The 144,179-nt window shown below is 37.2% G+C and overlaps 10 protein-coding genes, 1 long non-coding RNA gene and 2 pseudogenes across 16 annotated transcripts; 7 read left to right on the top strand and 6 right to left on the bottom strand.

Annotated features, from left to right (window-relative positions):
• Positions 1-9,419: 9,419 nt before the first annotated feature.
• Positions 9,420-10,652, bottom strand: LOC137717165 (F-box/kelch-repeat protein At3g23880-like). The gene has a single exon (XM_068456469.1). The coding sequence runs from the start codon at positions 10,650-10,652 to the stop codon at positions 9,420-9,422; it is 1,233 nt and encodes a 410-aa protein (XP_068312570.1).
• Positions 10,653-14,518: 3,866 nt separating this feature from the next.
• On the top strand, positions 14,519-16,587 carry LOC137718784 (uncharacterized). 2 transcript variants are annotated; one of them, XR_011065930.1, is made up of 5 exons: positions 14,519-14,752; positions 14,854-14,922; positions 15,534-15,595; positions 16,279-16,348; positions 16,492-16,587. It is a non-coding gene; the product is annotated as an uncharacterized lncRNA (long non-coding RNA). The 2 variants fall into 2 exon arrangements; XR_011065929.1 differs by lacking the exon at positions 16,492-16,587 and having other exon boundaries at positions 16,279-16,477.
• Positions 16,588-23,784: 7,197 nt separating this feature from the next.
• On the bottom strand, positions 23,785-29,111 carry LOC137718449 (GATA transcription factor 24-like). Its single transcript, XM_068458004.1, has 10 exons — positions 28,543-29,111; positions 27,706-27,792; positions 27,488-27,621; positions 25,971-26,081; positions 25,731-25,845; positions 25,476-25,535; positions 25,174-25,239; positions 24,992-25,081; positions 24,378-24,452; positions 23,785-24,195 (listed from the first exon to the last, which is right to left on the bottom strand). The coding sequence occupies exons 1-10, from the start codon at positions 28,819-28,821 to the stop codon at positions 24,130-24,132; spliced, it is 1,083 nt and encodes a 360-aa protein (XP_068314105.1). The 5' UTR covers positions 28,822-29,111; the 3' UTR covers positions 23,785-24,129.
• Positions 29,112-31,136: 2,025 nt separating this feature from the next.
• LOC137717809 (GATA transcription factor 25-like) lies at positions 31,137-34,810 on the bottom strand. The gene is made up of 7 exons (XM_068457294.1): positions 34,258-34,810; positions 33,933-34,016; positions 33,714-33,844; positions 32,612-32,719; positions 32,290-32,395; positions 31,512-31,565; positions 31,137-31,383 (listed from the first exon to the last, which is right to left on the bottom strand). The coding sequence occupies exons 1-7, from the start codon at positions 34,549-34,551 to the stop codon at positions 31,273-31,275; spliced, it is 888 nt and encodes a 295-aa protein (XP_068313395.1). The 5' UTR covers positions 34,552-34,810; the 3' UTR covers positions 31,137-31,272.
• Positions 34,811-37,429: 2,619 nt separating this feature from the next.
• Positions 37,430-39,498, top strand: LOC137718572 (UDP-glycosyltransferase 91C1-like; annotated as a pseudogene).
• Positions 39,499-42,101: 2,603 nt separating this feature from the next.
• Positions 42,102-43,889, top strand: LOC137718364 (UDP-glycosyltransferase 91C1-like; annotated as a pseudogene).
• Positions 43,890-44,024: 135 nt separating this feature from the next.
• Positions 44,025-74,618, bottom strand: LOC137718363 (BEACH domain-containing protein B-like). 3 transcript variants are annotated; one of them, XM_068457899.1, is made up of 41 exons: positions 74,382-74,618; positions 73,631-73,854; positions 71,404-71,467; positions 70,604-70,838; positions 69,549-69,725; positions 68,788-69,105; positions 67,316-67,538; positions 66,584-66,652; positions 65,699-66,160; positions 65,237-65,561; positions 63,878-64,321; positions 63,613-63,771; positions 63,378-63,527; positions 62,171-62,326; positions 61,943-61,984; positions 61,440-61,784; positions 60,924-61,097; positions 60,607-60,767; positions 60,193-60,508; positions 59,632-60,061; positions 59,152-59,488; positions 58,801-58,989; positions 57,551-57,812; positions 57,205-57,396; positions 56,904-57,122; positions 56,626-56,802; positions 55,879-55,994; positions 53,967-54,431; positions 53,612-53,825; positions 52,848-53,069; positions 52,220-52,687; positions 51,813-52,142; positions 51,273-51,725; positions 51,127-51,173; positions 50,942-51,035; positions 49,862-50,068; positions 47,469-47,594; positions 46,978-47,349; positions 46,655-46,886; positions 45,422-46,188; positions 44,025-44,507 (listed from the first exon to the last, which is right to left on the bottom strand). In XM_068457899.1, the coding sequence occupies exons 2-40, from the start codon at positions 73,750-73,752 to the stop codon at positions 45,488-45,490; spliced, it is 9,795 nt and encodes a 3,264-aa protein (XP_068314000.1). In that variant the 5' UTR covers positions 73,753-73,854; positions 74,382-74,618; the 3' UTR covers positions 44,025-44,507; positions 45,422-45,487. The 3 variants fall into 3 exon arrangements, with proteins under 3 accessions (XP_068314000.1, XP_068313999.1, XP_068314001.1); XM_068457898.1 differs by having other exon boundaries at positions 74,447-74,618; XM_068457900.1 differs by lacking the exons at positions 69,549-69,725; positions 70,604-70,838; positions 71,404-71,467; positions 73,631-73,854; positions 74,382-74,618 and having other exon boundaries at positions 68,783-68,923.
• A 16,715-nt stretch (positions 74,619-91,333) lies between these two features.
• Positions 91,334-99,257, top strand: LOC137717511 (serine/threonine-protein kinase CTR1-like). 3 transcript variants are annotated; one of them, XM_068456898.1, is made up of 15 exons: positions 91,334-92,905; positions 93,584-93,882; positions 93,966-94,110; positions 94,826-94,941; positions 95,482-95,690; positions 95,981-96,484; positions 96,592-96,632; positions 97,079-97,147; positions 97,234-97,334; positions 97,458-97,542; positions 97,630-97,728; positions 97,818-97,886; positions 98,220-98,351; positions 98,467-98,561; positions 98,822-99,257. In XM_068456898.1, the coding sequence occupies exons 1-15, from the start codon at positions 91,994-91,996 to the stop codon at positions 98,934-98,936; spliced, it is 2,991 nt and encodes a 996-aa protein (XP_068312999.1). In that variant the 5' UTR covers positions 91,334-91,993; the 3' UTR covers positions 98,937-99,257. The 3 variants fall into 3 exon arrangements, with proteins under 3 accessions (XP_068312999.1, XP_068312998.1, XP_068313000.1); XM_068456897.1 differs by having other exon boundaries at positions 95,963-96,484; XM_068456899.1 differs by having other exon boundaries at positions 91,335-92,905; positions 95,996-96,484.
• A 1,836-nt stretch (positions 99,258-101,093) lies between these two features.
• LOC137717164 (uncharacterized) lies at positions 101,094-101,819 on the top strand. The gene has a single exon (XM_068456467.1). The coding sequence runs from the start codon at positions 101,094-101,096 to the stop codon at positions 101,817-101,819; it is 726 nt and encodes a 241-aa protein (XP_068312568.1).
• A 924-nt stretch (positions 101,820-102,743) lies between these two features.
• LOC137716799 (agamous-like MADS-box protein AGL80) lies at positions 102,744-103,792 on the top strand. The gene has a single exon (XM_068456174.1). It carries the CDS (start codon positions 102,934-102,936, stop codon positions 103,699-103,701), a length of 768 nt encoding a protein of 255 aa, XP_068312275.1. The 5' UTR covers positions 102,744-102,933; the 3' UTR covers positions 103,702-103,792.
• A 17,855-nt stretch (positions 103,793-121,647) lies between these two features.
• On the bottom strand, positions 121,648-122,040 carry LOC137717163 (uncharacterized). The gene has a single exon (XM_068456466.1). The coding sequence runs from the start codon at positions 122,038-122,040 to the stop codon at positions 121,648-121,650; it is 393 nt and encodes a 130-aa protein (XP_068312567.1).
• Positions 122,041-129,759: 7,719 nt separating this feature from the next.
• LOC137718005 (geranylgeranyl transferase type-2 subunit alpha 1-like) lies at positions 129,760-134,340 on the bottom strand. Its single transcript, XM_068457530.1, has 7 exons — positions 133,917-134,340; positions 133,641-133,801; positions 133,441-133,545; positions 131,587-132,387; positions 131,320-131,500; positions 130,622-130,808; positions 129,760-130,301 (listed from the first exon to the last, which is right to left on the bottom strand). Coding segments are annotated over exons 1-5 (1,350 nt in total). The 5' UTR covers positions 134,199-134,340; the 3' UTR covers positions 129,760-130,301; positions 130,622-130,808; positions 131,320-131,499.
• A 1,346-nt stretch (positions 134,341-135,686) lies between these two features.
• On the top strand, positions 135,687-138,403 carry LOC137718275 (protein SICKLE). The gene is made up of 3 exons (XM_068457794.1): positions 135,687-135,770; positions 136,265-136,585; positions 137,045-138,403. Exons 2-3 carry the CDS (start codon positions 136,270-136,272, stop codon positions 137,803-137,805), a joined length of 1,077 nt encoding a protein of 358 aa, XP_068313895.1. The 5' UTR covers positions 135,687-135,770; positions 136,265-136,269; the 3' UTR covers positions 137,806-138,403.
• The last annotated feature ends 5,776 nt before the right edge of the window (positions 138,404-144,179 follow it).

Raw genomic sequence — 144,179 nt, 5'->3', positions numbered from 1 at the left:
AACACTGCACAATGGTGCTGAAACTGGCTCTCTTTTTCGTTTGAGCATTCTTGATGCTGATACAATATTCCTCCTTCCACACTGCACTATAGTGTGGAAGTGTGGAAGGAGGAATATTGTATCGGCATCAAAAATGCTCAAACGAAAAGGAGAGCCAGTTTCATCACCATTGTGCAGTGTTGAATTGGTAAAAAAAGAGAGCCAGTTTCATCACAAGAGCTTGATTTGATTTTTTGAAGGAAGACGAAGAAACCCAATTACACAAACTCTCCGTTTCTGTAATCCTTCTGACTTTCAATGGCAGAAGTAGGGCAAGAATTTTTTATAATTGTGCTGTTGTATGTTTCTTTTGGGTAATTTGGTTGGATAGAGAGATATAAGGAGGAGAGTTCTTTGGGAGAAGGTCGGGTTATGGGCACCCAAATTCCTTTCATAACCTAGAGTGTTTGACCAGTAATACTATCATAAAAGAACATGTATGCAGTGCATGGAATCTAGCTTGCCTTATATCAACCGTTTGTTTGGTAATAAAGAGGCTTGGGTTTTTGTATCTTGCCTTGGCAAACCAATATTTGCTTGCTCAACATTTATTTTTATTACTGTAGCCTGTAGGTAGAGATCGTTCCTCTCAGGATTCATTTAACCGAGGCAATGTACAGAATGATGTGGGGATATTTATTCCCAGAAGAAGAACAAGATTCACAAAAACGGCAGGTATGTTGGAAATGTTACTGATTTCAAATTTGTGACTGCTAGAACTTTTCGGAGGTATAAATGGTTGTCCAATTGGTCACATGCAGGAAGTTTGGAAGGTTTCAACAACTGTTGGTGCGAAACGTGTGAAGAAAGGCTCATTAGTCCCAGAGATTTCTGCATTAAGCGGTCAGACAAATAAAGAGTCTGAGACCTCATCCAAAGCAAGTGCCTCTGCCCTTGCTACCAGTCAATCCTCCGTTCATGCAGATCCTGTGCAAGTGAGATTCCTTATCTTCTTTCCTTTCATTTTTTGGGCTTGTTTTTTTATGAAACAATATGATTACTGCTTCCTTATTTTCTAGATTATCATTATAACAGATTAATGGATGCTTTTTTTCATTTTTATTGCACGGTTACTTTAAATCAACATTTGATGTAATTCTATTTGCCGCAAGGGGCTGGTTGTATAGTTTTGTAAGTTGAGTTGAAGAAAACAGAGGGTCCTAAATTTGAAGAGCTCTCGGTTAATCTCCCTCAATCTGTACATAGATTCAAATATAAATTTTGAAATAAATGAGTGTCGAATCTCACCCTCCTAAACCATTGCCTTCCCGTGACTAAGCCAACGTTATCCGTCGGCAGTCTTTCCCTTAATTCTATGTTATCTCTAAACTACATTTATATCCCTTTTGGGGGTGGTTTTTTAAAATGTGTCATGCGGTTTTAATTTTCTCAAATTGCAGTATGAAGTTTTGAAATTGTTGTAATTTATGCATTTTTATTTGAATATTCATCAAATTGATGACATGATGAGCATAAAACTCGTAGTAGGATTGATATGCAAGTTACATTGCATGCGGTCCACCACTTCCCTACTGGATAGGGTCTTGGGTTTCAACCCATTCCCTTTCAGGATCGAAACGCCCTCTCCTAAATTGTTGTAATAGTTTCAAACTCTCTTCCATTAATAATAATTGTTTAAAAAATAATAATATGTAAACTACATCTACACCACATTAATTAAAAACTCATCAATTTAACAGAGAATTACAAGTTCAAATAAACAAAATGTGTAAATTGATATAATTTTAAAAGCTCAAGGTGTAATGTGAAAAAATTTGAAACCTCGAGACTCATTTTGAAAAGCAACTCAAATACATAGGGTCTAAAGAGTAGTTTGGACCTTTTTTTTTTCCTTTTGACAAGTATGACTTCCTGCTCACATGGAAACCTTGATCTTGTACCGTTTAGAGGTGGTAAATCAACTCATTGGGTTGTTAATAGGTACTGTTAAGACCCGTTTAATTTGATATTACCATAATATAGAGGTGAGAATGGTGGTGGTGGTGGTGGTGGTGGTGGTGATAGTACAAGGTGAAATCAAACTAAATGGATCTCAATGGGTACTCATTGACAACCCAATTGGTCGATTTGCCTGGTACTGTTCATTTAAAAATAATTTTTTACAGGACTATAATTCTGAATAGGGCAATACTAAACCCTTTGTGTTGAAGATGGCCTAACGACCTACAATGGCTATATTGTTTCCGTTTGAGTAAATTATGATCAAGCTTGGTCGTACTTCTTTCTTCAAGAGTAATCTCACTGTGATACAACACACAGAAGTATATATGCATTCAAAGAAAATAGCTAGGACCTACAATACGAGCAGATATTATAGATGACAAAAGTGGACAAACCATATAGAAATTACAATGAATGAACAGAAGTGAAGGATTAATATAAACTAATAAGGTCTAAATTACTTTTACAAACGCTCTATAGAATAAAGATGTCCAAGTCCAGTTTCTTAGCTATTTTGATCCCAAGGTACTGCAGTATCTTTCATATGACTAATGAAAAATAAGTTAGACTTAAAAAACAGAAGGCTGGACGGGAACGAGTATTCCTTTTAACATTTTACACATCACACAATGTGTCCGTATAAAATCACTTCTTGGTATAGAAGCACCTCATTGTATTTATCAACCTCATGAAAACAACTACGTTCAGTTACAAAAATTCCCTAATGACTCTGTCTTAAACTATTTCTTAACTAAATCAAATATACCAATCTAATAAAAAAAATTAGAAAACTTCATTTTAATCCTTGACAAAGATAACTTTTAAATTAAAATCATGAGTAAGATCAAAATCTAATTTTAGTCCCTTGGTACATTACTAACCTCATTTATTAATTGTATTTTTATTTTTTAATTATTTCTCTTTTTCTTCCTAATTCTTAATGTATTAATTTTATAGAAAACTAGATTTTAATCCCTAAATAAGATGAAGTTTAGAAAAATGTCTTATAGAAGATTAAAAATTGATTTTAGTCCCTATACTCTATTATATGCTAGCATATGTATTCAATGTCTCTTTGTTTATTTATAATTTTATGGTGTTCATAAATTAAATTTTATGAAAATATGAAAATATTATAAGGTTTAATTCTCATTATGGTGAGTATCTATCTTATATAAGAAAATATTTTCGTAGAGATTTTTTTTTACACTTATATTTTTGCATATTTTCTTATGTGCCACTAATTCATTACAATATATTTATGTACGAACATTTTGGTACACTGGGTTAGTATAATATGTTTAGGTGCTGACATTTAGGTACACTAGTTTAGTCTAATATATTTAGGTATCGACATTTCGGTACACAAGTTTAGTATCATATAGTTAGATACGGAATTTTCAGTACACTTATATTTTTACATATTTTCTTATGTGCCACTAATTTACTACAATATATTTAGGTACATACATTTTGATACACTAAATTAGTAAAATATATTATGATACGAACGTTTAGGTACACTAATTAGAGGAAGTTAAATAAAATTAATGAATTAAAATGTGTATAATAGTAAATTTAAAATTTAATGCAATGACATTAAATAAGATATCTATTAAATATTAAAACAAAAATATAATATAAATTTGAATTGAGTACACATTAGGGATTAAAATCAATATCCAATCTAACATCAAATTTTTATTAAATTTTAATCTTCTTGTAGGATTAAAGTTCAAAAATCCCATAAATATATAAGAGAGGAACAAGAAGTTTACGAAGCTTGTGGATATAAAGAATAATAATAACCACTGGTCCACGAGAAGAAGGTTTTAAATCTTAATTTGCAGAAGCACGTAGCATGTAAAGATGGTGTAAAAAGAATGATTTATGCATGGTTGATTAGGGTTTAGGTAGCTCACGGGAAGAAAGAGGCAAGTAAAGATGGTGTAAAAAGAATGATTTATGCATGTTTGATTAGGGTTTAGGTAGCTCACGGGAAGAAAGAGACTTGTATGGAAATTAGGTAGCTCACGGGAAGAAAGAGGCTTGCATGAAAACAATGACGTTGGGTTTATAAATAGGTCGATTGACCTTTGACAACCAAACCTACGTTTACTGTTCCCAGCTTACACACCTCATCAAGTTCCTCTTCTTTTTACCTCTCTTTTTTTACCAATTCAACACTGCACAATGGTGATGAAACTGGCTCTCTTTTTCGTTTGAGCATTCTTGATGCTGATACAATATTTCTCCTTCTTTTTACCTCTCTTTTTTTACCAATTCAACAATGCACAATGGTGATGAAACTGGCTCTCTTTTTCGTTTGAGCATTCTTGATGCTGATACATTATTTCTCCTTCCACACTGCACCATAGTGTGGAAGTGTGGAAGGAGGAATATTGTATCGGCATCAAGAATGCTCATCTCTCCCAACTGTATGATCAGCATAATATGGCCACAGTTGAGTTTCAATATCTTTGCACGGAGCCATGAATAACCTGTGTGAAAATGGGTCATGCTCCATGCAATGATCAGTACCAAACCCTATAATTTTAACCATCTTAGAGTCAATTGACTTGCCAAAAACCCAAAATTGGCTTGACCGTTGCTGATCTTTAAAAAATACCAAACTTACAAAATTACTTGCAGTCAAGAACAAATTTGTCCTTCTCTCAAACATCGAGAGAGGACAAATGTTCTTGACTGCACCTAATTTTGTGAGTTTGTTCTTGTTCAAAGGTCAGCAGTGATCTGGGCAGTTTTGGGTTTTCGGCAAGTCTCGACCCTATGATGGTTAAAATCATAGGTTTGGTTGTGATTATTGCATGGAGTTTGATCCGTTTTCACACAGGTAAAACTTGTCCTTGGGTGGATCTGCAATGTTTCTCTTTCAAAACAACTTTTCTACTTTGAAAAAATAGTCCATGGATCTGCAAATAAATATCTTTCTACTTTGAAAAAAAACATAAATCAGTGCCTTGTATGAAGGAAATCCCGGATCCATGACAGATCTTTGAGTAAGGGTCTCAACTCCAGATCCATTGGATGAGAAGTTATAACAAACCTGTCCCATATCCATAGATCTGCAAGGTATAAAACTCATCCCTGCATTCACATTCACATACATTGTTAATTGAAATAATGTAGATCTTAAAATTAGTGCTCGGATTGATGTTGATCATATATGTATCTGTGATATATCTGTGTTCTGCATCCATGTAGTGTAAATCTGCTTTTCTTTTGTGTTGCTGGTGGGTATAGATGACTGGAATAATAAATGGAAAAAAACGCTAATATGCATCGATACTCGACAGAAACGTTACACCAAAATGAAATGAATGTTTTGAAATGCAAATCAGTCGAGAGATTTACTAAGTCAGTTACCTGCTTTGCGATAGCTTCCCTCTCCCTTCTTGATTGCTAGGTGCGGATCCATGCATTGTACTTTTTTTTTTATATTTAATTATCCTCTTGGAAATTTCTGTCAAGATATTCATTTTTCTGCATTTTAAAATTAAAGTGTAGTTTTTGGAGTGAACACAATGTAACAATGGAATCAATTTTCATTTTTCAACTTTGTTGATGAATTTCGTTCTCAATTTTAATCGGTTATCTACTTGAATCCATTTTTCTAAGCCTAATTAGTTCATGTAATTAGCGCTTTTTCATGTTTAAATATGCTAAATACTTTATATTTGAAATTTTGTGTGTTGGATCTCAAGATAGAGAAACATTTCTGTAAAAAACCATCTGTTCATTTATGCATTTGTTTCTAACTTTCTTCTTCTTTTTATTGTTCTGATCTTTAGCAAAAGCATCCTATAACAAATCCAATTGTCATTTGTTCACATTAACTTCAATTTTTCCAATTTCTAACGGATAAATGAAAACAGCTACATATCAGAAGAAAGGATGAACAAAGTGAAGAAACAAACCATTAGATTCTGGAAATTCAACACTACTCCTTGCTTGTTATTGTAGATAGGGTTGTAAATCGATTTCCACATGTATACAAGTAGTAATGCTAATCATATATATTTAAAACTTTCTACATGTTTTATACAGTTTCAAAACCCATAGCACCGCACGGCTATTAAAACCTAGACCCAATATGCTTGACTGCAGTAAACACCGGACAAAATTATGAACAAACTGGACTAGCATAGCGGACCCTTCTGTATAGGACCTCCGAATTGTCGAATACTAGAGTGTGTATCTAGGACTTTAAAAATGATATATATCTATTGGGTAGGAGTGACATGAGTGGATTAGTTGGGTCCAGTACAGAAGCCTCATCAAAATTGCCCTTGCGCTTTCTGAAAACCCTCCCAAAATAACTGCTGTTTGCGGCGAAGGTGATCAGAAAAACTATTTGGGAGTTGGGACATATCTCTGCAAGTTAAGCAATTCGTTTCGAGGCCCCTTAACTGCTTGTTTGCTGTGACTCTGCTTGCATGTTTGTCTAACTGCTGTGGTTGATGGTAAACTAGACTTGCTGTTGGATGCAGGATCCAGTTTTACTTTTTCTTGTCTGCGCACTTGACCACTATAGTTGGAAAATAGGCCCGTCTTGCTATTCCGGTTTGCTACCTGCAAAAATCCAATGTTCTTCAATTAACAGACAACTTTTGAAACAAATGTTTTTGATGTTGAAACACAGAATTTGAAAACAGAAAATTTAAATTAAAACTAATTAGTAAATACAACACACACATATAGGGATGATACTATAAGGATTTACAATTGCAGACAATATTTTTTTAGAGACTCGAATATTCTTTTAAAGCTACTAAATGAGTTCTCAAAGTTTGTAGTGGGAGTCCCTATTTAGAGGTGCTCTAAAGAAAAGAGAAAAATGTTAGAAAATAAGGTTGCCTCCACATAATCGATTTATTTAATATGTGGAGACAGTTGAAGTTCGGTGGTTACATCAATGATTACTTAAGAGCCATTGACTTGTCGAAGAATGACTCTAAGTATGTTCAACTTGTGGCCATTCATCTAGAATGTGTAGCATTAAGCTCACTTTTAATATTAACAACTCTAAGTGAGTGAACCTAGAAACAAGATAAGGCCTATTCAACCGAGATTTGAAAATTCATGAAAATAACTTCTAATCTCGAACTGAATAGTAAAAACTTTTGCCATGGCTGAAAACATTTTTGAGAATTTGATTGTCATGAAACGTCTTTGTTTTTGCAGAATGAAGATGGAGGATTGCGTCTGCATATTGAGGGGCCAAATACCATGTTTGTGGACTGTTTTGGTTCTTCATTAAGATGTAAATAAATTTTGATATGGATGAGAATATATTTTAATATATTTCACACATTTAACATGGTTTTAAAATCCACGACATTGGACGGGCTCAATTTCTAGTGTATTACTATATTTACATTAGTCCTTGTAATATTATTAATTGCATGTCCTCTATATGTTTCTTTGACATCTTATTTTAGTTCCTCCTGAGCCACGTGTCACATACATGAGTGAAGGCCAAGATGCCACATGTGCGTGGTAGTTATAAACATCTTATTAGTTCTTCATTAGATTCATCCCCAGAGATTCATCTCAGACCCTCCAACCTATCCCACAACCTGGTGAACAAGTGGGTAACAAGGGAAATATGCACCTAGAAATAAATAAATAAAAAATGAAAGACTTGAGCATCTCCACTACAACTGTATGGTCACTAAATTTATGGACAAATGACTTTTAATGTGCCGGATTTGAAGTCGTCAAAGTATCTTAATATATAAGAATTTGCTAAATATTTTAAAGAAATGTACAAATATGAGAACTCAACTCATACTCTATATTAATTTCAAGTTGGAATGTTGTTGCTTTTTATATTTTTTTTCTTTGTTTTTAGGACCCACCCACATGGCAAAACTTCTCATTTAGCTTTTTTTTTAATTTTTTTTTTCAACGTTGTAAACTCTTGAAAAATCAATGGTGGAGATATCTTTTTTATTTTTATCAATGGGCACGATACTCCAACGAAAGAAATAATAATATTTTGGTCTCTACATTTTGGGATGATATTATAAGGATTTACAATTGAAGACAATATTTTTTTAGGGACTCAAATATTCTTTTAAAGCTACTAAATGAGTCCTCAAAGTTTGTGGTGGGAGTCCCTATATAGAGGTGCTCTAAAGAAAAGAGAAAAATGTTAGAAAATAGGGTTGCCTCCACATAATTGATTTATTTAATCTGTGGAGACAGTTGAAGTTCGTTGGTTAGATCAATATTACTTAAGAGTCATTGACTTGTCGAAGGATGACTCTTAAGTTCGTTTTAGCTTGTGGCCATTCATCTTGAATGTGTACCATTAAGCTCACTTTTAATATTAACATTTCTAAGTGAGTGATCCTAGTAACAAGATAAGGCCTATTCAACCGAGATTTGCAATTTCATGAAAATAACTTCTAACCTCGAACTAAATAGTAAAAACTTTTGCCATCGCTTAAAACTTTTTTGAGAATTTGATTGTCATGAAACGTCTTTGTTTTTGCAGAATGAAGATGGGGGATGGCGTCTGCATATTGAGGGGCCAAATACCATGTTTGTGGAATGTTTTGGTTCTTCATTAAGATGTAAATAAATTTTGATATGGACGAGAATATATTTTAATATATTTCACACATTTAACCTAGTTTTAAAACCCATGTCATCGCGTGGGCTCAATTTCTAGTGTATTACTACATTTACATTAGTTCATGTAATATTATTAATTGCATGTCCCCTATAAGTTTCTTTGACATCTTATTTTAGTTCCTCCTGAACCATGTGTCACATACATGAGTGAAGGCCAAGATACCACGTGTGCGTGGTAGTTATAAACATCTTATTTTAGTTCTTCATTAGATTCATCCCCAGAGATTCATCTTAGACCCTCCAACCTATCCCGCAACCAGGTGAGTTGTGACTAATTGTTCCCATTCACAAACTCAACGAACACTAAACGGATAATAAGTCGTGTATAAGTTGATGGTTTACTTTTCTATATGTAAACATATTGCAAGTTTCAGTACAAATTCGTTGACCTTATCATCTTTTTTCCCTACACAACGGATCGCTTTCTCTTCCAAAACTCTCTCTCTATATATAAATATATGTACGTACGTATGATCTCATTTATAAAGAAATGCAGCCTGGAATTATATCGATGGGGCTATGTATGTCCTTTTGTTCTCATACATGATCATGAAAGAAGAAATAGATCAAGAGTAAGTAATATAAATCTAAATTTGGTCTCATGATCATGAAAAGATGAATAGATCATTAATATAATTCTCAATTGCATTAAATAATACTCACTACCTTGAATACATTGTTAAATTAATAAAAAGAGCAAAAGAGAGACGAGGCTCACAATACCATTTGGTATCTTACTAATCAAAATGTATGAGCTAGCCGCCACCTGTCGCCGGTGAAACCAAAGTGCCTACGTACATAACCATTACTGCACGCCCAGACGAAGACGAAGCTCTCAATTTTTCAACATTAGAATTGTCGAGCACATTCCTGCATGTATCTTCCTTAGGCATACATAATACCAAGTCACCTCGATCCGATTCCATCAAAAGTGCACCATCGTCGAGGAATAAAGGATTCAACGACCACACATTAGGAGGGAAAATCTCCGGGCGAATTTTTGCGAAAATAGTCCAAGATTGATCGACCCCATATTCCATCATCACCCATAGGGTAAGGCCAGTGTCCTCAAAGTCAGGAAAATTTTGGGAATCAGGGCAGAAAGTGTGAAAGAAGAGACGATTTCCAGTAGTCCCCACTCCCGCCCAACTACATTTGTTATGCCTAATAGAGGAAAACGAATGAAATTTCTCCTGTGCGAAATCAAAGGACCTGATTATTGTCCCGTTATCGTGTCTATGATTCCAATGTAGAGCTCCATTTAAGAAGCACCCTCGTCCATCAATACCAAACGAGGCCGCAGGCTTGAGGGAGTCTTCAACAATCTTCCATGAAGCCGCTTTGAGTGAGAAGATTGCAGCAAATCCATCTTTGGCACTTAGACCGCCCAAAAGGACCTTGTAGTCTTGAGTGGTGGAATCGTAGCCGAATCCGTAATAACATGGTCTGAAACAAAACCAATCAATGTCCGGTACCTTACGGGCTGTTCTGGTACTAGGGTTCCACAAGAGAAGTCTTATATTTTCATAGTATTCTTCATAGTATGCAAGTGGAGGGTTAAGTAGTAGGCAGATGAGACCATTGCAAGAACCCACAAGTGATGAATCGTTGAGGCTAGTATCATCTGGAAATTCAGCTTCAACGTCTCTATGGTTGCTTCGTATCGCTGATGAAGAGGCAGAGGCGCAGGCGGCAACATTCTTCTTCAGTGATTGGTAGTCAATCAGTAGGGGAGATACAGAGGGGGGTGGTGGCGGGGCTGGTGGCGGCCAGTACGGTTTCGTGAGAATCAGGACATTCTTGTTGCTGTCGTTGGTATGTGCTCGGTGCTTGGCCACGAACTGGGGAGTAGTGATTAAGGCGCGCCATGACTTGCATACACAACGGAATCGGAGGAGAGATACGACCGGTAGCCATGAAAGTATCTCGACGATTATATCGTCATTGTTGGAGGACAAGATCGGCAATTCCCCATCATCACCCGCCATAATAGTAGAAAGCGAATGGCTGAAGTTTCGCACGTATTGATCGTTAGGGTTACAATATAAATGTAAATATATAGATATAGATATATTTATTGTGTGTGTATATATATATTATGAGTCCTATATTTAGTAGGAGTCGGATTTGTATTTATTCTATATATATATATATATATATATATATATATATATATATATATGCTTGTTCTCACAAGGAAGGGATAAATACAAATCTGACTCCTACTAAATATAGGACTCCTAATATATATATATATATATATATATATATATATATATATATATATATATACACACACACAATAACTAATATTAGACCAAATATCAAATATAATTACTTTTTTTACCTCTTGAGAGCCTCCTGATTCCAGAACATCTCATCCTCTTCAATTTCCTGATCGAGTAACTTAGTCATCCTGATAAATGGTATTAGAAAAAAAAAAAAAAAGAAGAAAAAAAAAAGAAGGTAAATTCTCAGAAATTGAGTCCCAAGTTTCGATCCTTGTCAAATGATTCGGTCAATTTCATTACCTCTTCCCTCGTGTGGCGCGAGATGTCCGATCGAGAAACACAACGGCTGGCTCGTCCTTGGGGACCTCCATGGAAAACTAAGAGAGATTTTGAGGACCAAACTGCAAAAAATCGATTTGATTTTGGATCAGCCGGATTAACTGGTCGACGAGAATAAGGTTTTAAATCTTAAATCGAAAAAAGCACGTAGCTCTGCTATAAAACGAATGACTTGTGCAAGGTTGATTAGGGCTTTAGGTAGCCCACGGCAAGAAACAGACTCGTTGTGAAGGGTTGATTAGGTAGCTCACGCAAGAAAGAGACTTGTAGGAAAACATTAAAATAGAAAGCCCAATCCAAAACAGAAATATATGCGACTAATTTGTATCTTCTGCCTTGCTCCACGTTTTGGGATCGAGACAAAAGATACATCTGCTTGACATTCCTATTTCACTCGAATTGTAACGTGAGAATTTGTTTCAACACGTGGAGTGATGCCATGGCTTGTGTTAAATACTCAAAAACTTCCCCAAAACATGAGAACAAGAGCTCTCTGTAACCTCTCAAATTTGACGAAGCCTAAAACCATATATAGCAGTTTACTTGTTCATACTAATTGTACTTTCACACAACAGAAATCTGCTAGTGGCAGTTGGTTTTTACAGTAAAGAATGAATCTTCAAGGAAGAATGAATAAAACTGAATTACCGACCTCCATGTGTTGCAGCAGCGAGAGGTCGAAGAGCAGCTGAAGGATCCTGTTGGAATTTATTAGGTTTATTTAGGAAATTAATTAGAGATTTGATTTGATTTTATAGTAGGGTATTTTTGGCATTTATGCATTAGAGTTCTTAAGTTTATTTCACTATAAATAGAGCTTGTAATTTAGTTTGAGAACAAGTTAGTCAAAATGCAGTCTATTCGAGTTATGTAACCGTCTCAATATTTTCTTCTTAATTTTATATTGTTGGTCTTTGACTTTCAACTTTGGTATAGCATATTTAATCCTTTAGGGTTGAATCTGTTCTTAGTAGCCAGTTTGTTTGTCTTGTCACGTTCCTTTTTTTCGTATCAGTTTGTGTGTTAGTTTGCTCGGTATCAGTTTTGTTAAGGTTTTGTTTTTTTCAAAAAAAATTTTAGTCTGTTTGCCCCGGCCTGCTAGTACCATCGTATCATCCGCACCGCACCGCCGCCGTTACTCCACTGCACCTCTGCATCTCAAGATTGCCGCTGCCTGACCCGTGTGTGTCCAGATTCGACTGAGACCTTGACCAACCATCATCTCGCGCCTGTCTTGAACCTCTGCTGCTGCTTGCTGCAGCGTCTTGATGAACCTCCCGCCCAGATCGTCATCGCATAGTGCATGTTTGAAGCCTGTATTCAACACTCGTTGCTCCCTTCCGCCGCATCTTTTCCATTCAGCCCAGAACCTGCATCGACGAACACCGCGCCAAGATCATGCGTCGATGAACCAAGACCAGCTTGCTCACCGTTACTGCAACCCGAACCACCGTGTTGCACCAGGAGACAAATTGGTTGTTTGTTTGGGCCCAGGACGAAGGAAAGAATGGTTAATTTGATTGCTTTTGACTGAGGTCCACGTGGGCCTACTGTTTTCCTGTTTGCACTTGTTGATTGAAGTTGATGTCGGCCTGGTTCGTTTGGGGCCCACATAGTTGATGTAAGAATGGTTATTGTTGAGCTTATTACTCAAGATGTACTCCGTTTGAGTTATGTAGCCGTCTCAGCATTTTATAAAAAGTATTCTTCTTATTTTTATATTGTTGGTCTCTGACTTTCAACTACTTGGTACGAAGAGAGAACTGAAATTTGTGGGTAATTATACTTGCTAGTTTCTATGAATTTTATGAAGGCTTTTTAGCTAAAATAGTCATTGAGATTTGCATAACTCCTCACTTTGATCCCTAAGATTTGACTAAAAAGCCTTTTATTAAATAGCAATTTTTAAAAAATTGGAAAATAAGTAACAAAAGGCCAATTTGTCACACTTATGCTCGTGGACAAGCTAAGTTTCACTATACTATCGGTTTAATTTTGAGGATATATAGGTCACTTTATTTGTATTTTTGCTATCGTTTAACTTCTTCTAAGTCCAACTCCAATTCCTACTCAAATAATTAATTTGACACGATGTTTAACTCTATAAGAAGAATCTTGACGAGTTCTTACCAAAAAAGAAAAATGATATTACTTGGGCCCAAGTAAATGGCTATGTTGAAGGAACATGGTGGTCGGATATTTCCCGGTAGGAGCTTGTGTCCAAAACAACAAATACAACGCAGTTTATGAGAACAAGTCACGGGCGATGAATTATCGTCAAGCATTTCCCGGTGAGTCTTGAAACGACGACTCACTTTAGGTAAGTTTGTAAGGATATAGTTCATCTTATATACGCATCAAAAGAGATGCCAGGAAGAAAATGACTATGACCAAGAATCCGAGTTAGATCGATCGAGTGTCTACTGTTCTTTGTCTTTCGAGTTTTTCTCTACGTGACTGATCATTACTTTCCATTTGGCTGTACGCTTGAATTGTGTAAAAAGAAAGTTGATATAGTAGTAATGCATAAATATGACAAATTTGTTGTCTAGCAATACCATCTTGAAGCTACTTAAAGAAGCAAAAGCCTTCTAAACAAAGTAAACATCTTTCATTTCTCTCGTTATCCATCCAGTTTCAAATGTTCAGATAAATTTATTTAGTAAACTAGATCGACAATCTCTTTTTCTTCCGTGATAATCAATAAGCCCGATGAGTCTCGGTAGCTAATGCAATGACATAGAAAGCCTGCAAAGCCTCTATTTTCAGGTATCACATGCTCTTCCTGCTACTTAGCCAAAAACTCTTGTTTAACACACAGGTGCACCAATTGTAAGGGACGGACACTAAACAAACAATAAGTCGAGTGTAAATTAATGGTTTACTTTCCTATATGTAAACAATCTAATGAATGGAAACATGCTACAAGTTTCAGTACAAATTCATTGATGTTGTCATCTTTATTTCCCCCACACTAACCAATTCCCTGCTCTTCGAGAACTGTATGTATGTATGTATGTATGTTTGGTCTCATTTACAAAGAAATGTAGCTTGGATTTATATCGATCGGGCTAAGTATACAATTGCTGTAAGAACCCGTCCCGGGATTTACGTAAGAAAATAGGTATTTTTGTATTTTCACTAAGTTTGGGGGATACCTTTCTTTTTAAAATTGTTTTTGAACTTTAATTGGTGAGCCCAAGGGGCCCACCCCCTGTTTTGTCCCCCGGTTCCCTCTCCCTTTTCTTTTCTTTTTCTGAAAAGTCTCTCTCTTCTCCCTCACTCTCTCTTCCCGTGCTCTCTCTCCTTTCCCCTCCTCTCGGTGCTCCTTCCTCCGACAAGAACACACACACACACACCCATGCCCACACCTATAACTCTTTTCTAACCCCGTGGCTGTGTTTTAGACGTCAAACCACGAAGAAATCACCTCGAAGACATTTCCCAGTTTTCCGGCGAGAACCGTCCCTTTCGAGGAGATTTTCGGCCAAACCACGGCGAGTTGGCCGGCGTGCAAGGTATCAATCTCTTTGTCTCGCTGAGTACTACAACTTTCCTTTTTGTTTCACCCAATTTCATTGAGTATTGAAGAAGTTATGCTCATTTGAATCTTACCCAGTTCCGGCGGACACCCGTGGCTTCCAGGCTGTTTTCCGGCCAACTCCGACCACGATGACGGGAACCAAGGGTATATTTCGATTCCTTACCTTCGGGGCTTCAATTTGGTATATTGATTGACATGTTTTGGTTGAGTTTTGAGCTCCAAAGGAGCTTGGGAATTTTCCGGCCGAGCTCCGGTGTTCTTCTCCGGGCACCCAGGCCTTCGGGCCGTTCTCCACACACACACACGGGCCTTAGGCCCGTTTGGTCTTTGGCCCAATACCCTCACCCTTTCCTTTTTTATTTTTAGTTATTTCATTTTAAAAACCCAAAAGGCCTTAGGGCCTTGGTTGCAGCCCAAACCCATTTCCCCTTTTTAATTAGGCCTTGGGCCATAAGGTTTCAAACCCAAACCCACTTTCCTTCTAACCCAAACCCAACCCACCTAAAACCTAAACCCAATTACCCTAACCCAAAACCCTAAAGCCCAAACCCGTTGACCCGTTGACCCGTGACCCGTGACCCGTGACCCGTTGACCCGGTCAAGGTCAACGTTGACTTTGACCGTTGACTTTTTGGGTTTTTGTGCGGGACCCCTCCTAGGCTAATTTCGACGTCCTGAACCCGTTTCCGATGTCCGTTTTCCCAAATTCAATCGTTTGAATAGAGTTTGACTAAATGTACCGTTTATGTGCTTAGGGGCGTTTAATTGTGGCGTTTCCATCTTCGCTAGTTGCGTGGCTCTTCGGCAGCTAAGTACTGTGAGTGGACCCCTTCTAAAAATGCATGTTTTAATGGTAGAATTGCATACACAGAAAAGCATGACTTTATGATTATGTTTTATGAACGTTTTGAAATAACATGCTTACTGAGGCTAGTTTGAATTATTACTATTTTTCCTATAACCCATGTTCTTATAGCATATCTGATGGATGACGATATGATATTTAGAACATGTTTAGAACACCTCTTTATAGTATAGATGATGGATGACTTTATACTATGAAGTTGATTTTCAATATATGTATGTTCACTGATTTTGTACTTACCTAGTGGTCCTTTCCGCTACGGGACGTAGGGATAGATCCGGTCCGTCCCGGGCGACGGTTTGGTGTTGGCATAGGGCCTGGAGTGTGTTTTCCTCTGACTGTCTGCTCAGAGACGGGGAGCCGGCAAGGGGCCTGAAGTGCATTTTCCTCTGACTGTGTGCTCAGAGACGGGGAGCCGGCATGGGGCCTGAAGTGTTATATCGGACATTCACTAGTGTTTATTATTTATGCGAGTTATGATTTGAGACATTGCACGACATGCTAGGTTTCGGAAAACCTATGTTTATCATTATATTTGTGTTTTCATAAAACCTGGGGGTTAGTATGTTGATAACTGTTTTATTATATATATATATCAACTTGGTCCACTCATGTTTGTTTTGCGCCCCCTTCAGGACTTAGAATCGAGGCATACAATCCCGACGTCCAGGCACTTCCGCATCGGCATCTTCGAGTCCTCTCGGTGTAGGACCCACTCCTTTGTTTCATTCAATTTTATATTATTTTCTTTTAGTGTTCTAGATTAGAGGTGTGCTCTGAACATGGTCCTTATTTGCATATTCATTATTCTTTTATATTTATAAACCTTATTTATCCCTTGTTTTCAGCATTTGCACTCAATAAATGGCTTTCGTCACCTTCGGGTGTCGGCCAGCACGTGCCTATCCTGGTATTTGGGGAATATCGGGGTCGGGGCGTGTCAATTGCATACCAACGTACATGATCATGAAAGGAGAAATAGATCAAGAATAAGTAATATAAATCTAATTAACATTGGATAATACCCACTATCTTAATTTGTACGACAATTACATTACATTGTTACATTAATAAAACGAGCAAAGGAAAGGCAAGGCTCACAATACTAGTTGGTATGTTTCACATCAAATGTATGAGCTAGCCGCCGCCAATCGCCGTTGAAACCAAAGTGTCCACGTGCATAACTGTTTCAAACCAGCCGACAGTTTTCCACCACAAAAAATGTCGAGCACAATCTTGCATAATAGGATGTTGATTTTACACATATTCAAACTCTAACTGATTTGCATTATTAATATATTACTTATCTTTAAAATCAGCCAAGAGGTTTAGCAGCAATGTGTGAAAACAAACATATGATCAGTTTGTTCATTTATCAACCAAAACTATAAGTATTTATATGGTCCGCGTTTTGGTCGGATTAATTTTCATTTATTCTTTCCCAAAGAAAGAATAAATACAAATTCGACTCCTAACAAATATAGGACTCCTAATATATCTATATATATATACATACACACACACAAAAACTTAGATTAGACCATATATCAAATATAATTACTTTTTTACCTCTTAAGAGCCTCCTGATTCTAGGCCATCTCATCCTCTTCAATTTCCGAATCGAGTAACTTAGTCATCCTAATAAATCATATATATATATATATATATATAAAGGGTAAATTCTCAGAAATTGAGCCCCATGTTTCGATCCTTGTCGAATGATTTGGTCAATTTCGTTACCTCTTCCCTCGGGTGGCGCGAGATGTCTGATCTAGAAACATAGCGGCCGGTTCATCCTTGCGGACCTCCATGGAAAACTGTGAGAGATTTTGAGGACCAAACTGCAAAAAATCGATTCGATTTTGGATCAGTCAGAGGGACTGGTCGAGAAGAAAAAGGTTTTAAATCTTATCGAAAAAGCACGTAGATCTGCTATAAAAAGAATGACTTGTGCAGGGTTGATTAAGGTTTTAGGTAGCCCACGGCAAGAAAGAGACTTGTTGTGAACGGTTGATTAGGGTTTTATATGTAGCTCACGCAAGAAAGAGACTGGTAGGAAAACAATAAAAATGGGGTATTGTTGGTAAGGTGTTTGGACGATTGGGCTCAGGGCCTACGTCATTAGTACTCAAACTCAAGCACATATATAACATTAAAACAGAAATCCCAATCCAAAACAGAAATATCTGCGTATTTGTATCTTCTGCCTTACTCCACGTTAATCGGGGTAAAAGATACATCCACTTGACATTCCTATTTCACTCGAATTGTAACACGAGAATTTGTTTCAACGCGTGAAGTGATGTCGGCCTGTGTTAAAAACTCAAAAACTTCCCCAAAACATGAGCACCAGAGCTCTCTGTAACCTCTCAAATTTGACGAAGCCTAAAACCATATATAGCAGTTTACTTGTTCATACTAATTGTACTTTCACACAACAGAAATTTGCTAGAGGCAGTTGGTTTTTACAGTAAAGAATGAGAAAGTGTAGGCACATACATAGGACGAATCATACCGACTTGTAATTTTTCTTAAACTATATGACAATCTATCTTAATATACGTTAGTGGAAAATGGGATTTGTTGCGATATACAAGGCTGCCTAATTATCACAAAACAATGAAGTCTTCTGGGGAACTAGTAAATCTTGCAATATATAACGCAACCAAGTTATCTGATGAGTCAATATTTTACTATATATTTTAACTTAGTCTTAGTAATAATTTATTGATTATTTTGGTGAGATTTTGATACTTTGAGTTATATTTCTTAATGTAGGACATTCGACTTCCTCTTGAGCATAAAGGAATTAAATGGACGAATTTTCGAGCGATTCCAATTGGAGTAGGTTCGTGAGTCTTTCAAGATGATTGTATCAAAGTTTCAGATTTTTCTACTTAGCCGTTTGACCGTGGCAATGAAATAAAGGCCTAGCGCAGCATTTCTAGATTAACGTTTTTGGATATTTTGGGTATTTTGAAGTTCAAGATGGCATATTTTAAGGAAGATTCCTTTTGAGGATTTGTAGGGGACGTCTTCAACTTTCAAAAGAGATATTTTAGGACCAAATCAGAGTTGATTTAGTCAGTCAAAAGTCTGATTTTCTGAGAAGTCCGAATTTTAGTTCAAATAGGAAGCCTTTTATTTCTTGTTTTATTATTTTATTATGTTTCCTAGTTTTATTCTAAGACTTTATAGGGTTTTATTTTGTAGTAGTATATATAAAGATATTTAGCATTAGGTTAAAAAAGACGAAAAGGGGGGGGGGGCAGGAGGAGGGGGAGAGAGAGGAGGAGACGCACTACTTTAGAGAGCAATTCAAGTTTGTTTTCAAGGTGTTTTTGTTTTCCATATTTTTAATGTGACAGCCTGTCCCGAATTATTTGTACCGTATGTATGAATTGACGATTTTGCCCTTGGTGGGTATTTGTCATTTTGGGTGGTTGTTTTGTTGTTTGGCTGACTGCATCTAGACCACACACACACTCTCATCCTCATCTCCTTCCCCCGTGTACCTTCTCTGTCTCGAACACACTTTCTCTCTCTCTTTTCTTCTCCATTTGTATGGACGAGACCCAAAACCCTTGTAAACGTTGCAGATTGAGGTGGAAAAGTATACCTTTGTGTTTGTGAGGACCATACGAGTTCAACCATACCAATTTCAGGTAAGGAATCCTTCGATTTCACGTCGAACCAAGAATCTCCGTTTTGGTCATTGTTCATGCACACGTGAAATGTTGTTTTTTAGGGAATTTGAAGTTTATAAGAAGCTTAGTGAGGTCCTTAGGAAACTCGGAGTGGTTAGTTGGAAGGATTTGGACGTCGGGATCGTGAGTTGCAAGTTTGGCCGATTTTCCTCGAATTTTTCCAGCGAGATCCTGTGATCTTTGAGGTTTCAAACAGGTATAACGTTGTTCTATTCATCTCCAGCTTTCCATTGGTGCAAATTTCATAGAAATTGGTGAAGAAACGAGTAAGAAACGAAGATTTGAAAATTTTCCAGTTTTCCGTCGATCGGCGATTCGCCAAAGAAGAAGACGGAATATTCTGACGCTGTCAGTCAGTTTTAAAGGAATCTGTTAGGGTTTAACGGAATATTCCTGACGGCGTTAACTAACGACGTCAGTGTGCCTGGCACGTGGCCGCGCGTGGAATGCGCCTAGGGCCGTGCCCTTGCCGGCGCGTGGAGCCTCGAAAAATTATTTTAAAAATATGGGGATGTTCGTGAGGTTGAGTAGATCACGTTGGTGTATTCACACACCCCATTTGAGCATTGTATGAGAAGTTATTACCTAATTTTGGTTATGTGTTTTAAATTGACGTTTTTATAGTTGTTTCGCATATAGGTGAGACCTATCCTGAGGACGAGCGCAGTCAATCGAGGCAAGGGGGTTACGACCCTTCCACATATTAGTGAGTGGGCTTTTGGTTTTCCGTATATACCTATATACTTGTGGTTTTTCCCAGAAAATGAAATGGAATGTTTATATGTTTTAAAATGCCATGCTTAGTGTGTGCCTATTTATTTATGCATTAGTAGTTGTATATATGTATGTTTGGTGCTACGGACGCACAGGTAAGTGTCAGGTAAGGTTATGGTTATGATTGTGAATTAGTGGTTATGTGAGATGCATAGAAAGCTCATAACCTGCATCCCCATTGTTAGTGCTCCCGCCCAGAGTAGGGCACAGTCCTTCACGTGATGTTCACCTCCCGCACCACACGCTCATCTTGGATCCAAGTTAGGTGCACAGTCCTGTCGTACAGACCACTATAGGTGGTTCCGACTCGTAGGTGACCCGCGATTATTCGCCCAGTCTTCACGTGATCGTAGTACTTAAGCGTATTTATTTACACCCAGTCCTGTCGTACAGACCACTTTAGGTGGTTCCGACTCGTGTGCAGGTATAGTTAGTGAGTTGGGGATTTGAACTCTAGATTCAGCCGTACAGGTCACGTTAGGTGACTCCAGCTGACATGTTACTTACATTGATTGACATTACCTGGGTTACTTACATTTTATGTGGAAGCATTCGACATGGCATATTTCTGAGTATGTTTTCGATATACGTGTATATTCTATTTTCTGGGAAACTATACAGGTTTTACGGCAAGGGGTTAGAACTTTTGTTAATGAAATGATTTTGAAAAGCTTTGTTTTTGCCCACTCACACTTTCTGTTTTGCGCCCCTCCAGGTTCTAGTTTGAATTGCTCTTTTGGTGGCTTACGAGGAATTCACGACATATCTGACAGATTATCACCAGTGTAGGACCACCTATGGGTGTGTTTAGTTAGTTTTCTTCTTCTAGACTGCACTTAGACTTTCTGTGCTCTGAATATTGTTTTTCACACTTAGTCTTACTTTAGTGTGTTACCTTAACTAGTTTCTTTTTAGTAGTTTGGTTTTTATTTATTCGTACTTTTATTATTATATTTTGTTTCCACATTGTACACCTGGCTACGTCACCATCACATGACGGTCAGCACGCCTTGATTTCAGTCGGGGTGTGTCATTTAATATTCTATTTTATGATTGTTCGTAACTAGTTTCTTTTGCTAGGGCAAAGCCACGAGCCTTAGTAAGAATATGTAGTTTCTTTTCAATTTACTTATGATATTATGCATGCATGTTTTGAATTATTAATCACAGTTTTAAACTATCTAATTGTCTTGGTGATTCGCGGCCATTAGGATATTTAAAAAAGTAATTTAATGCAATTTTGGTCGGAAGGTTTCTTGAAATTGGCATTGGCTTCTTGTGGTTAATAATTGTAATTTTACTTAGGATGAACACACGTCTTAAGGACTGCATGGTTTTTCATAAAACATAATGAGTCGCCCATGTTCATATTTGATCCGAACGTCCGGACAGGTTACATGTTAGATATACGTTCTATGTTGGGAGGTTCCAAGTAGAATATATATTAGGAAAACTTAACCTTCAAAATATGCATGTGTAATTCATAAGTAATTGGAAGAACTACGTAGGATTGTTAAGGTGACAGCAGAACCCTAGTGCTCAAATTTATTTTCAAAACTTTTTTCTTTAGTTCTCTTTACTTTGCCAATTTATTTAAGAGAAATTTAACGAAAAGCTCCCGGTATTGTTCACTTTAATGAAAAACCACATTTTTACACTAAAAAGTCAATCTTTGTCCCTATTTTCTGGTTTCAATGTTGTTTCATTTTTTTTTCTTTTTGAGTTTTATTCTAATAGCTAATTCCTATTCATTTAACATAATTTTTTTTATTAATTATAATTCACGTCATTATCGATCTCACTTAAATGTTTAAAAATCTCAACATTACTCTTAATCAAGATTATTGAATATTATAACATTTAATGGTTAAAAAAAGTGTACAAACAACATTTAACATAATTAAGAGACAAATACTTGGACACATATTTGTACAAATAACATTTAACATAATTAAGAGACAAATACTTGATTGTGGGCTTTATTAGAGCTCGTTTGAATGTGTTTTTAAAATGATTGAAAGCGTTTTTTGTGAAAACCTTTTTGGGAACAATCCTTAGTAAAAATGTTAATAAATCATGGAGTGCTTTTGTAACCCAATAACATTTTCTCTAAAAGCGCTTTCAGTCATTTTAAAAGCACACCCAAACAAGCCCTTAATTGATGAAAAAAACTAGGACTTGATTTGTGGATCGGTTCGTGATTTGACTTCATCAATTAACATTTGATTTAATTAAATTAAAATTAAATAAATTATTTCCGCCAACTGTTGACACGTATGCTTCTTGATGACTCGTCCGATTTTGATGAGTCACATCCATATGTACGATTTGTGTGACACACGGCATATGCCACGTAAACCTTGGCATGTCAAAACTTTAATATATTGATGAACATTTATTTTACTAAAATTTCGATGTCTACAATTGAATTGGGAGAAAATCAGGTTCTGGGCACCCATATTCCTGTCATAACCTAGAATATTTGACCAGTAATACTATCATAAAAGAACATGTATGCAGTGCATGGAATCTAGCTTGCCTTAAAACAACCGTCCGTTTGGTAATAAAGAGGTTTTGAGTTTGTTTATCTTGCCTCGAGGATCCTGATTCTTTTTTTAACACGGTTGGTAGAGATCTATCTTCTCAAGATCCATTAACCGAGGCAACGTGCGGAATAATGTGGGGATATTTATTTTCAGAAGAACATGATTCACAAGGACGGCAAAAGTTGGGACTGCTTCTAGAATTTATTAAGAGGTTTATTCACAAGAACGGCAAGATTCACACGATGAGCATAAAACTCGTAATAAGATTGATATACAAGCGGCATTATATTCGGTTCACTATCTTATTGGATAAGGTGTTGAGTTTCAACTCATTTGTTTCATGATCAAAACTCCTTCTCCTAAATTATTGTAATAGTTCCAAACTCTCTTTCATTAATAATTATTATTTAAGAAAAAAAATGCAAGCTATATTTACACCACATTAACTAAAAACTCATCAGTTTAATAGAAAATTAAAAGTTCAAATAAACAAAATGTGTAAATTGATATAATTTTAAAACCTCAAAGTGGAATGTAAAAAAAATTAAAACCTCACGACTCAATTTAAAAACCAACTCAAAATATAGGATGTAAAATGTAGTTTGGACTTTCTCTCTCTCTCTCCCTCTCTCTCTTCTTCCGTTTTTTTTTTTTTTTTCGGACTAGAATGACTTCCTGCCCACATGGGAAACCTTGATCTTATACCGTCTAGAGGTGGTAAATCTCTTTGGATTGTTAATAGATACCCGTTAAGACATGTTTAATTTGATATTCACCATAATATAAAGAAGAGATTGATGGCAGTAGTAATAATGTAAGGTGAAATCAAACTAATGAATCGTAGTGAATACTCATTAACAACTCAATGAATCAATTTACCACCTCTAATACCGTTCCCTGACATGGTGATTTCATATGTAAAAATGTATACATACACAATTTGTCCCCTCACAAATCTATGCTTATCTTGTCCATTGATTCTATTTGATTTATTCAATTTGATGATCATAAATAAAGAAGCGTGTCCGACGACCTTTTACATATTTAAGATACAAAAATAAACTGAGCCTACCATTCATCAGTTGGGTGTAAGTTTATGTGATGATCTCAACATTTCAGTAAACTAGAAGAGACCTAAATAAATTACAAATAATATTAGAATATGCTTAACACACTCAACCCACATCTCTACTTCCAACTCTTGTACGCAAGAAAAAATATAAACATCAAATTTTCAACCACCACCGGTTTATCTATCGTCATCTGAAAGTAGCAATGTGCCTCCATTCACAAGATCATTGCAATCAGAAGATCCCGGGGTTCTTTGCAGATTAACTCGTAAACTCCCTAAAATGACTCTACTTACGAAGTTCAAAAACTTTCATCTATATGTTGCAGAAGGTCACGAGAGGAACTGATGCGGCATCCTGGCATCAATTGGCTAACAAATCATCACCTTCTAATCAAAATTAGTAGTGATGTCTAAATCTGTATCCGCAGGATTTGCGAGCTCAGCCAGAGGCTCCTGCAGACACCAAAACTTCAACATAAGATATTGTACATTAAAGAGGCCTCATTTTGTTCTGCAATAGTGGAATGACAGATAGACCAGGACCAAAATACATTTAGGGTATAATGTTCAATTTCTTGGTTGTTTAGCGGAACAAGAATATTAGCACAGATTAAAACATATCCATATTATCATACCTGCTCATCATTCGCTGAGGAAACAATCCCCATCGGATAACTGTTCGTAAGATCTTCAGCGGTTTCATGCAAATCCTACAGCATGGAATTACATCACAACACAAAATAAACACATGTTTGCAGGTTGTTCTGATTAAACACAATAACTGAGGATCCATGGAGTTATCTGGTTAGTTATTTCAATAAGCTACGTGTATATTGTTGACCAACACCAAAAGTTTTCTGGCCAGAAAATATCAATGCTCCTCCTATACGGTAATAGCAAGCAGAGCAAATAAACATAAAATATTTAGGTATCAATTCATGGAAGATGGATGGCAACTTAGAATTCAATATACAGAGACATCTATGAAAATTTCCACATGCTCATTGATATCTTCAAGTCTAACTGAAATGTGCATTATGCAAATTCGAATGCTAAGAAAATGGTTTGAATATTTGTGGTCCAAGGTTATCCATGTCCGTCAACAAAAGACCAAGTGCTCCGTAGTCTTCTATTAATCATGGACTGTGCTATAAAACTGTGCTAAGTATGCATAACATAAGCATTTGGTAGTTAACTTTCACAATACATAACAAAAAAAATACAGAAATAAATATAGAAAAGCTAGAACCTTAAATGCAATGCATTCCTCGTCATCCGGGTTAACAGAAGCATCATTGGATCCTTCAGTAACGTTTTTTGAAAGACCATCAAGAATGCCCTGCGTACACCATGATTATTAGGCATAATAGAATGAGCTTGCAGCTCATACTTCATGCAGAAGATAATGGTAATAGGAGAGAAAAATCATACACGCTCATCCTGGTTTCTGGAGAATTCTCCTTCAACAACTGAAGGCTTGACTTCAGTCGGTGTTCCCTGCAAAGGTCATTTTTGTTATTGCAAAGGATTGGTCATGTTAATCGTAGCAACACAAACACAAGAATGAAAAAATACTAGGGAGTAAACAGTGTATAGAGGCTGGATTTCTTTACATGAACTATCAGCCAACTTACAACATAGAGGAGAAGAAATAAAACATTTAGCAGCCACTTGAAAATCAACTCTACTTCTAAAATAGAAGAAAAACCCATATTCTTAAATGTTGCACATACAGGTTCTATATTGTCCATGGTAAGGTTCCTTCCACCCTTGCTGAGATCTCTCAATGTTCCCTGTACAATCAATAAAGTGGTGAAGAAAATGAAAGTTGCTTAAAAGACAGTAACAGATATTTGTGATCATAGCAATAATGACAATAAAGATCAATCTGAGATACATTGAGAGTGAGAGAAAGAGGGTCTGTGGTCTCGACTTTGTATGTCAAAAATGTAATATTTGTACAGTACAAAAAAGTAGAATAAACCAACCTTATTCGCCCACATAAGACCACATGCATTACATAAAGTTCTTGGCCCAGCAGGTCCACGGCGCATTGCAGGAGTATTATTTTCACTAACTCCACAATGTTGACATCTCCGTATGCTGAAAAAACACAGCAGAAACAGGACAAAGCGTTGAACACAACATTATCAAATGGAAAACTTAGACCATAATTACACATCATTCAACAGAGGAAATCAAAAGAACAGAATTAGCTTGGAACTCACACAGTTTCTGGTTGAGGAGTGCCATCTTGAAGACAACTCTGAGTCGAATCCCAACTAGAAGCACCTGAAGTTTGTTTTAACGATGCAAACTGTCCATTCTTCCGAAGCATCCTAGCAAAACAATAAGAATAACAGAAAGAATGACACATCTTAACACCATAGGACCATGGAAGATGTAAACAAAAATATTATTAATTTGTGAAATGCATGAATAATGAATATCCTATCTTCCCAGTTGTCATGTTAATGCAAACAAATTTTGAATACATAACTAACATCAAAATCAGCATAATCAGATCTACACTCCACAAGCAAAAGCACAAATTTCCCTAGAATTAAGATGAATTGCAACTAGATGCTTAAACAAAGACATAAAGACGAAGCAAAAAATGTGTGTGTGTGTTTATCTATCCAAAAGCAATCCAATCCACCTTATCCGCAAAAAAACTATTTTTTCTTCTTACATACAATCCAATACAGCACCACCAAAGAATGATCACCGTTTTATTGACTCCATATCGTTATCTTTGTGGTGTTGACTTTGTACTTGCTCCTCAATCTCAGGGGGTGTGTGGGTAGGGGTTAATTTTAACACAAGTTCGTCTCCAAAAATTGCATCGGGGGATTATGCATGATTATGGTAAATTTAATAGGAAAACAAAAGAGATTAGATTGCCGGATGCTTAGTTTACTTGGTTTAATCTTATGAATGGATTTGTGGACTATAAAGCAAGTTTATTTCTCGTCACACCATTGGGAGGGAAGTCATCCAAGTGTTAGGCAGGAAGCCTTGGTTACAGTTGTCTCAGACCCTTGGTCTACTATTTAAATATACAGCTTCATTTATGCGCGCCAGGGGGTGTGGTTTTGTGGCAGCACTACCATTTAGGTTTGAGAGGTGATTGCACCATACATCTTTTACGATACTTTGACGCTTTGGTGCGAGGAGAGCCGAGTTCTGGGTTAGGAAGGGTATATGTTCATTGCAAAACTGGATCAGAGAAACTTAACAGTTATGCTAAAAACAGTGAAATAATTTCCAAATTACTACATGCTTAAACAAAAAGGCAAACATCTACTCAATGTTCAACCAAACTGATTTGAAAAAAATCAGTTAAAGAATTCAGATTGACTCAAACCCAAAAAGTAATAGTTACCTAGGCTATTATTCAGTGCATAAAATATCGATTATGTTCAAGAACCATCTCTAAGGAGACAGAACATCAAGAGAATGCTTTAATGGAAAGATACACATATCAATGGTTTCAAGTAACTAAAGTAAAGATCAAAATGCATTCAGAATGTAAGAACTGTTGATGCAACTGAAAATATATGCATAAAATATTATAATTTACTAGGCATTGCCACATGAAATTTTAATCTATGATTCAACAATAAATGATTCTCTTTTCAAACAAATCCCCCATACCGTACGAAATTAGTTGAACCCAAAAGCACTAGTTAGTAGTTACAAGAAAAAGGAACAGAAAGAAAGAAGCGTCCTCAATTCGTCTTACCTCTGTGCAACCTCTTTACGCACAGTGTACCTAATTTTCTTGTCAAAACATCTCTCCTTCCGCTTTTCACGAAACCTTACCAGGGAAGCTATTCTTCGCGAAAGATTTGAACGCTTTGGGGTGTCACCCACACCCTAGAGATTGTGGAAGGCAACATGTGAACATAAGCACAGAAGATGCATTGAAATTGGTCTCATTAATGTCAACATATGAATTACCCTTGGATTCTGATTGTAAGACACTTCCACTGTGGGCACACCAGTTGGTACATCACGTCCTCCCAACAGCAAGAGCACTGCTTGCACCTGTTATATGGAATCCTAAATCTGAGCCTTCTTTCAAAATGGGCATAATCCAAACCAGCAAACGCATTTTATTGTAAATTTAGTAAACAGATGGCTGTAAATTTAACAGGCCAACTTAGAGAGAACAGAAACAGACAAAGACTTACTTGGCTTCAACTAGTTGAAGGGATTACCATATCTATTTGCTAGTTATAATGATCCAAGTGATGGAATAGAAGTTCATATTTCATACAACCACACTATATTTTCCTGCCAATAACTTGTTGCTTCATATTGGTTTAGAGAGATTCATGAAAGCATACTTTCATTCTTCTTCCAGAACATTTGTTTAAAAACCTCGTCACAGGGGAATCCATGCGTACGATAATTTCCATATTCATTTCATACCCATAATACCAATTTGATAAAACTAAACAGCACGCCTATTCTAAGGGTCTTAATCTTAAGGAAAAACAATAAGTGTAGAAACCGAATCGTAATCAAATTTTAAATTTTATCACAAACATCAAAACTTCAAGTCCCATAAACTCGTATCCCTCCAACCCAATCCAAGTTTCGTTCTTTCCTTTTTAATTTTCAGTTGGAACAGAAATGAATTTGTATCTTTGCAATTACGCGGAAAAATACAAAACTCAATTACTAAAAATTCAGCACAGCACAGTGGCGCAAGCACAATATGAATATTTGGGAAGAAAGAAAAATTGGTTCTTGCTACAATAAAAATACTCAAAACGAAGATGAGAGAGAGACCTTCTCGGGTGTAACAGCAGGGAAGACATAGACCTCGCCTTCAAAGGACAGAGTGAGCTCGCTAGTCCTGGACGCCATGACCACACCTCCTCCTCCTCCTCCTCCTCCTCCTCCACGCTCCGCAACGCTGACGGGGTTCACATGCACCTCTTCCATGTCCTCCATACCATCATCACCACCATCTTCGTAGTCACCGTCATCGTCTTCTACCTGTATTGGACCGCTCCCGTGCTCCTCAAATGGTCCAGCTTCCAGAGGCTGTGGATTGACGGCTGCCATCCAATATCCCCTTCACCAAACCCTAACGCTCAGCCCCTCCGCCTTCTCCGAATTCAAAACCCTAAACCGGTTCCACCGGAAAACCCATAGCCTCCGTCGCAAGGTAACAGTGTAACAATTTTCTGAAACAAACCCTAACCCCAAACCCTGATACTAGCTAATAAAGCAGGAAATTTTCTGAGCTCGATGAAGAAGAAGAAGCTTCCAAAAATCAACGAGAAGCCGAAAAAAAAAATAGCTAAGATTTGCAGGGCGTGCCTCTGTGTTTCCTTTGTGACCCGCGAATGGGTAATAAATTATTTTCCTAAAAAATAAAATATTCAAAAAGCCGAAATTCATATTTTCCTACTTTTATATTCTCTTTCACAATTTTTGTGTGGTACACTTTTTATTTCGATAACCTGAGTAGTAATTGTCTTAGTGGAATGAAGTTGCATATCATTTTAATGTCATAACTAAACTATTTTTCTTTAGGTAATATTAAAGATATTAAAATTTTAAACTAAATAATATGTCATCAATAAAAAATAAATACGTTAATTGATATTTAGTTAATAGGCTAATCGTCTACAACCACATTATTTGGTTTACAAATTCGATTTAAAAATTTTGATCTCCCTAATATTATCATTTTCTTTATCATCTAAGACTTTGCTTAAAAAATTCATTTGATTGGGACACCACTTAGTCGTCTGTGTGAATTACATAAATTAACAACTGGTTACGAAATGTTACTTGTTATGATAATTGACAATTTATTTAATACTTAGATGACTAAATCATCTCTAAAGTAAATTTGTAAAAAAAAATCTTCATACTATGATAAAGAGAACAAATGATTCTGACTATAATTTTAAAACAACATAATATTGGCACGATATAATGACTTATTTTAGATAAGAGGTATAGTACTATCTTTTCGTGGGTATGGTGGTGCTATCAACGAACTCAAATATGTCCTTCACACAACTACGCTAACTTACATCTTTCGATCTTCTTCAATAAATTTGATCATGACTAAAAAATAAGCGGAATTGCACCACTCGGTTTATATTTTGGTGTAGGGTAAGTATCTAGTGTTGCGCGAGAGTTAGTATTAAGTTTTGCTTGCTTGGATGGATATGGGGTGGGGTCCATGGCCACATGCGGGTGCTTTCTGGTGGGGGAGGGGGGTGGTGAATGAGGAAACAGCTGGCGGGACCCAGATGCAGTTGATGGGTGTCGGGAATGTAATCCAACGGCTCGTGATGGTAGGCATGGGGTTAGTGATTGGGTTTGGAAAGTGGCGTGGATTATTTAGGGAAAAATGCAGAGTTGGGGGACTGGTGTGGTGTCCTTATAAGGAATGGACTAGGTTGGCCATCATGGTCATGGCCATTTGATCCAAAAAGGATAATGTTGTACTTGCAATTATGATCCGTCCACACACTTTTAGGAATATATGGTTGTTAGAGCATAAAATTACAAAACCAACTAATAATTCATCACTTAATACTAGTACAACCTAATAGTATGTTTCTTTAGTAACAAGTGAAAAGTTTTAAGCTCAAAAACAACGAATTCACAATCAATTTATTTTTTTGCCCATTAATTTAAACGATAATAATGAAAATTTCTTAATAACAACAATGAAAATTATCAAAATTTTCCTAAGAAATAGAGAGCGCAATTGTCACAAATTGCTTCCCATTTTCTACCAAGATTTTAATTTAACCATCATAATTTATTTATCATAATTCAGCAAAATCCCCCTTCACAAAAAACTTCCAACTGAACTAGAGACCAAATATTTTTGATATAACAATATACTCACATTAAGGCGCAGGAGAATAAATGGGTGTTGAACTGGCCATCCTATGATATTCGAACCTCAAACTTCTCACTTACAATTGAAAAAAAATGTCATTAAACTATAGTACTATATGGCATAGATGAGAAATGTAGTATTGTCATAAAGCAAGCTCCAAAATCCAAAATACACCATTCAATTTACTTATTTTTTAGGCATAGGGAAAAATAGCAATACAGTACTTAGGCTCAATCTATTGCCTCACGATTGATCAACTTTCTAGCATACATTGCCTTTTGGCCCTTTGGATGGATGAGTAGACTACTATCTAACCATAACAATTTGATTCGAATTCGCTTTTGACAAAATCAAATCTAAGACCTCTTACAGGTCATATAAGCAATTACACATTAATGATGCAAAATGTACTAAAATATTAAATAGTGAAATGGTTTAGGTAGGTTTTGTATCCTCTCAGCTGGTGTCAAGGAGAGTCAGTATCAAAACTCAACAAACAAAATCAAAATGAAAAAAAATAGATTACTTCTTGTATTGATCACGGCACTATTATAGCTGTACATTAAGATCGGACAAGCCGAATGAAAATTCTGGGAAAGCCTACTTGAATGATGCCGGAGACAACGTTGGCATTTTAATGAAACCTAGTTTTCAGCAACTAAGGCCGAGTTATCACCATTAGAGAAGGGAACAAGATTGTTGTGTGCATCGATAGCAGTTACGCTGTCCAAATCTTTAGTATCAGATTCACCTCCCTGTATTTAATATACATAAAAGAAGGGCACAAAATTGAGCAGAGATAATGGAAAACTCATTCTACACATAGCAATACCAATTTGTTTGATGTAATGTACTCAAGAGACATGGAAGATGGAACACACACCTGCTCAGTTCGTTTGACATCATGGCTTCTCTTGGAAAGTTCCCTCATAGAACCCTGCAAAAATTTGATGTAAATTGTATGAAGCGTGGATCTCCGGTGCAAAAATACTAGGTTCGCTTATATGGCGGATTTACAGGTAATGCACAAAGAATGCCTGTAGTGTATATTCTCTTGAAATCTACGTCTAATGAATTCAAGGTCGAGAAAAACTATCAATCTTAAAATTGGGAGCTAAAATGTAAATTAAATATAAAATAACACCTTTGAATATTTTATGATGTAAAAAAATTTTACTTGCTCATAGCCACAAATAGAGCAAATACATCAAATGGTGTTAAAACCACACAAATCCATGTTATCACCCTCTATTCTTTATCACCTCTCCCAAGTCCCAACATATATTTATTCTTGATTTTTTTTTTTTTTTTTTTTTTTTTTAACAGGCATTACCAGTTCATGCTATCACGTTTGAAGAATGAATGAATCAAGAAAATTCCATGTAATATTCCTATTTAACAGACGACAACTCTGAACTTAGAGTCTCCTATAGGCTTAGTTGGAGACTTGGAGTTTTTCAGAGTTCAACTCTTCAGACCTCTAAACTTTTGTTAGTGATTCATGGAGCACAAACAAGTCAAGATTAAATACAATATTAATTTTTATCAAGTAAATATGTGGCTGGAAGAGGGCAAAGGATACATAAAGAAGGAAAGAGACCATAATATTGTTGCAACAAAAGAAATGAAGTGATTAATTCATCGCTAGAGAAGATACAGACCCTGTTTGCCCAAAAAAGCCCACAAGCATTGCACAGAGACCTCGGACCAGATGGGCCGCGCCGCATCATTGGTGTGGACTTTGAACTTGTTCCACAATGCTTGCAGCTGGACGGGTAAAACATGCAAATCATAAGAGGTGCAAGAATAGTTAGTCACAGGTAAGACGCATAAAGTATAAGAATGATAAAGAAAAATATAATACGCCTTTAGAAATAGGAAACAAAAATATAGTACACAAAATATAAAAAACCCATCCACCAAATTCTTATTTTCTTTTGTTCCCTTAAGATTACGAAACTCTACAATATTGCACAGACTCACAAGGTTTCTGCATGGGTATCTTCCTGCCCCGACTCCTGGCCATTAGACCAGTTACCATCTCCATCTGACTTTTTCGAGGAAGAAAATTGCCCCTTGTTTCGTTGCATCCTGATTTACATACATGAATCAAACATTTAATGTAAAACTTAAACAAAGAATGTAGCATAATGAAACAAAAGAAAGTAAATCTATAACAATAATAAGCAACAGACGAGAAATCAACAGAATGTAGGATGCTCATCATATCCTCCTTTCTTCCTTGGACCAATTGAGTACAAGCGTATTAAATGAACCTGTACAATACAGGAGATATATTTTGTGTATGGTTTTTTTTTTCATGGACTAATTGAGGCATTCTCTCCTTTTCTGGATTAAATTAGCTTATTGTCATAATAATGTGCTCCATATAATTGGTTCCACATAAGTATGAAAAATCTCACCATGTGACATTAATTGGTAGAGCCCTATTTATAAATAGAAAGCTAGCTTTGTGTAACAAGATATTTGAGATAATATTGCTCAAACATTATGCATAGATTACTCACATGAGTCATGAGTGTAGTAGAATGACGTAAAAGGTTAAAAGCCTGAACTATGCCAACAATTAAGTAAGGAATCAAGATCCCTATGTGGGATTATAAACTATGGCAGAGTCCTAATGCCAATTTTTAAATCATTATTCTGGACCTGAATTGTTAATCCATAAATCTGTAATCAACTTGGTTTTGAAAAGATATGTAATATTATTGTTGAAACTGTATACAATTAAACTTATAAAAGGAAGCCTAATTCATTACAACACAAATCTATCGGCATAGACAGCACAGGTACACGGCTATCTTAACCCGCAAAAAAGGTTGTTTGATTTACACTAAACTGCAAACACTTAACATCACAGTAGACCAATGAACAAGGTAACAGAAAAGAATCTCTACTTTTTCAATTTAACAGGCACACAAGTATATAGACTACACCACCTGATTGCAATTCAATAAGCACATCCAATCAATTCATACATTATACCAAAGGTATTTGAGCAGAAGCATATTATATAGACTACACCACCTGCTGCAACTTTTCTTTCTTAATAAAAAAAACGAACCTGAGTGCTACTTCCTGACGAACACCATATCTCACTTTTTTGTCAAAGCATCGCTCTTTTCTCTTTTGCCGAAACCTAAATAATGACGCTGCTCTGTGAGGTTGACTACATCGGGGAAAATCTTCTGTAGCCTACATAATATGGAGTACAAGAAAACACACCATTATAATATATTCACATACGAATAGGATGCAAAAAATTTCCAGTCTAATGAGATACCCTCGGATTCTGAGATGCCAACTCCGTCCCTTGAGCGCTAGGCGATAATTCATTTCCTCCCAACAGTAATAACACCGCTTGAACCTTCAAACAACATCAAAATGCACAAAAAAAATAGTAACTGAAGAAATTTAACTATAATCATACTAGCATGGTGTTGCTCAATGAATCAATTTTTTTGCCTAATTTAATAAATATTCAAACTTTTCGTATTACAGAGCTCTATTTTTCAGCAACCAACATTTTGTTGTAAATTACAGAACATCATCATTCACAAGCTCTAAAAAACCCTAAATGACCAATCAAATTCGAATAAAGTTCTTACCTTTTCGGGCGTAACCGCGTCAAAAACAAAGACCTGGCCGCGAAACGAAAGCGTGAGCTGGCTGGAGCCGTCGTAAGGCTGACCACGCAATTCGGAGCCAGCGGAGCCGCCCTGAACGTAGACGCCGTCGGAGCTAACGTCCTCAACGACGACGATGCCACCGTCCTCGAGCGTATGGGAATCGTATTGAATGTGGGCGTTGTCGATGGAATCGGCGGCGCCGGTATCGTCGTCGTCACAGGCGGGGATCGGGTTGGGCATGGTCATGTCCTGCGAGTGTCCGTACATTGACATTGAAGGATGCTCACGAATCGGATCGATGGTCGTTCAAGCATTACACAGAGGAACCGATCAATGTGTGAAAACCTAACCCTAACCCTAACCCTAGCGCAAAATCAAATCGCTGGCTTCAGTAAAGTGTTGGGGTTTTGGGGAAGAGAGAGAGCGAGAGAGAGAGAAAGTGTGGGCACAACAGGTATGGCCGGTACAATCGCTGGCTTCAGTAAAGTGTTGGGGTTTTGGGGAAGAGAGAGACCGAGAGAGAGAGAGAGAGAGGGGAAGTGTGGGCACAACAGGTATGGCCGGTACAACGAGAAGTCCCCCTGTTTGATGTCGATAATTACGACGTATGCCCTTTCACTACTGGGCTTCGTGGGCTTGGCAGGGAGAGAGCATTTGTGGGCTAACTCTACTCTTAATTTGTGTGGGCTTTGGCCCTAATTCTTAAATCCTTGGACTGGCCTTATTTTTGTCCCGCTTGGAGTGCGGGCTTGGGTTTAGAATTCATACCGCGTCTCCCAAGCCTAAAATGGCAGTTTGGGCCTTGCTTGCATAGGAAACGAATTGCATTCGAGCGAGTGGGGTGAGCTTGATGATGTTTCATCAAGAGTTGGTTGTTCTCTTCAGTGAACAATAAAGCTGAAATCAAATCCAGTTCTGAGGCCTATATTGTTTCGCAGGACAATTGAGGCATAAAAAGTTGAGTAGGTTCTCTTCAGTAGATTATGTTTAGTCAGCTCCCTCTCAAAGTTTGAGAAGTGATCGGATTCAACAAACTTTAGAATTATATCATTCATGGACTTAGAATTTTGGAGAGAAAATGCTAACAGTCGTGTCTTGCCTTGGGCCTATACTGTTTGCTTTTATTATTTTTTTGTGTGGAAAAATTTGGGAGATACGTTGGAAAGAAATGTGAAAGAGATAGGGAGTGAGAGATAAAATATGGGAGTAGAGAGGCTTATATCTTTTTTCTTTTTTTTAAAAAAGAAATTAGAGATAAGCTATGATGACATGTGGGTAAGGAAAATAAAAACAAAATTTGGTTAGTGCATATTACATTACTGCCCCTAATTTTTTGTATACCATTTTTTATATAAGTTTTAAGGAGAAGTACAAACTTAAAAGGAAGATTACCAATCTCCTCATTCTGTTCGGATGAAGCCACCAATTGTGAGCAAATACACTTATAAGCATAGCAACATTTATATTTGTGTCCCTATGCCATATTACCCACATGCCATTGGTGCCAATCACAGAAATTGTCGCCGACCACCTTCATTGTGGTCGAAAATTTTCTAATCGCTGGAAAATTAAAAGTCACTATTCAACAGTGACTCAAAAAAAAAAAAAACAATATGTGCAACATTTTCATTTTTAATAAAGTTTCGTTGTGTGAGTTTACTGTTTGTACATGCATACAGAACAAAATTAGAGAACTTATAGAAAATTAATTACTTAATATGCTTTTTTTGAAAGTCACTGTTGGACAATGACATTATGGTCGGAAATTTTGATTAACCAGTCGCAAGAGAAAATTAGCCAGTCGACTAACATGGTAGCTTTAGCAGTAAATTATAGCAGTATTTATAAAATTGTAGGTAATGGTCACTACGATCATGACGTTTATTTTATTGTCGCCATTGATGACTCATGGGCACAAATGCAAATGAGGAAGTCGCAGCAAATCCGGCTACGTCTTTTACATTGTTTGTCCACTCCCTTCTTAATTTAATGTATACTGGCATATAGAGCACGCACAAAATGTGTGAATTTTTTTTCTATTTTTGTTTTTGAAATAGAAGGAGAGAGGAAGATAGTGATAGAGAATGTGGAAGTGGGAAATTTTTTATTTTTTTTATATATATGTTAGGATTATATGTAGGTGAGGTTTTGAAAAGAAAAAAACAGCAAAATTTAGTTATGTAAAATTACATTTCTGCCTCATATTTCTTATTAATGTTCTGTTTTAATTAGAGGGTTAAACTGGTAATTTTATGGAATTTTAATTGACAATGAGTGTTTTATTAATTAATAGAGATAAGATTTATGTTCTCACAACTCCTTGATGTTGTGAGTTTAAACAACTATTATATCTAATATCTTGTTTAGATTTTGTTCTTAGATGCTTTTCTGGATTTAACGTGAATTAAATTGTTTATTTGACAATATTTGTTGCATGCATGACACTGTGGCATACGTGACGTTGGTGTACAAGAGAGATTGTTTAGGACGATCAGAATATGAAGTAGTACATCATGTATTATTTTATAAATAGTATGATATATGTATTAAAAAGTTGTTAACTTAAAAAATAAAAGTTCTCACCGCTTATATAAAAACGCATTGTGTACCACGTACTCGTATTCCGATCACAATAAAAAATTTCTCAAGAGCCAGAGTGTCACTTAGAAAATATTTGTATTTAAGTTTATTCTAATATTTGAATTTTGGTCGTTAGTTTAGGATTTGAGTTTAGCACTCCGAGTTAGGGTTTCTTAGATTCAGTTCCTTTTAAGTAGGACTTGTATATATGATAAACAAGTCACACACAATATAACTTCTTAGAGTTTTGTAGCCACCTTGGCTTATGTTTTTTCATTGATCAAATAATTGTTGTAGTTTGTTTAATCATCGTAGCTTGTTCGTATGGTCGTTATCGCACTCTGATTTTCAACTCCTGTTTGTGACTACTGATTAATTTGGTCTGTTGAGACGTGAAGCGAGGTTCTACTTCTTTCTTATCGGTCTCTGGAGAATCATCCTCCACTACCGGAGCTACGACCAGTTTTATTATCAACGATCCATGTCTCTACCGCATCGCATCAAAAACCAGTTTTAATAATTGTTCACAACAAAAAAAGGAAACGATTGACTGGAGGTGACGGTGGTTTTCTGAAATAAATATTCACAATAAAAAAAGGAAACGATAAGGAAAAAACGGTGGAGGTGATGGGGAAGAAAATAGACAAACCATCAAATAAAAATAAAAATAAAAATAAAAATCTCAACGAGTCAAGTGTCTGCGAAGAATCGAGATTCTCCTCCTCCCATGAAAACGGATGCCCATGTGAATCTAGCTTCCCATTTATTCCTTACCGTGAAGGATAAACTTGATTTAACGGATAGATTTATCGGATCGTATTTCCAACACACTGATTTGTTAAAAATCTGAGAAGTTTCTCTCTCCTACTTGAGTTGGCAAACACACAAAAAGCCAAGACCTGCGTATCAAACAAATATACAACTTGATTCCTCTTGCTCATGCCGTACCAATTGATACATATCCATCCTTCCCTCCCTCCCCTGTGTGTTGGTCAATCTCCATGGACAACCAGAACACTCAGAGTGGAGGCAAAGGAGTAGGAGGCGGAGGAGCTGCTCTTCACGTGGTGGTGTTTCCATGGCTGGCCATGGGCCACATCATCCCCTTCTTCCACCTTTCCACCCTCATAGCTCAAAAGGGTCACCCCGTCTCCTTCGTTTCCACCCCAAGAAACCTCTCCAGACTTCCCAGAATACCCTCCCACCTCTCCTCCCTCATCAACCTCGTCTCCCTCCCTCTCCCCCGCCTTTCTAACCTCCCAAACGACGCCGAATCATCCGCCGACGTCCCCTTCCACAAGCAGCAACTACTCAAAACGGCCTTCGACATGCTCCAACCCCTGTTGACTGCTTTCCTTGAGTCCTCAAGACCCGACTGGGCTATTTACGACTATACCCCTCACTGGCTTCCCGCCACCGCCGCCAGGCTCGGCATCTCACGCGCCTTCTTCTGCTGCTTCAACGCCGCCTGCATGTCCTACATCGGCCCGCCGTCCCTTCTAGTCAGCGGCAAGGATGGGAGGACCAAGGCCGAGGATTTCACGGTGGTCCCCAAGTGGGTCCCGTTCGAGTCCGACATGGCGTATCGGCGAGATTGCCAAGTGGGTGGAAATATCAAGCGAAGACGAGTCGGTCACTCCCGATACGGTGCGTTTTGGGGTTACGATTGAGGAGAGCGACGTTGTGTTTATTAGAAGCTCTGAGGAGTTGGAGCCCGAGTGGTTAAATTTGATGAGACAACTTTACCGCGAGGTAAAAGTAAAACCCGTTGTTCCGGTCGGATTTTTACCGCCAAACATAGAAGAGGAGGCAATTGGTGAATTTGATGAAGCATGGGGTGGCATTAAAGAGTGGTTGGACAAGCAACGAGTCAACTCAGTTGTATACGTTGCGCTAGGGACCGAGGCGACACTGAGTCAGGAGGAACTCAACGAGTTGGCTCTCGGGTTGGAGCTATCCGGGGAACCCTTCTTTTGGGTGTTGAGAAACCCGCCCGAGTCGACTCAGTCAGTGTCGGGGATGCTTCCTCCTGGATTTGTGGAACGAGTCAAGGGTCGAGGAGTGGTACACTTGGGGTGGGCTCCGCAAGTGCGCATACTGAGTCATGACTCGGTGGGGGGATTCTTGACTCACTGCGGATGGAACTCAATGATCGAAGGGCTCGTGTTCGGGGGGGTTTTGATGTTTTTTCCGATGGTTAACGACCAAGGGCTTAATGCTCGATTGGGGAATGGGAAGGGGCTCGGGGTGGAAATACCTAGGAACGAGCGAGACGGGTCGTTTGCGGGTTACTCGGTGGCTGAGCTTGTAAGGTTGGCAATGGTGGATGACTCGGGTGAATCGTTAAGGACTAGGGCCAAGGAAATGAAGGATTTGTTTGGAGATAGAAACAAGAACAGTCGGATGGTGGATGAATTCATATGTTTTCTCGAGGAGAATAGGCCACCGAGGGTTACAGAATAACTTTACTAGGCAAGTTTATGTCACAAATTGCAACAAAAATGTGTACTTTTGAAATAATATGAAACTTGTTCCGACGTTCAAAAGAAAAGTATAGCTGGAATTATACATGAAAGCCATCCGAAAAAGGGTGAACAATTGTTTGCAAGAGTCCATGATGCAAGTTAAAGAAAGGAAACTACATCAGAATTTTTGTAAGAAAGGCACATAAATTTTAACTTCTCATAAATAGTCACATACTTTCCAAACAGACATCTCAATTTCTATAAATAAAAAAGCCCCTACAGTCACCAGAAAACTTTTACATTCTCAATTTCTATAATATTCTATATGCATTGAACCTAAAATTTACTAATTAGCCCATACCCCACGGCTGGAATTCTCTCCTTAAAATAACGAGTTTAAAATAGTTAATCTAATACCATTAGACTTTTACTAACATATACCTAAACTAACTAGTGAAAGCAAGTGTATGATCTTGAGATTATCTAGTTTGTTTAACTACATGCATATAAAATTCTATCTGTTTGTATATGCATGGATGCCTACTCCATAATTAAGCTGCATTTAAATTTTTTGGTGGATCTTACTCAAAAGTTACATGGACATCATTATTAAATTGTTTGGCCTGGATCATTAACTCAAATTGTTTCGTGGATTATGTTGCATCAAATTGTTTGGTGGATCATTAATTAAAGGGAGTTTTAACAAAACACTCTTGGTACTATTCATTTTTAACGAAAAATCACATTTTTACATTTTCCTGGTACTATTCACTGCACCTTTATTTGTCATTTTTCATTAAAACTATTTTTTTTTTTTTAACTTTTCGTTAATTTTCCTTTAATTAAATTGTTTGAGATGTACTCTAGGATTAATTTTATCATGCAAGTACTACTTAATCAAAGGGATTTAATGTAGGTTATATATATGCCATGCATGAACATATGTATAAATATGACTACAATCGTACTTTTTACATGTACGACATGCATGTCAATTAATGATTTTATTCAAGCTCTATATCATCACATGTGTCTCCTAAAATGTAGTTGTAAACATGATCAACATATATACAAATAAGGTGATCTTTTTAGTGTTTTTCAATAATACACATAGTACACCATTGTTAGAGAGTTTTGTAGCATCCTATATATTGAGTCTATATGAAAGAGTACTTAATACAATCATGGTTCATTACAGCCTTGTGATTTGGATTGCTAATATTGCAAAGACGTGGTCGTCGTATGCTGGGAGACAAACGCCAATCAACCATGAGCACAATATAGTATGGTGTAAATACTTTGTCTTAAGGACATAATGTGTAACTTTTTCCTTGACCATATTTTCAAGTTTTTTCTAATTTATTATGTCATGTTCATTTAACTTTGGTTATTCATGTGCATGCATTACTTTGAAGATTCAAAGAGATCATATATTGAATTGCATGACTATATTTTGTTTTTGCTCATCTAATGAATCGTATTCTTACCGTAGAATTGATTGGTATTTCCATTTTACATATGAATTATGATTCATGCTGACAGATTAATTATTTAGTTGTCTCTTTGTTTGACAAACCAATTTCACATATTTTATCATGTGTCAATTTTAATTTAGTTGTCTCTATGACTGTTTCAAAGCCGAACAAATGCATGAGGGAAAGAGACGCGCGCCATTTTTCCAAAAACGTTGGATTATATGTCAACTTAAGAAGAATGAAGAAGTAATTTACTTCTAGAAAGTGGTAAATATTATCTCTTATTATGTCAACTTAAGAAGAATGAAAAAGTAATTTACTTCTAGAAAGTGGTAAATATTATCTCTTACTATGATATTTTTAAGGTCTTGAATACCTTAAATGTGGGGAAAATTTACTCAAGTGTTGGCAAATTACTTAGTAATTAAGTCCTAATATACGTCTGGAGGACTTAACGTAGGAAAACAACTACTCTCAAACGAAATTTATTTCCATGCATTGATAGGTTTTGTGATGGCCATATATATAGAATGTATAAGTAGTCAACCTAGCGGTACCAATTATTAAAAGATTGACTAGAGGAAGTTGCATCAACGAGGGGGAATGGGGTAAAAGCTTATACTTAGAGTAGTACAGTGAAAATCCAACCTAGTTGACTAGAGATCTCAAAATCTAGATTCAAAATGGACAACTAAATTATGAGAACTTGGAGTAACATTACGGAGATATAATCTCCTACCCATGTCCTGTGATGATATTACCTGTCATTGAGATTAGGGTTAAACTTTATGATTTCAATGATTCCTAAAGCTACTTAGAAGTCCAAGTGGTGTAGGTATTGCAAGATAATATACAACAAATGAATAAAACTTACATTTAGATACCGAAAATAAAATTAAGACTTGCATTTCTTCACTTGCAAATAACACATCAATACTGTAATTTTTTTTATTATTATTGTTAAATTTCTTAATTTTCATTTGAAGATCATCCAAACAAAAAAATAATTTAAATAAAGATCAATTTCGTCATTCAACTATATCAAATAAATAGATGATTCATGATTAATAATATGTTATTTACTACCTATACAATTAATTTATTTGATACACTAAAATAACTAATCGGTCTGTAAATCAAATGACTTTTTGTAAGAATAATTTTCAAACTTCCACTTTGAATACCACTTTGAATACACACAAAAGGTCAAGACTTGCTTACTCTTTCTAAATCCGTCCATATATTCCACCCCTATCCTCTGCTCTGTGTTGATCAATCTCCACGGACAACCAGAACACTCAGAGTGGACACAGGTCAATCTCCATGGACAACCAGAACACTCAGAGTGGAGGCCAAGGAGGAGGAGGCGGAGGAGCTGCTCTTCACGTGGTGGTGTTTCTATGGCTGGCCATGGGCCACCTCATCCCCTTCTTCCACCTTTCCACCCTCATAGCTCAAAAGGGTCACACCGTCTTCTTCGTCTCCACCCCAAGAAACCTCTCCAGACTTGCCAAAATACCCTCCCACCTCTCCTCCCTCGTCAACCTCGTCTCCTTCCCTCTCCCCCGCCTCCCTAACCTCCCAAACGACGTCCCCTTCCACAAGCAGCAACTACTCAAAACGGCCTTCGACATGCTACAAACCCCGCTGACCGCTTTCCTGGAGTCCTCAAGACCCGACTGGGTTATTTACGACTATGCCCCTCACTGGCTTCCCGCCATAGCCGCCAGGCTCGGCGTCTCGCACGCCTTCTTCTGCTGCGTCAACGCCGCCTGCCTGGCCTACCTCGGCCCGCCGTCGGTTCTGATCAGCGGCCAGGATGGGAGGACCAAGGCCGAGGATTTCACGGTGGTCCCCAAGTGGGTCCCGTTTGAGTCCGACTTGGCGTATCGGCTCCACGAGATTGCCAAGTGGGTGCAAGCATCAAGCGGGAACGAGTCGGGCACTCACGATACGGTGCGTTTTGGGGTTGCGATTGAGGAGAGCGACGTTGTGTTTGTTAGAAGCTCTGACGAGTTTGAGCCCGAGTGGTTAAATTTGGTGAGAGAGCTTTACCGCGAGGTAAAAGTAAAACCCGTTGTTCCGGTTGGATTTCTACCGCCAAACATAGAAGAGGAGGCAAGTGAATATGATGAAACATGGGGTGGCATTAAAGGGTGGTTGGACAAGCAACGAGTCAACTCGGTGGTTTACATTGCACTCGGGACCCTTCTTTTGGGTGTTGAGAAACCCGCCCGAGTCGACTCAATCAGTGTCGGAGATGCTTCCTCCAGGGTTTGTGGAACGAGTCAAGGGTCGAGGTGTGGTACACTTGGGGTGGGCTCCGCAAGTGCGCATACTGAGTCATGACTCGGTGGGGGGATTCTTGACTCACTGCGGTTGGAACTCAATGATCGTAGGGCTCGTGTTCGGACGGGTTTTGATGTTTTTTCCGATGGTGAACGACCAAGGGCTTAATGCTCGATTGGGGAATGGAAAGGGGCTCGGGGTGGAAATACCTAGGAACGAGCGAGACGGGTCGTTTACTCGTGACTCGGTGGCTGAGTTTGTAAGGTTGGCAGTGGTGGACGACTCGGGTGAATCGTTATGGACTAGGGCTAAGGAAATGAAGGATTTGTCTAGAGACAGAAATAAGAACAATCGAATAGTGGATGAATTCATATGTTTTCTCGAAGAGAATAGGCCACCGAGGGTTACAGAATAACTGTACTAGGCAAGTTTATGTCACAAATTGCAACAAAAATGTGTACTTCTGAAATAATATGAAACTTGTTCCGACATTCGAAAGAAAAGTATCACTGGAATTATACATGAAAGCCATCCGAAAAACGGTGGACAATTGTTTGCAAAAGTCCACAATGCAAGTTAAAGAAGGGAAAGTGCATCAGAATTTTGGTAACAAAGGTTTAGAATCAACCGCAAGCACATAAGTTTTGGTACCTGTGCGTGTCAATACAAATCAGAGCAGCTTGTGGGAGCTCTATTTACCAATATGTTCACGAGCACACTCGTATTAGAACATCATTCTGTACAGATAGAGCGTATTCGCAAGCGAAACAACCACAAATTGGAAAAACCTTATCTGCTGAGAGCGAATGTTAACGAATACCCCACACATAAGCGTTACTACAAAAAAGGCATCGCAGCCCACCTATGGAAAACCGTAACTACTAAAATACCCGTAACTTCAGATGATTTATGCAAACTAAATATGCTACACAGGAAAGAAAAAAGGGGGTTTCATTGATTTAAGACAAAATAAAAGGCATTGCAACCCGTCTATACAAAGTTCGGAGGATTAACGCTAGCTATTTGGGAAAGGAAAAATCAGAGTTGGCCTGCCACTGGTTAATACACAATATTTGAAATCTAACCTACCAAGAACATATAGTACAGGTATGTGTTGACACCCCACAGGGTGGCAATGAAGGGCTATAAGTTTTAAGAAGCCAGTAATTTACCTTATTTTGAAACGTTGCAGAAAAATTCACCTCACCAAGTTTTTGAGCTCTGAATGTGTTACATTAAAATAACCGGAGCTTGAACAGGCTTCAAACAAAATGTTCATGCAATTCTTGCGCAACTGCATGTAATCCCGTTCATTGTCTTGACACGCCAAAACATCAAGGAGATGAAACCAAAATCAAAATGAGTCTGAGGCCTGGCATGCGATGACATGGCTCAATATTCTGAGATATTTTACAGACTCCTGTATTGAAGGTTGAGAAGATAATCAAAATCTAAAGGCACACAAACAAATACCACAACTTCAACTGTAATTACGAGCACTTCAACCACCACTTTTGTGAAAATCTGACAACACACACCCCACATACACGCGCTTAATATCATAAGAGGTAATGTACAATTAGTTCATGAATAGATATAATTACAGCCAAATCTAACGGAAACACAAGCAAATACTGCAATAATCCCAAGTCTCGTTACGGATACTTCCAACCACATGATTTTTATCTGAAATAAAGCAACCACAACAGCCACACACAATCACACAGTTACTGGGGTCGCGAGTTGTATCAACCAACACAAAACATATCCAGCTGTCACATTTCATAATTTTAAGACGTTGACGAATTCAAGAATTATCATCAGATATCAGCACACACACACGCATATGCACACGGACGTACAAGCAGCTACATAAAAGTTTAGTGTTTTTCTTAGGTGCGAAATGAGTCTTAATTTTTAGTACAGCAAACAGGCAAAAATTCCATGGCCTTAATTGTGTTCAAAGAACTCGGGGTGGATAGAAAACAATTGTCCTGGTCCACAGTTTGGCAGCTTAAGCTTTTGAGGAAAGTAATAAACCAACAGACTGTTCAACACGTTACTAGAATTTCCATCCAGCCATGAGGGAATATGGAAAATTGTTACCATATGCCAATATATGTTTGGTTGTTTTGGTTTATGTTCAAATAAAGATTAATGTGCATCTTACTGGATAAAAAATAACATGTCAAACCAGTACAATGAATAGCGAATACAGTACTAAAGAAGAAAAAACAATCACAATTATTAAGTCTATATTTCCCAAATAAAGGCATTTATAAAGTGACCGAAATTCCAGAAGTGAACTTGCAGGAAAATGGCTACAGTGCATACCTTGATTCACCTCCCAAATCCTTGCTTGCCATTGAAAATAAATGATTTCCATCCCAAATGGTTAATTTATCCTGTTGAAGACGGTTTGGATTTTGAATTTCGAGGAACAGTAGCTTTGCGAAGTTGAGTATTTTCTATAGAATATACAAGAATGGTTCCATCTTTTGTTCCAGCTAAGAAGCATTCTTCTGGAGTCACCGTTAGAGATGTTATAATCTTTCCTACACCATCATATTTCTTTATGACCTCGAGTGAATTCATAGAGCGTACAACTATTTGCCCTTGGTCACCGGCACAAACCAAAAATTCACCACACCGACTCAACTCAACACAGTTGAGGCGACCATTGGATTCAGAAGAAGCAAGATGTTTACCATTAATTGAATAAAGATGCAAACTCAGATCATCATCAGCATAAAACACAATCCGTCCATGTCGAGAAGCGACGAGCTTTGACAATGCACATCCAGATGGATGGCGCAAGGATCTTACATATCTTCCACTCTGCAGGGTATGAAAAACACAAGTTCCATCTTTTGATCCACTGATCACTATGTCAAGCTCCACGCTGATATACAAGCATGTAATTATATCATCGTGCCCACAGAGAATACGAAAAGGAGTGTGAACAATGACATAATCTTTTCGTGGTAGTTCTGTCTGTGTATTACGAGGTCTCTTTTCTTGGGTTCTACCTCGAAAGACTTCCCACACCATAATTGTAGTGTCATAACTTCCAGTTGCAAGGAAGCTTCCATCAGATGTCACTGCAACATTATAAATGTTACATCTTAGAAAGCATTATGAAGAACCGTACCAGAATTAAAAAGCCAAAAATAAAACCTCAGCCCAAAGCAGGAGGAAAAATCAGTGGAGTTGTTATTGATTAAATATTAATGCATTGGAATTTGAGCACCCAATTGGTTACCACAGTTCATAGTCCCCAAAAAAAACATGCATGACATTAGGACACAAGCCTTGATTCACTTGCTTAAAAAACCAACCACAACATATTAAGACTACATGAGCATTGTGTGCTAGAAAAGGTAACATAACCCAGATATCACAGTAACAAACCAACACATGGCCCTCGGAGAAAAAAATCATTTCACTCGGCCATCTATGCTGTATTTCATTAATTCAATTTAAATAGGCTGAAGCAAACTTTGTCTTTATTCTTCACATGCATGTGCCATAAAGGAAACCATAATTTCGGCTTCTAGTTAAACATACCTGCAACACAACTGACCACATCCTTATGCTGTCTGATGCTTTGTACCATTCTGCCATCATATAACGATATAACCTGAAAGCTATTTTCCCAATTGCCACATGAGATCAAAAAATTCTCAGATGGTGTTTGCATGGTTGCAAAGCATTGTCCTCCAGGTTCAAAATTTTCAGCTGAAGGACTCCCAATTTTACGAGGAGAGAGAATATCAGAACCAACGCCAAATGAAGGATCCTGTACATGTTAATTTAGTAAGCAGTAAGCACATGCTTACCAGAAAAAATCAAATCAAACATAATAATAAACAATAGAACAAAATCCCAACCTGGGAGCCAGAGAAGGTAAAATTTCCACCAGATTGCAGTGAGGTTGTCAACCACATCTTAACTGACAAGGTGAGACCCTGGTTTACAAGAACGACATTGGAGTCCACAGTCCGAACATATAATGCAGCCGACCGTGTTTGACTTGTACTACAAACAATCGATGTCAAGTTAATAGAACTAGGTGCAAAGCGCAAGGGATGTGCAATTGGAATAGGTGGCCCTCTTCTTGGGTGTTTTTTACGGAAAATCTGAATTGGTGTCTGGCCAAAATTTGCAATTTGGTCTTCAATAGCTGACCTTTGCAAATCATCTTCCATGGTCTCCAGGTCAACAGCACCTTCATAGGTTAAGTAATAAAAAATATTTGCTGCCTGCATTTCAAATTTTCAATAATATTTTCAGAGATCAGTTTATTTGTAAAAGAGTTGTATCAAGCAATACAAAATGTTCGGGAGACTTTGAAAAAATGTTTGAATTATCACATAGGTACCTCTACAGCAGGTTTTCCACGCTGCTTGTAACCAAATACCAAATCTATCCAATGGTGCAGATTAGAGCTAACATATTCGCTTTCAAGGGCTTCTCTGTTCTTGTTAATAAATTCTTCAGGTGAGCCCTGAATAAATAATTGAATCAGGTAGCAAAAAAAGAATGTAAACCAATTCATCAGATGAGCCCTGAATAAATAATTGGATCAGGTAGCAAGAAAAGAAAACAATGAAAATGAAATGGTGTATCTAATGTGAATAAATCTCATGTCATAGAAAAGATGGAAGATGATGAAAAGAAAACAAAAGCTTAAACCTCAGATGTCTTATTCCAAAAGAAAAGTTTCTAAAGTTATATGTGTAAAGCAGAAATCCTTTACAATGGCTTCCAAAAGAATGAGTGACACCCCTATGAATTACAAAAACTGGATAAGAAATCCAGCAACAACAAAAACAAGCTAAAACCTCTCAGGTAGGACTATTTACATGTAACTAAAGCAGAACCAAATTCATTTTACGGCTGCTAACACATCCATCACTATATAAGAAGGAGAACAATCCCTGAACTCATTCGAAACTGATGCCCAGAATATTACTCTACCTCATAGTTCCTCTACTCCCACTCCCTTACAATCCTAAAAAATTCTCCTATTACGCTCCAACCAAATATTCCAAAAAATTGCCAACACCAAACAGTCCCACAAAGCTGTAGCTTTCCTCCCCTTTCCTAAAGCCTCGAACTTGGTACTTAGAAGCTCGAAACAATCTTTTGGAATAACCCAACTAGCTCTAACTTCCTTGAACAATTTCCGCCACAGCTGTATCGAGTAAGAACAATGGAGAAAAACATGATTAACACTCCTCAGATTTACACAAGCTGCAACAATGAGGAGAAATGCAAATAAAAGCCTTCACCTTTGAACTTGATCACAGGTGTTGACCTTCCCGATAGCCACTAACCATGCAAGAACTTTGACTTTTGGAGGAGCTTTTGATTTTCAAATCTGAGAAAAGGGTGGAAAATGTTGTGCAGCTCCATTGCTGCACAAGAAAGAGCTATAGGATTTGCAAGTTAACAATCTTGATCCGTCTAGTTTCCACCTTCTATTATCCGTTATTGATTGAATCAAACTAACATTTTCCACCTTCTGTAATAACCTAGCCGCCTCTGCTATCATTCAAGTTTCTGAAATCAAAATTCCAACTTCATGACTGAAAAGAAAAATCCACAAGACTTGAAATGCTCTGGTCGTGCTTTCTTGATAACAAGAATAATCTAGGATACTAATCTTTCAACGGTCCACCCTCCAACCAACCATCCTCCCAAAACCTCACCCTTTCCCCATTGCCAACCTCAAACTTGCAGCACTCTAGGAAAGAAGAAAGACCAGAAGAAATATATATCCAAGGGCTACAACTTGAACCACACAGCTAAGGGTTTGCGTCCCACCCATTAGCCTCCAACCCATACTTGCTCCTTATCACCTTGTTCCAAAAGAGAATTTGATTCCAACGGTGCAGTCTCAGTGCTGGCAAACTTTTATACCCAAACAAAGAGAGAAAATTGGCAAGGTCATATGTTTAAGAAACATGCAGACAAGACATATGTGTCTTGTGTATCTGTACGCCAACGGTGATTGTATCTATCAAGTCCCAATGAAAAACTTTTTTATACTTATTTTATATTTTCTTTATAAAATATAAACAGTTCCCGCAGGTAAGTATCATGACTGATCCACTTGCGTAAACAAATCCACTGTTTCCCTTTTTATTGTGTTAATTTTTTACTTCACATATTATCAGCGTTCTCCTAAATGTAGTCAATTCCTACCTGCAAAGACACATTCAGTTAGCTAGAGTGCACTTCTGGTCTATGAAGTTGACCATAATCAACTTGGTCAGTATACTCTTTACATCTCTCCATTTCTAGTCAAAGCAATGTGGTTCCAGAACCTGTTGATTTTGGTAGATTTTATATTGATATGCACACTGATTTCCATAACTGTCAAAGCCTAGTCATTGAATGCACACTGTAACTTTTGCCCAACCTACACTTATATTCCCAGAAGGGACATAGGGTTCAATTCCACAGAAATTAAATAGGATGTGGAATGGTTTGGAGTGGATTCCCCAAACACTCCTCAATCTGCATGAGCTTTTAACCGTGCTACAACACTTACTATCACCGTAATATCTTTCCAGGGGCACCCTTTGAATTAAAGCAAGGTCAATAGATCTTGTGCAACTATACAAATTCACAAGTTTGTTTCAACTATCATTCTAAGTTCCTCTTTTTATGAAAAGATAACGCATGTAATGAACCAAAACAAATTGCACTGATGAGGGAAAACATTTCTTGCTGCATTATCCATTACTTGGAGAAGATATTACATACCTTGGCCCAGGGTGGGAGACAAACATCTGCAATAGGTTCTCCATCTTGCTTCATACCAAAATGATAAGCATTTGAATTAACAAGAAACTCTGGCATGTAAAAGAACTCCGGTATTAACTCCTTCACATCACTAGTATTAGAAAGGCAGTTCTGATATGTTCCCTCAATGCTTTGAAAGAGACGGTCAGCATGGTCAAATTTACCACCCTGATAAAAAGAAACATGTAAAATTCATGGACCATTAATCAGGATCCAGTATGGTAAGAAAGTAGACAAATGATAAGAGATGGCACCACAATAGCTCCAGAAAAAAAAAAAAAAAAAAAAAGATACTACACTTAAGCACCAACTCTATAACCTTATATATAGAAATAGGAAATACGATTCAAAAAAATCATAAAGCTAGATTTAGAGAAAATACTGACTAGAATAAAAATCCACAATAAACAGTGATTAGCCCGTGGTTTTTGAAAACCCTAGATAATGTGTTGAAAAGTATAGTCCTATGTCCAATTGTGGTGTCTCGTGAGGATATGCTTCATCAGAACCTCTATATCTTTGGTAAAATTAAAATCTCACATAATCTCTGGTAAAATGTCATATAAAAAAGAATCCTCTAAGAAATATTAATTAAAAAAGCTGATACCCTAAAAACTCTACGCACACATTACATATCACACTTCAGAGTTGAGAAAGACATAAAAATTCAAACAATGTGATATGAATGCCAAGATTAGGCAGAAACTCATACTTTGAAAATTTTAAATGTGAATAACCCTCTGCTTATTGGTCATGCATGTGAAATTGCCCATAATTCCAAGATTAGGCAGAAACTCATGCTTTGAAATTTTTAAATGTGAATAACCCTCCGCTTATTGATATCCAAAAGATGAAAATAAAAAGATGAAGAAGGAAAAAATGGTGATGGAAGGATAAAATAACCATGAAAGGAAAAACTGTAATGTAGTTTGTTGGGTACAAAAGATAAAGCTCTCTAGGAATCACCTTATTTTAGTTGAAAAGAAGACTTATAACATATCATAAGATACTTAAGGTATGTGATACTGTCCACGAGAGTACCTGTAAATTTCGATGGAGAGAAGTAAACGGCTCTAATCTCAGAAGGTAATAAAGCACAATCCCCATGCTTGAGTAATGAGACCCATAGTAAAAACTGCAAATGTTAAAATGCAGGTGAGACAATTAAAGAAAGAGCACTTGGGACCTAAAAAATCATTTTTTCTTGACCTGGCTTTGGATATTACCTAGGTATATCAGGATCAGTGAAGCTACGGTACCTATCTTCAAATACCTGTATGGGAAAGCACGCCACCATAATTTTGTTAAAAACAGATGCACAAATATGTGAATTGATTATGTTTGTCAAATAATTTATGACATACAAACCAACCTCAAATCGCTTCATATCAAGTGCACCAACTGGTTTTGAAAGATCCCGAAAGGTGGAAGACTTGTTAAAATCAAGAAGCTCAGAGGAGTAATCAGCCAAGATCCAAGGAAAGACAGGGTACTGGGTCAAATCATTATACGACCTTCCAGCCAGTGTATTGAGAATCATTAGATATTCAAAATTTGTCATATCCCTTCTCCTCCAGCTCTCTCGAGCAGTTTCTGCCATCTCCAGTGCTACACGTCTATCAACAAATGAAATAGCTCCACTTTTGTCACGACCACTTCCTTTCGGAAACAAATATTCATTTCTGGTAGCAACTATTAAGGTTCCAGTATCTTTTGCATCATTCTGGGATGCAAAATTCAAAAATACTGGCGCAGATGAATCGCTGAAGAAAATCTCTATTGCAGAATATCGAAGCAAATAACGAGTCCAACTGACAGCTTTTATCTGTGATAAAAAATAAAAACAAATAAAGATGACTACAATACGCAAGAGACACTAAAAATAAAGCTAAATGAAAATTATTTCTCCAACCTTGCCAATATTCCATCTCCTGTGGCGCTTAATATTTTTTAATTGTTTTCTATTAAGAACAGTTTCATTCATTGCATCAAATTTATCAACTGTGGCTGCCTTCTCAGAATCCAAACCAAGATTTAGAGGCTGTTTCAGAGACTTTTGCTTTTGATCAGGTTTGGCCAAATCATGATTACTTGGAGCATGGAAGTTTCTGAAAACAGATGATCCTCCACTACCTTCAACCAAAAATTCACCAAAGAAATGCAAGACATTTTTCATCACTGCCAAATGTCCAGCTAATTTTCTTTTTGGGGTTACAAGCACACAAGGAACTGATGTAAGAACCTGAAACAGAAATCCCGACATTAGAAGTTTAATTTCATTTTTAAAGCAAGCAGTGAACATATTCATCTCTCCAATACCTCACTAGTTTCTGTCTCAAGTAAAGGGGATGAAGAATCTTTTCTTTCCTGCATCCAATCACCACTGTCTTTGGATAATTCCGAGCACTGGCTGTCTGAAGTATCTTTCGGGAGGGTCGGTTTCTGCCCACCAAGTTCATTATCAATTTCATTGGGTTCTAAGCTCCCATCATCAATTATCTTCCATACCCCTTTCAGCAAAAAGCGCTTCATTTGCTCAGGAATGTGCCCCACGAAACCAGATTTACTTTCATTAACAGGAGGTGCAACCTCATTAGTGGGCGTAGATGATGAAGGATGACACAGCTTTTCATCAAAATGATAATTCTGTCTCAACTTTTGCCTACGTCGCCAGGCATCCTCTATCTTGTCAAGTTTCCAATGCCTCACAGCACTATTTGGAAAAGGATTAGCAGACCATGGACCTCTCTCATCAATCAAAGCACGAAACATGTGTATCCATTTTTCCTGGAAATTTAAGTATGTCAGTAATTACAAGCATTGATAATATGCATCACAAGTCAGAAGAGAAACAACGGTAATAATGAACAAAAGAAATTGCATGCTCCTAGTTTATTATTCATTTTGAAAAGCGATGTTCAGTAACAGAAAAAAGTGGAACACATACAGCAACATTTTGTTGCTCCTCCTCATGAGTGAGCTGGAATGCAGCTCTTCTGCTGTCATCTAAAGCAAGAATGGAGACCAAGCTACTCTGTATCTCATCTTCAAAAGCTTTCCTAGTATTAGATTCTGCAGAGGAATTTTCATCTAACCTAGATTGGAGCTCACGCAACTGCCTTTGACGATCTGTATCTAATGACTTTGCATATTTTGCCTCATCAGCTACCTGAAAAATAAAACTAAGTAAAACAGTAGATGACATAGGATTACAACGCATATTTTGCCTCTTATTGTTTTATTTTATTTTATATCTCAAATTAAACAATAAATACCATGATTAATTACAAATGGTAAAGTTACTCAGCGTGTTACTTATTTATTTTGGTAAGTCGCGTTTTATTCTCATTTCTTAATCTGTCAAGTTGAGCAATTAAACTATTTCTAACCTTACTCGTTAATACTACCTTATAACTAAGATTCATTTTATAAATTATGTTCTATGAAAGGAAAACCATAGGGGCCCGTTCAAAGACATGACAGGCACAGGCACGTTCAATCCTAGGTCTAAGACAATCATGCATGGCACCACATGGCACAAAGCACATTTAAGCCTATTTAGGTGCGCTGTTTCTGCATGGCTCAACCAAATTTTATATATTAACGCTATAAATATATCAGCACTAAACATTTATTTAAGTGTGAGTGCGGGGATAGAACATAATATATATATATGTATATAACATCACTAAAATAACTTGCAATACGCACTGCTGCTAGCACTCGATCCCTCTGAATTAAATTCTGAATTGATCCTGTTTCTTTTACACTATTTGCCGAGTCCAAGGGGTCATCTCTCCCCATCATGCTAGTAGCCAGCATTGATTTGCCAAAGTTGACAGTTTCTCGAATCAAGTGTGATATCACATGAAAACGAGCACCATCATCCAACATTCCAAATTGCGACCTAACAACAAGCAAAGCCCTGGCCACAATGTTAACTTAAGTTAAATTTTTGTGAATAACACTATAAACAAAGAAATCATAATTTTATCTCCCAAATTAGAATTGTTTTTTCCTATTATAGTGAACTTGGTTAGAAACCTCAAAGGTGAAAAGTGGCTACCAAATGAACAGCTGCAATCTGCTTTTGCTTTGCTCATCATCAGCTGCCAAGAGACATGGCAAAAGCGAAATGACTTGTTGGACGCAACGTGATGCTCTTTCCAGAGAAGATCTGCATAGATATAGGATGACAAGTCGAAAAATGATTCTTGGGCACCTCTCCCCTCTCAAGAGCATTGCCTTATCAACAACTTTGTTAGGTTTGCCACCTAGCGCACTGCCTATCCCTCCTGATACAACAACTGCAGCCACCTCTGCAGCAGGAATATTCAGAGATTCTACTAAGCCACGTGCTCTTTGGCCAAAAGATGGACCTGCAGATGGTGATGGTTTGGGTGACATCTTGCTTGGTCCCTTACCATTCATGTCACTTATAATAATCCACAAATTGTCATACAGATTCCACCACTTGTCATTTACTATGTCATCTGCATTATCAATTGGCTGCTTGTAACTCCCAGGGATCCTAAACAAAAATGTCAATCAGAACATGAATCGTATTCATCATAAATCATGACACATCATGAAAAGGAATGACAGAGACAACAGTAGAAGTCCTAGATTCCAACACAGTCTCACTCCAAAAGAAAATACAAATAAATAAACTGCACAAGAACTTCAAAGTTGAAAAGAGAACTCCCCCAGGTTCCTAAATCCAACTGAAAGTTGTAGTCAAAGAATGTCATAAACTATGAGAATTCTTCCTTTGATGTAGCCAATACAGACCACAAACATCAGAGATTAACCACCACAGTTTTGTGACTCCTTGTCCTTTCCCAGTGATTGGAGATTTGGGCATGTTGCCCTCTAGAGAAGACTCAAAAATAGGCATCAGAACCAGACCTAACAATCTAAAATATCCATCTCTGGATATCCTGTGTAGATGAAACATGTTGGGTTTTTTCCAGCCCATGATAAGTTGTCCTACGTCTATAAGGAATTATAGTCTTAGAGGATTAAATTGTTTTCCCAATTGGAGTTAGTTTCTCAATTGGAGAAGGATTCATAACTAGATTCCAATTAGGATTAGTAATCCTTATTGAAGACGACCTTTATTATGTCTATATAAAGGGACTATTGTACTAGTTTTGAGAAGAAGGCAAAACAACAAATTGTATACCACTCAAGGGATTAGAGTGAGAGAATTTTGTAAAGTGTGCGAGAGAAGAGAAAAGAGATAGTGTATTTCTTGTTCTTGTTCTTTCAGGTTTTTCGTCAATTCCTAGTTCTAGAGATTTGGCTAGATTATTGGTTGTACTCATTATTGATATAGTGAAAGATTGTTGTTGCTGTCCCGTGGACGTAGGCACATATTGCCGAACCACGTAAATTCTTGGTGTTATTTATCTTGGTTATTTGTTTTCGATTTCCGGAGTTTGTTCTATTTTTCCCATTTTTAAACGCGATATTCACAACAAAACATGCATCAAGTCAAGAACAGCATTAAACTATCATTCTGACTCTAACAAATCCTTTATTTTCTTTCCCTGTAATCAACTATGTACTATTTAATCCTCAGAGAAGTTTAAAAGATCACATTATTCTCTTACCTCTAGAGAAATCTACAAGTAGGTCATGAAACATCTAAAACAGCAGCAAAAACATAAAAACCCAAATAGAAGACCTATTAGGGTCACATTATTCTCTTTACCTCTAGAAAAATCTACAAGTAGGCCAAGAAACCTAAAACGAAAGCAGAAACATCTAAACCCAAATAGAAAAACTAAACCGACAGATAGAGCACCATCCTAGAATGCCCTCAGTACTACTCCCTCCAATGAAGATTCATCTGGCACAATTAAATTTATTGCAGATTCACTAGATAGGTTAAATCCACACAGACAGTACTAGTGACTGACATCATAATGGACATCAGTTTCAGGAATAAAAGTTGCGACTCCAGAAGCTAGTACCTGGATGTTTGGCTATCAATTTCTCCTTCCAGCACTTCATACAAAGCAGAGCCATAATCTTTATGGCGTTCTAGCTCCAGTGAATCCAGGGAAAAGTCAGAGCTACTTGCCGGAAACTACAAGAAAGTCGAATTTTAAATGATAATCTCACCTCTGCAACTAAAATGAAATAAACAGAAAATTACAAGCCATTTCATATCATTGAAAACCAATTAAGCAATGCTTTTGTGTATGCATATAGGAGCAGAGAGTTAAAAAATCCATTACTAAAAGAAAATTGAAGGAACCACCAACTGCATTGGCTGACTGTCACCAAAGTTCGTCCAACATACCCATTGGGAATTATTGGTTTAGTAGACATAACAGAAAACTGGCGAAATAGCTAAGCATTTGATGTGAAAATTTAGAACTGTGATATGATTGCCAAGAGATAAGAATAACTGGTCATATTTTGAATTTCAAGTCATCTATCCACAACCGAGGAAAGATGGAGAGCATCTTAATAAATCTGAATAGGAAGACTGAAGTTAGAGTAGCACAATTGGACGGTCATCTGATCATTGAGTATCCACTAAGTGAAGCAGTTGAATTAGTAGACTGACTGCAATGTATCTGCTCATGTACTTTTGTAAAATGATAAATTATTGTATCCATTGCTCTTTTTTATTTCTATTTAAGCTTGGGTGGGGTGGTTGAGCATGGGAATAGTTAGGATATTATGATCTCAATTCCAAGAAAGCTGATTACCGGAAGTTTTTGGTCTATTTCAGAGATAAGCATCTCATCGACCAGTCTTAGAAGGTATAAGGTGTTGTCCCGGCATGGTTGCAAGATAAAGATATTCTCTTCAGAAGACAATTCCACAAGTTTACTGATCAAATCCTTATAAATATCTCGAAGCAAGTATCGAAATGAAATGCCCCCCTGCCAGAAAAAGCAAAAAAAAAAACAAATAAAGCTTAAGATCATACGAAGTCTATAATTAATTAGAGATGTAGAATAGCAGAGAGCGGATTTTAACGTACATGTTCACACTGCATTAGTAGGAAAGTCACCGTCTCTTCTAACTGTTGCCACCCACCTTTGACAGAATGAACATAGTAACAAAGAACAACACCAAACAGATTCCTCACCAAATCTTGCTCATTTCTCTCATTATCATCTTGGTCTTGGGGATTAACTTTGTAGTTTTTGAATACACCAAGCTTCACACAAGCTGTTAACCAGGCATTCCAGCCAAATTCCTATTCATGACATTTAACTAAGTCAGGAGAATTTAATTAAATAAGAAAAAGCATACTACAAAACACTTGTTGCGCTATATACCATAAAAGCTTCAACATTTGAAGGATCAGAATCAAGAAGATCAAGTAAGTCTCTGACAATTTTCATTCTTGAACCTGCATCCTCACAGCCAGACAGGAATCTAAAAATAAGAACCAAAATTTGCGGAAGGAGAAAATGAGAGCTATTTGCTTTGCTTCTTTGCCTTTCAACCTGGTTGTGTTTCTGTAACACCTGTAAATCCGAAATCAATTTTCAGTTTGCACAGCATCCTGTTAGAAAAATCAAAACAATAATACAACCAATAATTGCACAGCTACAACGACAGGATGAACTACAAATTTTTTATTTTTTGCTTTCTACTTTTCTAAATCTTTGTTACATGTACCTGTTTGGGGCTAGCACCACCAAGAAGAGCATCAAACAACGAAGCACACAAGTTATCTGTTTGTGGAAATCTGAATAACCTATCAGACATGGCTGAAAAAATTGGTTGCATCTTCAGACTAATTTTTTTTGGGCCATCTGAAGGAGACCGTGATCTTCCAACTGCAAGATTAAAAAATCTTGCTCCCTTCTTCTCAGACGGATGATCAACCAAAAGTCTCCCAAGGAGCTGCAAGCTGAGCAATCTAATAGGTTCATATTCCCTATGGAAAAAAAGAAGAAGAGAAAAACAAAATCAGAAGAGACAATATAGGTTGTGTTTCTTATCAATCTATTCCTTTAAATAAATATATAAGTGACTGCATTATGAAACAATGGTTTAGAAAAGAAAGAGTTTTCCGCCTCAGTTACTTACAGTAATTTACAATCATATAAGAGTAGAGTTATTCGACGAGAAAGCACTAAGCAATTTGGGCAAAACTCACTGTTGATCATTTGCATACATATTTAGATACACAAATTATTTTTGCAATTGTGCAATTATATCTGGAAGCAACTTCGTCACTCTTTGTTGAGTAATAAGCATGTGGTATTTGGTGATAGGAGGGGTTCTTTGGAAGGAGAAATTGGAGAAGCATTGAAGTCATGGTGGGTGTGGAGGTACATTGCAATAAACTAAGATTTCGGCCTTCTTTGTGGGTATGTATTTCCAGTACAGTTCTATCTTTTTTCTGGAATTTTAGTTTATTAGAAGCAGCTCTGCAGTAGTTCACTGCACAGTTTGTGTCATGATATAGTCAGAATGTAAAATGTTCCATCTCTGGTAGTTAGTTTCAAATTTGTATCTTTCACGTGGACTACTTGTTCTCAACTTTGTATTCATTTCAAGACTTTTAAAGAAATTTTCTATTTTCTAGGAAAATAAATGACAATTAGGGAAGGGTAGTGCAATTCACTAGAACAAGCTTAGCTTTACCTATTACTCAAGACAGATCATGTCATTATATAGTTATTCATCATAACATACAGATAAAAACAATATACTTATATATAGCTTTTATTGCTACTGTTGCCAATTATCTAAAATGACCAGTGTTCTAGGGAATTTTTTATAATTGTCTGAAGTTTAGTTACTTTGAAAGTCCCTCGTCCATACATAGAATAAGAGAACACTCAGAAAAATAAGGTCTTACCCACATGCTCTAGTGTGAAGATTTATATATCATTGAATTCATAATATTCAATGCGTACCTCTGAAGAAGATTAACAAACATATGGCAACCACCAATCAGGTTGACGTGCTCCAGGAAAGCTGCAAGCAGTGGTTTTTGAGTAAGTGCTCGAACAAGCATATGTAAAACATCCTCGATACAGGTTGAATCCTGACTTGTTTCGAAAAAAGCTATTAAAGCTCTGATATCTGCTGCTGCAATTTTCTGCCTGCATATTACCCAGGACTTTTTTAAGATTTCACTTCAAACATGAAATGAACAAGACATGACAGTCTGTTACGTTAAATTTGTTTGTTGGAAAGGAGAAGCATGATCATAGCTAAATGTTGGGAAACAAAAAAAATCCTCTGATTCAAGTGAAGAGCCATACCTGAGGCTCATTTCACCAAGGCTCAACAAAACAAGACGAATTTTTCGTATTTCTTCATTACTGGGTCTCTCTCCAAGAACTTGTTTTGTGATGGGATGAAGGAGAGGTGTGCTTCCAATAGAAAATCGAGTTTTTGGATTGTCCCAATAAAATTGGCGTATTATATCAATAACACGAGGGAGCCGGCAAAGGCTTTTAAGTAACCTTGGGTCATTATCAAACTGCTGGATGAGAAACATGTATAATTCAAGCTGCACCTTATATACCGTATACAACCAGATGAGAGGGTTAAGAAATATGCTAGATATAGCCTCTTTAGTAAGCAGCTCCGATAAGCCTAAAGGTAAAATAAGGAGAAAATTAATAAATCTGTCCGAATGAATGATTCAGAAACTTCTGCACAACTTACATAGGAAAGAAAACTACAGATATTAGCATCAGCTGGTTATATGAGAATTGAGAAACAGTAATAATTTATACCGCAGTTTGCGACGACATTAAATAGATGTTTTAAAGCTGAAAGTGTTTCCAAATTAAGCTGCTGAGGAGGAACTGATTGCAACAAGAACCCTAGTATTGAGAATCCAGACAGAAGATGCATCTGTTGTTGATTAGCTAAGTTCTCATCTAGAACAGAAGCTATGAGCTCAATAACTTCAGCAGTCACTCGCTCTCTCGTGATAACAGGCAATGTATGCTCAAATTGCCCACTTTCTTCACTTTCATATTTTTCAGACTGCGCGATAAGAGGAAAAAACACTGATACACCTCCAACACAGTAAATTATCTGTTGCAATAAACGTCTGGAGCATTGCTGCGTGCCAACCATTACAGTTGCTTCAAATGAGTTCTTATCTGATACATGGTCCAGCATTGGTGAAACATTAAAGAGTTTCCTGCCATCACATGCCTGAAAAAAGAGACCAACTGCTCAGAATACGCCATTTCCTTATAGGATATGGATAACTAATGGATTAGAGTTACTTCATAAACAGAAACCAAAGATTATAGAGAAGTAGTCTTCTAAGAAGAACAGAGAACCTGTGCATTAAGTCCAAAAATAATTTTTGATGAAAGACCATCTTTCGCATCAAGGATCCCACTAAGCACCAGGTTATCCTTAGATGAGGCAGCTTCATTGTCAAGGAACGAATACATGTAGCTCGGCCCAAGAGAATAGATGCCCTGAACTTGCTCAGACGAAATGGCATCATTAAATAAATAAACAGGACCAATCTGACCGAGGAAAGGATGCGAATCTTTTACAGATTCCAAAGCCAAACCATCTTCATACAGAGGAACATCAAATTTTGCGCCAATTCTACAACTTGTTAATAATTCATTAACTTTGGCATATCTGAAACATACAAGTATGAAAGTAAGGGATAATCTCTGTAACTAGACAAAAGATAAAACAAATATACATGTGAAGGAAGAACGGAGGCAGTCTCCAACCTGCATCTTTCAGAAGAAACGAGATCACCATCCACATAGCACCTCAGTAAGCTACCCCCAGAAAATGCTCTTCCAATGCTATGAGTTATACATAGAAAATGCCATTTCTTTCTAACAATATTAACCTGTAACTGGACTGATTGTCGCTTCAGATTCATTGACTGGAATTCATGAAAGATATCATTAGTGGCATGACACTAGTGGTAAGCTTTACGATATGGCAAATGAAAATGACTAAAATAGCAACAAGATTGAACACTTCCACATCTAGAATATGAATCAAGCACGAAAACATAGTCCCCAATAAATATATTTACCTCATATAGAAACTTGTCCTTTGCAAGTGCAGCCATACAACCTCTTCCATTTTCTGCAAGAAAATTGAAAAGACCCATTTTTCCACTTCTGGGGAAATTCTCTACGCGAAGCCAACATGAAAAAGAAAATCCCTTATTCAGAGGCCACTGCACAGGCGTTTTTATTATGATCCCCTACAAGCAAACAAGAGAGAGAGCGAGAGAAAGAGAGAGGAAAAGGATGAGATACAAGAAACAACAGATAAAATAATTTCAGGCATTTCAAATAGTATAAAACAATATAAAACAGAACAGGAAGGTTGTACATATGAAAGGTTTAGAGTTTAGAGTTTATAGAGAGTGGGGAAGGCTACAATTGAGAGGGAGTATCTTTAAACATTTTATTCAATTTCTGAATCATCCTAATTTTGAGCCATAAATCCCAACACTTTATTCAATAAACTTCTTGTTTCTTGTAACAACATTTAAAAAAAGAAAGAAAAATAAAGGAGCTTCAGAAAACAGAGTTGAACTTACAGAATCATTCCCAGTGAAGTCAAAGAAGGCAGTAGGACCCTTTACATTTAGCATTGACAAAACACTGGACAACAATAGTGAGCAATACTTCTGCTGATTCCCAATTTTCTCACTTCGGAGAAGGGCAAAGATTTTGCGAATGTCCTTTCCAGATGTGCTATGTCCACCAACGACCTGAATTAGTTGGGCAATTTTCAAGATGACACTGTCATTGTCTTCTTGTGAAAACCAATCAAGAAGAAAATTAAGCATTCCTGCTCTGACACAGGAAGCCCGATTGGATATGGAATCCCTCAGTAGTTGTTGAAACACATCCAGCCCGTTATGCTGCAACGAGTCACTGCTCTGCCCAATCATAAAATAGAAAGTAATGATATAGAATGATATAGATTTTCAGAACCATAATTCCAAAATAATCTATAATGATTCCAAAGAAAATAAGAAATCCAAATTTCAGGAAATTTGAAACATAATAGAGAACAAATATAGAAATGATCACCAACCTCCCGCAAAACACGCAGATAAAGTATGATCACATCTTCATTCTGCATGGAGAGAAGTGAAAGAAAATATAATTACAAGAAGCAGGAACTCAGGAATTCAATTCCAAAGCCAAACTTGGCATAAGTATAAAACTCATAAACAAATAAATCTGTGGACATTATGGAAAAGTAAATTCCTAAAAGGGGGCATTACAAAGTTTCTGAATAAGGTTTGCATCAGGGAGACACCTTTATTTTAGGGCCTGATTTCATATCAAACTTTCCATCAACAAGCATATCAAGCAAAGCATTCAAAAGTCCTTCACTTGAGCGTGACTGACAAGACTCCAACAGTAAGCTTTGCAATGTCTGGTATCCCTTGCCTGCAAGAACTCTAAATGTAGCCTGCAAAAATATATCTGCCAGTCAACATAGCAACTCGAAACTTAGAAATATGAACAAGAAAAGGAAATTGTAGTACCCATCAAATACATATGCTTACATAATAATGCTGGCATATTTGAGAGTCAAGCAACCTCGGAAAGACAAATTTACAAAAATCAACATGTACAACGTATAAATTAGCCAAAAATTGAGATTCAAGACAATTCTCTTTCACATATTCAAGGACCATGATGTTCCAATAAAGGAACCGCAAAAATTCAAAGGCCACTCACCATTTTACAGCCCACACTTGTGTGTGTGTGTGTGTGTGTGTGTGAAACTGTTAGAGAAAGGGTTCCTTATTGAAGATGTTGGGGTTGTGGGACAGGGTTCTTGGTCATCCTTGTAGGCTCCAAGGCAGATTGGCCTTTTCAAACTATTTATTTGGACTGGAATGCTTTAGTTTTGTAATTCTGTTTTTAGTGTTGCTTCCTTTATTATTATTACACATGTATTCGATGCCCCTAAGTTGTAAATTCCTTTTATTAATGAATCTGTTTTTCTTAATAGAAAAAAAGTAAGGGAAAAAAAAAGAAAGAGTTGGAGAGAGGAGCATGAGATAAACCAAGGCTGTCCCCTTGATTCTTTTGGAACTTAGATCAGTAACTCGGGTTCTCCCTTTTCAATCAAAATAGAGTGCAAGAAGAAATGGCTTCTGCTCTCTTTGTGATCAGCAGGAAACTTAAACAAGTTTATGTGATCATAATGCATATTAAACGGATGCTCTATTCTCCATGGTACTGCCACATCCATAAAGTAAATAAAAAACGCAAATGTACAGTGAATTCATCTGGATGAAATCATGAAACTGAATTTAACATCTTCTTTGAACAAACAAGACAAAAATCAAGCACGCAAGCTTCTACAACGACAAACAAAGAGAGGCAGTAACCATGAGAAAAAGAGGATTACATTCTTTTGTGGAAACAAACTTTTTGTAAGGAAAAAAAAGGAACACTAAATACTAGAAAAAGATGGAAAAGATGTCCATCTAGATCGAAAATAGGAATACCTTCGAAGCATCATTGCCTGCAAGCAGACAGGTAAGAGTTTGAAGAACATTCAGAACCAAATTTTCTCCACTAGCCTCCTCAAGGTTGCCATTTAGTAAAGAGACAACGTGCAAAAAGCACTCTCCATCACGAAATAAAGTTTGATAGTACTGTGTAAAACAAATATTGATGAGATATTAGAACTTCAAACAAAAAGACTGAAGATGAAAATAAAATCAAGGCATTGGATTATACCACAGGATCAATCTTGAGCATATCTCTCATTCCGACCAGTAAATTGATAGACAGTTCAGCAAAGCTTTTCTCTCGTTCCTTTATTTGAGTGAATGTTTCCAAGTATTTAGAAAATAACTGTAACTTTGCTCTTTGATCCTCTTCAGATGATGGTACAGTCTAAAAGTAATATATAAAATTCAAAACAGAATTAAAAGTTAATCAGCTTATAAGCACTAACAGCCAAGACATATATATCAAATGAAAACAAGATCTTAAGTAATACCTTCATCAGCTCAAATATATGCCTAAGCACCTTATCCCTCAAACCTTCTTCCCAGAATAAATCAAATAAATAACCAATACATTCGACGCTACGCAGAACCAAACTTCTAGCATCTTCTGCTGTTGAGAAAAATTCCATATAGAGCTCCATGGATGTCTCCATGCATTTAAGCCATCTTTGCGTTGTCTGATGTGATTTGGATCCCTGATGACTAGGCACCGCTTCATCAACATTAGGGTTTGTATTTCCAACCCTTCTTGATTCTTGGGCTTGAATGCAAGCAACTTTAAGCACACGAGGAAATGCATTAACTGCCTTAAAAGAAGCAACAGTTTTCTCAGATGAAAGCTGTAACACGCGACGCAGACTCTTGGCAAGAACACTAGCAACTTCAGGACTGCAAGCAGAGTGTTCAAGGGCATCTAATAAAGCAGATAATTCAGGCTGCCATACAAAAAAGAGGCAAGAAGTCAGGAAAGATGCAGAAATTATGAAGCAGGTGTTGATTCGAAGCTACAATTTTTTTTGTTATCAAAATACAAGACTTTATCTATATCTATATAAATAAAGTGAGAAGGCAAAAAAGGTGTGGCATTCAAAATGGCAAGAAATGCCCCTCCCTAATTAAGAATTTCAAAACAAAACAATTTAATTAATAAGGGTAAAATGGCAAACTACATCATTTTGAAGATTACAAACAAAGCACCCACTTCGTGGGTAGTTACTTGATAAAATTAATACTAATATATTTGACAAAAAAAAAATACTAATACATAAACATTACAAATAAAAAGTCAATTAGCACAGCTGTACATCTAAGGGGACAAGTAATCCACCATGAACAGAAACAAAACAAAACAAAAACTACATAAGGCTGCATTTATAAAAGAATTAAGATTGATCAAGATACTGCAGCCTTCCAATCTAGTTAAATGGTCGACAGATGTATATTCTTAAAATAGGAGATACAGAAGCCCACAGCGCTGCCCAGTACTACAACTACTCAGAGGACATTGACAAGTTGTTTTCCCCTTGCACATATGTTTCGTGTTTGCAGAGATGCATAGGCTGAAACTCTGGGAAAGGTATTTCTCAGGGCCTCTATTGTCCCTAATGCTTGTCACCTAACAGCTTAACAACAGCAATACCAAAACAAGAAGGCATTCCTTAACACCTTTGTCAGCCCTCAGAACACCTCACACCCATATCAAACCCTCACTTTAAACAATATGTTATTTTCCTAAGCACAATAAATCAGCAGTACTTATATGTTCTAATGTTTAAGCTGACCAGATAGTCAGATACATAAAACAAAAGTTTGTGAGTTTGGTGAAGAGTAAATGTCAGAGAAAAACCAACCAAGTTATGAGCACTTCCACTAGAAGTTGCAGCAAACTCCACAAATGAAATCACTTCCATTTGGAGAATTTCAATCCCACAAACTTTTGCTTGACTGTTCATGCCACTAGAAGCAGAAAGTAGTTCAAGGTTCCTTGGGGACTCATAATAAGTGCAACACTCTCCGCAAAGGTCATCAGATGCTGGTCCAAAATAGAAAAAATTCTCAGAAAATATGAGTTCCCAGATTCCCTCTTCCCGAAATACTTTGAGTGACACTGGAGATGAAACAAGAACCTTCCTAAATGCATTTAAAACGCAATGCTGCAGAGTATTGACAAAGACCCTACAGATAATGCAAATAGCAAAGAGTAAGATTCATAAGAAAGGGAGAGAAATTGAAAAAGTACATTAAGACAGAAGCAACAACACCTAATAAATAATTGGAAGTGGCTTGGCACAATACTTCTGAAATAAATTTACCTTAATTGGCTTGGCAGTTCGTTTTGATTTGAACAGACCTTAATGCAGGGGAACACTGTAAGAAGAACCCTCACAATCCATTTGATCGAAAGTTCACCGTACAATGAAGAGACTGCCACAGCAGCTCGGCCAGTGGATGTTTCGAGATCATGAGATTTAATATCTTCTGAAGCAGGAAGAAAAGAACAAAATACTCTGCTCAGCTTAACAGCATAATCACTCCAAAGTTGAGAGAAATAATCATTGGCAGGCAGTGCAACAGAAGTCTCTGTTATATGGTTTTCCACAGTATTCTCACTTCCAAAGTCAATCATCGGCGTTTGGAAATCAGGCTGACCAGGAATATTCTTGGTCTGCTGTTTGTACTCTTGAAACAAGAAAGCAGGCGAACAAAAGCTATTTGCGAATTTTTGAACCCTCCCGTTTTCACAAAGAAATTGCAAGTTGCTGATATTCCCAAAGCTGCATACTTGTCAAGGGAATCAATAGTGTTCTTTCCAGTTAACTGAGGATACAATTGCAAATTTGCACAACAGATACGGTCGCATCTACTATTTGATAAACAGAAGAAGGAATAGTGAAAAGGCAAAGCTACAGCAGATCTTTGTTGCACCAAACAGGAAATGATGGAATAGGAACAGTACTTCCCTGATGTGTTTATTGGATTTATGCTTGTACCCATTCAATTCAACTATATATGCATACATGCAACAAATATGCATTGAAGGTCTCCATGAAATTCAATGGGTATAAGTATAAATTCCCAATAAACACATACGGTACACAGTAAGACAACTTTCATTTATAGGGAGAAAAGAAATCACAACATCAAATTCCTAGTTAAACAAAAGTACAAAAGTTCACAAGTTAACCAACAAAGGATACACAGCCTCTTTGAGAACTTCCAGAGAAAGAACATGGAGCTGGAAATTTTTTAGCAAGGGGTTCTCATATCTGCAAAAAATAGTGAGCATATATCAGAGCTTATGATGGAGTGTATAACACAAAGACTCATGTCAGAAAAACTGCTATGAAGTTCTCAACTTCACATAGTAAATCAATTCAAATCAGCAAAATCTTACTTTATTGATTAAAGTACATCTTAAAAATACGAAACGAAAACACATACGCAGATATATTACACAGATTCCTCCCTTTACCGGAGATTTTATTATGACGTCGATAAGCTGTTCAGCGAGAAAATACTATATTCTAATTGTACATGCTAGAAGACTTAACCAGAAAAAGTTGAGAGATAAAATCTCAAGCAAATTCTAGTAGTCAACTAATACATACTCTTGATCTGGCAGAGCCACATTCCCATAACCCGGACACTAACTAAAGATACTCAGGTTTTAAGATGACCCAAAAACAAACAAAAGCACACCTTGACCTGCATAATCTCTATCTTGAAGTTGAAGGAGATCAAACAGATATAGAAATCATTTCATAGAAATTTTCAATTTTAATTTACATCCCCCGCAAACTTAAGAAAGCTGTAAATAAAATGAAATGATACTCACCCATTCATTAGCAATTTAAGAAAATTTTGCATATATGATTGCACAAGATAAATGAACCTCAGGATGCAAGTCATACACAAGGAGTTGGTATTACCTTTTCTCAATGGCAGAAGCAGAACTTTTCAGTATTAGCACATTACTTGACGGTATTCCAAGACCATCCAACAGAACTTCAAGTCCTCCAATGCTTTTAAAATGATTTTGACCACGAGGATTCTGTGCTAATGTCGTATGAAGAATTCTTAAAGACAAATACAGAAGTGAGGTATCCGTCCACTGTTCTTTCATGCTCAACCTTCTGCTTACACGCAGCAGCTCTGGGACAAGAACAATCTCAATCAATGAAAATGTAGGTGCAAAGAGAGTACAGGGTTTACAAAAGGCACTAAGGATATCATACAGATACCAAAAAGAATTTGGGGTCTTCATAGAACTCAAATATATCCAAAAGTTAAAAATGAAGGGTAGGGGAAGAAAATAGCAGGATCTTAAGATAACAGGGACTGGCATGGGATAGTGTAGGATGTCCTCATCTAGTATGTGCACTGAACCCTATGAAAACGAAACAATACCAAGAGCGCATGCTAAGGACAACATAGGAATTCATACAACCATAGAAAAAAAAATCAACGAAAATCCAATTGTTGTGAATAACATTATTTCTTTTCGTTTTTTTTTTTGGCTTTTCTCAACATTATGAGATTTTCCAAAAGCATGTTGAATTAACTCGAACAATTTTTAATTCTATCACAAGCTACAGAAAGAAGAGAAAGATAATTTAACAAAAAAAGGGAAAAAGAGACTGCCAGAAAAGAAATGAAATAAATGGCACAGACATACTCAAGTATAAAAAAAATAAAGACAGACATTTCGGATACAAGCATGTGGAGCACTAAGTGTCATGTACAGATCACCAAATGAAAATAATCTCTCCAAAATAATGGAACTAAGATTCTTCTCAAAAATAAAAATAATGGAACTAAGACCAACTACACAATGAAGCTATAACATCCATACACAAATGAAAACGAGAAAACAATCTTGTGGAAGTGATGGAACTGTGACAAATAACAAGTTTTTGTTATTTCAGTCTAACTGTGGATTATAAATACAGTAGTCATTGGTCATCCAAGAAGTTTACAAATGTAAATACAGACAGACAGACAGACACATTATGGAAATTAACAAGGCACACAAAATAGAATCTTTACAACAAATGGCAAGGACATGCACACACTCAGCACTTTTGATGTATTTAATCATTAAAAAAAATTACACTAACAAGAAGAAAGAGAAAAAAAACAGGTCATCAAGATAAGATTAAATTCTCTCTAGGAAAAGTTGATGTAAAGAAGAGTGAGTAATGAAATTTTTTTACAAAATAACCAAATCATATATGGAAGATGTCCAGACTCCAGACTGTAGCATATTGTTTCTAAGAGTAGGGCTCAAGTTTTCACTGTGTATTACCAAGTCGAGATATGGTGCACTATAAGTTATAAATAAAAATTTCCTATCCAAAAGAAAAGATAAGAGAACAAGTAAAAACAAAATTGCCTACCTTACCTACTAACCAATTAAGTCCACCAGCTTCCATCACCGACACAACTGCCCTCTGATGCCATCGTAACCTTATTTCACTGGAAGGAACCTTACCAGAAGAGCCAACTGGTGATGCACAACCCCTTGAAACAAAACCTATAGTATTACTGCACAACTGACCTCTCTCATATACATTTGAATTTAAATCAATGAAACTACACATTATTGACACCACATATACAAGTATTTGTTGCAAGAGTCCAGTCCTCTCCATAGTAGAATTAGATGACTTTTCATCAGCGGAAAGTGCACCGCTTATTGTTTTAAGCTGGACAACAGCCCCTAAAATAACAAAAAACACAATGCAAAATTAGCAATGTTTTGCAAGATCAATTAAAATTTAAAAAGAAATCAACAAATTTGGTGGATAGGGTCCTAATAACATATGTTACAGCATCACACACATTTAAACCAATCAAAATATATGCACAATCAAATGAAAAACCAACCGAATTATAAATCCAATCCAATTTTAGTCATTTGAATGGGTTATTTTCAATCATTTAGGTGGGTTGGGGTTTTAAATAACAATTATAAAAACCTATAGTTTTATCAGCAAAAGAAATCTTCAATCAAGTCAAGTTATGATATAAAATATATTATAAAGATTAGGCGTGTGGGTTTTAAATAAGTTAGCAATTGCAACAATTCAAATTATTTGAACACCAGTTCACAATGTCTCATCATAAAAAGAAATTACACTAGGAGAGTAATACTACTAATACCTTTCATTAATGCCGTTAGCTTTTGAATCCCACTGTAGTATCCAAAAACTCTGCAATTATGTAATGAGCGAGTAACAATCATAAGAGCATCCAGGAGTGGCACTCCTTCCGAAATGATATTTAAGGTTGCGGAATGGCCAGAGAAGTCTGCTGACAATCGCACTATACTGGTATTTACTGTATTAACCATGGAAGAAACAAAGTAACCATAAATTACATGCAAGAAAACCCAATTTGAAGGAACGAAGATCATAACTAAATAATATGGGAGGGACAAAACGGCCATAAGGAACTAATTAACCAAACAAAAAGCGCTAAAATATCAATGTATGGTACCATGACCACAATCCTGAAAAGAGTTCACCAAAAGCCTTCCAAAAGTGAAAAAAGAGAACGAACAAGATACAATTTAGATGGCAACGATGAAGTCCAATGAATAATGTGCAGTTACCATGCTGATTAGCACAAGTATAATCAACTTTGTTATATATGAAAACAGAATGTTCTAAGTTAATGAGTATGCCTGGCAGATGATAAACTGCAAGATCCTAACTAAACTCAAACTCACACAACAAAAGAATGCATTACTTCTTCATCTTACTATTTAAAAAAGAAAAGAAAAGAAAAGAAGCAAGATCCTTCCTTTAGATCAATTTCTGTAAGTTAATGAGTATGCCTGGCAGTCGATAAACTGCAAGATCCTAACAAAACACAAACTCACACAACAACAATAAGAAAAAAAAAACATAGAAACACAATAACTAACTGCCTGCATTTTGGCTGGAAAGAAGATTGGAAGCTATAAAGGCAATTCCCATTCTTACTCAACTCAAGTAGAGAATGTTTATCTCCGCATACAAGGTAAAATATATAAATTAATTTAAATACTAAAACTTCCAACATCGGGCTGCTAACATTTGGCTTATAGTGGTATCAAGCATATGGTCAAAAATATCTCATAAAAATAAAAGAAAATATGTTTTGCAAAAAATTTTAATACAGCACACCAAAGTAAATTGCCGATTGCTAAAAAGCAAGCATGAATTTCAACTTACACTCAGCAACCATAGAAGTTAATTGTGTAATCTCTTCAGTCAATACTAAGATGACTTCTGCAGGATGTCCAGCAAAGCAGCCAATAACTACATCATCTGAATGAGATGAATATTCTGTATATTGAATGGTAGTTGAAGAAGCCTCTGACATTTGGCCTGTATTTACTGGTTCCCAATTCTTGAATACAACCAGAAACTGCTTAAGAAAAACATGAAACAGCCTCCTCTTTTCCACCTGTATATTGTGTGAACATAATATCACAAAGTTAAAACATAAATCAACTAGAGCGCACAAGGAACAAGAAAAGCTATTACGTCATTCTCTGCTATCAATTCATTTGTAAAGATGATGTACTCTTCCTAACCTGTTATGTCCAAAGATAGAAAACAATTCCATAGTATCTATTCTCAAATCCTGTAAATTAAATTCCTTGAAGGATATCTAATTTCATGAAGGTTAGGTTATAAGTCTTTTTTCTGAGCATATAATATATGTATTGTCATTGTTAGAGAAACTAACATAGCTGGACAAGAAAATGAGGATAGCTCCTCTAAGAACCAGTAAGTCCCTCTTTTGTTTTTGGCAAGACAGAAAATCCCTAGCCAATCTTGAACATAGTGCATGAGGAAAAGTTTATAAATAGCTTGACAAAATGTAATTGTCAACGCACAACCCTTGTTTTTGGCACAGTTCATTTTATTACATCAGAAAGAAAAAAAGTTTACAAGTAGCCTCCGTGAAGAACAATGAAGAATCTTTGGAGAAAGAATTTGAGAAATTAATAAACTTCCAAGCATACCTTATCAACAGCTTTTTCATATCGATCCCAAAGTATGTTTAGGACTGCCTCATCTCCAACTTCACTGCAAAATAAAGGGCCAAATCATCAAACCACCCATCCTAAAAGGTTAATAAATTCTCTTATAAAAAGGATAGTTAATAATTCTGCACATTAATGCCCACGTAGATAGTGTAACAAAGAAATTACTAACAGCAGAAGAAAATGGAATAAAAGGACCACAAAAGGCTAACCAAATTAGGCATCATAAAATTAACAAGTCTTGCATTCCCCTGTTTGCAGTTACAACACTTGCCCACACTCTGTAATGTCGCTATGGTTGAACCGCAAATGCTTACAAGAATTTACTCATATAGTTGGCCTTAAAGTTGGGGCTGAAACTAACATGTCTAAGAGTGTGTTGGTGGGTACTAATGTAGAGATATTAGCGTCCATAGCTAGTATTTGGGATGTTGGTCAGGACCAGGAGCGTGGCCTTTGAGTTCTTTGGGACTTTCTTTAGGGGCAGTCTGTGTGCTTTATCTTCCTGGACCCCATTGTTGACTCAGTGAGGATAAAATTAGATGGGGGAGATAACGTTGCACTTAACCTGACTGGCTCACTGACTCTTGAATCTTGAATACCGTTCCCACTTATCTTATGTCCATTATGGAATAAAGTAGCTCAAACTTTGGAACCAACAACAAATTACTTTTGGGATAGGAATGGAGAGGGGAAATTGACCGTTAGGTTAGATGTGCTCAATGCATAAACCAAAGGATGGTCATGGGTTGGCTTTAGAGAATTTGGTGAAAGAAAATAGTGTGTTTTTAAGTATGGAGATTCCCTCTTGAGCATTATCCTTGTGGAATTTAGCCATCAGGATTGTGCAGAGACTACAGAGTCCAACTGGGATTCTTGTATTCTAAAGAGAATATTGTTCCAAAGTCTTTGGAAATAAATTTTTAAGGGCCTGTGTTCCTTTTCTTATGTAATGATAACTGTTTAAATCCTATCTTGCCGTGCATAGTTTCCCTGCCCAAAATTATATATATATATATATATATATATATATATATATATATTTGATAAAGAAGCGATTGTAGATATTGCTAGTCGGGTCTGATATGCAAGAGGACAACTTGTCCTATGTCTCCATACATACTTACATAGCCCCTGCGTCATGCATTACCATGAAAGAGGAGGTGCCAAGCATGACCAGAAGGCAGTAAAATCCTATTGAAGGCTTTCTACTATTAATCTCCTCTCCAAACAGATTTATTTAATAAGTAAAAACCTTTAATAGAGGAAAGGAAAGAGTACAAGGTGTTCGATGGCCCAAACCTGACAAGCACTCTCTAAAGAATCTAAAAAAAGCCACCATAACACTACACAAAAACAACAGATTATTACAACAATACTCTAAAACACTACAGCTCTTCAATCAGACAGTATTACATAAAAGAAACAGCCCTAAATTCTGGACATATCAGAGCCCTTAGAGTAGCCGAAGATTGGACTCTCTCTGACAAATTATCCACCTCTTCCACCACCAAAAACCCTAAAGAATTCAATCTCCATATACTAGTGTGATAATCACATTTCTTCAAATGTTCAATTCCCAGCTTTAGCCCTCACATGGGCACTATATTTTTTTACAATACTGTGACACATACCTAATACCTATCTCAGCTGTGCCCCCTTTACCAATTGAGTGGAGACCCAGAGGATACTTTTTTATGGGAAAAAAATTTTGCCAATAAAAATCATTAAACACAGTGCACACACTCGGTGAAACAAGAGGTCCACCAACAATTTGACATAACTCTCATAAAAAGCAGACCCAAATTTCATCTATGACATCGTAACACAAAACTCTAAAAAGGTACCCTAGAGCAGTTCCCCCATCTCATTAAATTATACAAAATGAAACATCCCTAAAGGCCTTGAGACTAGCTTTAGGTTCAATTTTTCCAGAGAGGGAGGAGAATAAAATACTTCAACCATTTTATCATTTTCTTCCAAAGACCCAGACACTGAACTAGCTAAAATTAACTAAGATTGTTCCATATATCCCTGAAAATATGCAATGATTATTAAACATACCAGTCCTTTCATTACAATAATTTAACTTGACTGTATTCAATCTAACATAGCATCCCCATATGAGTAAACACAAAATCACAATTTACAATAACCAACATGCCAGAGTAAAACAAAAAGTAGTGTAACAGTGAATCATAAGTACCTAAAGCGGATCTTCAAGCCAGGAGGAGAGAACTTCTGAGCTTGGGTCCCTGAAGAAGAATCTCCATCGTGGCCACCGGAAGTCCTTCGAATAAGGTCAGCAACACCCTTGACAATATTCATGCTTCCCCACAGCCAAGTTTTTCATATAAGTCAACACTTCATAATCCAATAGTCAGGATGCAAATGGTGACTCCAGCCCATCACCCTCAATGTGCTTGCCTTCTATTAAATGTTACATAAAACACCACTAAGTTAAAAAAAATTCCCATACACTAAAAATCATACTAAATTACTGCCTAATCCACGAAATTCTGAAACCAGTCAAAAAGGACTAGAAATTTGGTTCCACGAAAAATTAACAATAAGAGCATCTCGGTTAGTTTTTACACAACAAATACACTGGTTAGAGTTGAATTTGTCTGTTAAACTTCCTATAGTACATATTAACAAAAATCTTCTAAAACCTCCAACTCATTTTCCATTCCTTTCCCTCAACTTCTTGGCAAACAAACCGAAACGCTATCCGAGTTTCCGACAAGCTATCACATCAATAAACTAACACTCCCATGCACAAAAAGCATAAATTTACATCAAATAAGCTGCTAATAAACAAAAAATACAAAATACAAAACCACATTATTTAGCAAAACATTGAAATGTCTGATAAAACTAAATGCGGATGAAGGTTGATAACTCTGAGGAAAAAATCAACGAAAAATAGAGAAATAATTAATTGATCACCGACGTACACTCGAACTCAATGGTTGAATTCTTTGATCAATTTCATGAATTTCAGACAATAAACGATGAGAACCTGATCGGATCGTGGGGCCCAAAAGCACGGTGTGGATAAGGTTTGCGATTGGAGATCTGAGCCTGAAATTCTTGGGAGCTCTATCTCTTCTTCAATGGCGTCAGTGTAGAATCCACGACAGAAAATGCGTTAGCGGAATGCGGAAAGAAAGAAGAAGGAAAATACGAACCCCCAAACACTCGTTAAATTTCAAGATTGCCCCTGTTACTGTAGTGGTTGAAGATCAAAGCGGGTGATGTGAATTTTATCTGACAGTCGAAAATGCGGTAAATGTAACAGATTTTACCGGGTTTTTCTTTTTTACGACCATTGAGACGTTGTCGTTACTCTTCGGTGAAACCTATACCGAGCAAGAGGCCTTATTATTCACACGTATTATAACACATTAGTTTCTTTGCAAGTGCTTATGCACGCGAGAAAGGTTTTTTAACCCTTGCGTATAGCAAAAGTATATTTGTAAATAAAAATACCAAAAATAAACTAAAAACTTGTAAATCGCGTCTAGGCACGTAATTAAAAATTTATAAGCAACTATGATTTTAAAAGGTATCTTGATTGTGGAGGAGCAGGTGTAATACATCAAAATAGTAAGAATGAAAATGACTAGGTAGAAACTACTAACCTACACAATTAAAGATCACGACATAAACACAAAATCTTTGTGCTTTGACTTTGAGACCCCATAAGATAGACCAACGCATAATTGATCACTAAAGTCTGAATACAGGTAAATCTTTACATGGGATACTTTTTTATGGTGAGAGAAAAACTTGATTGGAAACTGCTGCAAATAAGCATTTGGCACTATTGGGAGTCTTTAATGGATCCTTGGTAAAAACATTCTATTTTGTGTGTATTTGGTATCTGAAGGGTTCTCTTGGCCTTGGACTAACCATCGCTCCGGGACCGTTAACAACCTTCTTTGCATTCTCCAATGCCGACTGGACCATCTGAATGCTTCGAATAGGATCTGGCCCCATCACAACAGTAAAACTCTTTCCTAACTTGGCTCACTCGCCTCTGAAGCTAGAATGCTTTTATAGAGGAGTCTACTCGAGGAATCTAAAAGTTTTAAGTGGGATGTGGAATGTGATTGATAATGGATGGTGGTCATGAAACCTCTCTTTGGCACAGGGAACTTAGAAGTTGACAAGAAAGAGCTATGAGTAGCCACGGATATCACTCCAATTTGGATTTCAACATCAATAAGGTTTTGGTGACAACCAGGACACAATAATATGTACGATTACACAAACTCAATTTTGGATCAATGTTTCTCAATAGCATGATTGGAGCACTTCTCTGCAATGTCAATTTATGTGAAACATATTTATTATTTTTGCATTAAACATATCACCATCTTCATTGATTAAAGTTATCAGTGCACATTCCACCTGTAAGTTGCATAATTGATAATTTACATTATATATACTAAAACTCAGTTGAGTTTTAGCACTGTTCAACAATAGTAAAAGGGCGGAAATGCCCCTGAATTTTTCGGTCCATTACCGTTCTGCTGCCTGCTTCACACAATAAAATACCTTTATTGCCCATGATTGCCACGTGTTGATCATCCTTTGTCCTCCCAGGTTGTGTGTCTATGATCGTTGAGTTGTGGCACAAAGAAAGATAAAATAATTAATAAAAAAACTGACAAAAAATTATTTAAAAAATATGACTTAAATCAGGCCACATGATTTGTGGTGCACAACACAATAAAAAATTATAAAAACATTGAATGCATGGACAAAATAATTATTAAAAATTGTGAGAAACCCACTTGTCCCTATTGCTTTGCCTTTTGATTATTTTATTTTTTGATTTTGCTCGGCTTTTTGCCTTCCACGCCGAGTCTCCTGCAGTTGGTGGCACGGAACACGGTTTGTGGCACAGAACACAATAAAATATTATAAAAACATTTGAATGCAGAGTCTCCTGCAAAGTGTGGGCACAAAGAAGAATAAAATAATAATAAAAAAACTGACAACAAATATTTAAAAAAATGAGTTAATCCAGGTTTGTGGCATATAACATTATAAAACATTATAAAATTTTTTGAATGCATGGAAACCAAATATTAAAAATTGTGAAAAGCCCCGCTGTCTTCCACCTTGCCTTTGGTTATTTTATTTTTTGGTTTTGCTCTACTTTTTGTCTTCCACGTGTTGATCATCGGGGGATTTTCTGCTGAGAGGGCTTCTCCCTTTATCTTTCATTTTTATCTCTTTCTTTCCTCAGTTTTTCCTTTGCTTTTTCTGCTTCTTTCTTTCGCGTTTTAGCAAACGGTGCTTCGTCCTTTTTTCGTTTGTGTGTCGTCATTGTTATTATGGGTGCATGATTTGGTTCTGTTTTGTATTTTCAGGAAACGGTGTTGTTCATTTTTCCCAAGTGTTGTGTTGCCATTTTCGCGCTGGTTCTACTTCAGGTATGTCGTTCTTCTTTTCTTTTTCTTTTTTCTTTTTTTTTCCACTTATTTTTGCTCATTTTATGTTCTTGGGTAAATTTGGTGTTTAATTTAGAGCACATAAAATAGGAAATAATTATTAAAAAAATTTTGTTTTTGGATGAATTTGATGTTTAAATTAGAGTACAGAAAATAGGAAATAATAAATAAAGAATGAAAGAGAAATTAAAAAATTTATGCTTTGTTTGACCAGGGTAAATGAAAAATATAGCTCCAACTCTTATCGATAAATTACAATCGTATATAAAGCTAGCGAAGTTAAGAGTATGAATTTGCAGGATATGAAAACCATCGATTCCCGGAGCTACTCAAACATAAGCAAAGTAGGTGATTTATAATAAGTGACTTTTTCTTTGTTCTTTATTGTGCTACCTAACTGAGTTTTAGTATATGTATACTTTATCATTGTACATTTTTTTTAAAATTTTTCTATGATAACAAACAATAAAATTTTTATACCTTCTTAACTTTTAAAACCCATGTATATCTGATGGGAAGAAAAAAAAAATATAAAAAAAAAATGTGATTAAAACTGGGCCACATGATTTGTGGCACAACAAACAATAAAAATTTATACCCGTCCACGTGTCAGTCATCGCCACAAGGTAGTATCTCTACCTTTGTTCTTCTTTCTTCCGTTTTCTTTTGAATTTTTCTTTGCTTCTCCCGTTTTTGGCAGTCGTTTGCTTTCTTCATTGTCTTTGTTTGCTTCTCCCGCTCTTGCCAGTCCTTTTCTTTTGTTTTTGAATCGTTCTCAACACCTAAACCAAGTGATCAATCTTATAAACGAAAAAGAGAATCTGTGAGAAGAGCGCTTTTCATTCCTGGTGAACAAAGGTTTGATATCTAATTTCATACTATTCTCAAATATGATGTTTATATTTTTACATCATGTTTTAAAAAATTTCCATATGTTCACTTCAACTTTCTTAAAATTTACATATCAAACATTTTCAATAATTATTAAAAAAAAAAATCATCTTTTCTTCTTTATGTGAAAAACTATATTAATGTTGCATAATCATTCAACTCAGTGAATCTGAAGAAATTTCAGAAGTTGATCCAAGAGAATGTGATGAGGTTCCAATCAAGTTATTAAAAACAAAAAAAAATCACCTCCTAATCAGGCAAAGCCACACAGAAGCACTGGAAACAATGATTAGGTTAGTATGCTTTCAAGTTGTTTTATCTTTTCCTCCATTACCATTTAAATGTGATACTAAATCCTATCTAAATACGTTATGTTCTATGCCTCTTTGTTCAGGTTGTTTTATCAATGACAACAAGGGCTGAAAACACCTTTCATTACTCTGATCAAGAATGTTTATCGTATTTTGTTTATCTATATTAAATCATGTTTAACATGTTTAAAAACCTGTACATATCTTTTTTTGCCCAAAACTCAACAATATTTTTGGCATCCTCATACAACACCATCTCCTCATTTTTTGTATGCAAAAGCTGGAACACACTATATTAGATGGGGTTATTAGAAGAAATTCAGTTATCATGTTTTTTGTATCTTTATACCAGAAATTTCTATTTTTTGTAACTGAATGTAATCTTCCTGGTCTAGAAATACATACAACTGCTACAATATAATGGATAACTATAATTTGTATCTTTATATTATCTAAATTTAACATTTTCCAGTTAACGTTTTTCCAAATTCATTGTTGCTATCGTTGTTCCTATTTTGTAACAGAAATTTTTTCATTTTTAACATCTTAACTTCAAACCCGCGGCAACGCAGGGGTATTAAGCACCAGTGATCCTCTAAATTTGGAAAAGAAAAAAGAAATAAAGAAAAAAAAAAAAAAAACTTCAGCAATAAATTGATCGATGGATTCCTTACCCTCCCATGAGCTTGGGCCTTATATGCTTCAGAAAGAGTCGGCTGGGCCCATTTACTCATTGGGCCAAAACATTTAGGCCTGAGCTTGGCCCAATTAGGGGCCGTTCCTCTTCCATTTGGGCTATGTAATTTCTTGTGGCCTTTCTAGATGGGGTTGGATTTGTTTGTTTGATTTCCTATTATTTTGGACAAATCTGATTGGTCACAAAATTGTGCATCATCTTACATACTTTCTTGTCAACATTTTGCCCTTTTTTTTTTTAATTTTATTTTGCCCTCATTTTTGATACATAATAGTTATATAATGAGGGTAAAATAGTAATTTTGTATCTTTTGAAAAAATGACAATCATATCTCTATTTTTCCTATTTTACTCTCACTTTTGATACACAATATTTACATAAGAAGGACAAAACAGTTTATGTAATATTAAGAGAAATTGTTCCACCATCATTTTTTCATACTCTTTTTAAAATTTTAAAAACTAATCACAAATTTTAAAAACTAATCACACTCCTTAATAAAAAATAATTAAAAAAAATGAAATTATTCATATACACAGGATGTGTACTCACCAATAATGCATACCTTGTAACTTGCAAACGAACCTTCACATCACAAACCTTTCCACAATTTTGGAACCGAAATGTTAGTGGTTCAGAGGAACACGATTAAATTATAATTCTCAAGCCTTGCATTTCAAGAAAGTCAGTGAGGTTAATTAATTAATTATTTATTTACAATTTTATTTATTTATATTATATGCCAAGCTTTTCTTCTTTTGTGGTTAAGACTAAGGCAGTCATGGAGAATTTGAGATCTAATTTTTTCTGCTGCCCATTTCTTTAAGTAGAAAAATGTGTTTCTCCAAGGCATCTTTTGTCTCCTAAAGACAATAATTTCATGTGCAAGTGTGGATTATTTAACTCATAAATTCCACCAATTGAAAACTAAGAGTATGATCAACTCCACTTTGGTTGGTCACTTGGGTTCGCCGTGAGTTGTGACTTTGTCATATTGAATGGTTTTCAGTGCACCCAAAAACACGCTAACGTGATAACATATATATTTATTATTGGGAAATGTTAGAGAACTCTCTTAAAGTGAGATTCTTAATGGATTATTCATCATTTTACAATTTAACGTTAATTGTCGTGCTAATATTATAAAAATTATGTAAAAAAAATATAAGGCCGTAGAGAGTATGAAGATTCCAAATTTTGTAAGAATCTCCTTAGTATTTCTTTTTATTAATAATACTTTAGAAGTGAGACATTATTTATAATACCTTATCAACTAAAATATTAAATCATGTGTCACTAGAAAGAAAATTTAAATTAATAAATGTCGAGTCAACAGATGAAAGAAGAAAGCTTGCTTACGTCAAAGATTAATAGTCAAAGAGTTTTATCTAAAATTAGAAAAAGAAAGAGAGTTTTAAATTAAACACTTACGGTACTCATCACCTCAACAGATGAAAGAAGAAAACTTGCTTATGTCAAAGATTAATAATAAAAGAGTTTTATCTAAAATTAGAAAAAGAAAGAGAGTTTTAAATTAAACACTTCCGGTATTATTCACTTTTAACGAAAAATTACATTTTTACCTTTTTTTTGGTACTATTCACTACACTTGTATTTGTAATTTTTAATTAAAACTAAAGTTTTTTTTGAACTTTTTGTTAGTTTTCCTAAAAAATAATTGGTTTTAAAAAAAATTTATTCTTTTTTAAAAGAAGGACAACGAGTGGTAAGTCATTGTTATAACTTATTTTCGAGTAATACTAAGTACTCTCTAAAAAGTGAAACTCTACATAGATTCGCTACCACATTATATTTTTAGCATAATGTCTTATAATGTTGGCACATAACTCTCTCAAAAGTGAAACTCTTCATAGATTCTCTGTCACTTCACAGTTTAACATCAATTCTTGTACTAATGTTATAAAATATTGTGCAAAAGATATAAGCTTTCAAAGAGTCCCGCAAAGAGTCTCATTAACATTTATTCTTCTGTTTTCTGTACTTGAAAATTTTCTCGAAGGTGAACAATGAGTCATAATTACTAGATTTTATTTATATGTTAACTAATGTTTCTTTTGGTAATATTTAAGTAATTTTCTGTTCTCCAATCTACTAATGGTTGTTTATTCTGGTTTTGCTTTTAGATTAGGACCACATTCTCCAATTTGTTTATTTAACCCTAATGACCTTTGCATCTGTATAATGCATTGTATTTTCCACCAATAAACCGTCCAACAAATATGATATTCCCGTCAATTGGTCATGGTATACCAACTTCTCAATATGCCATCATATTTTTTATTATTTTTGTCTTTAGGCCATCTCAAATTTGAAAGATGAATATTACAGTAACTTGCAAGTTTTATCTTCTTCGTGCATTTATAAAATATGAAATTTAACTTTTAACAATTTTTGAGCATTAAAGAGATTAGATTAAATTTACAGTAAAATATAAATTTGTATCTTCTAAAAGTAGAGGTCTCACTTTTGACTGAGTTATATCTAAAATATATCTTTGCATATTTGGTGGCGGACCGTATTGGTGGTGAATCATATTGGAGAATAGTATCTCACCTGCATATGACAAGGTAATGTACAAATGATATTAAAAAAAAATTATTACCAAATGTTTCGATGATATTAAGGTGAAAACTCTCATAAAGTAATTGTATATTATTCTGCCATATACCTAGGGCTGTAAAAAAATATTGAAAATCTCAAACCATATTGAAACCGAATTGAAAAAATATTGAACCAAAAATCCTGAAAATTTTGGTATCAAAACCGAATCGATTCCGAATTTTTGGGTATGGGATTTAGTCTCACACTTTGAATAATTCGGTATTCCTAAACCAAACTTTACTCGTATAACATACATACATACATACATACATATATATATATGTGTGTGTGGTGTTGGAATGTGTAATGATTATTATTATATAATTACAATCACTAAAGTGTGGTGTGGTGCTGACAAAAGTAGGATGGATGGGTCACTGATGCTTGTTTTCTAGACAAAACTCTCTCTTTCTCTCTCTCTCTTATTTTCTATCTCATCAGTCATCTCTCCCTAAACCCTATTCTCTCTCTCTCTCTCTCTCTCTCCAACCCATAAACCACCTAACCCTTTATCTCTCACCTATTTTCCATCTCCTCACTCGTATTATCTCTCTTTGCAACCCAGAAACCACCCCTACTCATTTCAAAACCGAAACCACCCTTCCTTCCACTCAATCCAAAACCGAGCCGACATCCTACTCACTCTCTCGATCATTTCATTTTGCCTTTCTCATCTGCCTTCACTTAGTCTCAAACTCTTTCTCTTTCTCGGATTCGAAGCTTAGCAGCCACCCACCGTCTAACAATCTCACTCCGACACACTGTCTCCACTCTGGCCACCACCACACCTCATGGCTTCATCCCCACCTCTGGTTCTTTCCAGTGATTCTATGTGTGTTTGAGATTTCGAATTAAGGTTTGGGTTTCGAATTGGGGGCTCGGGTCAGGAGGAGGACGCAGGTCTCTCTCTTCATTCTTTCTCTTTCTACCATAAATCTTCACTGATTCACTATCACTATGTCTCTAATTTCAAGTTGGATTTTTAATGCAGGTTCGGATGATTTTAATTTCAATCTAGATGATTTGTATTCTGATGCAGGTTTGGTTTCTGGAAATTCCGAAATACTGAAAATATTGGGAATCCCGAAATTCAGGAGTCTCAAAATTTAGGTTCGGGATCGGTCCTGAGATTTTCGTCTCGAAAATTTTCGGTTCGGAATTTGATATGTCACTTTTGGTTCGGTATCCCATACCGAACCAGCCCTACATATACCCAATGATGAATCTTATTCTTCAAAATGCCCTCTCACGAGTAGCTCCACACGGTGTCACAAGAGAAATCAATCCTTACATTGGGAACTAGTTAATTCATTACGTCGGAACTAATGCAATTTTTACAAGTTCAGTCATCAATCGTTCAACTAAGGCCAACACAATTTTTCGAAGGCCCAGTGATTCAATTCCTTAAGCCATATGAAAACTTTTATATATTTACTTTATAAATATGGGATTATTGTTCTCTAATGTGCATAAGGAAATTGTTTTTAACACTTCAAAATTCTCATTTAACACTCTTTACAAGTGCATTTTTCTTTCTAAATATAGAAGATGCAAAATGAAAATTTTAGAATGCCAATTATAACATATGTATAATGTTAAAGTCCAATTGAACCAGACCATCTTTGTTAGATGTCATACTGAAATGTCAATCATGCCTTTATGGACTATAGTGAAGGTTGCATTTGTATTTACACATATCACAATATGAAGGATATATACATTATCTTGTTAGCTGCCCTTCTTAGGAGTTTGTGTAATTAGGATACACAGACAAAACGTCACAAGACAAAAGTACATAACATGGATACTAGGATATACAATAGATAAGTTGATAACTTATCGCTTTTATAGTCGAGACACATGAGACAATATGTTAACCCAAACATTGGAGTCATTGTAGGATTTGTTTCAAAACAGACATTAATATATATATATATATATGACGGGTTCGTGACATAACTTTCAACACACGTTTTTATAGACTCATTCCATAATGTATTTTAATGATCTAAGTTGTTTATAGTTTAGGTCTTTTCTCAAACATCATGCCCAAATCTGAAAGTATATGACCGAGGAATTAAAGGTTTAGGATTTCTTTACAGAACCATATTTGTTCACTTTCTTCACTAGAAATTAATGTCTTAATGATTTTGGATTTGTTAGATTTTTGCAAGGATGATCTGTGAATGATGTTCTGATAGGATGCTGTTATGATGCTGTTATGTTGTTAGTATTGTTGGATGTTAGTGCTAAGTATCCTATCTGTTAGTAATTGTTGATTGTTAGTGCCAATAATAATTGGGTGGTTAGAGATAAGATTTGGGAAATATCTTGTAACTGCCTTAGCTTGCAGTTCGGTATAAATACTGAACACTTGTGCAAATGCAGGGTATGATTTGTAAAGATGTTGTTGAAGTAATACAAGAGAAATACTAGCATACAGGTGCAAGGTTAGAACAAGGGTTTTATTATTGGTATCAGCCAGTAACACTCCTCCACGTTTCCCTTCTTGTATGACGCGAGCAACGACGCGTGCCAAAACCATGGATACACGAGCAGCAGCTCTTGAAGGTTCGGTTCAGGAAATCCAATCTTCCGTCGCGACGATCGGGTCGACAATGCAGAACTTGTCCACTGTAATCGCATCCATGGAGTTGCGATTCGCAGCCTTGGAATTTCATTTGGCGGGTACTGATCGTCCTTTTCGTGGCCCTGTGGACCATGGAAATTCTTCAAATCCCATGGGTAGTTCTGAAGAAACCTTATCGGATCCAATTGATCATATGGGTCAGCGTTTTTCCCGTCAAGATTCGTCATTTCAACCACGGCCGCCATTGATCAAGCTTGAGTTTCCTCGCTTCTCGGACGGCGATGATCCCTTGGCATGGGTTTACCGGGCAGAGCACTATTTCGATTACTTCACTGTCGACGATAAACAAAAGGTACGAATGGCTTCCTTCCATATGGACAATGAAGCTTTACAATGGTTTCAATGGCGGAACTGCATCAAGAATTATCCAAATTAGAAAGATTTTGTTCATGTCTTCTGTAAAGAATTTGGGCCCTCTGAATTCGAGGACTTTACCGAAGCCCTAGTTCAATTGAAGCAGTTGGGTTCTCTTAAGGAGTACTTCTCTGAGTTTCGTCGGTTAGCGAATCGGACTACGGAGATTGGTCCAGTAATGCTACGCAGTTGTTTCATTGGAGGGCTGATACCGGAGTTGCGTCACGATGTCAAATTGCTTCGGCCATCTGATGTACATGAAGCAATTGCTCTGGCTTTCCAATTGGACATCAAACTCTCAGATACCAAGGTTCGAAATTTCTCCAGAAATTCTGCGTCTTCTTTCAGTAATGTTACAACCTCAAAATCTGTGCCTCTGTTCTCTGGTAATAATTCTTCTTCTAGCACATCTAGGGCTAGTAATGTGAGGAAATTGTCCTTTGAAGAACTTCAAGATCGTAGGAAAAATGGGTTGTGTTATTCTTGTCCAGAGAAATGGGTTCGGGGTCATGTTTGTGCTACTCAGCAGTTACTACTATTAGATCTTTCTGCTGATAGGATTGAGGATATAGGTGGTGAGGGTCAAAATGATCAACAAATTGAAATTACAGCTTGTGCAATTTTTGGTTCATCAGCTCCTCAACATATTCAAACTATGAAGGCTTTGGTTTCATAAAAAATTGTCTAGTTGTTGTGTTGTTGGATTCGGGTAGCTCACATAACTTCATTAGCTTGTCTACTGCCAAACAATTGGGTTGGAAGGTTGACTCTAATAATTCTTTTGAGGTAATGATTGCAAATGGGGGAACCATTTCCAGTAAGGGTTGTTGTTCTCAGATTAAGTTGCAGATTCAACAATATGAGTATATTTCTAATTTCTATGTACTACAATTGGGTGGTTGTGATGTGGTTTTAGGAGCTCAATGGTTGAGAACTTTGGGTCCTATTCTTTGGGATTTTGACAAACTAAAAATGGAGTTTACATTGGGTAGGAAGCACTATTGTCTTTGTAGTTCTCCTCCCTCTTCACCACTGCCCATTTCAACCTGTCAAGTGGAGAAATTGCTGTCTCAAGGTCCTTTTGGTGTAGTTCTTTTCTTCATTGAGCCTGAGACTCAGGTTGCTATTGTTGGGGATCTCACTGTTCTTCAAACAACTGAGTTGGATAGTTTATTATCTCAGTTTGCTTCTGTATTCCAAGCACCAACCACACTGCCTCCTTCCCGTTCTCATGACCATAGAATCCCTTTTTTGGAAGGCAGCAAGCCTCCAAGTGCAAGGCCTTATAGGTATGGTCCTTTACAAAAATCTGAGATTGAGAAATGTGTCCAGGAATTATTAGACTCGGGTTTTATTCAAGCTAGCAACATCCCATTTTCTTCACCTGTTTTGCTAGTTAAAAAGAAAGATAATAGCTGGAGGATGTGCATGGATTATAGAGCTTTTAATTTGTTAACAATCAAGGACAAGTATCCAATACCATTAATTGATGAATTGTTGGATGAGTTATTTGGTGCTCAATTTTTTTCGAAGTTGGATTTGCGAGCTGGTTATCATCAGATCAGAGTACATCCTAGTGACATTGAGAAGACAACATTTCGCACCCATGATGGTCATTATGAATTTTTAGTAATGCCATTTGGGCTTACAAATGCCCCAGCTACTTTCCAAAGTTTGATGAATGAGATTTTCAGACCCTATTTGAGGAAGTTTGTTTTGGTTTTCTTCGACGATATCTTAGTGTACAGTGCCTCTTGGGAATCCCATCTTCACCATTTGTCTCTGGTCTTCAATGTCCTCTAAGACCATCAATTATTTGTAAAGAAAACCAAGTGTGATTTTGGTAAGTCCCAAATTGAATACTTAGGCCATGTGGTGTCCAGGCAAGGGGTGGCTGCAAACCCCTCTAAACTGAAATCTATACAGGATTGGCCTCTTCCTCACTCTGTTAAGGTTTTACGGGGATTTCTTGGCCTTACGGGATATTATCGCAAGTTTATTCCGAACTATGGGCATATTTGTGGACCCCTGACAGTTCTTACAAAAAAGAATGCCTTCCAGTGAACTGATGAGGCTACTATGGCTTTCAAAGCTCTCAAGGATATTATGGTGTCTCCCCAAGTTCTTGCTTTACCAGATTTCTCCAAAGAATTTACAATAGAAACTGATGCTTCCAATACTGGAATTGGTGTTATTTTACATCAGGGTGGTAAACCAATTGCTTTTACAAGCAAAGCATTAGGTCTCAGAGCTCAAGCAATGTCCACTTATGAACGAGAAATGTTGGCAATTGTGCATGCAATCAAGAAGTGGCAGTCATACATTCAAGGCAGACACTTTATTATTAAAACTGATCATCACAGTTTGAAGTTCTTTTTACAAAATAGAGCTCACACCCCTTTTCAACAAAAGTGGATTTCTAAACTTCTTGGGTTCGATTACGAGATACAATACAAACGAGGATGTGATAATATTGCTGCTGATGCTCTTTCTCGAATGAATTCTGATGTTGAGTTGTCTGCCATTTCGTATCCGTACATGGGTTGGTTGGATGATATAAGGCGGCATGGAGAACAAGACCCTTGGATTCTTGCCAAGATTAAAGACTTATCCTTGTCTTCTGATGGTGTTTCCATTTCCGCAACTAAGTACCATTTTGATAATGGATTTCTGAAGTATAAAGGCAGGGTTGTATTGAGTCCATCGAGTTCTTGGCGGGCAAAAATTTTCTATGAGCATCATTGCACTCCAATGGCCGGACATTCTGGCTTCCTTAAGACTTATAAGCGGATCTCCAGGTCCTTCTATTGGCAAGGTATAAAATTGGATGTGATGCAGTGGGTGGCAGCTTGTCAGGTCTGTCAGCAAAACAAGACTGAGACTCTTGCTTCCCCTGGCTTACTTAATCCACTTCCCATTCCCTCTACTGTGTGGACGGATATAGCAATGGACTTCATCGTGGGTCTTCCCCCTTGCAAGGGAAAAACCATTATTTTTGTGGTCGTCGATCGCCTTTCTAAATATGCTCATTTCCTGCCGTTGTCTTATCCATATACTGCACATTCAGTTGCACAGATGTTTGTTGATAATATCTTTAAACTTCATGGTATGCCGTCCACAATAGTAAGTGACCGAGACCCTGTTTTCTTAAGCTCTTTTTGGAAGGAATTTTTTGCACTGCAAGGTTCCAAATTGTGTCTCAGTTCTGGTTACCATCCCCAAACCGACGGTCAAACAGAGGTTACTAATCGGGGTTTGGAAACATACTTGCGATGTTTTTGCAGTCATCAACCAAAAAAGTGGCTTCAGTGGCTTCCTTGGGCAGAATGGCACTACAATACTACTTTTCATACTTCATCAAAGCTGACACCTTATGAGGTTGTATATGGTCAACCACCTCCTGCTGTGCCTACTTACGAATCGGGAATAACTAAAGTTGATTTGGTTGACAGAAGCTTGCAAGAACGGGGACGAATTTTGTCTCAGCTTAAGACTAATCTTGTCTCGGCTCAGGTACGGATGAAACAACATGCTGATAAACATCGCAGTGAACGATCTTTCGAGGTTGGCGATATGGTTTTTCTACGATTGGTACCATATCAACACCAATCTTTCGCTAAACATCCCTTTCATAAGCTTTAGCCACGGTTTTATGGTCCCTTTAAGGTGATGCAGAAGATTGGTCAAGTGGCTTATAAAATTGACTTACCTGCCACGTCAAAACTTCACCCAGTTTTCCATGTTTCTTGCTTGAAGAAACAATTGGGTTCTGCTATCATTCCTGCAGTCCCATTACCTGTAGCTACAGAGGACAGACTCTTGGAGGATTATCCATTGGCAATATTACGGAGGAGGTTAACAGGTCATGGCAGTTCATCCACGACAGAGGTTTTGGTGCAATGGAAGCATCGTCCTAAGGAGGAGGTGACATGGGAAAACTATGCAGAATTTGTAAACAGGTTTCCTGCATTCCAACCTTGAGGACAAGGTTCATTTTTTAGGGTGGGGTAATGATAGAATGCTGTTATGTTGTTAGTATTGTTGGATGTTAGTGCTAAGTATCCTATCTGTTAGTAATTGTTGATTGTTAGTGCCAATAATAATTGGGTGGTTAGAGATAAGATTTGGGAAATATCTTGTAACTGCCTTAGCTTGCAGTTCGGTATAAATACTGAACACTTGTGCAAATGCAGGGTATGATTTGTAAAGATGTTGTTGAAGTAATACAAGAGAAATACTAGCATACAGGTGCAAGGTTAGAACAAGGGTTTTATTATGTTCTAATTAAATACAGATGAGTTTGGAACGTTAAAATATATTACGAAATGGCTACCAGAAAAGCGTATGTCAAAAATTGTGTAAAAAAGTGCTGCAAATCCACCCCTATATATACATATATAAAACGAGTTAAACTAAATTTTATCAATAAGTTTGTTTTTCATGTTCACTATTCACTAATTTAACTAAATTAACATGTGATATTTATTTCACATCATACCGAGTTCTTTTAAGAAAATATCTCAAATTTGCATCTCACTTTGCTATTTAACTTCATTAAGTTTTTGATGTAGGACATGCTTCAACATTGCATATATAGTCTATAGAATAGTTAATCAGTAGTATGTCTTTTAAGTATAAAATTGTTAAATAAACAAATAAGTTTATATAAAGAATATGTGGTCTGTACGAACTCTTGATATAATGAGATTTCTCTTCTCAATAATAATTAAAAAAAAAAATTCTAAGCTCAAATATCCTCTCCCACTTTATTAAATGATAGAAAGAAAGAAAAAAACGTATAAAAAAATGAAAGATGCATAAGATTTTTATTTTTTTTATTTTTTATTTTGAAAAAGAAAATCAGCTAGTGATTTTACCACATCAGTCTATCTTTTTGTGGACCGGAAAAAGTCACAGAAACATTTCAACCTTCATTTGGCCACTATAAGATTTCATTTCATTGAGAAATTGTGAGTTAATTATATCTTCTTGTATTTTTTGTTAACCACCCAACTTATATGAGGTTTATATAGTAATGCATCAACTCACATATATATCAAACACATTGCCTGACCAAATGAAGCACTTTAAACCTTATTAATTAATACAACAAATAAATAAGAAACTCATTTAATTAACAGGACTCAGATCCTGATGCTCTGACACAAAATAATATACAAATTGGTGGATTTGGATCCCATCCCGAACTAAATTGTAGGAATCTTAGAAATTTTCACATCTTAGTCATTCATCGTACATTGTACGGTTAGTAATAATTTGAATTTTATTATTTAAAATTAAACACAAATAGTATCTAACGAAAACTGACCGCACGATACGAAGAACGACTAGAATGTGAGGATCTTTAGAATCCCCACAAAAAGGATCCGGAAAGATCCTCATCCCAAGTTGGTTGGTTTAGGACCAAATCTTATCCCTAACTCCAAACTAGTGATGCATGTCTAAGCTGTAAGATAAGAAGATAAGCAAATTAATGTACACTCTAGGAAACCATAATTAAAAACCCTAATCGAAGCAAACGTTTGTTTAAGGAAAAATGCAAAAGAAAGTTGATGATAAAGTGAAAGGGCATCACGCGTACCAAGTGAGGAAGAGGATGAAAAAGATTACCAGCCCTAAACGCATTAACTTCCAAAATCAACCTCCCCAAAAGTCATCCCCCCAACTATCCCTCACATGCCTTCATATCCCAAAATCCCCAATAAAAAATATAAGGGCTAATTTTGTTTGAACGTAAAAGGTTTGAATTGATTGTCAAAATCAACTATAAGATTTAATGTTTTCAAATTGTATCATAAGTTTTGAGATCTTATCAATTTATGTCTTTCATCATTTTAACTGTGTAATTCTTTGTGAAATTGAAGACATTATAAGTTATCATATATGACCAGTTGCACCACATTAAACCAAAACTAAGCATCATGGTGGAGTTTCGACATCTCCTCTACTAATGCTTCGTATTCCAAACTGACAATCCATCACACATTTTGGTTCTAATGGTATAAGTATGACTTCTACACAATTCATAAATGGTTTGGCATCAGCTATATTATTAATTTAATGTAGAGACGGCGTTAGAGGGAGCAAAATGTGCAATCACACTGAACCCTAAATTTGGAGGGCCCCAAGAACTTTTTATCATCTAATATTTATATGTAATAATGCTTTATATTAAAAATTATTGTTTTTATTAGCACTTTAAAATCTCATTGTGCAATCTTTATAAGTGTATGCATTTTTCTTTCTAAAGATAAAAATTTTGAAGTGAGATATTTAGAGAACAACACCCTAAAAAAGGATTTTTTTTTTCTCTTTTAATTTTATTATATAATAATGTCATATATTCAAATGAAAGTTAGAGCATGTGAACTTTTATTTTTCTTGTTTGGTTGTTTAAGATTGAATTGTTTTTTACTATTTAGTGAAGATTATGTTTGTAATTCTTTTTTACTTGTTATTTAATGACATTTGTAAACTTACGATTAATGAGTCATTGTTTTCCAGCATCAATATATTGTCTTACCTTTTTTTGAAAAATTATCTTAAGAAGGTGCCTTTTATAAATTTTGCACATGACATCCAAAATCTCAAAAATGATCCTGATTTAATAAAGAGTTAAATAGATAGAATACATAAAATTATTCTATTTCAAAACTCCATAGTTTAATGAAAAACAATTGGGACAACGACTCCCTTTTTAAAATTAACCAAAACATGGAAGATGCGACAAGTAATTAACAATTACCGAAAATAATAACAAAACAAGGGCTATTTCGTCATTTTAGAATATAGGTTTGCAAAGGTTATGTATCCCCCTTCCCCCTTCCCCTTTCCGGACAGCGGACACTGCAAGCAATATTTAATCACGTTACAGCCGCGATCCGGCACGCTAACTTACGCTTGGTGGGCAGTGAACGCGCTGGCGTATAGGCCCGCGTGTCGCGATTTCCTTGGCTTGTAATTTGACGTGGAGACATATTAGAATAGGTGCGCATGCAACCCAAGTGCGCTTTTTAGCGTCTGCCTTCCTCCTCAGTATCGCAAGTCATTGTTATTATTTGTTCAATTTCCCACCCTTCATCCTCACCTACTTGCTCTCTCATTTGCTGCAAAATACTCATCCAACTCTCCAACATCCTCTCTCTCTCTCTCTCTCTCTAAAATCACCATTGCTATTCCTCTTCCAAATCTTTCTCATCAAAATTCAGAAAACACAGCTTTAATTGCAAAAGCTCAGTTAAATTCAGAAGTATTAGCTATTTCTTCATCAGCTGCATGCGCTTTGGTTTAAGAAAACCAAAGCGATTTGCAGAAATTGTACGGTCAGAAGCGTTTTTGTTTTTGTTGTTTAAGCAATATATATACACATATTTATCTATATATATATATATATTATGATCCTTCTTCTGCTTCTCGGTGTTTTCTGAGAGATTGAGAAACGACGCCGGCCGGAAAGTTTGGACGAAGGAAAAGTCAGCGTTGCGCACGTGACCTGTTGGACTTTTGGGGTGTAGTAGTTTTATTTGGTTTGGTTGGGGTGTCGGGAGGTCCGTGAAGAATGCCTCACAGAACGACTTACTGCTTCCCAAGGCAATTCCCGGATCGAAGGTTCGATTCGTCGTCCAAACAGCTGTTGCAAGAAGATCATCACGATCACGAGAAAGTAACCAAAGACAGCGACACTGCCACTACCACCAGCACCACAACTGCGACCAGAGATAGAGATGCTTACCAACAAAAGGTGCCCAAAACCGCCACCAGCAACTTGTACAAATCCTCAGCCACTACCACTTCTTCTCTGTCTTCCGATGTTCAGTACTTCACGGGCCACGTCGATGAAAGGAAGCCACCGCAGTTGGCCGACTTTCTCAACTGGTTCCTTCATGACAAGAAAGGGACCAGTACTCGATCCAAACCATCGAGTACTGGCCACCGTCCTCATCACGTTAGGGTAACAGGGAGGTTGTCCACTTCGTGCCACCTTGTTGACGAGGATCGCGAGCTGTTGCTGCCTCGTCGTCATCATCATAATGATGATGATCACGATAATCATGTGGCTGAGGCTGGCCCACCGCAGATGGCGCCGGATTCCACCACGACTGCTATGCTCAAAGACCGGAGTGTTGACCAGAGCTTTGACCGGCAGGTGTCCCTGCCGAGGGTTTCGAGCGGGAGTAGCTATGCAGGGAGCTTGTTCTCAGGAACGACGACGTTGGATGGGAACTTCTCTGGGGATGTTAAGGACTCGTCAGCGACGACGAGGCATTTGGAAGTGGAGGAAGAGGAGGTGGAACAGGAGAGTGCTAAAGTGAGGTTGTCTCAGAGGTCTAAGGAAAGTTATTATTTGCGGCTTCTTTTGGCCAAGAGGCTTTGTTCTCAAGCTACTCTTGGTGCTGAAACATTGCTCTTGCACGAGACTACTACTCAACTTGAGGTTACTGATGCCGAGACGGTGTCGTATCGGCTCTGGGTACGTTTACTCTCTCTCTCTCTCTATACATATATATACACACACACACACACACACACATATATATATCCTATTTATCCTATGTGGGTTAATTTTACATGAACTGCGGATGGATATCCTATTTGTATATTTTTGTTCTTGGATAAGGCTATTAATAGACATTATTTGGAGCTAACGAAAGACTTGGTGCAAACTAAGCTCAATTTTCAGACCGCCAACCCCACTTAATTAGTGGGATACAGCTTTGTCGTTTGTTTTTGTTTGATAAAATGGTTCTATTGCCAATATGTCCAAGAATTTTGTGGTCCAATCCAAAAACAGCCTTTGTATGCTTCAGGGAGAGAAAATAGATGTTTGTATCACTTAATTAGTTAATTAAAAATATATAGAGTATTTCCAATTCTGCTGCGCAGCTGCGCTTGTAAAATTAGTACATAAACTCGAGTATGTAGAGAGAAATGCATACTTGCGGGACTTATATTGTCAAAGCGCAATAAATTATTTACCTCTGTCTTTGATATATGCCACTAAGATCTTAGTGAATTGGTTCTGCACTTGAAGGTCGGAATTAACTTTGATTGGAAATTTTTCTAAATTCCAATCTTCTATAAGGAATTTGTACATTTCTAACCTTGTAGATCATTTTTAGTGAGTATGAATTTCATATACATTTTCCAGGTCAGTGGCTGCTTGTCTTACAATGACAAGATATCGGATGGTTTCTACAACATTTTAGGGATGAATCCATATCTTTGGGTGATGTGCAATGATGTGGAGGAAGGTAAAAAAATACCGTCCTTGATGTCACTTAAAGAAGTTAAACCTGGTGAGACATCAATGGAGGTGCTTCTTGTCGATAAAAATGATGACTTTCGCCTCAAGGAGCTTCAAGATAAAGCACATCGACTATCTTGCACTTCAGAGAGTACTTTAGTGTTGGTGGAGAAACTTGGCAAGCTTGTCGCAATCTATATGGGGTGGGTTTCAATTTTCCCCACTTTTAACTTGAACAATGTTTGGTTCGTTAATTATATTGTTTCTGAGTCGCTTAAACTTGAAGGGGTAATTATCCCGTGGAGCAAGGAGATCTACACATGCGTTGGAAGGTGGTTAGCAAGCGATTGAGCGATTTTCATAAGTGTATTGTGCTCCCCATAGGCAGCCTATCAATGGGGCTTTGCAGGCATCGTGCCATTCTTTTCAAGGTGACAACCTGTACCTCATTTTTTGCCTATTTATGTGTATAGTCTGCTCCTTTTCTTTCTGAATGACTGTTAAAGAAAATACGAGTGTTGTCTGAAAGCTATTGTCAATTAGTTTCATTTATATTGGGCCGGTTAGTTGATATCTTATTTATTTAATGTTTTCTGAAGGCACTCTTAGTTGTAAAATTTAGGACTCATATGTTAAATTGTACAACAAATATTTCAACATATATGAATATGTGGTCAGGATGCATCCGTTTTACATGAGAATGCAACTAAACTATATAGAGCTATGAGTTTTCGTCCCTTGATCATTCGGTAAGGTATATGTAGCTTTTTGAGGTGTACTAACACAATTCTTGGCGATGTAATTTTTATGGGGTTTATAGGGGAAGACCATGCCTATTACCATCCTTTTGCACATACACCTATTTAAATGCTTTACAAATAAGGCAACACAATTGAGAATTCAGTTATTTCTTGCTTCATTATCTACTCTTTGAGCATATGGTGTACAAATCATAATATTCGATCTTTTTATAATGTTATCTCGGAGCCTACCGGGTTGCTTATGTCGTTTCAAGCGGAATGAATGGATACAGAATTTGTTTTCATTTGTGCTTGTGTGCTGTGGACTGGTGGTGTTTTCGAGTCTATATGAGATATTATTGTTTTCTTATTCTTTATAACTCAATTCTATATTTCCAACGTGCAGAAATTGGCAGATCACATAGGTTTGCCTTGTCGCATAGCTCGTGGTTGCAAGTATTGTGTGGCAGATCACCGGTCCTCTTGTCTTGTTAAAATTGAAGATAACAGGAAGGTTTTGAGGTTAGAAACTTTAATTGTTTGCCGAGTATTGTTGCTAGCAGATTTTATATTATTTCCTATCTTTTAAAACATGATTCAGCATATAAATTCATTCTGAAATGTAAATATTGACAATTAGTTCCTTGTTTAGGTTTTGGTAGTATCTATTTCCCGAACGGATATTTAACCATAATGTTACTTCTAGGGTTTATGTTCATTTGATCTAAGGGCATCAATATTTTTCCTTTCATCTATACACTCTGCAGCATTAAATCTTTGCTGAATTCTTGGTCAACACTCTGCCGTTTCTCAGTCTCACTGTTTTCTTAACTTTTGGTGTTGAAAAGATTTAGACATGGCTCATAACTAACTTGATTGTTGTCAGATAAGTTCACCTCACCCCCCTGTCACACCCCGTTGTTTTTATGGTGTAAATATGCATTTGATTCTGAGTACCATGTCATGCATGGTTGAAGAGAACGTTATCGTTTCCAACTGTTCGTTTAATTCAGAATTTAACGTATGTTTTTCATGATGGTTATACATATATTTTTTTAACAGGGAATATGTGGTTGATCTAGTTGGGGAACCAGGAAACCTTCATGGTCCAGACTCCTCGATTAATGGAGGAACTCTTTCTTCTATACCTTCACCATTTCAAATTTCTCATCTAAAAGAATCCAAACAACCTTACAGGGATAGTGAATTATATTGCCAAATCACAAACTCAAAGCACACGGGTGCTCCTCCTGAAGATCCCGTTCATGCAGGTATGTTTTGTAGCCTTGAAAATACATGTTCCAATTATTTTGGAGTACTAGAAATTGAAGGGAATCTGAATGAACTACAAGGTAGAGGCATCGTTATTGCTACAATGATTATAATTTTTGTCTAATTATAAACTGACAACCATTAGATTTTTGTTTTGTTTTGTTTTGTTTGGTTCATTGATACGGAGAAGAAAACGTTTATTATGCTACCTGATTGTACTTTTGATGATTTACATAATCCATGTGGTACCGTTTTTATCCTTTCTCGATAGCTTCTTCAATCTTTATAGATCAATCTCTTACAGACGGTGGGGAGGGAGGTCAAATCATCAAGGAAACCAGTTTGCTTCCATGTGATCAAACTAGATTTGGGTTGGAATCTTCTCTGATGCGATTGGAATTGAAAGGAAACTCTCCGCATTGCCTTGTTCAGAGTGACATCCCACCTTGTGTCCAGGGTGATGCGTCGGACGCTCTTGATGCTACTGCTACTACTGCTGTGGCATCATTAGAGGAATGTGCTAGACTTAGCGAAGAAAATGATGTTGTACAACAAGCTTACAGAAAGGAGATTGTTGTATCAAGAAATCAGGTTATAAGAAACAGTGTTGAGCAACCTAAAGTAACTTTGTACAACCAATCAGATCTAGAGGGCGTTCATAGTGAACTTGTGAAACAAGGTAGAATTACTGCTGTGACTAACCCAAGGTACTTTAATCTTGAACCGACTCTCGCAATGGACTGGCTTGAGATCTCATGGGACGAGTTGAATATCAAAGAGCGTGTTGGTGCTGGTATTTATCCTCCCCTATTTTTAACTAGATGCAAATTTACCTGGTTTTATTTGCTCAATCACTACTCTTCCCTTCTACCTGAAATCTCATACTTTGCTACTTTCCAGGCTCATTTGGGACAGTGCATCGTGCTGAATGGAATGGATCAGTAAGTTTTTTCTTTTTTTTTTGTGATTGGGCGGCGACTGTTTGTGTATGTGAGAAATAGTGGGTTGGTTATGATGTGCATACTTTTCATATGCTGTATCTGTGTGGTCTGATCACGAGGACAAATTTGATGAGTGGTATATTGCTTAATATCATATGGCTGCAAAGTTTGGACCGTGTGCCTGTTCTTTTTCTCATTCCATCTTCGGGACAGGTCTAGTACTATTTGTGTTTCAGAGGAAGAACTTAAGCAATTTACCAATTTAGATGATCAAACAGAAATTAACTTTCTGCTTAATTTGTTCCTTCTTCTCATGATGTCTTCAGTTGGATGCTGAATATCTGTCTTGCAATATATCATCGTAGTTTTCTGTTGACCCTAATTCTTTTTTTTTTTTTTCCTTCTTTTTTTATCTTCTAATTGAGTTTAATTTCGGTGCAATGCAGGATGTTGCTGTTAAGGTTCTAACCGTTCAGGATTTCCATGATGATCAATTGAAAGATTTTTTACGAGAGGTAGGTTTCCTTTTTACGCGTATCAGAAATATGTACATTTTACATTGAAGCCTCTTAGCTGAAGTTGATCTTCACATTGTATTCAGGTTGCAATTATGAAACGCGTTCGTCATCCAAACGTAGTTCTTTTCATGGGTGCGGTTACAAAGCGTCCTCATCTATCTATAGTGACTGAATATCTGCCAAGGTAATCAGCTAATTTTTATTTTTATTTTTCCAATTTTATTTATTGACAGTTAATTAAATGTGTACAAATACTGGAGCCCTTCTTATGTCTGAACTCATTGGTATCCTGGTATTCGTGGAGCAGGGGTAGTCTTTATCGCCTCATTCACAGGCCAGCTTCCGGGGAACTTCTGGATCAGAGGAGGCGGTTGCGAATGGCACTAGATGTGGTTTGTGCAATTTAGCATCATCATTTTCCTTCTTACATGGCAACTACGTTTTCTGTTAGTTAACTCTATACATCATCTTCCCTGCAGGCCAAGGGTATCAATTACCTCCATTGTCTTAACCCTCCTATTGTGCATTGGGATCTTAAGTCTCCAAATTTGTTGGTTGATAAAAATTGGACAGCGAAGGTATATTTAGATAAAGAAAGAGGTAGCCATTGTATTTTGAGTTCTCCGGTTGGGTGTTTGTGGACTTAATTTGTTTCATTTATTCCTAGGTATGCGATTTTGGGTTGTCCCGATTTAAGGCGAACACTTTCATATCATCCAAGTCCATTGCTGGAACAGTGAGTCTCCCTCTCTCTCTCTACATGTACATGAGTGTGTCATCGTGCACAGATTCACATAATATCAGTTGCACTTTTACCCCCCAATGTAGTACGGGTGCCAAACCAGGATTGAGATGTACGCCTTGAAATGTTTGTTTGGTGTTTTGTCTCACAAGTTAGTTGTAGTTGTTTCGATGGATTAGTATATACGTTATGAATGCTGTAAGTTACCATGAACTCTTTTGTATGCACCTCCATGTAAAGTCGGGTATTTCCATCAATATTTCTGCACTTTAAATTTTAGTTCGCAGTGCATCAATCAACATGTAACTCACTCAATTTAATTTTCAGCCTGAGTGGATGGCTCCAGAATTCCTTCGCGGAGAGCCCTCAAATGAGAAGTCTGATGTTTACAGTTTCGGAGTGATCCTATGGGAACTTGTAACCATGGAACAACCTTGGAACGGTCTTAGCCCCGCCCAGGTACATGTCGTGATCAGCATCTCCTTTCTTCCACCCTTGTCCTGCACATTCATTCTCTATTTTCTTTGTTTTCCCTTCTATTAACAATGGTAAATGACGTCGTTCAATCTCTCAGGTAGTTGGAGCAGTTGCTTTCCAGAACAGAAGGCTTATTATCCCAGCCAATACTCCCCCAGTGTTGGCTTCGCTTATGGAATCCTGCTGGGCTGAGTAAGTCTACCCGATATCTTCCCACTAGTCATAAGATACATAACGGATAACCTGATCGGAAGTGTATGCTGGGAGCCAAGACACTACTCTCTTTTCCACACGTAGTGTCGAAGATAGAATGTGACTAACTGGCCCTTAGGTCTCCTTGCGTACTTATGTAGACATACAAAAACGATCTTTGGGATGTCAAAATAGTAGCACCTGTGGAGTCTTGTTTGTTTACATGTTTAGTTCGTGATGTTTGTCTATTTTCTTCGCAGTGATCCAGCCCAGCGCCCGTCTTTTGCTAGCATAGTTGAGTCGCTAAAGAGGTTGCTAAAGTCTCCTCTGCAGTTGGTACCGGTGGGCGGAACATCCCCTTCTGCCCGGACCTGAGACCGTTATACTTCGGTGGTCGAATTTCTACGACTGACCGAGCTTCTTTGATTCTTGGCAATTATATATACGCTTTTCTTGCTTAACCTGATGACCGTCAAATATGCCGAAGTTAAATACATTTCCTTCCGCGTTAATTTGAGTTTCTAGTGCCAGTATAGCATATGGTTTAACAATGTACCCGACGAAGAGTATTGTGCAGCGTGCTGAAGGAAAGGAAGAGGGATTTACTAGATAAATTATTAAAGCGTGCTTTTGATGTATTATTATTATCCAAATTAATCCGTCCTCTTTCCTTTTATTCATATTTTTATTGGTTCATCTTTTAGCTATGTTTATATGAATAAAAGACACTGACGGTTATCCTGTCAAAGTAAAATGTGAGCTACAAATTACTCACATGGTAATCAAATAACTTAAAGAGTTATTTATATTTATTTTCTTTACATTTAGGCCCTTGAACTCTTAAACTCTGAATAAAACCCAGATTTTAAATATGTTGTCATGCTGGATAAAAGATGTCCATGAATTTGTGTTTATTTACAAAATCACGCTAGCAAACCTCTTATACATTTTCTTCGGGCATTTAATTTGTTTAATATAACTTAATTTTATGCCACCAAACCTTTCATCAAGTAGCTCAGTGGTAAGGACGCAGACTGCGGCTCTTCGCTAAATAAATAAATGTGGAAGGTCTCGGGTTTGATGCTTCGAGCTGGTAAGTTTACTTAACTGTGACCATAGATAAGGTGAATTTCTCCATGGCCTCTTCGAGCCGAAAGGAGTAGAAAACCATGACTTGTCATCAGTTGTCCTCATTTTTAAGAAAAAAAAAACCCTCTTCCACATGTTATGTATACTAGTACCATAAAAAAGAAGTAGGTAAATTAATTTTGTTCAAAATTATAAAAGTAGGTACATTAACTTTGTAAAAATTGAAAAATAGGTACATTATTTTCATAGAAATTAGAAATTAAACCGTAGGTAAATTATTTTTATAGTAGGTAAATTATTTCCTATAATTATACAGCAGGTAAATTATTTTCATAAAATTAAAAAATAAATATTGTTGAAATTAAACATTAATTTAGGTATATTCAAATTGAAATTTCATGGATAGAAGACCTTGCCAAATTCAATGCACGTAAATTAAAACGTAATTACAAGGCATTTTCATACTAGCTTATATGGGGGTATTTTTGGAATTCAAAAAAATTAAAAAATTGATACACAAACTTAATTTGATAAGTTGCTTAGTTAGTTTCTAACCATTGCTTTTTATTCGGATAAATATAATATAATGTGTTATAGGCTAAAAAAAATGAGTATTGAGGGGGGAAGTTAAATTTTCAGTTATTTAAGGGTAATGCTATTCATATCATATTTTTATATCACCTTAGGTGGTACTTGATGTGGACAGTTACATCATTTGAAAAATTTGCAAAACCCAAGGAAGGGAAGGAGATAGGCTTCTCGTATACCACAATTATCATTTAATTAACTAATTTTTCTTAATTATTAGTTTATTAAATAATGAACTAAATTTAAAAATATGATTAATTTTTCTTAATCTGTCCACATCAAATGCCACCTTAGATGATATGAAAATGTGTTACAAAAACATGGTATGAATAACATTATTTGTTATTTAAAGAATAGTCATTCGTAGGTGAGTAATATTATTCATACCATGTTTTTGTACCACATTTTCATACCATCTTAGGTGACATTTGATCTGAAAAGTCACATCATTTGAATTAATCATATTTTTAAATTAGTTCATTATTTAATAAACTAATAATTAAGAAAAACTAGTTAATTAAATGATGATTATGGTATACAACGAGGCTTTCTCATTCATTTCCTTGAATTTTGCAAATTTTTTAAATGATACGGCTGTTCACATCAGATACCACCTAAGATGATATAGAAATGTGGTATAAATAAAATTACTGTTCGTAGGTGGAAAGGTTGAAGCAAGTAAGGCAGGCAAACACCAATAAGAAGGCAGCTTCATTAATATCCCAAAAGCCAAGTCGCAGTTCCTAGAAGGTCAAAATAGTCGACCCCGTCATCGGTCTCCCCCTTCCCTTCCTCCCTTCCCAATTTCCCCATATCTACCGATCCTCCCTAAACCCAATTCCCAAACACCCACCCATGGATTTCCTTCAATCCCAACTCCGATACATCAATTCCCAAACAGAGGAATCGGCACCGATCGATAAGTCCCGAATCGTGAAGGACATTCTCCTCCAAGCCGGCCTAATCCTCTTCGTCGTCATCGCCTTCCTCACCATCAACAACATCCCCCAGAAGCTCTTCGCCAAACTCCGCTACCGCTTCCGTAACAAAACCGCCGCCCGGGCCAAGCGCCACTTCGTCCTCGGCGCCCAGCTCCTCGCCCAGTCCCGATCCGCCGACTCCCTCTCCTCCTCCGCCTCCGCCTCCCTCTCCCAGCAGGCCCTCGACGAGGCCGAAAAGGCCATCGCGCTCGTCCCCAAGGACGCCGCCGCCCACATCCTCAAATCCCTCGCCCTCGACGCCCAGGGATACAAGACCTCCGCACTCGACGCCATCGATGTCGCGCTGTCCCCTCTCTGCCGCAAGAGCCTGACCGACGAGGAGCGCGGCGATGCGCTCGTCAAGAGGGCGGAGATCATGCTGTCGATGAACCGGAAAGCCCAGGTTGACCCGGTGATTGAGGATTTGAATCGGGCTGTGGAGCTGAGTCCGGAGAATGTGAAGGCATTTTGTACGTTGGGAGAGTGCTACGAGGGGAAGAAGATGACGGAGGAGGCCAGGAAGGCTTACGAGGCGGCGCTGAGGGTGCAGCCCAGATTGAAAGCCGCCATGGACGCTCTCGAACGACTCGGTTCGAGTTAGGCGCGTGGGCTCGGCTCGGGTTAATTTCGGATTCCTATTTTTATTTTTGTTTTGTAGTTTCAAATTTGTGGTATTTCGTTTATGATAATCATCAGGATATTTTAAGTAATAATCTAATCATCAACTTTCATGTCATTTAGTTTGTACAATTTACTCTACGAATTTAGTTCCTATAACATAACTCTTTTAGGAAATGATTTCAACATACTCATGTTCGTTCTTTTGTACACAGATAAAGTTTTGTCCTTCAATTAGCATCGAAATAAATAAGGATATGTAAAGAAAAAAATACGAGTGAAAACCATTTTTGTTGTGTCGGAGGAGAATGGTGAGCATAAGGAAGGAGGTAAACTATGGGAAAGTCTCTTGTCTGGTTTGAGAGTCTTTTTAATTTAAACAACGAGAACTCAAATTCGAATTTAAAGCTTCTTACAATTATGAAAATACGAGAATTAACATTAGGACTTTGTCTCAATGTTTTTTTTAGTAAATGTGATAATATCGTAAGAAATTTCTCAAGACATAGTATATGAATTATTAGGATAAGTATCTTATCCTCCTAAACAAGAATTTGCACAAAAGGAAATTAAAAAGAAAAAAGAAAAAAAAAAAAAAGAAAAAAGAAAACTCGAAAACAAGACTGAGGTTGGATTCCCTTAAAAGTGTATACAGAGATATCCCTATCTTTGGCGCGCTTGCATTCATGCATGTATGAAAATTAACAGACAATATCAATCCATATAAAGAACAAGTCCCATGAATATTAACAAAAATAAAATAAAAAAGCACAACCAACTCACGTTAATAAGTTTCTGAATCAAATTACAAATTTTCTTTTGCCAATAAAATCTGCCCGAGATTTGATATTATCCTACAAATATATATAACTCACCAAATCTTGTCTGATATAGTAGATTGATGATTGTGCATCCAATGTATACCGTACAACAGAAAATCTCCTGCATTAAATTCTCGTTCAAAACCATATCTCCTGGGTGAGTATGTAGCTCTTTTCTTGCTATATATATAGAGCATAGGCTGTTTGTGGTATATCACATCCCTCAAAAGCTTCCTTATTCTCCAGTCTGTGCTTTTGTCTCATCTCCGACGAGCCATGACTAGAACGAAAGTGAAACTGACCTACATCAGCAACGACTCGGCGCGAAAGGCCACGTTCAAGAAGAGAAGGAAGGGTTTGATGAAGAAGGTGAGCGAACTCAGCACCCTTTGTGATGTTCAGGCGTGCGCGATTATTTACAGCCCGTATGACTCCCAGCCGGAGCTCTGGCCATCGCCGTTGGGAGTCCAGCGGGTTCTCGCACAGTTCAAGACCATGCCGGAGATGGAGCAGAGCAAAAAAATGGTGAACCAAGAGAGTTTCCTGCGGCAGCGGATCGCCAAGGCCAACGAGCAATTGAAGAAGCAAAGGAAGGAGAACCGCGAGAAGGAGATGACGAGAGTGATGTTCCAGAGTCTGATGGGAAAGTCCCAGCTCCACGGTTTGAGCATGGTTGATTTGAACGATCTGGGGTGGCTGATTGACCAGAATTTGAAGGAGATCGACAACCGGATGAAGAATCTGAATGAACAGGATTCTAAGAGCCAAGTGCAACTACAACCAACGGCGCTGCCTGTACCTGCTGCAACTGTGCCGGAGCGTGGAGTGGAGAGGCAGCAGGGTTTTGAGCTTAACAATAATGTGGGCATGGCGGTTCAAAGGCAGCAGCAACCGTTTTTCATGGACATGATGAACGTCCCACAAGATCATCAGCAGCAGCAAATGGCAGGGATTGGTGGTGGATATGAGATGAATATGCTGCCGTTTGCTGCGGATCAGAGCCAAATTAATGCTATTTGGTCCAATAATTCATTTTACCCTTGAAATTTGCTTCTGTATAATGGTTTGTTTTTATAATTCAGCCTCGAACCATGGTAGGGTTTTAGTGTTGAGGCTTGAAAACAGTGCGTTTTGTTCACCCCTTTGATTAATTTTATGTAATAAAGTTAGACCACATCAAATGATGTTTTCAACTTTTAATAATCTATGAAATGCGGCTCTGTTTCATATCATTTCATAGGATCAACTCCATGATAGATTTTTAGTGTGCTCGGAATACGGGCACAACGCTATATATCATTATATAAGTGTATAAACATTTGAAAAAATAAAGAAAATTCTCTATTTATATAACTAAAAATATGACTTTAACCCATGGAACTCAATTTTCTCCACATAAAACCCGACGTAAATTTTTTGCTCAAATAAAACCCATTGACTAGACTCCACATAAGCAAGTTCATTAATTATGTTTGCATTTATCCATTTAAAATTTTTTCGGATGCCTAAAATGACACACCCCGATCGAGATCAGGACGGGTAATAACAAATGAAAGCGTAAGTGTGACGCTAAGTTCAGAGCAATAAGCCTAAAGCAGTCCAAAAGAAAAAGACGCAACAACAGTACACCCGAAGGTGGCCCTACGCTGGTGATCGTCTGTCAGAAGTGCCGGAAAAGTCCTCTGGGAGACCACCAAACCTGCTAGTCAACTAGAACCTGGAGGGGCACAAAACAAAAGCATGAGTGGGCAAAAACAAAGCTTTTCGAAAACCATTTAATAAATAAGTTCTAACCCCTCGCCGTAAAACCTGTATACTTCCCAGAAAATAGATATACATATATATATACCAATCATGCTCAAGAATATGCCATGCCAAAACCTCAGAATGAAATGCAAGTGCTCAGGTATAATCATATCACTACCATAATCTGGCAGCCGGAGTCACCTAACGTGACCTGTACGGCTGAAACTAGAGCTCAAATCTAAATCTCACTAACTGGACCTGCACACGAGTCGGAACCACCTAAAGTGGTCTGTACGACAGGCCTGAGTGTAATACATATAAACGCTCAAGTGCTATGATCACGTGAAGGCTGGGCGAGTAATCGCGGGTCACCTACGAGTCGGAACCACCTAAAGTGGTCTGTACGACAGGACTGTGCACCTAACTTGGATCCAAGCTGAGCGTGTGGTGCGGGAGGTGAACATCACGTGAAGGACTGTGCCCTACTCTGGGCGGGAGCATTAACACCGGGGGTGCAGGTTATGAGCTCTCTAAGCATCTCAATCTCTACTGAATACAAACATGAATAACGCTTACCTGGCACTTACCTGTGCGTCCGCAGCACCAAATATTCATATATATATAAATGCAACTAACCATGCATAACAACCGGCAATATAAAAATGGCATATAACTAATAAATATTTAAATCAATTTCTGGGAAAATATAAGTATATAGGTATATACGGAAAACCAAAAGCCCACTCACTGGTAAGTGGAAGGGTCGTAGCCCCCCTGCCTCGAGTGACCACGCTCGTCCTCAGGATAAGTATCACCTATATGCGAAACAACTACAAAAACGTTAATTTTAAAGTACATAACCAAACCTAAGAAATAACTTCTCATACAATGCTTAAATGGGGTGTATGAATACACCAACGTGATCTACTCAACCTCAGGAACATCCCCATATTTTTAAAATAATTTTTCACCGTCGCACACGCCCCCACGCGCCGGCCAAGGCACGGCCACACGTGCCGGCCACGCACAGGCACGTGCCTGGCACGCTGACGGCGTCAGGAATATTCCGTTATTCCTAACAGATTCCGTCAACGGTGTTAGGAATATTCCGTCGTCTTCTCCGGCGAGCCTCCGCCGCCGGAAAATCGGGAAAAATTCAAACCTTTGTAACTTCTTCGTTTTTCACCCAAATTTCACAAAATTGGTACCAAAATGAAGCTTACAACGAGAGGAACACAATCATACCACTTTCAAGTGCTAAAATCCACAAAATCTCACCTGGAAAATCACCCCAACTCCCGCCAACCTCGAAACTCGTGATCTCGACGTCCAAAACCTTCAAACGAACCACCTCGAGCCTCCTAGGGACCTCACCAAACTTCCTACAAGCTTGAAATTCCCTAAAACGTGAGAAATTACGTGTGCATGAACAGTACCAAAATCGGGCATCGTGAGTTCGACGTGAAAACGAAGGTATTCTTACCTGAAATGGGTATGGTTGGACTCCTACGAGCCTCACGAGTCTGAATATGTGCTTGGTTTCTTCGATCTGTGGAGGTTTGATGAGTGTGTGTGTGTGTCCGTACGTTTCAAGGAAAATGGGAAAGGAATGGGAACTCGGGACAGGTACAGGGAAAGGGAGAAAAGGGTGTGGGGTGTGGGAGTGTGTGTGTGGCTCAAAACATGCCAACAAAACCCAAAACATAACACAACACGTAAAGAAATCGAACTAGGGCAAAATCGTCTTTTCACGTGTACGTTTTTAAAATTTCCGGGACGGGCTGTCACAACCTGCCCAGCTTATTAGAATTTCGTCTCGAAATTCGAAACAACCATACAACAACCCCTAGTGATCAAAGAACAACCGAGGATACAAATCCCTCATCCGATCTTCTGTTTCCCACGTAGCTTCCTCCACGGAATGATTTCTCCACAAAACTTTTACTAAGTTCACCGTCTTGTTCCTCAGAACCTTTTCCTTCCAATCTAGTATCGTCACTGGTTCCTCATCATAAGTCAAATCTGGATTAATTTTCAAGGGTTGAGGAGGTATCACATGAGACGGATCAGCAACATAATATCGAAGCATAGACACGTGAAAAACGTTATGTACCCTAGCCAACTCCGGAGGCAACTCCAACCTGTAAGCTACCTCACCAACTCGCTCTGTGACCATGTATGGTCCAATGTACCTGGGACTCAACTTACCTTTCTTTCCGAACCGTACGACACCTCTCCACGGTGAAAGCTTTAGAAATACCCAATCGCCAACCTCATACACTCTATCAGTAGCATGTCGATCTGCTAAACTCTTCTGCCTGTCCTGGGCTGCCTTCAGGTTAGACTTGATCACCTGAACATTTTGAGTAGTCTCCTCCACAATCTCCGGACCCACTAAGACTCTTTCTCCAACCTCTGACCAACACAACGGTGTGCGACAAGATCTACCATACAATGCCTCAAATGGCGCCATGCCGATACTCGAATGAAAGCTATTGTTGTAGGCAAATTCCATTAAATCCAACCGCTTGTGCCAAACATCACTAAACTGTAGCACCGAAGCTCGCAACATATCCTCCAAAGTCTGAATAGTTCTCTTTGACTGTCCGTCCGTCTGAGGATGATACGCTGTACTATAAAGTAGTCTCGTACCCAAAGCTTCCTGAAAAGCCACCCAAAACTTAGATGTAAATCGTGGATCACGATCCGAGACAATGCTCACAGGGACACCATGGTACTTCACAATCTTCGAGATAAACAACTCCGCTAAACGGCCCAAAGAATACTTCTCTCTCACTGGAATAAAATGCGCTGACTTAGTAAGCCGATCAATGATCACCCAAATGCCGTCAAAACCATTATGTGTACGCGAAAGCTTGTACACGAAATCCATAGTAACATTTTCCCATTTCCACTCTGGAACGGGAAGTGGCTGCAACAATCCAAACGGCTTTTTCCTTTCCGCTTTAACATGCTGACAAACAGCACACCAACTCACATACTCAGCTATCTCCCTCTTCATACCAGGCCAATAATAAAATGGTCGAATGGTATGATACATTTTAGTAACTCCTGGATGCATGACATAAGCTGAGATATGTGCTTCATCGAGAATTGCTTTCTTTAAATCCAAATTATTAAGCACGAACATCCTACCTTCCTGCATCAGCATGCCATCCGAATCACGAACTCTGAGGTCTCTCCTCCTCCCTTGATCTCGACCTTGAATTAGTTCTTTAGTCTCCCTATCAGCTACCTGAGCTTCAAGCACCCGATCGACCAACATTGGCCTCACTTGAAAATTAGCAAGTAAAGCCACATCTCGATCTTCCGCTTCCAGCCTCACTCCCGTAGAATGTAAGTCTGCCAGAAGAGGAATACAACTCGCATACAACGCATTAATACGGCCCTGAGACTTCCTGCTAAGTGCATCAGCCACAACATTTGCACGACCAAGGTGATAATCAATCGTGCAGTCATAATCACTTAGCAGCTCCAACCACCTCCGCTGACGAAGATTAAGTTCCTTATGAGTAAAAAGATACTGAAGACTCTTGTGATCTGTAAAGATCCTACATTTCTCTCCATAGAGGTAGTGTCTCCACAACTTCAACGCAAAAATGATAGCGGCCAACTCCAAATCATGTGTAGGGTAATTCAACTCATGAGGTTTCAACTGTCGCGAAGCATAAGCAATCACCCTACCATGCTGCATCAACACACATCCCAGACCATTCAAGGAAGCATCACTATAAACCTCGAAATCACCACTATCGTCCGGGAGTGCCAAAACAGGTGCATGAGTGAGACAATACTTCAACTGCTGGAAACTCTGCTCACACTTATCATCCCACTCAAATTTAACATCTTTCCTCGTTAATCTCGTCAGTGGTAAAGCAATCACAGAAAAATCCTTAACAAACCGCCGATAATACCCTGCTAACCCAAGGAAACTCCTCACCTCTGTGATAGTTCGCGGTTGCTCCCAATTCTCCACCGCTGCAACCTTCTGAGGGTCCACCAAAATACCCTGAGCTGAAATGATGTGTCCCAAAAACGCAACTTGGTCTAACCAAAACTGGCACGTGCTAAACTTAGCATACAATTGGTGTTCCCTCAACCTTTTCAACACCAAAGTAAGATGTCAAACATGCTCCGCTTTCGACTTCGAATACACCAAAATGTCGTCGATGAAAACAATAACAAACCCATCCAAATATGGCTGGAACACCTGGTTCATTAAATCCATAAAAGCAGCTGGTGCATTCGTCAAACCGAATGGCATAACCAGAAACTCGTAATGACCGTAACGAGTCCTGAATTCCGTTTTAGGAACGTCATCCCTACTAATCTTCAGCTGATAATATCCAAACCTCAAGTCAATCTTGGAGAATACACAAGCACCTCGAAGCTGATCAAACAAATCATCGATACGTGGCAACGGATAACGGTTTTTAATTGTCACCCGATTCAATTGCCTGTAATCAATACATAGCCTCAAAGTTCCGTCTTTCTTTCTCACAAGCAGTACTGGAGCTCCCCAAGGCGAAGTACTAGGCTGAATAAATCCCTTATCCACTAATTCCTGCAACTGAACTTTCAATTCCCTTAACTCAGCGGGAGCCATACGATAAGGAGTCAAGGAAATAGGATTAGTACCTGGAAGCAACTCGATAGTAAACTCCATGTCTCGATCTGGTGGTAAACCAGGTAAATCCTCGGGGAAAACATCGGGAAAGTGTCTGACTACCCTCACATCCTCAACCCTACTAGGAGCAGCCTCATCCAACACCACATGAGCTAAGTACCCCTGGCAACCTTTAGATAACAACCTTTTCGCTCGCAAAGCCGAAATAACGCCATGTCTCACCCCACTCTGCTCACCCACAAAAGTAACCACAGGTAATCTAGGGTGATGGAACGTAACTATTTTCCCGTAACAATCAATATTGGCACGATTGAGGTGCAACCAATCCGTGCCCAAAATCACATCAAAGTCAACAATATCTAACGGGATAAGATCAGCTGGCATAACAACATCCTCCACAACCACTGGACATCCTGGGTACACACGATCTACAATACATCTCTCCCCTCTAGGCATAACGAACTCTAAATCATACCCTAGAGGTGTGGGGCGAGGTTACGTCACTTGAGCAAATGTATGAGAAATCACAGAATGTGTAGCACCACAATCAATTAATACTCTAGCAAAACAACCAAGGATATTTAACGTACCCATGATCAAATCTGGATTGTTCTGAGCATCCTGCAGCGAAATGTTATGAATTCGCCCCTGGGTCTGCTGTCGTCCACCTCGACCTCTGCTCGTCTGACCACCACGACTCTGAGTGCCACGCGCCTGACTGGGCTGACCAGACTGCCTCGAAGACCCCGCACTACTCGTAGCAATCTCCCCCTGCTGAAACTGTCATCCCTGAAACCACTGAGAACCGCCTGCTGAAGCTGGAGGATACGGCATATAACCACCAGAATACGGAGGATAACCACCCTGAGAATATGGGTCCTGGGGATACTGATATTGTCCCGGGGTATAAGGAACAACATCACTCTGATAGTGGTAGGCACCACGTCGACCTGACTGTCCATAACTACCCGGACCCTGAATCTGCTGAATCGGTGCAGGTGGTGGCAAGAAAGTCTGCTTCGGCTTCTGCTGCTGACTCTGGGGACAATTTGTAGCTCGATGTCCCATCTGCCCACACGTAAAACAACCACGGCTACCACGCCTACACTCACCAAAATGCCGATTATTGCACCTGCGGCAAACTGGGGCTCTACCTCTACCACCATCACCCTGTCTCTGGCCTCGAGCACCACCAGCAAACCTACCTCCACGTCCCTGACCAGTGGCGCTGAAACCACCGCTAGAAGAGCTAGAACTAGTGCCACCCCTCTTGAAGTTATGTGTCCTACGAGGTCCGAGCGACGCCTGACCTTTACCCTTATCATCTTTCTTCTAGTTGCCATCTTTCTCTTCTTCCTCACTCTCGCTCGGCATATTTTCTGAATCCTCAATCCTCAACAAAATCTCGTAAAACTCCTGGTAGGTATCACAGTGGGTAGTGGTCGCCATCGAACGACACTTCTTCTTAGTGCCTAAACGGAAACGACGAAGCATCTCCGCCGGATTACCAGCAACGTCTGGATGGTAGCGAGACAAATCAGTGAACATCCGATAGTACTTATTCGTTGTTATCTTCCCCTGTCTCAACTCAGTGAATTCCTGCTTCTTACGATCAATATACTCAGGAGGCACAAACCTTCTCCTGAACAACTCCTGGAAAACATCCCAATCAGTCTTCTCAGCTGGAGTCAAACGATAGAGTTCTTGCTCCCACCAGGCTACAAACTCCTTACCCAGAAACCACGATGTCGTCTCAACCCACTTCTCAACTGGAAGATTCCCCTGACTGTGCAAAACACGAAAAGTCTTCTCAATATGCTCTAACCATCGCTCTGCGCCCTCATGACCCTCATTACCTTCAAACTTATCTAACTTCAAATTATACATAGTCTCCAGAGGAGTCCTCTGGGGAGGGCGGATCGCCGATTGAATATCTGTAGCAATAGCTTCCCCCAGCTGAGCAATATCGGGGAAACTAGGCTCAGCAGAGCGACGTGGTTCTCGACGAGGCGGCATAATTCTGACAGAAGACACCAAAACCATTAGAATACTAACAAAAGCACAGGACTGCCAAACCTAGGCTCTGATACCAAACTAACACACCCCGATCGAGATCAGGGCGTGCTGGCTGTCACGTGAGAGTGACGTAACCAAGTGCACAGTGCGGAAGCTAATAAAGTAATAATATAAATGGTACGAATAAATAAAAACAGGTTTTACATAAGGTAATAACAAATGAAAGCGTAAGTGTGACGCTAAGTTCAGAGCAATAAGCCTAAAGCAGTCCAAAAGAAAAAGACGCGACAACAGTACACCCGAAGGTGGCCATACGCTGGTGATCGTCTGTCAGAAGTGCCGGAAAAGTCCTCTGGGAGACCACCAAACCTGCTAGTCAACTAGACCCTGGAGGGGCGCAAAACAAAAGCGTGAGTGGGCAAAAACAAAGCTTTTCGAAAACCATTTAATAAATAAGTTCTAACCCCTCGCCGTAAAACCTGTCTACTTCCCAGAAAATAGATATACATATATATATACACCAATCATGCTCAAGAATATGCCATGCCAAAACCTCATAATGAAATGCAAGTGCTCAGGTATAATCGTATCACTACCATAATCTGGCAGCCGGAGTCACCTAACGTGACCTGTATGGTTGAAACTAGAGCTCAAATCTAAATCTCACTAACTGGACCTGCACACGAGTCGGAACCACCTAAAGTGGTCTGTACGACAGGCCTGAGTGTAATACATATAAATGCTCAAGTGCTACGATCACGTGAAGGCTGGGCGAGTAATCGCGGGTCACCTACGAGTCGGAACCACTTAAAGTGGTATGTACGACAGGACTGTTCACCTAACTTGGATCCAAGCTGAGCGTGTGGTGCGGGAGGTGAACATCACGTGAAGGACTGTGCCCTACTCTGGGCGGGAGCACTAACACCGGGGGTGCAGGTCATGAGCTCTCTAAGCATCTCAATCTCTACTGAATACAAACATGAATAACGCTTACCTGGCACTTACCTGTGCGTCCGCAGCACCAAATATTCATATATATATAAATGCAACTAACCATGCATAACAACCGGCAATATAAAAATGGCATATAACTAATAAACATTTAAATCAATTTCTGGGAAAATATAAGTATATAGGTATATACGGAAAACCAAAAGCCCACTCACTGGTAAGTGGAAGGGTCGTAGCCCCCCTGCCTCGAGTGACCACGCTCGTCCTCGGGATAAGTATCACCTATATGCGAAACAACTACAAAAACATTAATTTTAAAGTACATAACCAAACCTAAGAAATAACTTCTCATACAATGCTCAAATGGGGTGTATGAATACACCAACGTGATCTACTCAACCTCAGGAACATCCCCATATTTTTAAAATAATTTTTCACCGTCGCACGCGCCCCCACGCGCCGGCCAAAGCACGGCCACACGCGCCGACCACGCGCAGGCACGTGCCTGGCACGCTGACGGCGTCAGGAATATTCCGTTATTCCTAACAGATTCCGTCAACGGCGTCAGGAATATTCCGTCATATTTGACGGAATATTCCGTCGTCTTCCCCGGCGAGCCTCCGGCGCCGTCGCCGGCGCCGGAAAATCAGGAAAAATTCAAACCTTTGTAACTTCTTCGTTTTTCACCCAAATTTCACAAAATTGGTACCAAAATGAAGCTTACAACGAGAGGAACACAATCATACCACTTTCAAGTGCTAAAATCCACAAAATCTCACTGGAAAATCACCCCAACTCCGGCCAACCTCGAAACTCGTGATCCCAACGTCCAAAACCTTCAAACGAACCACCCCGAGCCTCCTAGGGACCTCACCATGCTTCCTAGAAGCTTGAAATTCCCTAAAACGTGAGAAATTACGTGTGCATGAACAGTACCAAAATCGAGCATCGTGAGTTCGACGTGAAAACAAAGGTATTCTTACCTGAAATGGGTATGGTTGGACTCCTACGAGCCTCACGAGTCTGAATATGTGCTTGGTTTCTTCGATCTGTGGAGGTTTGATGAGTGTGTGGGTGTGTCCGTACGTTTCAAGGAAAATGGGAAAGGAATGGGAACTCGGGACAGGTACAGGGAACCAACTATAAGTAAATTATTTACATATACAGTCTAGATATTTGATTCACATAAAAAATGTAGGTAAATCACGTGTGCATAATTTACCTACTATTATTGAAATTTACCTACTATTATATTAATTTACCTACTCGCATAATTTAGGGAAAATGCCAACAAAACATGAGAATATTATTTGCATATATGACACACCCCGACAGAGATCTGGGCATGCTGGCCGTCACGTGGAAGTGACGTAGCCATGTGCACCGTGCGGAAGCTAATAAAATGATAATGGAAAAAGTAATGCGAATAAATAAAAACTGGTTTACATCAAATAATAATAAGTGCGACGCCTAGTTCAGAGCATAAAGCCTAAAGCAGTCCAAAAGAAAATGATGCGACAACAGTACACCCGAAGGTGGCCCTACGCTGGTGATCGTCTGTCAGAAATGCCAGGAAAGCCCTCTGGGAAACCACCAAACCTGCTAGACAACTAGAACTTGGAGGGGCGCAAAACAAAAGCGTGAGTGGGCAAAAACAAAGCTTTTCGAAAACCATTTAACAAATAAGTTCTAACCCCTCGCCGTAAAACCTGTATACTTCCCAGAAAATAAACATATATATATATATATATATATCAATCATGCTTGAGAATATGCCATGCCAGAACCTCAGAATGAAATGCAAGTGCCCAGGTATAAATCATATCAATAACGTATAATCTGGCAGCCGGAGTCACCTAACGTGACCTGTACGGCTGCATCTAGAGCTCAAATCTCAATCTCACTGACTAGACCTGCACACGAGTCGGAACCACCTAAAGTGGTCTGTACGACAGGCCTGGGTGTAACATATAAACGCTCTAGTGCTACGATCACGTGAAGGCTGGGCGAGTAATCGCGGGTCACCTACGAGTCGGAACCACCTAATGTGGTCTGTACGATAGGACTGTGCACCTAACTTGGATCCGAGCTGAGCGTGTGGTGCGGGAGGTGAACATCACATGAAGGACTGTGCCCTACTCTGGGCGGGAGCACTAACACCGGGGGTGCAGGTTATGAGCTCTCTAAGCATCTCGAATCGCTACTGAATGTAAACATGAATAACACTTACCTAGCACTTACCTGTGCTTCCACAGCACCCAATATGCATATGTATATATATATATGCAACTAATAATGCAACTAACGATGCACAAACAACGATAATATAATGCATGACATATGGCAAATAACAATTCAAATCAATTTCTGGGAAAATATAAGTATATAGGTATATACGGAAAACCAAAAGCCCACTCACTGGTATGTGGAAGGGTCGTAGCCCCCCTGCCTCGAGTGACCACGCTCGTCCTCGGGATAGGTATCACCTATATGCGAAACAACTACAAAAACGTTAATTTTAAAGCACCTAACCAACCTTTAGAAATAACTTCTCATACAATGCTCAAATGGGGTGTATGAATACACCAACGTGATTTACTCAACCTCAGGAACATCCCCATATTTTTAAAATAATTTTTCACCGCCGCACGCGCCCCCACGCGCCGGCCACGCGCAGGCACGTGCCTGGCACGCTGACGGCATCAGTTGACGCCGTCAGGAATATTCCATTAGATTTAACAGATTCCGTCAACGGCGTCAGGAATATTCCGTCAGACTTGACGGAATATTCCGTCGTCTTCTCCAGCGAGCCTCCGGCGCCGTCGCCGGCGCCTGAAAATCGGGAAAATTTCAAACTTCGATATCATCTTCGTTTTTCAACCAAATTTCACAAAATTGGTACCAAAATGAAGCTTACAACGAGAGGAACACAATCATACCACTTTCGAGGGCTAAAAACCACGAAATCTCACCTGGAAAATCACCCCAACTCCGGCCAACCTCGAAACTCGTGATCCCGACGTCCAAAACCTTCAAACGAACCACCCCGAGCCTCCTAGGGACCTCACCAAGCCTCCTACAAGCTTGAAATTCCCTAAAACGTGAGAAATCACGTGTGCATGAACAGTACCCGAAATCGGGCATCGTGGATTCGACGTGAAAACGAAGGTGTTCTTACTTGAAAAAGGTATGGTTGGACTCCTACAAGCCTCACGAGTCTGAATATGTGCTTGGATTCCACGATCTGTGAAGGTTTGATGGGTGTGTGGGTGTGTCCGTACGTTTCAAAGGAAATAGGAAGGGAATGGGGACTCGGGACAAACACAGGGAAAGGGACAAAAGGGTGTGGAGTGTGGGAGAGTGTGTGTGGCCCAAAAACATGCCAACAAGGAACCCAAAACACCAATAAACGTAAGGAAATCGAACTAGGGGCAATTTTGTCTTTTCACACGTACGTTGTAATATTTCTGGGACGGGCTGTTCAATATATCACAGGTAAATTGCCAAAAGAAATATGAGAATATTTTGGTTATATAATGTAGGTAAATTACAGACAATAGGGCGACATTATTTATATAGGTAAAGTAGGGACGTTTAACTATTATATATCAGGAGAATAATTACACCGAATAATAATGTAGTCATTATTTAAAGTAATGTAGTAGATTGTTGTAGAAATTAAAAATAAATAAATAGAAAAAACGTCAGGATGATTAATTAGATTTTAAGGCCCTTGGTTGAAGCTAATTTTCAAGTGTGGGTTGTGGCAAAAATTGTAAATAATTTGTATTAATAGGTTACTTATATTCTTAGGTGGCAGTTTATTTGACTTTTGTGTTTTTGTTGGATGTTTAATAATATGTGAGTTTATGTTTAGAAATTATGATTTTTCAGGACCAATATTTAATGAACCCTTTATATAATCACATATGCCGTACCAGACTTGTATTCTGGACAAATTGAAAAAATCTCTTCAGTTCCAGCAACAAACCATTAGGTTGAAACACATGCCATGTAGACTGGCAATGGGGTTTGAGGTTTGACCATATTTACCCACCATGCTGACTTATTATTATCTTAAGGTAAAATTACAATCTATCCCTTGTTCACAACATTTTTTTATTCAAACTTTATTTGTTTTATTTGTTTTCAGTTTTTGACCTAAGTTTCTTGATTTTGTCCACTTCAGCACTTTTAAAATATTACACCATTTTGCTTAAGTTTTTGTTAACCTAAACAACCAATCAAATATATTATTATAGTTGGCTCATTTATGCAAATTAATTTTTGGATTTTCGTACCATGAATTAAGATCTCATCTCTTTTTACATTTTAGGTAAAGCAAATTATGATTAAGTTAAAACTAGAAAGTCCAATTAAAACCTAATGTCTCTCTTTTGTGAAAGTCAGACTCTTCCTTGCTGTCATGTTTTCCTTCATGACCACATGCCTCGCCTATGCTAGTAAGCTCTCATCCAAAACGATCGCTTCTCTCTGTCTCTCCATCCACGGTATATGCATACTTAGCTTTTGTAGTCTTTTTCTTTTCCTTTTTGTGGGCTAGTCAGTTTAATATGGACGGAGCCTTGTGTTGTCTGGTTCAAGAACTCGTAATATGGGTACATGCCCTTGATTTTGTTTGACAAAGAAGGATAATTATGCCAACTAGGGTATCAGTTGGTAAGGTCCCTACCTTGTATGTTGCCTTGGTCAAGTTTGCTGTCAGCAGTCCTCGTTGGTGCTAGCAATTAGGTGCCACAAGTAAGTCATTTTGGCTCGATGTTGTAGGTATGCCCTAATGGTGAGAGTAACCAATCCCCCTCTAAACTTTTCGTTACCAACAAAAAGGATAACTTTTTCGTTCTCAACTGATAAATTTTTTTTTTCTTTTCAGGAGTACATGTATGATGGGTAAAATGTTTTCCAAGAGTAAGTAATGGCACAATTTTTTTTGTTGGTTGAATTTGTACCCACAAATTAATATTTATACGTGTGTATCCTTAGTATTTAAATATTGTACCCATGTTTACATTATCTGTTATTTTTTTTGTCTTCTTTATGCGCTTTTTTATGAGGTGAATGTATTTTTCGGTCATATGGGTACATTTCTATTGCAATTTTTTTTTTTTTTTATTGATTTTGCAATTGGGTCTGTCTGTATGAGTATATGGGTACACTGTTATGTTGTGCATTAGAATTGAGTAATGGTATATTTTCCAACAGAAAAATGACGAGAGAAAAGGTTATTTGGTAAATTAGCACAAACCATGCTCAAAACAACAAAACGTTCTAAAAAAAATATGAGCACAGCTTGCAACCAGTGGATACATTTAATCATGATTGAGGATGGTAATCAAATGGGTACATTTAATCATGATGGAGGAACGTAATCAAATGGGCACATTTTGTAGGTAATGGGTACAATATTGTTTTGCGTTTGTTTCCTTAATACTCTTATTTACATTGGTACATTGCAAATCTTATTTGTTTACAATTTGGTTTTCTTTGAATTTAGGTGATGAAGATAAGAATTTTGAATTTCTAGGATTGCATTGATTCAGACAATTAATTATGCCAATCGTGAGAAAAATTAATTACCTTGAAAAAGCACAATCTTTAATTTAGAAAATAAAAAAGTTGACATGGAAATCTATTATTACTAACATGTTGAGGTGAACAAAATCAAAGAACTTGAATAAAAATTTGAAAACTAATAAAATTTCAGTAAAAAAACATTAGTGATTAAGAACCGCATTCAAAATCTCCTTTATTTTCATCTCATAATTCATTCAGACTTTGTTGCTACCTTAATTCCTTATCATGCAGACTTTATTTCTGTTTGGGGAGACGATTTTTGGAATAAGAATGATTGGTTGGCTGGTTTAGTGACCCTTAATTGTTCTCCATTTCAATATTTGTGATGATTTTGCAAACCTATCATTTGGTTTATTACTTTATAATACTAATCAACCTCTTCTGCAGGTTAATTAGATGATTTATCAAACCTATCCATGTAGTTTATAATGTTAATCAACCTATCGTTTTTGTATTTGTGATGATTTTTCAAACTCATTTAATTTGATTTATGTTGTTAATGAACCTATGTTAAGGACCTTTAGTTAAATTTGTAATTTGAGGAATCTATCCATGTAGTTTATAAATCTATGATATCAACAACTAGAATTTTAATGTCAAATATCAATGTACAATTGTTTGGACCCAAAATATTGGGTGTGGGCCGACTATAATTGTGGGCTTGACACATAATAGAGATCTTCAGCCCATGTCGTGTTTATGAAATATTTAGTCCAGCCCAGCGTAGGATGGTTGAATCCTAATAGGTGAAGGACTCTTAAGGAGTCAGGTTGGAATGATTTGGCTGAGTCTTAATGTGATTGGCTTTGTTTTAAGGATATGGATGAACGTTGGTAGGATTCGTGATATTTCAAGAATCAAGGTTCATGGCTCATCAAGATCATGAGTGATTTGAATATAGAAAAGGGACTGGATTTATAATCCTAGGTCCAATAGGAGTGTCCGAGTTCTATGCAGAGATCATGATGGTTTGATATTGGATCAAGGAATGCCGAAGATGTGTAATCTAAGTGGGACTCTACTTCGGTATGAAGTGATCAGCACGAAAAGTCACTCCTATAAATAGAAGAAGTTCTGCAACATTCAAAAGACCTTCAATTCAACACACAAAACTGCCCTGCAATTTCGCTTTACACGAAACCCTCTCATCAAACCTTTGAGAAAACACCAACCTTCCTAACTTCGTCAACACACCTTTAGTTTAGATTAACAACACTATGATAAGAACTAGTGACATTTTTCAGTTTGGATTAACAACAGTGGAGTTGTAGAATCAGGCGACTGATGAGCACCTTCAATTTGGAGTAACAACACTACTTTGAATTCAGTTGGTTATTTATCTAAGTCTTTGTCAACAAGGAGTTTTTGTTGGAAGAGGTCATCTCATTAGCCTCTTGGTGAGTTTGGGTGTTACCAGATTACAATGTTTGGCACATTGAAAATCGAGCCTTTTTTATGAATGGATATTCTCAAGTGCATTTTAGAGTTCAGCATTCTGACTGCTGAACCACATTTACAATCAAGACACTTATCTATTTTGAGTATTTGTGTCCATATAGTTTCATCCCGATTTGGCGTACTTATATTTTCACAAATATAATTAAAACAACCAAACCAGGTGGAGACGATGCTGAACTTCGCAGTGATTGGCAACCTTGCCTTCAGGCTTTACAACCCAGAGGCTAAGCCAAGTTCCTTCCTCGGTTGTGATTACTTAGATAATAGAAGTCAGCAATGTGTTCCACACCACCACTACATTCAATCTACTCACCGACCGAGTTTGGTCATCAAGTTGGCACACCTGCATTCACTAGAAGGATATAGTTAGCTCACTAACTATTCGGTATGCGCGATACGTAGGCTAAGGAGGGTGTATCCAATCAAGATTTTGAAGAATTTTAAAAGAATTCAAAAATCTAGGTGTATTCAATTAAGATTTTAAAGGAATCTGTCAAACTTTAGTGGTATTCAATCTTGATTTTTAAAGAGTTTGTCAAAATTTGGTGGTATTCAATCTTGAGTTTTTAAAAATGTTTCAAAATCTGGTTGTATTCAAAATTCAATGAATTTGTAGGAATTTAGGAGTTGAAGGATTTTGGTGGATTCTAGAGTGGAAAATATAAATACCAAAAGCCCTCACAAATCATGTCTCTCACCTTTAAATTTCATCATGATTCCTCCTTCTAAAAAATATGAGCAGACTTGGATATGAACGAACTCTTATTCTAAGTGGACATGTAAAGGTAACATGCTAAGAAATCTACAAACTTCTTTTTCAATTTAATTGTCTTTTTGGTATGGCCAAATCTTTATCTCGTTTCTCTTCAAGGAAGATAACCTGTAATCAACAATTTTCTTGTCTTCTCCTCATGGCCAATTTCGTTTATTATTTGTTTTAGAGAACCTTAAAATCTCAATTCAACTCAATCGAATTCTAAGCATCAATTTCCTTGGTTGATCCTTTTTTTGGTTCAATTTCCTTACCTGATCTTGGTATATCATAATCACCTAATATATGTTGTACTTGCCAACGCCACTTCCCTTCATCACAGTAGAAATCTTCATTTCTTTTCAACTTTTCTTTTGACATCCTCGTTGTGACTTTTAACATCTTCTGTAAATGCTATAAAAGCTCCATTAATATCCATTAAACTCCATAACAAAATTCGTATAAATTCCTTTTAAATCCATGTGAAGTCAATGAGAATCCATTAAAATTCATGTGGAGTATATATGAATGTATTAAAATTCAGAGACTCCATGGGAGTCTATAATTCCACTAGAAATCATCAAATTCTCAATCGAATACATCCACTAAGTAGTTTTTAGGATCAACAACAATATATCTCTATATAATGCGTACAAACAAATCTACAAAATTATAATAGGAATCCTACACTAACTACAACGAAAAAATTACATCCGTACAATACATGAGTTAATAATGGCGATAATTCTGAATTAATTAACTCTGATCTCACATTAAAAAACTGGAGGTAGGTTTATATTAAAGGAACCTGGTACACGAAAAGTATTAAAAATAGAAACCGAATAAATGAAACTATTACAAATAACCCATATTTAGTGGGTTTAGAGAACTTGGGCACCAAGCATACTTGACAGAAAAGAAATATAATTACAACCAAATTTAAATAAATTAGAAATCTAAGTTACCTAAATTATCCTAAACTATTACATATAATCCATATTTAGTGGGTTTAGAAAACTTGAGCGCCAAGCATACCTGACACAGAAGAAATATAATTGCGAAACATCCAAATTTAAATAAATAAATAAAATCTTAGTTACCAAAATTATCAAATATATTAAATCCCAATCGGAAAAGATATAAAAGGGGCTTTTGAGCATTAGTCATTGGAAAAGATTAAAATTTTAAAAAATCTAGTGCTAGATTACATATTCAATTTAATCCCTTGAAGTGTACTTTTATCAAAATTTATATTTAATTTTGTTATTTAATATGTATTTTTATTCAATCTCTCCACATTAGTTTTTAATTTTATTAATATGCACATATTTAGTTCTTTAATTATAAATAAATATAAATGAGAAAATATTAAAAGAAATTTGTGAAACAAAAATATATAAATACATAAGTGTACAGAAATGATTGTGCCGAAATATATAAAATTGACTTTTTTGTACCGAAATATTTGTACCTACATGATTGTACCGAGATATATTATAATGAACCTAAATGTATGTACCGAAATGTATTATATTGAATTAATGTAACTAAATGTCTTTTTTTCTTTAAACAAGAAAATATATTAAGGGGGAAACCCACGAGTGCAACCGTTCCGTACATAATCAAATTGAAGAGCATGAAGAGCAAATGAAGGAATAAAATGATTCCAAATATGACAATCGGTAATAAGAAGGCCATGGCGAGCGAAGGCATCCGCCACAAAGCTAGCCTCTCTATAAATATGCTTCTAGTCAATGCAATCATAATTGGTCGCCATCTACTTGATATCTTCAATAAACGGAACTAGATTCCATGGCGTCGCACCTCAGTCCAACACTGACTGAATGACCAACTTAAAGTCGCCTTCAACCATAATCTTTTTATAGCCTTTCCTCTGAGCAAAAAGAAGGCCCTCTCTGAGAGCCCTAGCCTCCACTTCAGAAATAGTGGCACCATCCAGATTTAAAGCTCCACCTCCAATAATCTGCCCATTATAATTCCACAAGACAAATCCCGTCGCCACCTTGTCCCCAGCCACAAAACCATCAAAATTTAACTTAACAAAACTCTTATCCGGTGGATGCCATTTAACAATTGTGGAAGTATCATCAATATTTCTTCTCAAACCTTTACCTTTGGCTTTAAGATATTGCACACCCATAGAAGTAGCCAATAATTTAGACCTTGCCGGGATGGGCAAAACATTCCTGAACACCATATTATTACGATCATTCCAATTTGCCAACAAAGGAGCAAACACAAGCTCAAATCACTAGGAACTTCCTTATCAACATGCTTTAAAGAATTTAGCCAGTCTACCACTTAGTCGAAGTTAGCATTAGGAAAATGCCCGTCTTAACTGAACAAAGGTCCCAAATCAATTTAGTGACACCACAATTAAAAAATAAATGCATTTGGTCCTCATCTGCGGAGTTACAAAAAGGACACATCTTATCACTATTAATTACAATATGACTTAATCTTTTTCTTGTTTGAAGTCTATCATGAATGAACAACCACGCAAACATCTTAACTTCAGGAGGAATATTAAGTATCCACATCTTATTAATTAACTTATGCTTTGTAGATTGAGTCAACATCCCTTTATGGATCCAAGTAGCTGATTTAATAGAGAACTTACCATTTGTATTTGGACCCCAAACTAGCATATCTTTGGAGTCCTGCAAGGGAATTGTAATATTGCAAATTTCGTCACAATTTCATTACTAACCACTTGCGAAAGCTTTCCCCTAACCCAACAATAATTATCAATAAATTCATTAACTTTCAAGTCCTAATTAATGCTTTGGTTGTCAATATTGGGTAAAAGATGGAACAACGGGTAAGGTAAAACCCAATTGTGGGACCAGAACAAAATGTCCTTACCATTACCCACTCTCCATCTCATACCCTTAAGAATAGCATCCCTACCTTTCAAGATACCTTTCCAAGCAAAAGAATGATTTTGTCTAATTTTATTATCTAGAAAATTTTCCCTTCTAAGGTACTTACTTTTTACTAACTTCAACCACCAGTTATCCTACTCAGTCATTACCTTCCAACCCAACTTAGTGAGACAAGCATTATTAAAATGATCAAGTCTTCTAACTCCCAAACCTCCCACTTTCTTAAGAGCACAGACTGAATCCCAAGCCATTGGAAAGATTTTCTTGTCCCTACCCCAGAAAAAATCCCTACACTCTTTATTAAGCTTATTGACAATCTTGTCAGGACACTTAAAGTAAGACATAACATGATTAGGCATACCCATTAGATTAGAATTAATTATAGTAAGCCTCCCCGCTCTCGAAAGAGTGCTTGCTTTCCAACCAGCTAATTTTTGCTCAACCCTCTTAAGTAACTTATTACCATTAACTTGGTCATTCCAGAAAACAATATTATGAATTCCTAGATACTTACAATTAGTAGTTTTATGTTGAATATGTAAAATATTAACAATATCAATTCTAGTTGGAGAAGTGGTATTCTTGAAAAAAATACAAGGATGACTTATGAAAGTTTATTTGTTGGCCTGCTGCTTTAGAAAACATATTAAGGATTTGAAGAATATTCCTCGTACCCCTCGGTGTGATTTTAGCAAACAGGAGACAGTCATCAGCAAACACTCGATTTGAGATTTTAAATCATCCTCTAGGTGAGGACAAAATACCAATATAAGACTTCGGATTATTTGTTAGGGTATTGAGGTGTCTAATTAACGGTTTCGTACAAATGATGAAAATATAAGGGGTCCCCTTGTCTAATTCCCCGCTTCGGATAAGAATAACCATGAGGTCGCCCATTTATAAGCATAGAGAAGGAAGGAGAAGTAATACATTCCATAACTAATTCAACCCAACGATTATCAAAACCAAATCTAAGAAGAACATACCGAATGTAATCTCAGTTTAACTAATCATATATCCTTTCCAAATCCAGCTTGACACCCATAACTCCAGTTCTTCCTTTCATACTATTGAAACTAGCAAACATTTCGTGAGCAATAAGAATATTATCCTGAATGGCTTTACCCAGAGCAAAAACAGCTTAATTTTGAGAGATGCAAAGATCCAATAAAAAGGTTTTAGTCTCTTAATGAAGATCTTTGTGATTATTTTATAACTAACATTACACAAACTAATAGGCCTATAGTTACTAACAGTTTCCGGATTATCTATTTTAGGGACTAAAGCAATGTTAGTATGATTTATGAGTCTTAAGCTGGAACCATTTTGGAAAAAAAAAAATCTTTGACCATACAAGAAACAGAGTCCCTAATTTGGTCCCAACAACAATGAAAAAAGGCCGCGCTTAAACCATCAGGACCCAGGGCTTTAAGAGCTCCAATATTACTCACAACATCCCAAATTTCCTCATCTGTAATAAGAGACAACAAACTTTCATTATGATGATTAGAAACACAAGGTTGAATGATATCCGCTAAATTACTTAGGTCAGCACCCGATGGAGGATTGTCACAGGAAAAGTGCTTTTTAAAATCGTGCACAAAGCCTGTTCAAGGCCCTGACCAACAGACCATCAAAACCCATTCTCATCTTTGACTTTTGTAATTTCATTCCTTTTTTTACGAATAGTAGCCACGGTTTGAAAGAATTTAGTATTCTTATCCCCAAGTTGCAGCCAATTAGTTTTAGCTCTTTGGGCCCACATAATTTCTTCACAAAGTAACACATGATTCAATTCATCTCGAAGGGAATTTTCCATCATCAAATCAACAGAGCTGTTACTCATAATTTGCTTTTGAAGCTAATCAATTTCATTTAACAATTCTTTCTTTTTCTCCTTTAAATTGCCAAAAATGTCCTTATTCCATTTACAAACTAGAAATTTAAACTTACCAGCACACACTCTGAATTTATCTTTAGGATTAATAGTAGGGTCACAATGCCAAGAATTTTGTACAAACATTTTAAACTAAGGACGATTAAGCCACATAGCCTCAAATTTAAATGAGAAGTAGTTATTCTTCTCCTCACTAGAATTTAGAGATAATAAAATAGGACTATGATCAGAACCAAAAATAGGATAGTTATGCAAATGATAATTAGGGAACATATTTAACCATAAAGGGTTAGCCACCACCTTATCCAATCTCTCGAAAACAACCGTATGATCCGTATGACAATTAGTCCAAGTAAAAGGAACTCCAGACGCATTTAAAGACAAAAGGTTGCCACGATTAAGAAAATTGACAAAATTGTTCATGTCCGTGGTATGGGTTTGATTACCTCCAACCTTCTCAGAAAGCTCAACAATATTGTTAAAATCTCCAACTAAGCACCAAGGACTATGAATTGGATCTAACTTGAGGACCTCCTCCCATTGGTCACACTGCATATGTTTTTGGGGAAAGACATAAATGAAAGTAACTAATTGCTCTAAATTAGTAACTAAGTCCTTTACAGAACAATGGATATATCTTAGAGAGGAAGAAAATATACTAACAAAAGCCTTAGTACTATTCCAACATACGCAGAGGCCCCCAGATCAGCCAATTGGATCACAACAAAAAATATTGTCAAAATACTTGGAATAAAAGTTCCTAGGGACCTTATGAACAACCACCTTAATCTTCATCAAGCAGAAAGGTCCAATTTAGCTAAACTACATATAAAATTAAAATTACTAGGAAATTCCTTTCTCCTAATACCCATACAGTTCCACGCAAGACACTTCATCAATCTAATTCTTCAAGATAACTAAACTTTTCCTTAATTGCAATTTCCTCTTGGATTCTTTTTCTCGGATTCATCATCTTAACAGTGGCACAAGGGTCACCACCACTAGGCCCAACTTTAACATCATCCTCTTTACAGACTCTTTTCTTTGGACTCATCATTCCTATTTTAGGTCTTGCACTCATAGAGCCAACCTCTGCTTTAAGAAAAGCATAAACCATATTTCTAGTGTTATCCCTAGTTTTAGCCTCCTCACTTTTGACATTTGACATATCAACAACCAGGTATAAAGCAAGATCATTCATAACATCAAAGAAATCAAAATTAACACTTTTATAATCACAAACAAGATTATTGTCACATGGCATGATAAAGAACTTATCATCACCCAACATAGAGTCACTATAATTAACACTAGAGATAACTATCCATCTATCCTCATTTTGTCTAAAGATAAAAAGATTAGAGATAGAATTTATAAACCCAGAGGAGCTATAATTCATAGAGCTTATCCTTGGTCATGTACCAAAATCCCCACCATTACCTTAAGCATCCAATGAAAATTGAATCTAATTTTCACAATGTCAGGTTCCTGCATCAAACCTTCGTCATCGCTCCCAAAGGTCTTCATTACTTCAGCACCATGCATCTTTACTTGTTCCTTAGATAGCCCACATAGCACATGAACTCTCAGATAGGCTTCTATCTCATGTTCCCCAAATTCATTGAACATCAGATAAGCAACAAACCCTATATATTTGCAAGGGATTGAGCAATTAAGCTTTAGAAACCCGCAACCACGACTTTGTAAGGCACCATTCAATTGAATCACAGCCAACCCGAATTCTTCCATGGCACCTTGCATGCCCAAAAACCCAGTTTTAAACTGGAAGTAAGAAATACCTGGGAGCTCTTCAACCTCCAGTAATTGGTTACAACCCTAACGATTTGCCTCTGGCCAAAGACCCAAAGACCCACCATTGATAATTAGCAAGAGGAAAAATCCTAACTACAACCCAATTAGACACGAAGCTACAATTTGGATTGTGAATTGCATGAATACCTTCAGCCCACCCACACTTATCATTGAACAAAGCATTTATGCTAGAGCAATTAGCTAAATTGCAAAACTGTACTAAATACCAGCAATTATCTGATCTCCAATTAACTTTCAACCCATTAATTAGCCTATCTACTTTAACTAAAATGCAAATTAGAACAAGAAACAGGGGCCATAGCCAAATTCGTACCAGGATACTTGGCCCTATGCGCTGTCGGCACCTTCACTAGTCTTCAGAGAACCCTAGCATCTTTTTAATGTAACTAAATATCAATACTGAAATGTATGTATCAAAATGTACGTACCGAAATGTATGTACCGAAATATAGTTTTGTGAATACTCAAATGAGAGCTATTAGGTTTGAATCTCATAGATGGCGAATTCGATACCAAATTAAGTTATCCATTATGTGGCTTAGCCGAACCCCTACTCCTTCCCGGCGGCCTTAGTGTAAAATATATCGTTGTACTAAAAAAAAAAAAATCAAATGTTTGTACCAAAATGTACGTACTAAAATGCATGAATGTTTGTATCGATGAATTAATGTACCGATATGTTTGTATTGATGGATATACCGAAATATTCAAATATATTAATTTACCTAAATGAAGAACATACAAAATTGTTATCGGACTATATATTATAAAAAAAATTAGTTGTCTAAATGTAGACATTAAAATATATTATGATAAATGAAATTAAAAGTTAATTTAAATTTAATTAATACATTAAAATAGAAATAAAACATCAAAATATAACTAATAGAGACTAAAATTAGATTTTAATCTTACACAAGGTTATAGTCTAAAACTCATCTTTTTTAAGGATTAAAATGAAGTCTTCTAGAAAAAGGACTCTTGATATTCGACACCAGGCCAAACTAGCGAAATTCATGAATTGGGCGTCAAGTCTCTTGTTGTATGAAAGGAGTGCCTCCGAACTAATTTAAATGCAGCCACAGAAATCTAGAGAGAGAGAGAGAGAGAGAGAGAGAGAGAGAGAGAGAGAGAGAGAGAGAGAGAGAGAGAGAGAGAGAGAGAGTGCCACTGAGCTAATTTAGAGGCAGCCGGGAGAGAGAGAGAGAATGGCATCAGAGTCAAAGAAAAAGAAAATACGACAACGGAAAACTTTCAAACTTTTTTATTCTGCAGTCTATTTTCTACGGACGAGTTAATAATCTGGGGTATAACTGTATGGATTTGGATCTCATATGGATTTTTTTGTGTAGGGATTCTAGGGATACTCACATCCTATCCATTCAGTGTACATTGTGTGGTTAGAAACCTTTAAAATTTTTTTTATTTAAAATTAAACACAAACAGTACCTAACAAAAGCAGACTGCGCGATATACGATGAATTGATACGATGTGAGGATACCTAAGATCTTCACACAGAGGATCCTCATCCAAACTGGACAATGTATCATGTATAGAGGACCAGTACTGTATCGAACAAAGTAGTTCTTTTTTGGTAATTGTAAAAATAGACAGAATCACAAGTCAATGCAACTTATCGCCATCCGGCCACTCGAGTTGTAGCAACAAACTTGATGATTTATCAGACCTATCCATGTGGTTTACAATGTTAATTAACCTATCATTTCTATATATATTTGTGATTTTCAAACTCATTTGATGTGGTTAATAATGTTAACGAACCTTGCAATCTTTTTTCTTTGCAGTTACATAAGGATAAACGAGTTTACACAAGAGAATCGATACTACAACATTTGGGGAAGGTAGCAGAGCTTTTACATAGACAAAAGATGTCTTTCTATGGGAAATCTAGGGTTGAAAAATGGTGCATAATCTGGACAAAGCGCAGCTTTCTGAGTATTTGCTTGATTGAGAGACAAGTTGTATGTTTGTTTTTTTTGATTGGTTGAGTGTCCTTGTCTCTGGGTCTGCTTCCTCCTTTTATAGACGAATTAAACCCAACTGTGCTGTTTCTGTTCTTGCCTGAAAGTAATTGAAGGGTAATGAAGCATTAGCATTTTTACATGTTGTGCCATCCAAAAGTACTTTTGGGCCGGAAGTGGGTGGATTTCCATCGGTTGTCACTTCTCTTGTAAACACCTAGCATTTGCATTTAATAGGAGCCGTCATTTTATCTTGAGATGGATGACCTGGGCTTGACTCTAGGCTTTGGGCAGACCTTCTTTATTGAGCTTAATTAGGCTTCCTTCCCTTCGAAGCCCAAAGTCTAAATATTAACCCAAACACATCCAAATTCAAATAAATAAATAAAACGCTTGAAATTCAACACCAGGCCAAACTAGTCAAATTCATGACTTGGGCGTCAAGTCTCTTGTTATATAAAGGGAGTGCCTCTGAGCTAATTCAAATGCAGCCGCAGAAATCGAGGGAGAGAGAGGAGAGAGTGAGTGCCTCTGAGCTAATTAGTAGCCACAGGGGTCTAGAGAGCGAGAGAATGGCTTCAAAGTCGAACAAAAAGAACAAGGCTACTTATCTTTATGCCTTATTAGGTATTTTTGCAGGTGTTGTTTTCAGCTCCTGCTTTCATGGGATTCCGATGAATTTTGAGGAACAACATAACAGCGCCAGTCTTGCACAACGTTTTGGTGAGTTCTAAATCATCTTCGCAATCGTTGTCTATCTCATGTATCGGCTAATTTTTAGTTTAGCAGTACATTTTTCTTGATGTTGAAATAAAATATCTTCTCTTCCGTTTTTTTTTTGAAAAAAATAAAACAAAACATTAGAATTTTTTAAAATGAAAAAGTTGCGTTTTAGCGAAAACGTTTGTTTAGTGTTGTGATATTCTTCTGCAATCCGACACTGCAGTTCAAATACAAGACACTGCAGCGAGAAGAATACAAGATGGCTTGGTCGCCCTGCCAGTTAAATTCCTCCATTTCTTCCTTTCAAGGTCTCTACAGTTCTGATGTTTGTCGCCGCTGCAGCCACCGCCGTTTTCAACTTCAATGCTATTCTGGGTAGCATTTATTCGATCGGTTTCTTCCATGTCCAGCAACGGACTTCCCCTTGTGATAAGATAATAATTTCAATCAAAACTTGGCAAAAGAATGCGTTATTGTGTTCCCCCTGATTTGGCTTGTAAACAACCGTGACTACGAAGTAAACGCCATTCCATACAGTGCATATTCATCAAAACACACCCATTTTCACCAGAACATACGACAATGTAAAACTTGCATTCAAACTTTTTGATTCTGCAGTCTATTCTCTATCGACGAGTTAATAATCTGAGTTAAAACTGGACAATGTATCCTGTATTGACATTGAGGACCAGTGTATCGAACAAAGTAGTTATCTTTTGCTAACTGTAAAAATAAGCAGAATTAAAGGTCAATGCAACTTATCGCCATCCAGCCACTCGAGTGTAGGAACAAACTTGACCACAAATGACTTGAAGTTTTCGCCAGAAATTGCATTTCCTACAGTGACTAACTGTGTCAAGCTCATGTGTTTAAATATGAGAAAAGCTTCCCAATAACCTTTCACACCAGCACCCCCAGTCCCAATTTCTTCACTGTTCCAACTAGCTTCTTCTGTATGAGAAAGAGGAGTAGAACATTGATACCTTGTCGTGTCGATAGAGTGTGAACCTATCTCATTGTATGAGATATCCAACACTTGCAGTGACTTCAACTGTTTCAAAGGACCCAGAGCAGTAAAACTGCCGAGCTTGTTGTTACTCAGATTTAAGCGAGATAGAAGCTGCATGGCCTCCAATCCTGTCCAAAGGCCCAAGTACAAGACATTTTCCTCTTAAACTAGAAACAATCAACCACAAAGTTTATTGAGTACTAAGATGCATAATGTACAATCAAAGCCTCATTAAATTAGAGACTTAGGGCTTCGGTGCCTTCGGGTGAGGTGAAAACCAAAGGACAACCCCTTTATATATCAATAGGACTGTTCAAATTCCTCATATTGAGTCAACCACATATGCAACTATACAACTTTTAAATAAATCTGAAGAAAATAATTGAATAAAAATACGTGGATACCACATAGGCGTAAAAGATGCACAACGTGAGCAAAAGAAGCATACCTTCAATTGAATGAAGTTCATTATGGCTGAGGTCCAGCATTCGGACCCACAGTAATTTCTCAACAGACCCCATCCGAGATAATGATAAGTTGTTTAATCGTAGGCATATATGATTACCAATGCTTGAAGAAGCCAAATTTTTATGGCTAAAGCAATGCCTGAGCAGAGACTCCCTATTGGAAGTTACCTGCAATAGTTATAAACATTTAACAAACTGCGGAACTTCAAAATGGGAAGCCTAAAGTAAATGAAAGTTCTAATAAGTTCTCATTTGATTAACACCAGAACACAAAAGTAGTTGCCTACCAAAATTCAAATGAGGCTTATATAAACAACTATCTACATTATATTGGACCGGTCTCAGCAAGGGACCACTTATATAAGTCATAAATTAAATAATCGAGCATAAGTGTAATCCATTCTATCAGCCAGGATCCCATAGTACCCAATTTGGTCGTACTCAGTCAAAAGCAATGACAAAACGTGTGCAGTATTACCATATATATAAACTTTTTTTGCTAAAGAAATTAGATTATTTAATTACAATCTATGAGTCGGTGTAATCCATAAAAAGGTAAGGACCTTCAGCCACTGATACAGTCACAGAAGAAGAATACAAATCCAGATGCACATACAATAGCATACTGATAGAATAAAGGATCATGAATTGCTACAAGAGGTGGAGAAGAGATAATTACCTTCTGCAGGAATACTAAGCTGTGCTCATCTTTGTAATACTGAGAATGTGATGGGTCCAACTTTATTAAGTCGGTATATAGTTGAAGAACTTCGTCATAGTGGAACATTTTGTTCGTACATGGAGACAAGATAACATCATGAGCTGTTAATAGCCTTGCTAGTGTAAGCTTTCCAATTTTTCTGCAAAAGGAATATCAAAAGAGGATTATTAAAAGAAATTTGAAATTTCAAGCCTTAAAGGTTCCCATAAAGTATAAGAAGCCTACCAATTTATCTCTGACACCAATTCTCGGAAGAGAGCTATTTCCTTAGCAATAGTCTCTGCACGCCAATTTGAAGCCGTTGGCTCATGTACATCATTAATACTTTGTTGATTAACAGGAACTACTTCATGTAGCTCCTGAGATTGTGTTTGGAACACATGAAAATTTTCATCTGTCCATAAAATTATGTCCTCGCCCTGCTTTTCAGCTGGTTCAGTTTCAATAGGGCGTACACACACTTTGAATGCAAACTGTGTAGGATGACTATAATCAAAGCCACTTGCAGAAATGATACCCTGAGTCTGCCCAACACTAACTTTCAGCTGATACGCTTCTGAAGAATGGGACTTTGCATTTGGAAATTTAATATGTGTAACCCAAACTTGAGAGAGCTGGGAGTTATTTTGTAAGACTGGTTTCCAAATAAGATCTTTTGTGCAAAATGAAGATTCAATGGTTATACTGGATGAATTTACACCTTCAACTGCTTGATTGAAATAAATAAGCAGTGGCACTGTTCCGGAATCAGAATGGAAACTATCAAATGGAGACGAAGAACAGTCACTTGAGTGCCTATTTCTCGACAAAATTACGGAAGATCCATGGGCCGGCCAAGAAGAAACAAGAAGAGGAGCATCTGTTTTCAACGTTTGATCAAGAAGCCAAGTATAATAAAACCAACCACTTTGATCATCTGGATCCGTAAAAATAGCATCGTGTACATGCTCATACTCATTGTTCAGAACCTTCGCTTTTGGGAAAAACCCTTCAGCCTTTTTCTTCATCAAATTAGACAGGAGCACACTGCAATTTTCCCAATATATTCAATTAGTTAATAGACATGTTTCGTGAGATAAAACGTAAAATAAAAAATTTAGCTTTTCGCAATGTTGCAAATTTTTTGTAACATAACCAATGAGTAGATATAGTGCAACTCGAGAAGAGTGGAAAGAATCCTTAAGAATATATAATTATTTGATGCAATTACACAATTATCTTTTCAATTTAACTTTAGCCTGGAGACAAAATATAACAGGCAGCATATTCAGTTCAACATTTGAAGAGACTACATTCATTTGGCTTGTAAATAAGCACAGGAAAGAAAGTCGTTTTTATAGACATATGTAGGAGAAAAAAAGCAATTAGTGACAAAGATATGTAAAATTTTCTTTATACATTCTCTCCACGTTCTTGGAAATAACCAAGGAGAGAGAAACAAAACATTTATCTAAAGATTGTTGAGAAATGTAACCAAATGACTATATTTCTCTTCAACTAAGGGGATCTTTACTTTAGTTTCCTGCAGTTACTAACTACGAGTCTTCTCCGCAATCCACAATTGAATACCTAAAAAATCGATCAACTAGGAAGGACTAGGTGATCTGAATCGCTTTCCTTACTTCCCTTATTTCCATGTTCTCCCATTCCTTCCTGCTCCAATTTCTGTTGAGTAAACATGCGCTAAGTGAATCTGAAAAGGAGTTAGCGGTAACACAGAGATACTTCCCATATTTAAATTATTTGTTTCAATCTTCAATCCACATTTCCTTTTTCTTTCTTTTTTCTGCTATATTTTTGTCTTTCAGTAATTGGTAACCAATTACACCGTTTATTCTTTCTACAATGGGGCTTAAGACTTGCTCATGTAACATCTGCATGATTGCTTGTGGCAATACAGCATGCATGACATGTTTAAAATGCACTAACTAAATAAAACAAGTAGCATTCACAATATCCAAAATTGCACATAGAAAATAAACCACATGTTTCACAACGTTTTCAAACCAATCTAAACTTTTAGTTGACAAAAGAGTATCAGAGTGCTCAAAACTAAAACCAAACCCCATTGTACCGTACCTACGATTATGCCAGGCCGAGTAATTGCTGAAATTGTTTTCTACCATTTCCCTAGTATACTCCAACTCTTCCTCGTCCGATCGGTTCAACAATGCAGCTACAAATCTGCAAATGTAGCAACATAAAAAAAATATCATCCAACGCAGATATGAAATAGCAGACCCCTCATTCCTCAAACAGGAGTTGTAACTAACTTGTACCTGCGGTAGTTCCAAGCATGAAAATTCCGGGGATCCAGCTGCTGGAACTGTTTGAGAAGCTTCATTTCGCGGTCCAAAACCGAATGCCCCTTGCTTAGCACCCATTTTCGATGATGCCAAGCTCCGTAGGACTTAAAATTTTGTCTCAGAGCAATTTCTACCTACACACACAGCAAACCCCAATCAATTCAACAATTCAATGAATTCGAACTTCATCTCAACAAAACAAAACGCGATTTCGACATTCCACAATCGAATAAGTAAATGCGTGCATACGAGTCTGAGTTCTTGGTCGATGATGGACTTGAGCGCGTCGGGTTCGGACTCGGAGCACCGATCGAGGTTTTGCTGGACGACGAGTTTTCGGTAGTTCCAAGCGGTGTAGAACTCGGGGTTTTGCTCGATGAGTCTGCCGCTCAACTGTAGGGCTTCGTCGGTGTAAACCTTGTTGTGGTGGTTGGAGAAGAATTGCGACTGGAGAGCTCGGAGCGCTTCGGCTCTGGCGGCGGAAGCCGATTCGTCTTCCGGCTTCGCGGGCTTGCGAGGTCGTCCGTGCATTTTGCTTCTGCTTTCCGGCGGGGGCGAAGGATCGGATTAGTTTCGCGATTTGAAATTTACGGGGCAATAAGATCAGATCGTCTGGGAATTGGGACTTCTCATGTACTAGTGTTTACTTACACGACGACTAAAATGTCGTGCTGCAAAACCAGACAAGGGGTTTTTCTAGAGTGCATTTTACTCACCATGGTGTATCGTTATCATCCACTTAATAATTTGTTACATTAGTTCAGTTAAACTATAATGATAGTTTAATTTGATATTGAATTCGTCATTTACAAAGTTTAAATCAAGATTTTTCATTTATACATGAAAAAAAATACTATTAAACTGTAATATTAAGTAATTAATTCATATCTTTTTAAAATTAAAAAATAACATCGAATGCGAAAATGCTCCTATTTTTCTACTACGTCGTGGGCTGATTTTTCGAAAGGATTGGATTCGAAACAATTTTTCAATTATTATCCAACTTTTTGTTACCCGTTAGCATGTCAATGAATAACATGCTTCCAATTTTTTATACAAGCCTCACATCATCCAATTTCAAATTTTCAGCACTTAAAATTGCATTTGATCTGTTTGTGACATATCTCATTTGTTGATATATGATCATTTATTTATTTATTTTTTAATAAATGATATTATCTACACTAAAAGTATGAGAAAGTGGGTTAAGCCTCCCACTCTTAAGTGTTCAACATATGTCTTCAATAAAACAAGTTAAGGTCACGTAACCCAAAATCTTTCTAAACTAGTATTTTGATTTCCTAAGACATAACCCGTACTTTATTTAGTAAAATATAAAACAAAATTATTATGTTAAAAGAAATAATTTGGTAATTGTCATCTAAATTACGATCTAGTAGTATTCATTCTCATTTTGTAAATGTGAGTTCTTATGTTCAACTTTCACCAAAAACGAATTTGAACAATATTATTGCCATTGTTCTAAAAATCCCTGTCTAACGCCTCCTAGGCCGGGGTCTAGGCCATAAGCGGTTGGGCACCATCCTGATTAATGCTTAGACGTTTGAAAATTAAGAAACGGCGCCTAGTCTTGCTGAGGCGCTACCTAAATCGCCTAGACACCCACTTAGCTCGTCTAGACTCGCCTAGGTCACAACTCACTTAAACAGAGAATATATAACTTTCATTGTGTATTTCATGTTTTTCAATGAATTGTAAGAGACCTATTGCATATTTAATATTCTTGTTCTTTATGTTTTCATTACATTCCAATATTTCATAATATATATATTTTAAGTATAAACAAATATTTATTTACACGGAATATAATAGATTTACTTAAATTTGCTTAATCCGTCTAGGCACCCATCTAGACCCCGTTTAGCCATCTAGAATCTTGATTATTGCTAGTCCATTATGGAGCTCATTACTCATTTTAGTATAAATAATATCGTTTGTTAAAAAATAATATATTTGATAATTAGGTTACTTTTCATTAAAATGGAATGACTGTCGCTGGTTTTTCATCTCCCTCCGCATCCCAACCCAAGGCAGACAAACTCTGGTATTCCCAACAGAAGACAAAGACCGCCTCCGATTCAGGTACTCTCTCTCCCTCTCCCTCCCTCTCCCTCCCTCTTCTCCCGCCCTCTGCTCTGCTAGCGTTTAATTTCAGACTCATATTATAACAGTCCCATAGCTTTTTCTAAATTGCGTACTCTTCCTGGTTTTATTTCCAGAATAATTATTCTTGTTTCCTTTTTTTATATTTATTTTTATTTATTTTTTTATCTAACTTTTGTGAGTCCCCTTTCAGAATCCAGTTCATACAAATCCTTACTTTTACTCAGCGTTTGAAGAATTTGATACATGTACAATTGCCATGTTAAATTTAAAAATCATAATTTTTTTTAGGGTTTTGGGGTTTTCAATTTTATGTGAAATTAGGGCTTAGTCGAAAGGCTCTTGCTTTGAAGTTTTTTGCACAAAAGTTTTCAAACTTAGCCTCAATTCATTATTAATTTGACAAAAAATTAGTGTTTAGGTTGATGAATGTTACTTTATTCAAATGGGTTTTGCGCAATCTGTGTATTCAGGTTAAATGGACGAATCCGAGAAGAGAAAGGAACGGCTTAGAGCAATGCGCATCGAAGCTGAAGAGACCGAAGCTTCACTTAATGCTGCAACTTCAGCCGTCCCTGGTTACCTTTCCAATCCGTTGGCCGAAGATACTACAGCTATACCAGTCCCGGAGGAGCCCTGTGCTCCTTTTAGGTTTGACTTTTACTCAGATCCTATGGCAGCCTTCTCTTCCGACAATAAAAGGATTAAAGTCGGCGACCAGATTGCACAAGATAATTTTAGACATTCAAATACTGGTAGGTTTCCGGGGGCAAGGCTTCCGTCACCTCTTTCAGGTAGTGTGTAATTATCTTAACAAAGTTTTCTTTGACGTTGTCGTATGATCACACGTAGATTTCGCATTTGACTTTATTTTCGAATTTCATGCACTCTAGTCATGTCGCGATGTATTGCATAACTCGTATTCTAAGGCACAAACTTCGTTCTTGGATAGCTTTTGCAAGCTTATGGTATGGAGTTGGAAACTATTGGTAACACTATGCTTCCTTGTCGCTAGACCAGTACTTTCTCACTGACGTGTGATGGAAAAAATTGGTCGTTTTTGGTTTAATTTCATTTTATTGTTAGAGTCATATTCTTATCAGATAAATGTAATCTTGTAATAGTTGATGCATGCTCGGATGCTCTATGCCAAAGTGTTCAACACTTGAAGTTCGTCTTTGTTTTCTGCCTTTTATTTTATTTTTTAATGTTGTTCTTTCGTCTTAATTTTGGTTTTCTTAATCATGATTTAGGAGGACCAAGGAACCCTCAAATGACTGCTTCTCCTGCTCATCAATTTCAAAGAAGTTATTCACCTGACCAGAGAATGTACCAAGCACAAGGTTCCTATCAAAATTTTAGTCCTCAAAGAAGCCCCGTAGGAATGGAAAGACCTTTCCCTATGCATCACGGGAATCGACCTGAAGTTTGGAATGGAGCTGAATTTAGACCACCAGCAAGCCCTGGATATGGACCACAAGGAAGCCCTAGATTTAGGCCACAAGGAAGCCTGGGATTTAGACCACCAGGAAGCCCTAGATTTCAACCAGCTGGAAGCCCTGGATTTAGACCACCGACAAGCCCTGGATTTAGGCCACCAGGAAGCTCTGGTTCCAATATTGGGCAAGGCAGGGGGCACTGGTTCAGCCATACTCCAAGACCTCAATCAGTACATGGAGGCAGCCCTAGTCCTGGTTCAAGTTCAGGAAGAGGTGGGTGGCGTGCTTCTCATGGTCGTGCAATGGACAGACAATTAGGGCCAGAGCGGTTTTACAATGCTTCCATGATTGAAGACCCATGGAAATTTCTAGAACCTGTAATCTGGAAGGGGGTAGATACTCCCTTGAGATGTTTGAACACCCATGGCTCTTCAAAACCGTCAATTGGTAGATCTAGTAGCACAAATAATGCAAGCATTTCAGAAGCTGTAAACAAGTCCATGCCGCAGCCAAGCTTGGCAGAGTTCTTGGCCGCCTCATTAAATGAAGCTGTCGATGATGCACCAAGTACATAACCTTTGGTCCTGAGTTCTAGTGAGAGTCTCTCACGATACAATGCACCCGTCATAAAGATGGCAAAGCAGAGCACGGAAGCAAGTTTTCAGAAGGTTCAAACACCTGCATTTGGCTGCCAAGCTTGACAGAGCACTCAGGCTGCCTCATTCAGTAAAGCTGTCAACAGTGCACCAAGTATACAACAGTTGTTCCTGATTCCAGGAAGAACTAAGCAATACTAATGCACTTGCGGGCAAGACGGAAAACAAAACTGGTGCTAGATAGGCACCAACTGGATCGATGTATTTCTAAAAGCGCCTGAAGTTTGATGAGTTGGCTTGTAATAATTTTCGAAAACTAACGTGGCTTTATTATCAATTGGATGCTGGTTTCTGGATTTGTTTAACATGTAATCTCGGGATTAGTCTGTATGTTTTCCAAGCTAAGGTTGCAATTACAGAAGTTCCATTTGCAGGAAAAGTTCAATTTTTGCTAGTTTTGCTCACCCAAGAAAGATCTTGTGCTGAAATTTTCTGTTCAAGTTTGCAATTCATTTCATGAACGATACTGAAATGCCATGGTTGTATTGTGAGAACTGCTATAAAGTCAAACTTTAAGAAATTCCTTATTTACTCATTTGGAGATTCAAAACTTTTACTTGGCTGCTTTATTGTGCAAATATTAGTAATTGTCAAACCACTATACCCTTTTGCATTTCAATTTGAAATAAAGAAAGAAAAAATAAAATTTGATGATATAATATGCAACTTAAACTCTAATCCTAAAAACTTAACCTCTAATCCTAAGTTCAAAAAACAATAAGAATTTTGGGATTAGAAATTCCGTGGCAAAATGGGTTTCTTGGTGAATTAGTGACAATTATCTTCTTGGTAAATTAGTGCAGGCTAGTTGTGAGTTGTTACACACGAATTGGATTTATAAACTTTGTCATGTTTATTGTTTTAATTATTTTATGACGAATGAACTAATTAATTTGTGTTTATTGTGTTTTCTTGGTTCATTTGATTTTTATCAAGCACTTGCCTCTTTTCGACAAGGTGAACTACTAGAATTTAAAACCCATAGATATTAGATCTCTAACAATTAGATACACTTTCTAAACAATTAAATATCTAAACTTTCAGTGGCTAAGATCGATCTTATCTCCCATGGATTATTAAGAGCAACTTCTTTTTTTCCCAAGTCTCTTATCATGCTTTGAAACAGATATTTTACATTTTCGGCTGGCAAGCTCTCTAATGGACGAGATATAGAATTTTTATTTTGGCATAAAAATGTAAGTAAAAATAGGATTTTTTTTATTAGCACTCCACATATTGTTGAATATATCCACATAAATATTTGTTATTAAATGACTCGTGTATCTTAACATGAAATGATTATTTAACCCCAAAAAATTTTAAAAAATTGAATACACACCATACAAAAATTATTTACTAATATGAAAATTTTCATCTGTTTGTACGTTCTTACATAGATGTCTAAATCATAACCCTAAAATCTTAAAAACCCCTAATTCACAGAAACTCCCAAATTGATAGAAACCTAAACCCTAAAAAAAAAAAAAATGTAATAACTGAACCCATTATAATTGTTCCCATTACAATTTTGAAAAAAATATGAATAAATCAGTTATAATACAAACAAATTTTTCTCCAAGTGGTAAGCTTGACAGCTTTCTTTTTAATTTTTTACAGTAAAAAGAATTGAACCCACTATAATTTTCAAAAAGAAAAAAGTTCACCATGTCCTGTCATTCCTTTTTGGTCAAAATTTTGTAAGATTGACTCTAAATGAGTAACAGAGAGGGTTGCAAATTGTGGATTTGTGCTCTCCTAGTAACATAAACCAACAATCGAATGCCATGTTGTCAACCTCATTAGCATTTACATGTTTAGCAAGAGTCTTGAAATTTGGAGGTGTGGAGAGAATGAACAGTGACGGAAAGTTGAATGTATGTGAACAATGTGGGGTTTGTATGTAGAAAGTGTGAGGTGTGAGGGTAATACAGAAAAATTGGTGAGGTGTATTGAGATAATTTTGATTGAAAAATTGAATGTGGGGTGTATTTAGTATGTGGGGTGTATTCAACAATATGTGAGGTGTTAATAAAACAACCCTAAAAATATAAATTTGTTTTTTCCACATTTTTTTTTGAGATCCCACCAATTAAAGAGAGAAAAATAAATGAATTTTCAAATTTATATGAATAAAACCTGCAATCATTTCTTCACTTGCAAATAACATATCTTCATCGTAGAATTTTCTCAATCATAACTATTTAATTTCTTAACCTTCATTTGAAGATTATCCTTGCAAAAAATCATTTAAATAAGAGATCATTTGGTCATCCAAATGTATCAAATAAATGGACAATTCATTATTAATATGTTACTTGACACCCACACTACTGTTGATTTATTTGATATATTTGGATGAGTAAATGCTCTCCAATTTGAATGATTTTTTGTAAGGATGATCTTCAAATAAAAGCAGTTCCAAATATAAAATTTCTATTACAAAAATATGTTATTTGCAAGTAGAAGAATAAGCTCATCTGAAAAGGAAAAATGCAAGTATTTATTAATTTTCTATAATTCCCACATAAATGAAACTTAAAAAGAAGAAAATTTTCAGGCAAAAATACAATTTAAATTAATGCACTGAATTCAACTCTCCATTTTCCCACAAAAATACAACGATCTTATCTTAAAAAGAAGAAAAAAACGCAGGCCATTTCAACTGCATCTGCATGCATGTTCTACGTTACTGTTGCTGGGTTTAAACCTTACACGAGGCAATGGAAGAGGCTACATGTTTAAACCTAATCCCGACAATTTACACCACGCAATGCATGCTCTTCTTTGGTGTTGCTGGGTTCACTTACTCCTCCTTTAAATACAGAACCGATTTGCTACTGTTCTAGTATCCATCTGTTTGAGTTTTCTCTTCCGTTGCATAATTTGTTGATTCTTTAATCTTCATGATGGGTTCCTCCTCTCCAGAATCTTTATTTTTCTCACTGTAAGTGAGCTCCATAACTTTAGTTTTCGATATTAGCAGAACTGTACATTCGGTTACCTAGTTACCGAGAAATGCATGGTTGCTCTAATGCATCCTTAGATTTGATATTTGATACAAAGCTGAAGATAAATAGCTTTGGTTTTAACGTTTGAATCTCAATCTTTGATAGCAAAATCCTGCCTCGACTATGAGAGCGGAACTCGTGATTTTAGTTTTTAAATGTTTTGGGAAAGAATTGGATCCCAAATCCACTAGGAAAAGGAGAATTAAAGTCAGAATCCCAAGGGAAAAGGGATAGGAAACTTGTGGCAAGGACAGAAAATAGGAAATATGAAAGGGAAAGGTGAAGCCTTGAACGGCAAGGAAAGGAGAAAGGGCAAAGAGGTGCGGCATCCCTCTTTGGCTGGGATTAAGGCTTCTAGAACTTATATTTAGGTGTCTTAAATTGATTAGGAACCCCTTTGATAGCTGGAACATAAGTAGGAAAAGATTAGGATTGACTAAGTCAAAATAAGGAAGTTTAACTCATGTTTCCTTCTTTGTGGTTGATTCCTTTTCTTCCAAGTCTTGAATTAATTTCTTCCATCTCTTTAGCAGATTCCCACCCTCCTTTGGTCTTCAATTTCGTCCATCCACCTTGCTCCAAACATGTGCTAACCATTCCAAGCCAAAAACTGCTCCAAATTGCTCCAAATTGCACTTTCTTGCCATTTAGCCAATTAGACCTACAAATACACGAAAATAGCTTAAAATACTAAAATAACTAAGAACTAACTAAGTAAATGCAAGGAATTAAACTAACAAAGTAGCATAAATACGCTCCTATCATCTAGCAGCAAAGATGACGTTCGAAGCTCGATTCTTTCAAGGATGAAGCGCCAAGCAACCTTGGAAGTTGACACCAAAGGACAACCGAAGGTAAAGAGGCGCACCATAATCCATACTGGCCAATCTTCACACCAACAAGCCTAAGAGGACGACACTGAAGAGGAGGTCCAATGAGTCTTCCATATCACAATCCAAAAAGACAAAGAAGATGAAATCCTCGAGGAAGACATCACCACTGTGCCACCACAGCTCGAGGATGGGAGGCAAGCCATGGTTGATGATCTCAAGAAGCTCAACTTAGGCACAAGTGAGGAACTGAAACCTATCTTTGTGAGTGCACTACTAAGTGTGGACAAGATTGACGAGTATTACCAACTGCTAATGGAGTACAAAGTAGTACAAAGACGTCTTGCTTGAACCTACAAAGAAATGATCGGCCTTAACCCTACCATCGTTGTGCATCGTCTTGCAATCAAGCCTAGAACATGATCGATAAAGCAAACTCGAAGATGCTATCAATCCGAGCTCATCCCATAAATTAAGGCCGAGATTGACAAGCTAATCGAAGCAAGCTTTATTCAAGAGGTGCAATATCCTAAATGGATCTCCAACATCATCATTATCCTTATGAAATCTGGACAAATACATGTTTGCGTAGATTTCTAAGACCTCAATGATGCTTGCCCGAATGATGACTTTTCCTTGCCAATCATCGAAATCATGGTGGATGCGACACGAGGTGTTATCATTCATGGACAGTTCCTCTGGCTACAATCAAGTTCGCATGGCTCTCGAAAATGAGGAACTAACAGTCTTCTACACTCAAAAGGTATCTACTGCTATAAGGTAATGTTGTTTGGCTTGAATAACGATGAGGCTACATATCAACGTGCAATGCAGAAGACCTTTAACAACATGCTACACAAAAACGTAGAATGTTACATAGACGACATAGTTGTCAAGACCAAGAAGATATCCGATCACTTGAAGGATTTATGAATGGTGTTTGACAAACTACGAAACTACAACCTTAAGATGAACCCATTAAAGTGTGCATTTGGCGTCACCTCTAGGAAGTTCCTCAACTTCATTGTCAAGCACCGTGCCATTGAAGTGGACCAATCGAAGATTAAGGCCATTTAAAGCATGCCCAAGCCAAGGAATCTACACAAGCTGAAAAGTCTACAAAGACGGCTAGCCTTCATTAGGCGCTTCATCTCTAACCTTGCTGGACGTTGTCAACCCTTTAGCCAACTCATGAAGAATGACACTCCATTCATATAGGATGATGCTTGTCGCAATGCTTTCAAGAGCATAAAACAATATCTGGCAAGTCCACTGATAGAGATTTTACCACACCCGCAAACAGGTTAAAAACTCTTATATTACTTGCAAGAAAGACAAGGTTGTTGTAGTATAAAATGGTTCTCGCAAGGTCGTTCTCCACAGAGATTATTAAATAATTCGAAACAAACTAACTTCCAATAAATTATTGTAAAGCAGAAAATTGAGATGATTGGTTTTATAATCTACTTAAATTAAAACGAATTTAATTAATAAAAATAAACTAATCTGCAATATTAAAGATGAACCGGAAAAGAAAACTGTTTTGGAAAAATCAAATTAAGAAAGCACTAGGGTTCCACCATCACCTAGCAATCCTATGTATTTTTACCAATTACTTATGATCTACACATGCCACTTTGAAGGTTAGGTTTTCCTAATTTATATTCTACTTAGAACCTCCAACATAGAACATATATCTAACATGCAACCCGTCCGGACGTTCGGATCAAATCTGAACATGAGAGACTCATTATGCTTTATGAAAACCCTTTGAAAAACCATGCAACCCTTAAGACGTGGTCTTCATCTTAAGTGAAATTACAATTATTAATCACAAGAAGCCAGCATCAATTTCAGGGAACCTTCCGACCAAAATTGCATCAAATTACTTTTCTAAAGATCCTAATGGTGATCAGGCATTAAGACAATTAGATAGTTTTAATCACGGTGATCAATAATTCAAAGTATGCATGCAATCAATCATAAGCAATTAAATAAAAATCACATATTTATGCTAAGGCTTACGGCTTCACCCTAGCAAAAGGAATTAGTTACGCATATTCATAATTGAAATCATAGAAAATATTATTAAGAATAAAAAGAATGAAAACACCTTAAAGTAGAAAATCTCCAAGAACCCTAGCAATTCTCTCTAACTCGCCAGTTGCATCAGAGAAAACCCTTCTTTTTTTGCAAGCTTAAGAACGGCCAAACCCCCCCCCCCCCTGTTTTCTGAGCCCTCTACAAACCCTAAAAAACATAGGTCTCTTATTCCAACTAGGAAACTAAAAAATAATCAAATATCTTAGGAAATAAAACACTAATTAAATTAGGAGAATCTGCCAAGTACTTGTTCAGCCACGTTTTCGCTTCAAATCTCCTCCAAATCCGGCCCATGTAATAGCTTGTTTTAAGGATCAGGACGTTCTGAACACATCTCCAGAAGGCCACGAAC

Source organism: Pyrus communis, chromosome 15 (genome assembly GCF_963583255.1).
Source record: "Pyrus communis chromosome 15, drPyrComm1.1, whole genome shotgun sequence".
NCBI classification, from domain to species: Eukaryota; Viridiplantae; Streptophyta; class Magnoliopsida; order Rosales; family Rosaceae; genus Pyrus; species Pyrus communis.
Note: the sequence above shows the minus strand (reverse complement) of the source record. Positions and strands in the feature narration are given on the sequence as shown.

Bases quoted from the DNA above. Each gene is read 5' to 3' on its own strand.
- LOC137717165 (XM_068456469.1), bottom strand. From the start codon at position 10,652: ATGGCGGGTGATGATGGGGAATTGCCGATCTTGTCCTCCAACAATGAC.
- LOC137718449 (XM_068458004.1), bottom strand. From the start codon at position 28,821: ATGGCAGCCGTCAATCCACAGCCTCTGGAAGCTGGACCATTTGAGGAG. The intron at 27,622-27,705 runs GTAATTCATATG...CACAATCTCTAG, and splicing joins CTTACAATCAGAATCCAAGG to GGTGTGGGTGACACCCCAAA. The intron at 26,082-27,487 runs GTAAGACGAATT...TTGTTTTGCTAG, and splicing joins CGTAAAGAGGTTGCACAGAG to GATGCTTCGGAAGAATGGAC.
- LOC137717809 (XM_068457294.1), bottom strand. From the start codon at position 34,551: ATGTCAATGTACGGACACTCGCAGGACATGACCATGCCCAACCCGATC. The intron at 34,017-34,257 runs GTAAGAACTTTA...TGTTGTTTGAAG, and splicing joins ACGCGGTTACGCCCGAAAAG to GTTCAAGCGGTGTTATTACT. The intron at 32,720-33,713 runs GTTCGTTTTTTT...TATGTAAATCAG, and splicing joins CGTCAGGAAGTAGCACTCAG to GATGCAACGAAACAAGGGGC.
- LOC137718363 (XM_068457899.1), bottom strand. From the start codon at position 73,752: ATGAATATTGTCAAGGGTGTTGCTGACCTTATTCGAAGGACTTCCGGT. The intron at 58,990-59,151 runs GTATGGCTCTTC...GGTAATATGCAG, and splicing joins CTTGGTGAAATGAGCCTCAG to GCAGAAAATTGCAGCAGCAG. The intron at 56,803-56,903 runs GTACGTTAAAAT...TTTTTCTGGCAG, and splicing joins TACTAATGCAGTGTGAACAT to GGGGGCATTTCATTTCGATA.
- LOC137717511 (XM_068456897.1), top strand. From the start codon at position 91,994: ATGCCTCACAGAACGACTTACTGCTTCCCAAGGCAATTCCCGGATCGA. The intron at 96,485-96,591 runs GTATTTATCCTC...GCTACTTTCCAG, and splicing joins CAAAGAGCGTGTTGGTGCTG to GCTCATTTGGGACAGTGCAT. The intron at 98,562-98,821 runs GTAAGTCTACCC...TTTTCTTCGCAG, and splicing joins ATGGAATCCTGCTGGGCTGA to TGATCCAGCCCAGCGCCCGT.
- LOC137717164 (XM_068456467.1), top strand. From the start codon at position 101,094: ATGGATTTCCTTCAATCCCAACTCCGATACATCAATTCCCAAACAGAG.
- LOC137716799 (XM_068456174.1), top strand. From the start codon at position 102,934: ATGACTAGAACGAAAGTGAAACTGACCTACATCAGCAACGACTCGGCG.
- LOC137717163 (XM_068456466.1), bottom strand. From the start codon at position 122,040: ATGGTGTTCAGGAATGTTTTGCCCATCCCGGCAAGGTCTAAATTATTG.
- LOC137718005 (XM_068457530.1), bottom strand. From the start codon at position 134,198: ATGCACGGACGACCTCGCAAGCCCGCGAAGCCGGAAGACGAATCGGCT. The intron at 133,802-133,916 runs GTATGCACGCAT...CTGTGTGTGTAG, and splicing joins TCGACCAAGAACTCAGACTC to GTAGAAATTGCTCTGAGACA. The intron at 132,388-133,440 runs GTACGGTACAAT...GGAAAATTGCAG, and splicing joins TCGGCCTGGCATAATCGTAG to TGTGCTCCTGTCTAATTTGA.
- LOC137718275 (XM_068457794.1), top strand. From the start codon at position 136,270: ATGGACGAATCCGAGAAGAGAAAGGAACGGCTTAGAGCAATGCGCATC. The intron at 136,586-137,044 runs GTAGTGTGTAAT...ATCATGATTTAG, and splicing joins GCTTCCGTCACCTCTTTCAG to GAGGACCAAGGAACCCTCAA.